The sequence below is a fragment of the Rhinopithecus roxellana genome, chromosome 2 (assembly GCF_007565055.1).
Source record: "Rhinopithecus roxellana isolate Shanxi Qingling chromosome 2, ASM756505v1, whole genome shotgun sequence".
NCBI classification, from domain to species: Eukaryota; Metazoa; Chordata; class Mammalia; order Primates; family Cercopithecidae; genus Rhinopithecus; species Rhinopithecus roxellana.
Genome location: NC_044550.1, coordinates 161,328,415 through 161,471,741, shown reverse-complemented (window position 1 = coordinate 161,471,741; position 143,327 = coordinate 161,328,415). Strand labels below are relative to the sequence as shown.

Genomic DNA, 143,327 nt, shown 5'->3' with positions numbered 1-143,327 from the left:
GAGGGAAGATGACAAGCAGCATAAGACTTTTGGGTACTAAGAGAAAGAGAAAAAGACCCAACCAACCAACTTCCAATTCATAATTCATGGTTTGTCTCAGGACCGTCTGGCTCCTCAGGCCAATCCCATGGGAGCCCCAGCCAAGGGGTGTCTCTTAGGCCAAGCTTGGAGAACACAGTGTCTGCTGCCTTCATGTTGCCTGGGTTACCAGGGGACTTAGCCACTCACAGCACAGTGACCTGCGACTCAATTAGAGAAATGCCATTTTGAGATCCATAGGAAAAAATAAGGCTTTATTTTTAAAAACTAAACATAACTTCACTTTTTCCTGAATATAAGAGTAATAATGGTTGCTTACTTGAAAAAGTCTACACAATACAGAAAAATTAGGAAGGAGGCAATAAATCTCATCTGTCATACCATATGCAGAGTATCAGACATTTTTCTATGTGTTTTTATGCTCATATTTATATTTTTAGACCTTAGAGGCTATGTGGGACATTAGGAGTGCAGCCCAGAGCAGAACCATTCAACTGCCAGTTCTAGCCTTTGTAGAAGGTAAATCACATGTTTCAAATATATCATTGCCTCCTGACTGGTTTCTCTGCTTCTGCTTGGTTTCTCCTTCAGCCTAACTTCCACAATGCTGCCAGAGCAATGTCCTACCTTAAGGTCCTGAGTGCATTGCCCTCTTGCTCAAAATCAGCAATAGTTTCCTACCCTTGGCAAGATAAATTTCAAATTTTAAAATCTGCTATTCAAGAAGCCAGGCACAGTGGCTCATGCCTATAATTCCAGCACTTTGGGAGGCCAAGCTGGGTGGATCACTTGAGGTCAGGAGCCCTGGACAACATGGTGAAACCCTGTCTTTACTAAAAATACAAAAATTAGCCGGGCGTGGTGGCACGTGCGTGTAATCCCAGGTACTCCAAAGGTTGAGGCAGGAGAATCGCTTGAACCTGGGAGGTGGAGGTTGCAGTGAGCCGAGATTGCTCGACTGCACTCCAGCCTGGGTGATAGAGTGAGACTCTGTCCCCAAAAAATAAATAAATAAAATAAAATAAAATAAATCTGCTATTCAAGATCTTTCCATTTGCCCCTAAACTGCCTTACTAGGTCTGTGTCCCAGGAGACCCCACTGCACTCTCCATGAACCCTCAGAATACTCTCAGTTCCCTATTCTCAGCATAAGCCTTTGGATCTGGTACCTTTGTTCACCTCCTCCTTGAAGCCTTACTTAGTTCTAGATCCATTTGTTTTTATATCTCTCTTGAGGACAGCAACTTTACCTCTTTGTCTTTGTGTCTGTCATAATGCTTTACCCTGACCAGCCATGACCTCATCGGCATTTGATCAGATTGAGTGAGATCCTTGGGTTTGGGGAATCAAGACAAGGGAAATGTGGAGGCAGCCTAACATTGTGGCCAAGAGCATGGACTCGGGCACCTAACAGGTTGGCCCACATCCTGCCTTCAGCACTTGCTCGCTGTGTGGCCTTGGGCAAGTCACTTACCTGACCTGAGCTGCATCACCTTGTGTGTAAGTAGGGATTATGAGTACTCATAATTCAATGAGTGAACGTGCATAAAGAACCCAGAACAGTGCCAGGTGTATAGTAGATCAACCCTGTGTAAGTGTTATTTGCTAGTGTTATTGTTATTACTACTAGAGTTGTTTGATAGCTGTCTAAACACCATCTGCAATACAGCACTCTCTGCAGATCAGAAGTTACTGTGCACTGGGCATTCTGTGAAGTATTTTCATACACGGCCCCTTTAAATCCTCACTCGAGCCCATGGAATCAGTTATCTTATTATCCTATTTTACAGATGAGAAAACATAGACATAGAAAGCTTTTCTTACATGGCCAAGGTCACCTCTCTTGGCCTCGGTTCCTCCCTGGTCTGGGCAGCAAGGGTGGGTGGCAGGGAGCCTTGGCAAAAACAGCTAAGAAAACCAGCCTCGTGTGTCTTCAACAAACAGGTCCCAGCACCAGCTCCATGCCTGGCACACTTAATGGGTACTTAATGTTTTTCTACCAAGTGAATGAACAACGCTAAGCATTTGACCAAAAGTGAAATGCACATGGAAGACCCCTAAGCACAAGGACTATGTGGGCACATGAAGAACTGAGGTCTACTCTTTCCTCTCCTGCCCTAGGTACCAGGTACTTTACACTTGGCTGTATTCCCTCTAGCACGGTAGACTTGGTAACAAGGGACTTTCTGAACCTGAAGAGGAAACTGTGGGAACCATGATGGGAAAGATACTGACTGCCAGAGAGTCCAAAGATGTAAATGCCTTCCACTCCCACAGTGAAGAAGCCAAAATCTCCAGAGGCTCTGGCAAGAGTTCAGTCAATTGCATGCCTGCCTAGTCCAGCTCAGTCCATATCAATGCTCTCCACAAGCTTCAGAGGCAACAGGATAAAATGGATGCCCGAATGTTTAGGGCGGTGAAAATACTCTTCATGATACTAGAATGGTGGATACAGGTCATTACACATGTGTCCAAACCTACAGAAGGTACAACACCAAGGGTGAACCCTAATGTAAACTATGGAGGCTGGGTGACCATGATGTTTCAATGTCGGTTCATCAGTTGTGATAAATGCACCACCCTGGTGGGGATGCCTCCAGTGGGGGAGGCTATGCATGTGCGGGGACAGAGTGTATGTGGAAATCTTTGTACTTTCTGCTCAAATTTGCTGTAAATGTAAAACTGCTGTAAACAGTAAAGCCTATTTTAAAAAATGAAGGCCCAATTTGAAAAGGAATTTCGGACACTAGGGAAAAAGAATAATGATGACTATAAGTCATTCCTTGATAAGAGATTTGATTTGTCTGGTGCGTCTAGTAAGGTAGCAGAGGGATATTCACAAAGACAGGAGAATACAAAGATGTTAAACAGGGTGAGGAGTGTATGACGTTGGTCAATATAAAAGGAGAAAAAGATCCTAAAAACATTCCTAAATATTGGTTGATTTAAAAATATATGTTGGAAGGCACGAGTTTGATAAAAATAAAATTAACTAAAAAATCCTTGATGACCTTGATGGGAAGTAGGAATGGCCACACTTTGGCCAGCTGGTGGCTTACCTGTTTGAAGTTCACCTCCAACACAATTGTTACAGACTGAACTGTGTTCCCTCAAATTCATAGTTCGTTATGGCACCCTAGTAAGCTAACATGACAATGAACATTTCCAAAGTAAAGACTAGAAGCAGGCATGTGCCAAGTGGACACTAGCTTTTTAAAATTTCTTCAGCTGTGAAAATTAAGGTTTGCCAAAAGGTGCCAAATGAACATGGCTGATTGAGAAGTAATCCTGGTTCCACTAACCTGAGAGACAGCCCAGGCAAGCTGACCTGGCTCCTAATGCTCATTTCCATTTAGTCAGTCTTTCTGAAGTTTCCCAGGGTGAGAAAGTGGAACTCAGGACAATGAATCATCATTGGAGACTCTGCAGTTGCTGGAACTTAATTCACAGGCATTTGAAACCCAGAACTCAGCCTTACTCTTCTCAGGAGACTTTTGGCACCAAAGAGAAGGGCAAATTGAAAGCCCATGCTGGAGAACAGGGCACAGCTGTTGCTGAGACTGGGAGCTTGTTTTTAAAGACCTGGTGAGGGTTTCAAGCACCCACGTGCATAACCAATGAAGCAGGTTGGAAAATCTGAGCTATGCTTATTTCACCATAATTACTCATTACTTGAAGTCTTATGTATTCGTGTTTTCTTGGTAGTCTCTTTAAAACATATTTCAATATGAGACGTATGTGTATTAAATCACTCCACTTAGCCTTTTAGGAATATAGTTTTGTTTTTCCCCTAAAAGATGTATAACGCAGCAGGTTCTCTAAAGCACATGTATTCATTGTTATGTGATTTGGGCCTTTGAAATTTCTTTTATCATGTAGCTATTAAAGGGTAGCTGTCAGAATTACCCAAACTCTTCACTGAAGTGACTTAGTTGAGAAAAATGCATGTTAAAAAGCCAAACCAAGTGTGTGTGTGTGTGTGTGTGTGTGTGTGTGTGTTTCTCCCCTGCACAAAAGTAGAAGGGTTTTCATTTGGCTTGTGCCAGCTGTACCTTCATGACTTTGCTATAGGACAGGTGACATAATAACTCTAAGACGGTGCTTGTAAAATTTTTAAATAGTTAACATACAGTGACAAGCTCTCAGGGGAACACATTAAACTTGATTGAATTTTGTAGGGTACAATGATCTGTATAGAATTATAATCAGAGTGAAATCATTGTTTACCATTGCTGCTATTAATAAAATTTGATGGTAGGAGGGGGAAGGAGAAAGGGACAGAGGGAAGTGGGTAAGAGAGAGAAAAGGAGAGGGAGAGACAGAGAGAGAGAGACAGAGAGAGAGAGAGAGAGAGGGAGGAAGGGAGAGAGAGATAGAGAGAGAGAGACGGGGGGGAGAGAGTGTCTCTCCTGACCCTCACTGACTGATAACTAAATTAGTTGGGGGAGGGGGGTACTAAGTCTCGTTCTGTCACACAGGCCGGAGTGCAGCAGCACCATCTCGTCTCGCTGCAACCTCTGCCTCCCAGGTTCAAGTGATTCTCATGCCTCGGCCTCCCTAGTAGCTGGGACTACAAGGGAGGAGCCACTATGCCTGGCAAATTTTTTGTATTCTTTTTACTAGAGACGGGGTTTTGCCATGTTGGCCAGGCTGGTCTCAAACTCCTAACCACAGTGATCTGCCCACCTTGGCTTCCCAAAGTGCCAGGATTATAGGCATAAACCACCATGTCAGGCCTAAACTAGTAGTTATTATCTACTTTCATTTGTGTGATGAAGATGAAACAGAGTCCTTTGGGACTGTGCACTAGGGGAAACCTTACATAGTCTAGCATCAGGAGAGGAGGCTTTCCAGAAAAAGTGTTCCTTAAGTTGAGCCTGGAAAGATGAGGGCTGTTAGCCAGATGAGAGGTGAGGGTGTGAGGGAGTGGACTGGAAGTATTTTCAGGTAGGCAGACTCATCTACACAAAGGTTTATGTTCCCAACTACTGAGTTTGTCTTCAGCATTTGCACTTTATTTATTTAACAGATTTATTAATTTGTTAAATTATAACAAATATTTGACAGCAGGGCTGAGGATATTAAAATAAAATGTAATTTTATTTCTTATATCATATGTTGGTGAAGAAGGAGCAGCAACAGAGGCTGGAGCATTATTTACAAACCAGATTATTTGTCTGGAGATTCCCAGGGCAGCAACTGGGACAGGGGCTCCTGAATCCCTCAGACTTTAGGCCATAAGCCAATGAACATTTTCTGTAAAAGGTGAAATAATACTTTCAGCTTTGCTGGCCATGCAACCTCTGTCGCAACTACTCATCTCCGTGGTTCATGAGGGGTCCACAGGGTTCATGATCCCTTATGAATGGCAGAGTTGAGTAGCTGCAACAGAGGTTGCATATATTTACTCTGCCAGTATTTACTGATGATATTGATTAGGAGTCTTGGGAAGAGAAGTGACAGTGTTTGGCATTATATCCAGGAACAAAAGATTGGATTTGGCCCTGTTACTTACTCCTCCTCCCACAGAGTTGTCAAACGGGGTTGCTACAGAGAAGTTGAATCACAGATTGGAGATCAGCTCTCGTTGTGTAACAGCTGGATTGTCAGGCTTCCCTCTAGGGACCATCCCTGTCTACAGCTGGGGCGGACAGGCCAGGGAGGACACCACACTTGGAGTAGAGTAACCTTGTCCAGGAGTAAAACATGGCCCAAGAATTCTGTGCTCCTAGCAATCTATTATTATAGCAGTGCTTCCTGATGAGGGAGGAAAGGTAGGAAGAGGAAAGCTGAGGCAGATAGATGGGGAAAGTACTGAAACATTCTGTTCACGTCCTCAATAACCTTCATGAAAAATCAGTCATAGGTGCTCCAAACCTCCAAGGAGCTTCCAACATTGTGCGCTGGGAAAGCTATAATTCACAGCCTTATTGAGAGCACGTGTCAATGGCCAGTAGCAGGGGCGCATTCTGGCTTTTGTACAACCCCAAAGACACACATGGGTTTTCCGTTTTTAAATGGGTGAAAAAATCAAAAGAACATTATTTCATGGCATCTGAAAACTACATGAAGCTCAAATTTTAGTGTATAAAGTTTTACTGAAACTCAGCCATGCTCGTTCGTTTAGGCTTATCTACTCTGCTTTCGAGCTACTGCAGAGTTGAGTAGTGGCAACAAAGGTTGCCACAAAGCGAAAAGTATTATCTCACCTTTTAGAGCAAGTGTTCATTGGCTTATGGCCTAAAGTCTGAAAGATTCAGGAGCCCCTGTCCCGGTTGCTGCCCTGGAAATCTCTAGATGCGTAATATGGTTGGTGCATAATGCCCGGGTCTCTGTTGCTGCTGCCTCCTTCACCGACACACAGTATAAACAAATAAAACTCCATTTTATTTTAACATGCTCAGCTCTGCTGCCAAAGCTGTGACGAGCTCAAAAGCAGTTTTTCAGGGTTTGGGATGGAGAAGAAGGTGGTCTCTTCTCTTGACCATCAAGGGATTCTCTTTATTATTTAAGCCAGATTAAATTTGCTATGGTTTGAATGTTTGTCCCTCCAAACCTCATGCTGAGATTTGATCTTCAATGTGGCCATGTTCAGAGGTGGGGTCTAGTGGGAGGTGTTTGGGTCATGGGGGTCAATCCCTCATGAATTCATTGCTGCTCTCCCTTGGGGGTGGGTGAGTGAGTTCTCACTCTCTTAGTTCCTATGAGAGCTGACTATTACAAAGAACCTGGCACCTGTCTCCCTCCCTCCTTGGCTTCCCCTCCCACCATGTGATCTCTTTGCACACTCTGGCTCCCCTTCCACTTCCACCATGAGTCGAAGCAGCCTGAGACCTTCACCAGATGCAGATGCCCAATCTTGAACTTTCCAGCCACCAGAATTTTGAGCCAAATAAACCTCTTTTCTTTATAAACTGCTCAGGCTCAGGTATTCTGTTATAGCAACACTAAACAGGCTAAGACAACGTTGTTGACTGACTTTGAATTTCTTTAGAAAGCAGACCCTGTGACAGAGAATAAGTCCAGGGAGCTTATTTGGGAGGTGATAAACTACCTGAAGATACAGGAAACACTGACGAAGAAGTGGGAATTGAGTTAGGGACGGCAGGAAGCCAATATAGTGTTATCAGGCTGTTATCACTGAAGGAAACTAGGGTTGAAGCCTGCTGGGGAACTAAGGTGTACAGTGCAGAATGTACCTCAGACTGATTGTACCTGAGACAGGAGGAGGTTGAGGTATTTATCCATTTGTCAGTCACGGGTTCAGGACTGCTCCCAAGAGGACGTGGGCCTGCCCTTAGATGGCAACTGGCACCAGCTGCAGCAGAGATGGGATGGACAGAAAACAAATTAATATGAAGTTTCAGATGAACCACTTATTTACAAGGAGGACAGTTTTGAAATTAATTTTTCCTTATAATTTAAGGTACATAAAGGATGCATAAACAGACCTTTTGAAGTATGTGCAAATCATGAACCCACTTTCAGTTTGTTGCACCAACTTCCACAAGTTACAATGTCAGAGGAAACATCAAAATTCCCTTGCATAATTTTACATTTAAAATAAAATTCGGATACCAAGATGGTGACCCCCATGGATCTTCACAGAGCTTCAAGCCAAAGTTTTTGACACTGAACAGAAGGTGAAGCTTACAGACATATTGACTAAACAGCTAAACAGAACAAAAAAGCATGCATATCTTACAGATGCAGAGATCATGACTTCAGTGGATGAGACTAACCTGTATGAAGGCGTAGGATATATGTATGAAGATGAAGAATGTTTATTCTTCAATCCAAGGAGGCAGTTCACAATAAGCTGTTAGAAAGTCAGAAAATAGAAGAAGAAAAGAAAATTAAAGAACCAAAACAGAAAAAATCCTACCTAGAGCAGAATGTTAAGGAAGCTGAGGGCAACATCTGAGAGATGCTGATGGCACAAAAGGCCCAGTTGGGAGCCTCTGGGGGAAGCTTTTCCTCTTGCCCCTCCTATTCCTGGCAAGGGCAGAGAGGTCTGTGCAGGGAAACAGTCTCTCTTCTGCCCTGATGGATGTTTTACCTAGATGGCCTAGCAATATCACATGTTCTACATAATCCTGAGCCCCTCTTGTATCCCAATCCTGAGATTTTTACCCTGGCTTTGCCTCCCCTGCTCAGAACACTCTTTTCTGTTGGTGTGAGTCATGAGCTCCCAGGAAAGGGAAGATGGGAGCCAGGACTGATAGGAGGCTCTGTCTGAGGCTTCCATTAGGGATGCTGGTCAGACCAATAAATGGCATCTGTCCCACTCTGCTACATCTGCTTTTCTTGAGCTGAGGGATGGGAATGGATGGTGAGAGAGGCAGTGGCTATCTCCATCACAGCTCCTGCTCCCTCTGCATTAGAGTCTTTCTTTCCTTGGGGTATGGGATCTTGTCCTCTTATCTTTTTCCTTTTCTGGACCTTGGACTGACCCCTTCACCTTCTGGGCCTCTGTGTAGTATACAGATGAGGAAGAAAGAAGACTTACACCTATAGCTGAATTTAAGTGAAAAGAATAGTGGTTCCTTATGGCAATCTGCCTACAGATTCCTTTCCCTGCTTTCTTCCATACCTTTTGTATTAGTCAGTTCTCACACTGCTATAAAGAGCTGCTCGAGAATGGGTAATTTCTAAAGGAAAGAGGTTTAATTGACTCAGAGACCTGCAAGGTTGGGGAGGCCTCAGGAAACTTACAAATCATGGTGGAAGGCCAAGGGGAAGCAAGACACCTTCTTCACAAGGTGGCAGGAAAGGGAATGACACAGGAGGAACTACCAAACACTTATAAAACCATCAGATCTTGTGAGAACTCACTCACCATCAGGAGAACAGCATGGGGGAAACTGCCCCCAGGGTCCAATCACTTCCACCTGGAGTCTCTCCCTTGACACATGGGATTATAGGGATTACAATGTAAGATGAGATTTTGGGTGGGGACACAGACAAATCATATCACATTCCAAAAGAAAGTTCAACAATAAGCAGCACTTCCAAGACTCTCTCCCTCTGGCCGATATCATAAGTGGACACATAATCATGAGGCTTAGGGGCAGAGGAATGCTGGAGCTGGCTTTTACCCACTCACGAGGGCTGGTTGTTCAATTTTCATGAATTTTGTTGCAAGACACTTGTGAAACACAGCCATTACAAAAATTATGTAAATTTGAAAATCGTGTTAAAAACAAGGATAATGAACATTCAAAGCTCAAAACAAAACTCAGACTTACACAGAACTGATTTGTATGAAGAGTTAAATTTTTTGGAAAAAATTTTCTGTAAGTCATTGCTTCTAGATGTACTAAAATTTATACAATGAATATTTTTTCAGATTTATTCCAACGCTATAAAACATGTTTAGCATTTCAGTAACAGTTGTATTAGCAGAAAATTCTTCCAAAATTTAAAATTATTAAAATTATCTGCAACTTTGCAGGTTATAAAAGTGTTTGATATAACTTTCAATTATATTGATCAATAATGAAGTTGCAAAAAGCATAATTGTTGATACCTAATAAATTTACAGAAGAATGAATTAGAGAAATCTCATAATAAATCAAGGTGTCACATTAAGAAAGTATTATTGTTTACTATATCATATAAGATTATATATTATACATTGAATTATATGCAAATATAAAATTATGACACAAATATTTTCTTGCAATTTGTAGGTTTATGTTATTATTCATGATCACTATTACTCTGATTACATTTTGTCAGTAATATAATATTTTTAAAGGAAAATGTATTGTTTTAGCATATTTAGCTTAGCTGTACTTTTTTTTTCTGCTTTTTGAACAAAGTGTTTCACATTTTCATTTTGCATTGCCCCCAAAATTATGTTGTTGGCCCTGCCTTTAAAATCATGGTTTCTTCTAAGTAATATGGCTGAAATGTCAAGATCCAGGTTCTGGACTGTCTACAGAGCCCTCTCTTGTTCTTGAGGTCGTTCAAAATCAAGAGCCTTCTGAATTACACGATTAACGGATCAGAACCATATTCCCAAATGTGGCTTGTGCTGTCTTCAAAATCCGGAGAAACCTTCCATGGGCTGTACTTCTTTCATAGTGGTAGGAAGATGAAATAACATATCCTTTATTTTGTAGGGGATACTCTGGAATGTCCCCAGACCACTGGCTCACTATAATCTCAGTCGCAAATCTTTGTAGGGTTTATCTCCCACCCTTTGTCCTGCATGTGTTTTAATAGGGCATCTTGAAGACTTGCCACCTTATGATTACTAATTTTACTTAACATGGTATTATCAATATAAGGGACTGACATTACATAGAATATTTAGACAAAGATTAAGGTTCTTTTAGACTACACAGGAATGGAGGAGAGTAGAGGTAACATAGCCCTTGGGCAAGATGGTGAGTTACCTGCACAGTCAAGGTGAATGAACTGCATCTTATTCTTCTTCCCAAAGGAGACTGAAAATCAGGTATTTGCAGTATACCAAGAGTCAAAGGCTGTGATAATTTGCTGTCATAAAATACCACCATCTGGTACTGCAACTGCAAGCTGGGGCTACCACTTGGCTAAATTATCTGACATAGTCCATTTAGTGTTTGGTTTTTTTCCAGGGGTTAGACTGATGAATTAAAGGAGGATATGAGGAAATCACCACACTGTTCTTTCTTTTTGGGTCTCTAAGGGTGGTTCCAAGCCCTTGCATTACACTTGTGTCTTAGTTTATTTCCTACTGCTATAACAGAACACCATAGACTGGGTAATTTGTAAAGACAAGAAACATTTCTCACAGTTCTGGAGACTGGGAAGTTTAAGAACGTGGCACTAGCAACTGGTGGGGCCATTCCATGGCAGAAGGCATAGCAAAGTGAAGAAACATGTGCATGACGCAGGGAGAGAAGTGTGCCAAACTCATAATTTTTACCAGGATTCCTGCAATAACCAGCCCACTCCTGTGATAACACCATTAATCCCTTCATGAGGGCTCTGCCTCTTAAAGGCCTCACCTCTTAATATGGTTACTGTGACAATTGAATCTCATCATAAGTTTGGAGGGAACATTCAAGCCATAGAAACCTAGGATGTGGTATTGCTCTGGAACGGTGGTCACCTTCAGGGTGTTTACTACATCTTTCCTACTATAATGGCTCTTACTCCACAGGTCAAAGAACAAATGTGAGAGGGGGCCAGGGAAATTATCACAGGATGGGTCCTGTCAAACTTAGTCCTGGAGTCCATTTGTCATCTAGTCCCAGTAAGTCCTTATTTAACTGAGCGGGCCCATGACTGTGTTTTGGGTCTTGTAGCAGTGACAGCTCGGACTCTGTGATCAAGTCATTAGAAGATCTGAGTATTTCCGTTCCTCCAAATATGCAAGAACTCCAATAAATGGGTATGGGTCCCTTTGGGGAAGGGTTGGGAGAATCACTGTTATATGCTTGCTGTGGCTTACAGGACTCTTCCTCTGTAAGTGATTAAATCTGGGCCTGAGGAAGTCTGGGAACTGGGTATCAGACTGTGATCGTCCATTGTGGTAGCTGACATCATCAACATTTGGCTCTTTTGCTCTTGATCACTTTTGATTGTAAAGGTCAAGCAATATCCTTATGAATTGCACATTTGAGAGCTCTTAGGAACCATGGGGTATATTAACCACAGTTTCAGATTCCTGTCTGTCAGGCCCCTGTTTGCCATGTTGCTTTTGTGCCATTATAGTAGTCATGGCTGCCTTGCTACCACCAAGCCTCCACTATTCTGGAATCCTATTTTGCTTTTGATACTAGGAATCCCAGTCCCATAATGATATCGCTATCATCAGTCCTGCCCTTCAGAATATAAACCACTTTGGAGCTTTTCCGTGAAGCCAGTACCCGCATCACTATCACATTCTTTTTTTTTTTTTTTTTTTGAGACGGAGTCTCGCGGTGTCGCCCAGGCTGGAGTGCAGTGGCGCGATCTCGGCTCACTGCAAGCTCCGCCTCCTGGGTTCATGCCATTCTCCTGCCTCAACTTCCCGAGTAGCTGGGACTACAGGAGCCCGCCATCACGCCCGGCTATTTTTTTGTATTTTTAGTAGAGACGGGGTTTCACCGTATTCTTGATCTCCTGACCTCGTGATCCACCCGCCTCGGCCTCCCAAAGTGCTGGGATTGCAGGCGTGAGCCACCGCGCCCGGCCACTATCACATTCTTTATTGTTTTAATGAAGAGCATCTTCTTGGACTCTCCTGGAAACATTGTCAGCTGACTATGTTATTCTATGTCATTCTTTGGAGTAAGCTTATCTCCCTGAGCCAAAGCACAGTAGTAAATAAATCTTATCTAGTTTTAAAAAAAAGTTTATTTATTTATTCATTAGAGACAAGTTCTCACCATCTCCCAGTCTGGAGCACAGTGGTCCCATCATGGCTCACTGCAGCCTCGAATTCCTAGGCTCATGTAATCTTCCTTCCTCAGTCTCCTGAGTAGCTAGGACTACAGGCACAAGTCACCATGCCCAGCTAATATTTTAAATTCTTATTTTTTGTAGAGATGGGGTCTTGCCATGTTGCCAAGGCTGGTCTCAAATTCCTGGCCTCAAGCAATCCTCCTTCCTTGGCCTCCCAAAGTGTTGGGATTACAGGCATGAGCCACCATGTCCGGCCAATCTTATCTCATTTATTTCAGGCTTTCTTTTCTCCAGATTTCAATGAGCCATTCCTACAGTTTTATTAGGGCCAGCTCTAAGTGCCTTGCCAGGTCACTAAATTTTGAGTCATGAGAGAGTACCCTTTTATCAATTCATTCTTTCTTATCCAGCCTTGTATACTCCATACCACCATTACCAGTCCAACACTATACTCATGCATGTTTTTCCAATTCCTGACATGTATTTAGGCAAATCCTACAATTCTTTTGGTTAACAATCCCTTTTCTCCAAAATAAGGGACAGTATTTCCCAGGAGCATGATGCCGATACTAGAGCTTAGTTATTGGTCTAGAAGCAGTGAAGGGAGCCAGGTTCTGAAGAGGGCAAGTGTCCTCTTGCAATGCAAGGCTGTGCACAGTTTCCAGGCAAAGGGAGCTGCTATTCTTCAGTAAGAAGGGGAGAAAGCGACTCCTGCCAACTTATTGGGGGGTCATGGGAATCTGGGGGTTCAAGGTTAGCCATTACATAGGCAAAGATGTCGCCATCCCATCTCAGAGTCTTACTCCTTCCCCACCAAGGCCTTGACTTTAATGAAGGATATCTGCCAGGGCTGGGAATAGGGACTAAGATTTCTTGATTATTCTGCCGTGATCACAATGAACATGCTGTGCTTGTAGGATTTTCAGTCTACCCTCTGGCTGCAGGCGGTGAGGGGCTCCTTCAGTGTTGAGGGCCATTGAGGTCTTCTGACTTCACACTACACCCAAGTTGGTAGTTGGTAGTTGATCTGATCCTGTTGTTTTCTTCCCTCAGCACATGATGGTAGTGGAAAGCAACAGCTAATTCCACATTCCTTATCATTACCATTTTATGACATCTCTCAGTTGCTATAAACAGCATGTGAGTCAGTGCATCTCTTCCTCTTTCTTCCGTCATAGTTCACTTCATGCAAGAGTCACAGTAATTGAAATGCCACAGCACACCAGAGGAAGGGAGGATTGAGACAAGGGAGGGAAGCAGCCCATAAAGGATGCATTACCAAGCAAGTTGTCACTGAGGGCAACTGGAGCTTAATCCTGTGGGGACCTTTGGCTGGCAGTGTAGCACATTTCTCAGAGTTAATTAATCAAAGGCATGGGGAAGCTGAGGCCTCTATCCTCCATTCCTGCCAGTCATTGGTTGAGGGCGCTCCCAGGGAGGATATTAATTCCTGACACTTCCAGGCTGCCCTGTGTGGGGGCAGAACAGGTGTTGGAAGTCAGAGAAGGCTCTCAGGCAGTCACAGGTGCTTCCCATTGGAAGTTGGGAGGATGTGTCCAGAAATGGTCATTGCCAAGATAGATAAGCACGAGACACCAGCACTTTCTGCTACGAGTGGGTTTTCTGTCACTTGATCCAAATGCTTCCCAGTTGAGAGTCTGGATTTTATTGTTGTTGTTGTTATTTTACTTTATTCAGGGGATCTTTTCTGGGATCCTTTCAATTTTGCCTCTACCTCAAAATTCATTATTGCTACAGATCTGCCTTCATTAATGAAAGAGTTACTACTCTCTCACTCTCCTGGTCATTTTTTTATTTTTTCAAAGCAGAGAATACCTCTGGAAATAACTTCTTCAATTAGGACTAAAGAGCTTCCCTGTTTAGCAGCATAACAAACCTGAAAGGTAGCAGATGTGGCGTTCATGAGCAAATGACAGTAAAGAGTATTTTTCATTATTTGAAATTTCTTTTTTGTGGGTACATAGTAGCATATATTTATGAGGTACATGAGATGTTTTGAAACAGGCATGCAATGTGAAATAAGCACGTCATGAAGAATGGGGTATTCACCCCCTCAAGCATTTATCCTTTAAGCTACAAACAATCCAATTACACTTTGTAAGTTATTTTAAAATATACAATTAAGTTATTATTGACTATAGTCACCCTATTGTGTTATCAAATAGTAGGTCTTATTCATTCTTTTTTTTGTATCCATTAACCACCCCCACCTACCTCTCATCCCCTCACTACCCTTCCCAATCTCTGGTAACTATCCTTCTACTTTCTATGTCCATGAGTTCAAGTGGTTTGATTTTTATTTTATTTTATTTTTGGAGACAGAGTTTTGCTTTTGCTGCCCAACCTCCACCTCCCAGGTTCAAGCGATTCTCCTGCCTCAGCCTCCTGAGTGGCTGGGCTTACAGGTGCCCACCACTATGCCCGGCTAATTTTTGTATTTTTAGTAGAGATGGAGTTTCACTCTGTTGTCCAGACTGGTCTCAAACTCCTGGCCTCAGGTGATCCACCAGCCTCAGTCTCCCAACGTGCTGGGATTACAGGAGTGAGCCACTGCACCCAGCCTGGTTTGAATTTTAGATCTCACAAGTAAGTGTGAACATATGATGTTTGTTTTTCTGTGCCTGGCTTATTTCACTCAACATAAGCAAAGAGTATTTGACAATCCATTCCCATCCCTTCACGTGGAAGACTCTTAATATGTCTCTGCTTAGAACTAGAGAGATGTTTATTAATTATCTGTGAAAGAGACCTGGGTGAATAAGACAGATGTTGCTCTCAAAGAACTACTATCCAGAGTTATGCTGTCCAGTATGGTAGCCACGAAACACTTGCAGCTACTGAGCATTTGAGATATGGCTAGTGCCAGCTAAGATGGGCTGTATACGATGAACACTGTATTTCAAAGACTTAGTACAAAGATAAAAGAATATAAAATATCACATTAATAATTGTTACATTGATTACGTGTAGAAATGATCATGCTTCTTTTGGATATGTTGGGTTAATTAAAATATATTTTAACATTAATCGAACTGGGTTTTTTTGTTCCTTAATAATATAGCTACTTATAAAAATGTAAAATTTTATACATGGCTCACATTATATTTCTATTGGTCAGTGCTGATCAATAAAAAATTATCTGGTGGTCCACTATGAATTATAATATCAGTCAAAACTCATTATAGTAGGTTCTGGAAATACAAAGGTGAATCCACATGATTTTCTATCCTCTAGTAGCTCTCAGCCTAGTGTTTGGAGAACACAAACAGTAACATTTAATTGAGAAGACAGGCCTACCAGAGGTGTGAATCAGGTGGAACAGAGTTCATGTTCTAAAGAGACTTAGACTAGGGTGGGGGTGGTACATGGAGTGGATAGGCAGGTGGGTGAGCAGGTTAGAGAAGATTTTAAAGAGGAGGGGATATATGAATTAATTTGTCACAAGAGTGGGGTTTTACAAGGTAGAAAAGTGTGTAGTGTGTGCGGTGTTAAGCCTGTGAGTTGAAATAACTTCCCCTTATAATCCCCTTTAATTGAAAAAAATCTCAGGGAACATTCTGATTGGCAGGGCTGGAGTCACATGACCACCATGGGCCAATGACTATAGCTAGCTGGGTTGACTATTATAATTGACTAGCTGTGACCAGGAAGGTGGTACCATGAAAGAAGACAGGTATTTTTATTCAGAAGAGAAAGAGAAGAAATTCCTCAAAAGAAAGGTAGCACTGGTCCATAAAAGGAGGCTGCTGGGAAGATTCAATACTCTTGCTACATAGTGGAGATCTAGAGATATACATTATAGTCACTACTGTGTATACAGTATATATAGATATACACTATATCCATGTATATAAATCTATGTGCATACACTATATATATCTATAGATCTATATTTAATTACTATATGTTTATCTTATAGATATACATAGATATAATGTATGCATCCACATATAGTATGTATACATCTATGTATAGATGTACTGTGTATAGTGCATATAAATATACACTGTAGTCACTATTTTCTTCATCTTAATATGCTTATGTCTTAGTCTCTTTTCTCATCACAGCACACAAAATCCAGCACTTCTTCTCCTTTGTGTATTATGACAATTTATTTCTTGCAAAGACTCATGGCAGTGGGGAATGTGGCTTGCGTAAGACTAGAAAATGAATTACTGCCATTTTATAAACATGTTAAGGAGATTGAGTTTTGTCCTGAAAGCAATGGAAAACCATAAAAGATTTAAACACTTTGACAAGAGAGGTGTATGATCAGATTTGTGCTTTGATCATTAATTCATTAAACAGATATCATTGTTTGTTTATGAGTTCCAGGTGTTCTTCTAAGTGCTAAGATCTACTCAGTAAATGGGCAATTGTGCATATGTTCTTGTAGCGCACATACTAGTGGGTGGAGATAATAAATAGCTTGTATAAGGAATAAATTGTATTTTCGAAGGTGATGCATGCTCCAGGAAATAATACAATATGGAAAGCTAGGCTGGGGGCTATGGTTTTAAATAAGAAGTCTGGATAGGCCTCATCAAGAAGATGATGTTTAAACAAAGATTTGAAGGAGTGAAGGAATCAAGCCATTTTTTTTTTTTTTGAGACAGAGTTTCGCTCTTGTTGCCCATAATAGACTGCAATGGCACAATCTCAGCTCACTGCAACCCCCGCCTCCCGAGTTCAAGTGATTCTCTTGCCTCAGCCTCCTGAGTAGCTGGGATTACAGGCGTGCACCACCATGCCCAGCTAATTTTGTATTTTTAGTAGAGACAGGGTTTCTCCATGTTGGTCAGGCTGGTCTCGAACTCCTGACCTCAGGTGATCCACCCGACTTGGCCTCCCAAGCCATTCTTATATTTGTAGAATGAACATTTCAAGCAGAGGGAGCAGAAGCAAAGGCCCCACAGTAGCCACGTGTCTGACCTATTTGAGGAACAGCAAGGAGGCCAGGATGGCAGGATCAAGGTGATGGAAGAAAATAGGCCAGATCAGGTCAGGCCTTGCAGGCTATTTCACTGGCTTTTGTTGGAATGAGATGGAAAGCCAGTAAAGGCCCATTGGAGACAGCCTTCTGGCCACTGCACATTGATGCTGGTTGACAATGTAAATAGTAAATATAAATCACTAAGAAGATATAAATCACTAAGAAGATAAAGTGATTTAAATATAAATAACTAAGAAATATTTAAATATAAATCACTAAGAAATATAAATATGAATCCCTAAGAGATATTTAAATATAAATCACTAAGAAGATAAAGTGGCTGTCCTCTTAGCATTTCATCTGGCACTATATCGCCCTCCATCTTCATCTCTCTGATATAAATGTCATATCCAAAATACACCACACTGCATTCTTCTTCTAAAATTTCAGATTAGATATGTTCCGACCTTTGTTTAAGCTGTCTCTATCTCTGGAGCTCAGATACATCAGGGCTGATAGCATGGGCTTTCAGAAGTCCATTTGTGGGAGGGATTATTTTCAGATAAAGGCGGTCTGGAAAAGGGAGAAGCATTAGAAGGTATCCATCATATCTGTAGCAGATATTTGTTATGTATGTGTGTGCTCCTGTGTATATATGTAGAAACCAAACATCTTGAATGGCTCATGATCGTGCCAGTGGGTGTCCTCTGTCCTTGCATAATTATTAGTAGCATCCCTTTCCATTAGGTGAGGAGATGGAGTAGGGTCTTTAAGAATGTTAAGAGACACAGAGCCACAAACAGCATTGGGATAGGACCCGGCTCTTAAAGTGTGGCCCAGCCATGGCACAGCTGGAGGTTCACAGAGATGGTGCCCACCAAAGGCAATGATGGGACATACATAAACTGCCTTGCAGGCAGGGAGAATCCAGTTCAGTCAGGCCCTATCCAGACACACAAAAGGCACACTCAAATCAGGAAAATTGGAGGAGGTTTAATAGGGACTATCTGCAAAGCACTGATGTGTGCAGAGATGCACCAATGCCCCATGGAGTGAGGCATCAGGCAGGTCGTGGGAATCTGGAAGGAGAGAGTCCCACTGAGAGGTTACCTCGAGAAGAGCAGTGGCCTCTGTCAAGGAAGCCAGTGGCCTGAGGCAACCCTGCAGGGAGGAAGCCAGCTGAGGGAGTGGATAACCGGACTTCAGCCACCTTCCTTCCTCTGGGAGAGCCTGCTGGGGCTGGATCCAGGGCAGAGAGCCAAAGGGAGAGGCTGAAGGATCTGGAAAGCCAAGTGGGGGGTGTGAGGTCACAGCTTCTTCGTGTGTATCACCAGTGGGGATTGAGAGGAGAGGAAAACCACGATGGAGGCCATGGGACTGTGGGCAGCTTTTTGGAGCACAGGTGAGATAATCCCCACGATGACCCCCAGAAATATTGAGAGGGAGGCTCTTTGAAAGGGGATGGTGTTCTGCAGAACAATAGAGGCTTTATGAGCCACTAAAATAGAGGTTGTTGGGATTAGTGTGACCCCATTGTGAACCCTGGTCTAAAGGGACCCAAGGAAACAGGGGTATGTTTAGTTTAGGAACATTGCTGAATTTCCAGATGTTCTTCTCTGAAGCATGCACATATCTATGATTGTCTCCTCTCTAAGGGTTGTGTGCAGTTTCTTACCTTCTGTGAACTGGCTGTGAACTCAGTGCCCCTGGGTGGTAGCAGAAGCATGAATGCTGAGAGGAAGGATGTTGCTGTCAGCACTGTGTGGTTTTGAATGAGATAAAGAATCAGCGACGGATGTAGCTGCACACATACTTTATTTTGTTGATTTTCCAATTGATGAAGTATTTGACAAGCATGCCTGATCAGATGGATAAAACGGGCTCTTTCCCAATGGTCCATTTTTGTAATTTAAGTACATAGATTTGTTTTAGATTACATTTAGTGATTTTTATGTTGTTTCTGAAAAAGGTAATATAGACACATGGCTTAAAAATAAAACACTATGAAAAAATCTCATTCCCACTCCTGTCCCCTGTTCTGTTCCCACACGTCTTATTCTGATGATCATTTGTTTAAAGATTCATGTAGATCCGTCTAGGGTTTCTTTGCAAAAATGCAAGCACATAAACACATGTTATTACTCCCTACCTTTTCTTACACAGAAGGAAGCATTCAATACAAAATACTTTGTACCCCTTAATAGTACATCCTGGAGATTATTCTGTATCAATACATAGAGATTCCTCACTTTATTTTTTACAGCTGCATAATATTCCATGGGAGAGATGTTTTGTAATTTATTTAACCCATCCCATTAGGAACATCATTCAGGTTGTTTGCAATCAGTTTCTCTCCTTTTAAAACAATTTTTTTGAGACGGAGTCTTGCTCTGTTGCCCAGGCTGGAGTGCAGTGGTGCAATCTCGGCTCGCTGCAACCTCCGCCTCTCGGTTACAAGCAATTCTCCTGCTTCGCCTCTTGAGTAGCTGGGATTACAGGTGCGTGCCACCACGCCTGGCTCATTTTTGTATTTTTAATAGAGATGGGATTTCACCATGTTGGTCAGGCTGGTCTCGAACTCCCAACCTCTCGATCCGCCCGCCTCGGCCTCCCAAAATTCTGGGATTACAGGCGTGAGTCACCATGCCCAGTGCCAGTTTCTCTTATAAACAATGCTGCAATGACTAATCTGGTGTATTTATTATCTTTCATGTGGGCAGAGATATTTGTAGGTTGAATTTCTAGAAATGGGGTCAGTGAGTCAAAGAGTAAATGCATTTGCAATATTAATGTATTCATTTTTCACTGAATCTCTGTAGTTTAGCAATGAATTGAACAACTGCATATTATTTATGGGTGAAAATCCCCAAAGAAAAAAGAAATGCTGTGTCCAGATGTAACCTTCAGTCAATGTAGAGTGATAGTAACCACAAGTGATGAATGTCTTGGAGTGTTTATGCATCTGTGAGTGTGTGAGTGTGTGCTCATTTGTGTACTCTGAAACTGTATTTGAAAAAGAAAAAAACAAACTTAACCATCGGGTTATTAGACAGATAATCACTTCACTCCACTTTCCAATCTATGAGTTTCTTATTCCAGCTTATATTCCAATAGTCCAAAGTTTCCAGGGAATAAAGGTAAAACAATCTGAGAGCTCTGAAGTTCTCCACAGGGCAAGCACCATGTAAACTGATAGATGATGTTAAGGTTCTCAAGGTGGAGACTAAACAGTTCTTCCATTCTCTGCAACATAAACATAAACTTTAAAATTACATGGTAAGCTAGATCTTCATTTTGAAAATAATCATGGAATTTGAAAAAATAAAACTAAAGCAAAACACACCACCACGAACAAAAAAAACCACAACAAAACAAGGGGAAAAAACCGACTTTCTGGTGTTTTTGCTAAAAGACAGCAGGGTGGATTGGGGGAAGCTCTTCTCATAAAAGAAAAGTACTAGACAATCTGGCCTTTTAAAGGGTCTTGAAAACAGATTATGCAGTAAAACTGAGCTGTCAAAGACCCTCAGAGATGGTCTCACCTGACTAGTTCTATGAAGCGCCCAGCAAGAGGAAAGTTTTTCTTTCTCATTTTCACTAACGTGGTTTGTGGTTAAAGAGGTGCTTGCCAACGGCAGGCCTGGGATGTGAGATGTGTTTGAAAAATTGTTGAATTTACATTTTGCAATACCAGCCAGACTCAGGAAATGACACTCAACTGCATTTTCTTGACCCGAGTGGAGATTAGTTGAGAATATGTTTGATAGGTTAACAAATGTCGAGAAACATTTTGACATAGGATGTGTTACATGTAACTAGTTTTGTGAAGAAGATGCCCTTAATGGGTGTATTTTCTCTGAATGACTCAGGCCTTCATCATGGGCTTGGGTTATTGTAACATCCAGCAGGTATGTTGGGCTGTGGAGAGCTGTTTTTCCCGCTAGTGGCCTTGGAGGGTGAGGTTTGGAGTGCTATTCACATTTTTCCGTGCACAGCACAGCTGTGCAGTGGCCAGCCATATCTTTCGAAGACACTCATTTGTTGGGGTTCAGGATGCACCACCTCAAAACATACTGTGGGAGATAAGATGTGCCACCCCAAAATACACTTCTTGGCATATTTCAAGCTGGTTATTCAGATAAACTGCAGATGCAGGAGTATCTCTGAAAAGCTGCCCTTTGTAAAAGAAATTTATGCCTATTGTAAATTGAAAGTTATGTTTCTTGTAAAATAAATCTACATTAGTAAAACTAGCTGTATCAGGAAGAGGGCTGTTTCTAGACAATTTTTATTACCTGAGATACTTCATTTGCATAACAAGACAAACTTTTACTCACCTTATATTTCCTCCCTCCCCTTCTCATAGCTTGTCTCTACCACCCCTGGAAGCCCCAAGCTCCTCCTATTCCTTTCTGTAGCTCAGGCTGCTATATAAGCTTCAATCATCTGGTCTTTCTTCAACTCTCATATTTTCATGGGACCCCTGTGCCAGTGTATGTAGTTAGACATAGTTTTTTCTTGCTAATCTGTTATATGCCAATTTAATTCATAGCCCTGTCGAAGAACCAAGGAGAGTGGAGAAAGACCATTTGGTTCTCCCTGCACGAACTGCAGTGTATTTTTGTGGGCCCAAGGTCAAATACCAGCTCCACTGTCCTAGACCTGTGACCTTGGCTGAACAGAATAATAATCCTTCTGTCTATAAAGAGGACAAAAGCACACGCCTCCTAGACTGTTCTGAATAGTGGTCCCCTGTTAAAGAAAACTTCTTCTCAACCTCACTCCCTCTTCACCACTTCTTTCCATTAATATTACAGAGAATCCTTTACAGGGAATTTCTTTTTCAAAAAAAATTATTTATTTATTTTGAGACAGAGTTTCACTCTTGTTGCCCAGGCTGGAGTGCAATGGCGCGATCTCGGCTCTCTGCAACCTCCATCTCCCAGGTTCAAGCGCTTTTCCTGCCTCAACCTCCCAAGTAGCTTGGACTACAGGCATGGGCCACCACCCCCGGCTAATTTTTGTATTTTTAGTAGAGACAGGGTTTCTCCATGTTGGTCAGGCTGGTCTCGAACTCCCGGCCTCAGGTGATCCACCCTCCTTGGCCTCCCAAAGTGCTGGGATTACAGGCATGAGCCACCACACCCGGTGGGAATTTCTTAAACATTAAATGTTTAATGTTTGAAAAACCCAATAACATCAGCATTTTTAATAACAATTTTTATTGTAAATTGATAATTTATAATTGTGTGTATTTCTGGGGTACAAAGTGATGTTATAATTTATAAATACAATGTAGGAAAATTAAATTAAGCTGGTTAACATATCCATCACCTCAAATATTTAGCACTTTTTTTCAACTTTTATTTTAGTTTCAGGGGGTACATGGGCAGGTTTGTTACACAGGCAAATTGTGTGTCACTGGGGTTTGGTATGCTACTGATCTTATCACCCAGGTAGTGAGCATAGTACCTGATAGCTGGTTTTTCAACCCTCCCTCCCCTTCCACCCTCTCTCCTCTAGTAGTCCCCAGAGTCTATTTTTTCCATCTTTATGTCCATGTGTACGCAATGTTTAGCTTTCACTTAAACGTGAGAACATGGGGCATTTGATTTTCTGTTCCTGCATCAATATACTTAGGACAATGGCCTCTACTATCTTAAGCTGCATCTTTTGCAGCTGTATCCATGTTGCTGCAAAAGATGTGGAATACTATGCAGCCATAAAAAAGAATGAAATCATATCCTTAGCCTTTTTTGTCATGAGAACATTTGAAATTTACTCTCTTAGCAATTGTGAAATGTACAATACTGTTTATTAACTATATTCACCGCACTATGCAATAGATCTCAAAAAAACTTCCATATTCCTTCTGAGATTTTCATACCTTATTCATCATCTCCCTAATACCCTTACCCTCCAGCCTCTGTAACCACCCGTCTGTTCTCTGTTTCTATGAGTTTAATTGCTTTAGATTCTTCATTTAAGTGAGAATATGCAGTCTTATTTAAGATCAATTAGTTAAGTTTCAGTGTGTATAAAGTATTTGGTGTCAATGCCTATAGATTTCTATAGAATGAAACAGGACAAAACGTTTCCCACCTGAGCCACAACCTGAATGCTGGTGTTGTCTTCACTGCGGGTGGGCCATGGAGCTACGGCCTACACACCTCAGTGCCTTTTGTAGGGAATCATGGCTAAGAGTCAATGCTTGGAATCAGGTGGACAGGGATCAAGTCCCATTTCCACCACATATATGTGTGTGTCCTCAGTTAAGTTACCTGACCTCTGTCTGCTGTAGGCAAAATTCCTAGTTACGTATATTAAAACCATCTCCTGGTGCATATTACAGAATATTAGGAAGCTCAAGCATCTCAGGGATGGGGAAGGACTAAGGAAATAGCCAAGAATAACATCCAGATTATACTACTGGTCCGCTACGGAGCCCACTACCCAGATTTCTGGGTGAAAGAACATGATGTGCCGCTCAAGGTCTGACTGGTAGAACTCCCAGCAATGGTACCTCTGAAAATGCTGTGTTCACCACACTCAAGTTTTCAAATCTGTAAAACAGGTATAGTAATAATATTTACCTCATGGGGTTATTTTGAAGATTTAATAACACTGTGTACAGAGAGACCCCAGTATGGTGTTTGGCACTTAGTCAATGTTCAGTTAATGTTTCCTCTTCATTTCCTCCTTCACTTTCTTCTACCTAAACTTCTCCTCTATTTTCTTTTTTCTTCTTTTCTCTTTCTCTACCTTCTTCCTCCTCCTCCTGTTTTTCTCATTTCTTCACTTCTCTTCCATGCCCTTTCTTCTTCATTCCTTCTTTCTCTTCCTAAGAGTTGGTAAGAGGCAGTGTATGACTATTCTGCCAATGGAAACAATTTTCCCTGTTTCTGTGACAGGGGGTGTCATGGGGTACAGCGCCAAAGAGCTACTATTTGGTTGGATAGTACCATAAATTAATAAATGCTCAATACCCCGCTTTCTCCTTTTCTCTCCCCCCTCCACTCCCAGTATTTACCCAGTGGCATCAAATCTGGAATGGGCTATCTTCATATCAGAACCAGGAAAAATGGTAGGGAGTTGCACCAGAAACTATAAACCCTATGTGAGGGATTTTGTTTAACATCTTTTTTTGAGATTGAATTTACAAACATAAAATTTACTCTGAAAGTATATGATTTAGTAGTTTTTAGTATATTCAGTTTTGTGACTATCACACACGTTTACAACATTCCTCTCAACCCCAAGAAAATCCCATTCCTATTGGGCTGTCACTCCTCATCTACCGCCATCCAGTCCTAGGGAACTTCTAATCTACTTTCTGTCTCTATGGATTTGCCTATTCTGGATATCTCATGTAAATGGGATTATACAATATGTTACTTCTTGTGACTAGCTTCTTACACTTAGCATGTTTTCGAGGTACGTCCATGTTGTGGTATGTGTAAGCACTTCATTTTTTTTTTTGGCTCAATAATATTTCACTGTGTGGGCAAATCACATTTTGCTTATCCGTTCATCAGTTAAGGACATTTGGGTTGTTTCTGTTTTTCAATTATTATAATGCCTTTATGAACCTTCATGTACATTTCTGTGTGAACATATGTTTTCATATCTCTTGCGTAGATATCCAGGGGTGGAATTTCCAGGTCATGTTCACTCTGCTTAACATTTTGAGGAATTGCCAGATTATTTTCCAAAGCAGCTGAGGACATGGATTTTTATCTGATTTGTTCACTGCTGATCAAGTGCTGACATATGGTAAACTTAAAACTATTTATGAAATAAACTGAATAAATGAATTAATAGTTGTCTGCTAAAGATATTATTTTTCCTTATATATATAAGCATGCATAAACAAATATATGCATATATAAATATAAATACATATAAATATATATGTATATATTTATTTATTTATTTTTCCAGATAAGATCTCCCTCTTTTACCCTGGCTGAAGTGCAGTGGTGTGATCTTGGCTCACCGCAGTCTCTGCCTCCTGGGCTCAGGTGATCCTCCTTCTTCAGCCTCCTGAGTAGCTGGGACCACAGGTGTGCATCACCATGCCTACCTTTTTTTTTTTTGGTATTTTTAGTAGAGATGGGGTCTCACCATGTTGCCCAGGCTGGTTTCAAATTCCTAAGTAAACTGCCTGCCGTGGCCTTTCAAAGTGCTGGGATTACAGATGTGAACCCCCGCACCCAGCCAACATATTTTTGTTTAAACTTTACATATGGCATATCGTTTTTTTGTTTTGTTTTGTTTTTGAGACGGAGTTTCACTCTTGTTGTCCAGGCTGGGGTGCTGTGGCGTGACCTTGGTGCACGTCAACCTCCGCCTCCCGGGTTCAAGCGATTCTTGTGCCTCAGCCTCCCGAGTAGCTGGGATTACAGGCATGTGCCACCATGCCTGGCTAATTTTCTGTATTTTTAGTAGAGACGGGGTTTCTCCATGGGCATATAGTTTTTTAAAGTGGCAATTGCTGTTTGTTAAAAATGAAGTTTTAAAATTCTACTGTAGCTGTGGAGTTCTAGGAAAGAGGCTTTTTTGGCATGTTGTCCTGTGTGCCACCTTCTCACTTGGAATGGTAAAGAAATTAACTGAGCATGAAACTTAAGTGAGATAAAATTGTATGTGGCAATACATGTATACAATAAAACAGGGAACGTATTGAAGTGCTGAAAAACAAGAAAGTAGTTTCTTTATTGTTATCTTCCAGTCTGTTGTTAGCTTGGTAGCTAGAAAACCAAGCTTTAGGACATAAAATATGAGAAAATAATTTATGAATGAGAATCTGGATGAAGTTGTAATTTTAGTTAATTCACCATTCTCTCACGTTTGCCACCACATTTCTGTGCTTGGGCTTGCATGATGGTGTGCACAGTGATAAATTATTTTTATGTGATAGAAATTCCTTCTCCTGGATGGAATATAGACATGCACAGAACAGACACCTTGTTTTGAAGGTCTTTATATTCCTGGAACCCAGCCCACAGCCAGGTAAATAGCAGAGGCTCAACACAGGTTTTGAGTGTATAAATGAATGAATGAGTGAGCTTTTGTTACATGATTTTCATGTTTATGTGCTATTTTCTTTTTTTGTACATGGTTTTAAGAACTTAATTTGGCCGGGTGAGGTGGCTCACGCCTGTAATCCCGGCACTTTAGGAGGCCAAGACAGGCCGAGGCAGGCGGATCAGGAGCCTGGCCAATATGGTGAACCTCTGTCTCTACTAAAAATACAAAAATTATCTAGGCATGGTGGCATGTGCCTGTAGTCCCACCTACTGGGGAGGCTGAGGCAGAAGAATCGCTTGAACCCAGGAGGCAGAGGTTGCAGTGAGCCGAGATGGCGCCACTGCTCTCTAGCCTAGGCAACAGAGTAAGACTCCATCTCAAAAAAAAAGAACTTAATTCAAAACTGTGCATACATATGTGTGTGTATGTATGTATATACAACTTTCCTTTTATACACACACACCCATATATACATATATACACATACACACATAAGTAGAAGGATAAGTAAAAACATAATTTTCTCTAGGTACTATGATTATGGGTGGTTTTTATAATCTTATTTGTAACTGCTCATATTTTATTATATTTAAAGTTTATTTCATTTAAAAATATTTAATTAAAAATAAAGATTGAATATATTCAAAGCATACAAGCTTACAACAATCAAATGAACACATCCATCACCACCCATGTTGTATATTAGATTCTCTGAACTTAGAACTGAAAGTTGCTACTTTTTAACCATTTCTCCACTTCTGCCAACCCCAACCTCCTGACAATCAACATTCTACTCTCTGCTATGAGTTTGGTTTTCTTAGAGTCCACATATGAGTGCAATCATACAGTATTTATCTTTCTGTGTCAGGCTTATTTCACTTAGCATAATGTACTCCAGGTTCATCCAAATTGTCATAAATGGCAGGATTTACTTCTTTTTTATGGCTAAGTAATATTCTATTGTATATATGTACCACAATTTTTTTATGTATTCATCCATTGATGAATACGATGGATACTTAGGTTGATTTCAAATCTTGGCTATTGTGAATAAATCTATAATGAACATGAGGGTATTTTCCTATTACTTTTCAAAAAACCATGCTTTATACTATTGATCTGGAAATGTATAATAAATGCACTTTTGAAAAGAAAAAAATGATTTCTAGGTACTTGATGATGTTTTTGACAATCTAATTTAAAGAGCTGAGTTACTTTTTTCTACATGACTTTTAAAGATTATAGTTTTAGAATATGTTTTTAAATAAAATAAATAAAAATGCTATTTCAGAAGAATATTTGTCCATGTATGTATAGAGGAGGAAAAACAATCAAAAAGGAAGAATATTTAAAGATAAGCTAAAATATGTATCATATAATGTGGAGTTAAAATCTTAGGATATAAATTCCAGGAAAAAAATATATATAATACACCAAAATATTAATATTAATGCTATTGATTTCTGATTCTTGAAGTTACAAGTAGTTGTAATTTTTCTTTGTACTCTTATTTTTCAAAATTATATATAAGCACGCAATTGCTATTACAACCTGAAAAATTATTTGTAGAGCTTGTTACTTTTTAAGAAGGAATGTCTTTCTGAAATATACATTTGAACTTTGCTTTGATTACTAATTATTTAGTAAAATATTAATAAGAAGAATTTTACAATTTATTAGAGTAAGAAAAATTTACTGCCAGGGAACAAAACAAAATAACCAAGACATTCTTCAGTTGGTAAGTGGATAAACTGTGATACCTTCAGACAAATGAATATTATTCATTAAGCCATGAAAAGACACGGAGGAACCTTAAATGCATATTGCTAAGTGAATGAAGCCAATCCGAAAAGGTTACATGTTGTGTGATTCCAGCTGTATAACATTCTGGAAAAGGCAAAACTGCAGTGACAGTAAACAAACAAATAAACAACAATGGCTGTCTGAGGTTGAAGAGAGGAAGTGATGAATGAGCAGTTTAACAATTCTGTATGATATTATAATGGTGTGTGGAAGTCACTCTACCTTTCTTAAAACCTCTAGAATGTACAACATCAAGAGGGAGTGCCAATGTAAACTATGGGCTTTGGGTGATAATGACATGTCAATGTTGGCTCATGGATATTAACAAATGTACCCCTCTGGGTGGGATGTTGATAGTGGGGGAGACTGCATGTGTAGGGAGAAGGAAGAATAGGAGAACATTCTGTATTTTTTGTTGGATTTTGCTGTAAACCTAAAGCTGCTCTAAAAAAATAAAATACAATAAAATAAAACCACAGTGAATGATATTCAGTATCACTATTTTCAATGAATTATATTTGGGGCTTTCTTTTGGAATTTTTGTTTGCTTTTGTTTTTAACTTTCTCTGAAAAATGCTGCATTGAGAAAGCATTGCACAGTTGCTTCTTAAATATTCAAGAATGTGTTCCTCCCCTCAGCTGAGATATTTGACCTTCAGCCTCTTTGTGTTAGAATATAAGAATGGAAAGTGTAATTGTCCCAGGGAATCAAGTAAACATCTTATTAGAAAATCTTTTGAGAAAATTTTGGCACAAGTTGGTGTTCTGGGTGTGTTTGAAATGCATATAAAGAATGGATCATATATAAACTTTGTCCACGTGCTATGATGGGCTAAATTTGATATCAGAATGGATTTTAAGAAATATATATATTTAGCATCTATTCACCCTACTTCTGGTGACAACACCCAGATTTTCCTCTGGAGAGCTGCTCATTACTTTACTCTGAGCTGATGTGAGGCTCCACCCCCAAGATCAGGCCCACAGAAAGTGACTCAGACTCAATCTAATTAGAGCACTCCAGTCCCTTGCCACGGTGACTGGATCATAAATGGGCTCAATGAATGCTCATGGCAAGAAATTTATTAAGTGACTAGAATGAGGTGGTGTGTGTGTGTTTGTGTGTCTGTGTGTTTTGCAAAGTGTAGAAAAGCATGAATTCCGGAGCCCTATTGCTTAGGTTTGAATCCCAGTTCCCCACTTCCACCACCAACCAGCTAGGTAAACTTGGAAAAGTCACTCTTCCTCTCTGGGCTTCAGGCCTCAGTCTCTTTCCTGTAAGATGGGGTCAAAAATACTACTTATCTCATGGGGTTCTTCTGAGGATTGAACAAGTTAACTTTTGTGGAGCACGGCACAGTGTTTGTCTCAACACTTTCACTTGGATATGTAACAGGCATCTTAAACTCGACATACCTCAAATGAATTCTCCTTTCATAGTCTTTCTCCACTCAGTAAATGACAACTCCATCCTTTCAGCTGCTCAAGCCAAAAAGCCAAAAATCTTGGAGTTGTGTCTGACCACTCTCATTGTCTCTTTACTCCATCAGCAAATCCTGTCTGTTGTACCTTTAAAATATATTCAGAATTTAATTGCACCTGCTGATGCCAACCCAGTTCAAGGTACCATCATCTCTTGTCTGGATTATGGCACCATGGCTTCCAAAATGGCCTTGTTGCTTCTGTCTCCGCCCCACTTCCGTTTCTGCTCAACAAACAGCCAGAGTGAGCCTGACAAAACACATCAGGACATGTCACTCTTTTGCACCAGTGCCTGTCTATCTCCAGGTCCCAAACACACAATTACATCTCTATCCTTATCTCCCACGTTTCCTCCTTGTTCTTCCTGTGCCATGCACCTGTTACTTGACCTCTGCTGTTCTCTGAACACACCAGGCTTGCTTCTGCTTTAGGGCCTTTGCAATTGCTCTTCTCTGTCTGGACCCCTGTTCCCCCAGATTTCACCTCACCTTCTTCAGATTCTTACCCAAGTGCCACCTTCTGAGTGAGACCTTCCTTGGTCCTTTACCCAAAATTGCAACCTTCCCCCCAGTCTTTATCCTGTTCCCTGCTGAGTTGGTTTCTTAGCCCTCACCATCACCTCACATGTGCTATGGTTTACTTATCTTGTCTATTATATGTCTATTTCCCTTTAAAACATAAGCTTCTGGCAACTGAATTTGTTTAACTGCTATTAACCCAGTACTAAAATAGTTCATGGTGCTCAGTAAATATTTAATGCACAAATGACTGAATAAGGGGATGGAAGTAAAAAGAATTACATTCCAGTGTGATACTCATCAACATAGGGTTGTGCAGTGCCCTCTAAGCACCAGGGACTTGCTAGCCACTGAGGACGTACCTGAGACAAAGATTGTTTGGCATCCTTCTACAATCTAGTTGGGGATGGAGGTGGGGTGGCAAAACTGTCCCAAAAAATCAGGAAGTGTAGGATGCATATGTTTATCCATGATACGAGCTTATAATCCAGACATGAAGGGCTGTAAAAGATGTCTCAGATTTGGAGTGTCTAAACTGTCACCTGAAAGTTAAGGAATAGCAACTGGGTGAAGGAGGTGGGGCAGTGGGAGAGCTGAAAAGTCACCAGATCTGTTAAGCTGTGGTCAGACCTAAGGGAGGATGTGGCTGAGAAGTTGACTTCTGATGAACTCCTATCTTTACTCTGATGAAATAAACAAGGAGGCCTAGAATGAACGGCAGGCAGCCCAAGTGAATTAAAAGCATTTTGAGGCATCTTGCCAAGTTCTATTTACTCTTATTTCATTAAAAATACAGAAAGAGTAGTAAATACAAGATTCAGCCTTGCTCAGTTTCAGGATGTGGGAGGAGAAATCATACAGCTGTCTTACATGAATCTGCTAGAAAGAAGCAGGTCACAGGTGCTCTGTGTGGCATCAACGAGCATGCTTTTCTGCTGTTTTTGATATTCAGCATTTATCTATTCGTCTTTTCGTGATTGTATCCTGCCTTGAGGAGGCACAAAACATATTGAGGAGACAAAGACCTCCCTAAAAAAAACAGGTTAACCCTGAGCTTCCTGGTGACACTCAAAAGTCTTCTGACCAGGAGAAGTGTGAAGAAAAGGCGAGAAAAATCCCTGGACCAACCAAAGCCCACACGCTGCCGCATCCCGCGCCCAGTGCCCATGTCCCACTGACACTGCCAGCATGCCTGAGAGAATGGCGGAAGGGGATGCTATAGGAGATAAGACCAAGGTGAAGGATGAACCACATAGTAGATCTGCAAGTTGTCTGCTACACCTGCCCCTCCAAAGAATATTCGCAAACCAAGCAATGTAGCAGAAGTAAAGGGCTATATGGTTCCTTTAGGTTTTATTTCCTCAAGTGTTTACTACATTTCACAGAAAGAGAAACTAACATCTGAAGTTGCCCCAAATCCTTGATGATTAATAATCAGAAATGAAGACAAAACAAACTTGAAACTGTAACTGTGTGAGGGTTGAAAAACCGACATTCTCAGGCACCGTCAGTGAGAGGGCCAACTAGTACCACCCCTTTGGCTGGCAATATCTTTCAAAATTTTAAGTGCTTGTGTCTTTTGACCCAGGGAGTCCACTTTCAGGAATGTATGTACTTGGATACCTAAAAATTATGCCACCACAAGAATATTTGTTGTAGTATTCTGTGCTCATTTATATAGTTAAGTAAACTCTAGCATACTATATGATAGAATTCTAGGGGTCAACTAAAAGAACTGGGTAAGCAACACGTGCTAGTATATAATGTCTTCAACACACATTACTATGTGAGGAAAGCCAGGTACACAACAGGATATGTCTTACGCTATAATTTTAATGAAACAATGAAGATCTCTCTGTCTCTCTCTCTTTGCTTCTCTGTGTGTGTATGCTGCTTGTTCATTAAAATGGGAAGAGGGGAGTTCAGGGAAGAAGAAAGAATCATTTTCTGAATCTAGCACTTCGATCTATTTGACATTTACTCCATGCGTGTTTATCATATGTATTGTCAGAAATAAATAGCCTTTTCAAAGGGGTGTGTTTTATGGCAGGTATTAGATGTTTTGTTTCACAAGCTGAAAAGCTATAATTTCCAACGGTTCAGTTTCATAAAGAGCAGGTGGCAAACCTTCTTGCATGGTAACTGATTTTGAACCTTGCACTATAGGGATCATGAAAGAAAGCACATGCCCAAGAACAAGAAAGTAGAAGAAGGCAGGGAACACAGTAAGGTCAGAAATTACAGAAATGAATCCAGAGGCAAAACCCACATTTCTGTCATTCACTTACTGGTTTGTTCAACCAGCATTTATATACATCAACTTGATCCCAGGATACTTAGAGAATAAATTTCAATTGCTGACAACCTAGCCTTGTGTAAACTCCTGGTTTCCTGAGGAGGGGACACCTTGAAGAAATTCTCAGAGTGTGCATTCCTGGGCTAGGTGGTACAGACCAGAGCCTCTGAGATGGGTATTGTCTCATGAGATCTGCTGGCATCTATGTTATTCAGCAAGAAGAGTGTACAACAATTTGCAGATCGAACTTATCTTGGGAGCTAAGTGGGGTTAGAAAAGGCTTCCTGAGGATGTCTCATTGAAGTTGAGACAGGAAGGGTCAGTAGGAGTCAGCAGGTGAAGGCATAGCATCTGTGAAGGCCTAGAGGTAGAGGAGAGCTTGGGCTCATTGGGGGCAGAAAGAAGGCCAGCAGGAGTGGAGAAGCATAGGAGCTGTTGGGGACAGAGGTGCCCATGGAGGCTAAAGAAGCAGATGTGGGCTGACTGACAAGCTGCTTGCCATGTCCAGAGCAAGAGGGGAGGGAATCAGAATTATGTTGTAAAAGTTATATCTTTAAAAGGAGTGACTTGGAAAAAAAAACCTCACCAGCCTATACCAGTGGTGTAGATAATACATGGAGGAAGGTGGAAAGAGTGGAATCGGGAGAATGGTGGGGAAGCTCTTCCTGGGTAAGAAAGGAGGTGAACTTTTCCTTGGACTAAGTTAGTTGTAGTGGAGATGAAGAAATGGATATTTAATGAATAATTTGCAGGCAGTAGGAACTGTCGTCCATGTGGATACGCGGAATGAGGGAGAGTGAAGGGTCAAAGACTGGGAAACTTCTAGCTTGAGTAACTGCAGGAGATGTTGGTTCTTTTCACTGAAATGCAAAGGACCAGAAGAGGAGCTGGTTTGACAGAGAAAGATTAACAGTTCAGTTTTGGACAGAGTGAGTCTGCATTGCCTATGAAAGCACTCAAATGCAAATATTGTCTTTTCTAACAACTCTTTGGTCCCTTCAGGACCTCCCAGCCATGAGCTCCCTCATCTTTTCGTGATCTCTCACCCTTCTTTTGCCCCTGCTTCAGTTTCTGTGGGACTTAGATGCCACGGATCATTATTAAAATCCCATCCTTGAGGCGAGTGGATGGCTTGAATCCAGGAGTTTGAAAACAGCCTGGGCAACATGGCACAACCCCATCTCTGCAAAAAAATACTATAAGTTAGCCAGGTGTGGTGGTGCACACCTGTAGCCCCAGCTACTTGGGAGACTGAGGCAGGAGGATTGCTTGATCCCAGGAGGTTAAGACTGCAGTGAGCCATGGTCTCAGCACTGCATTCCAGAGCCTGGGTTACCGAGCAAGACCCTGTCTCAAAAAAATAAAACAAAACAAAAACAAACAAACCAAAAAACAAAAAACAAAAACAAAACAACTCACAAAAACCAAAAACAAAACCCATTCTTGCTTAAAGTTTCTGCTTCCTTGACCTTTTATTCTCCATTATACTTACCAGTGTTAGGGGCTGAATGGTGTACCCCCCAAATTCATATGTTGAAATCCTAACCCTCAGTGACTTAGAATGTGACTGTATTTGAAGATAGGGTAATAGCTTTAAAGAGGTAATTAAGTTAAAATGGGTCATTGAAGCGAGCCCAAATTCAGTATGACTGGTGTTCTTATAAAAACAGGAAAACTGGACACAGAGGAGTTCACAGGGAAGACCATGTGAACACAGAGTGAGAAGACAGCCACTTACAAGCCAATGGGAGAGGCCTCAGAAGAAATCAGCCTGGTGACGGCTTGATCTCATACTTCTAGCCTCCAGACCTGTGAGTCAATACATTTCTGTTGCTTAAGCCACCCAGTTGTGGCACTTTGTTATGGCAACCCTGGAACACAAATACATGCAGCAAATCCCAACCCTGTCAAATCCAACTCTGTTCACTTTCACCCTTTCGTTTAAACAGTGGTGAGTGGCTGGGCAAAAGAACACAACCTACTAACTGACCTTTTAAAAAATTCCTGACCACTTGATGATACCCTGAGAACCCACAGTCCATTTGCTCTCCTGGTCTCCTTCCAGGTCTACCAGCACCCCAGCAACTCTCAGAAGATAACGTTTTTTTTCTCATTTCACTGAGAAGCAGCAGCAAAGTACATCCACATCATCATCATCAAATCCAGGAACCTCCCAATCCTGAAAGCTGTGCTTTCCAAATTTCTTCTGTGAGGTGGTGGAGCTCCTACCCACACTCTCACCTGTGCTTTGGATACCTATCACCAATATATGAGTCCAGGAGTTCAAGACCAGCCTGGGCAACATGGTGAAACCCTGTCTCTACATAAATAAATAAATAAATAAATAAATAAATAAATAAATAAATAAATACAAAAAATTAGCCAGGCCCATGGTGGTGCATTCCTGTAGTCCCAGCTACTTGGGAGACTGAGGCAGGAGGATCGCTTGAGCTCAGCAGGTCAAGGGAAATTACTGGAGCAATTGTCAGTTGTTGCCTGCCTACTGAGTCATCCCAGCATCCTACAAACATACTGTGATAATCTCATCTTAGAACAAAATATTCTCTCCTGACTTGAATGCCCAGCATCCTCTAGCCATGGCTTTATTTCTTGATTCCATTTTACAGAAAAGCTCTCCACACACACAAACTCCAGCTAACTTACTGATACCACTTACCTTCTCACATACTCTCCTAAACCTACTGTGGGTGGGGTTTGTCCTCATCATTCCTCTAAAATGATTTCTCTTGTCAATATCATCAATAACTATCAGGGTACCCTTCCTCTTGTCTCAGGGATCATCCTTCCCAGTTCTCCTTGCTGAAGCTCTCTCATCTTTCTGACCTCTGCCACAGGAGTAGCCCATGGCTGAGCCTCTGGAACTCTTCTGTTTCTGCACACACTTTTCACATGATCTTATATATACTCTTGGCTTTAAAAACTGTCCATAGCTAAGACCTCCCTTATTAGTGTCTCCATCATTAATCCCTTGCTCAAACTCCAGAAGCTTATACCCAAGTGGCTCCTTGATGCCCCTTGTTAGGTGTCTAATAGACATCTCAAATTTAGCACATCAAAAACCAAATTCTTGATTCATGCCTCTTCCCAAGACCAAATCTACTTCACCTCCCATTTTCTCATCACTGGAGATTGCAGTGCTTTCCTTCCTTTGGTCAGTTACACAAATAAAATATCTTGGCATCATCTTTGACTCATCTCTTTCTTGCAAATGCTACGTCCAATTCATCAGCAAATCCTGCCACTGCTACCTTCAAACTCTATTCAGAATCCATCTTTTTTTTTTTTCTTTGCCACCTTCATTACTGGTATTACAGCCATTGTAACTGTTGTCCATCCTTATCCTCCTACAATTTATTCTCAATACCAAGCCAGATTGAGCCTTTAAAATAGTATGCCAGATCAAGTCATTTGGTGACCTTGTATGGGTTAAAAATAAAATGCACACGAATGGGTTAAAAATAAAATACAAAAACAGACACACAGACCAATGAAACAGAATAGAGATCTCAGAAATAAGACTTCACATCTACAACCATCTGATCTTTGACAAACCTGACAAAAACAAGCAACGGGGAAAGGATTCCCTATTTAATAAATGGTGCTGGGAAAACTGGCTAACTATATGCAGAAAATTAAGACTGTACCCCTTCCTTACATGTTTTTCAAAAATTAACTCAAGATGGATTAAAGATTTAAAATATAAAACCCAAAACTATAAAAGCCCTAGAAGAAAATCTAGGCAATACCATTCAGGACATAGGCAGTGGCAAAGATTTCATAATGAAAATGTCAAAAGCAATTCCAACAAAAGCAAAAATGACAAATGGATCTAATTAAACTCAGGAACTTCTGCACACCAAAACAATCATCAGAGTGAACAGACAATCTACAGCATAGGAGAACATTTTCACAGTCCATCTGACAAAGGTCTAATATCTAGAATCTACAAGGAACTTAAACTAATTTACAAGAAATAAACAACCCCATTAAAAAGTGGGCAAAGGACATGAACAGATATTTCTCAAAAGAAGACATTTACATGGCCAACAAACATATGAAAAAAAGTTCAACATCATTGATCATTAGAGAAATGCAAACCAAAACCACAGTGAGATACCATCTCAGGCCAGTCAGAATGGTGATTATTAAAAAGTCAATAAACAACAGATGCTGGTGAGGCTGTGGAGAAATAGGGACACTTACACTATTGGTGGGAGTGTAAATTAGTTCAACATTGTGGAAGACGGTATGGGGGATTCCTTAAAGATCTAGAACCAGAAATACCATTTGACACAGCAATCCCATTACTGGGTATATACCCAAAGGAATATAAATCATTCTATTATAAAGATACATGCATGCATATGTTCATTGTAGCACTATTCACAATAGCAATGACATGGAATCAACCCAAATGCCCATCAATGACAGACTGGATAAAGAAAATGTGGTACATATATACCAGGGAATACTGTGCAGCCACAAAAAGGAACGAGATCATGTCCTTTGCAGGGACATGGACGAAGCTGGAAGCCATGATCCTCAGCAAACTAACACAGGAACAGAAAACCAAGCACTGCATATTCTCACTCATAAGTGGGAGCTGAACAATGAGAACACATGAACACAGGGTGGGGAACAACACACACTGGGGCCTGTTGGGGAGAGTGGAGGGAGGGAGAGCATCAGAAAGAATAGCTAAAACGTGGGGCTTAATACCTAGGTGATGGATTGATAGGTGCAGCAAACCACCATGGCACATATTTACCTAAGTAACAAACCTGCACGTCCTGCACATGTATCCCAGAACTTAAAACACAATAAAATAAAAAAGATAAAATATAAATAAAACGCACAGTCCAAAAAAGTCATCCTGTCCTACAGGGCCATGGGTGATCTGGCCTCCTGCTACTTTCTGAACTTCTGTTCTGTTTTCTTCAATGCTCTAGTCTAACTACAACTGGCCTCCTTGCTGCTCCCGAACAGGCCAAAGGCTTTTCTGCCTTAGAGTCTTTGCACCTGCCATTTCCTCTGCTTGGGAAATGTTTGTCCCAAGGGAGTTGGGTAACTTGATAGCTCACATTACTTAGGACTGTGCTTGAATGTCACAGATGTTGTCTTAACAAAGAAGAGGCAAGAAAAGCCACTTTATTATTTATTAAACTCCCACAGAGTGCAGTATTACTGTGTGCCAGACCCTGCTTCAAACACATTTCATGGACTATAAAACTGCATCTCTGAGCAACTCCATGGAGCTGGTAGGAAAAACTTACACTTAATGGGTGATTACCATGTGCCAGGTATTATGCTAAACACGTTGTAGATATTAACTCACTTAATTCTCGTAACAATCCCATGAAGTAGGTACTGCTACTATCCTGGCTTTACATCTGAAGTACGGAGTTGGGTAACTTGCCCCATGTCATCCCAGATGAACTAAATTTGAACCCGGAGCTTAGCCACTGATGCCAGTTGAGAGAAGGAGTCAGACTTAAGTTGAGTCTTCAGTCTTTAAAGGTGGTTGACCAGGCATTTGTCAGAGTTAAGAAGAAGACGTAGGACACCCTTTTCCAGGCAGAGGGCATTGTGTGCACACAGGTGTAGAAGCGGGCAGCCCGCCCTCATGCGTTCCAGGAAGCAAATGTGGCTCAGGTGTAAAGTGCCCGGTTGATGAAGGGAGTTAGGGGAGGGAGTATAAGGATGTACTGTCTGCCCCGTTAGGACAACTGCAGAGGATTAAGGGGGCTATTTCTCCCTAGAGGTGGAGTGGGTGGGTCACTGCACAGGAGCCTTGGTCTTTTAAACTCTTATTGGTGTAACCAGCCACTGAACTCTGAGGCAACGGGTTGGGGGTGGGAAGGGAAACATAGAAAAGGCAAGTGAAAGAGAAGGGGAGGTGCAGTTTCAGAACCCAGCCAGCCTTTCTTTTGCTGCCTAGCCTCACGCCGGCCTCATCTTCGCCCAACCGACCCCACCTGGAGCCCTATGGCCAACTGCGAGTTCAGTCCGGTGTCCGGGGACAAACCCTGCTGCCGGCTCTCTAGGAGAGCCCAACTCTGTATTGGCGTCTGTCTCCTGGTCCTCCTGATCCTCGGCGTGGTGGTCGCGGTGGTCGTCCTGAGGTGGCGCCAGCAGTGGAGCGGGTCGGGCACAACCAGCCGCTTTCCTGAGACCGTCCTGGCACGATGCGTCAAGTACACTGAAATCCATCCTGAGATGAGGTGGGTTGGTGACTAATGCGCACCGGTGGGCACTGCGGGGACAGCAGGGCCTGGCGCGCGGGGGAGCGGCCCAGATCGCCCGGAACCGGGCATGTTCCGTGGCGGGTCAGCCGACAGTCCGCCGGGTGGTGCTGAGTAGGGAGTCCCGGGCTCGGGGCTCCGCGGGCCGCTTGCAGGACCAGCTGGCCTTGGCATCGAGCGTGCCCACGGAGGGGAGGGGGGCGCTGCTCGGTGGCTCTGCTGCGTAGCCGGTGAACACCAGGCACCGATGCCTGCCTTCTGGGCAAGGTGCCCTGAGCCCAGCCCCTCGCCGGGCTGCAGCCCACCCTCGGCACGCTCAGCCCCGCTTCACCGCTTTAGGGACAGAAAATAACACGCAGACGCAGGAGGTCGCTGACATCTTCAACTTTTTCTGCGGTGTCCGCCCGCTGTCTCTGACCCGAAAGTGCCCGGACGGTTGCAAAGGACACTTGATTGTGGCTTGCAAAGCCTGTGGTCGGAGAGGAGGGTGTAGAAGGGCTAAACCACGGAAGTTAGTTTTATTCATTTACATAAAACAGCATACCGATTCTTTTTGCGCGGGCTGAAATACATGTGACCAGAGAAGTAATTAACAAAACAATGTCAGCTTCTAAAAACTGAGACATTACTTATATGATAAGGCGCAGCAACTCGGTGAATCTGTACAAACCTTGGAAAAAAACCACCACATGGGACCTTCCAGTTTTCTCATGCTTCTTCCCAGCTACTAACCTCTCCTAAAGGGAACTGCTTTTTAGATTTGATTCCCAGGGCTTGCTTTCACAGGCAGGACTCATTTTCATTTCTTGTAAAACAGAACAAGCCGGGATGGCAGGCAGGGGGAGCTGCTACTTTACGCTGTGTGCTTGTGATAGCAAAATCCCGCATTTAAGCAATCCCAGGAAATGAGCGAACAGACCTCTTTCGCCTCCCCGAGCACACGCTACGGTTCCGGTTGCAAAATGTTCGCCTTCTGGGATTCCCAGCGTCCCGTTAGTTGTTCTATTTACACATCATTAGATACTTAATGGAGAGAGACACTAGAAGTTGAGGCGTTCCTCCAGGCTGGATTGTAAAGTATGAAGTGAAATCCAAAATGAAATGGTAATGTCAGAAAGCAACCTCATGCCAAAAAAAAAAAGGAAACTAGCACTGGACACTGGTCTTGAAGATCTTTCAATGTGAATACATATAGATTTATCTCATTTCTTTTAACAGCCCATTGTATTTCATAAACTAGATGCAACCATTTCCTATTGACAGGAAATTAGCTTGTCTCCAATTTTTCAATCCCACTTATCCAACAAGTACCTGTTGAGCACACACTCTGTTCCAGGCAGTGATCTAGCTACTGATGACACGAGTGAATGACAAAGTTCTCGCTCACGAAATTTTCACCTTAGTTGGGAGAAACACGATGTAATGAAAATCTTCATACATATATTGTGTGTACATATGGGAGTATTTCTGTAGGATAGATTTCTAGTGATGAAATTGCTGAGTAAAAGGGAGAATTAGGCTTATTTTAAGTTTTGATTTTTCCAAATTCCAGGTATTCCAAATATCCTCCAAAATAGTTGTGCCATTTTACTCTCCCATCATCAGTCTGTCAGAGGGGATGCTTTCCCACAATCTCAATGCTGCATATTTTCAACTTTTTTACTTAAGAGAAAAAAAAGCACCTAATTGGTCCCTCAGTATCAGTGAGTCTAAGCATCTTGTATATGTTTATTTGCCATTTATATTTTTTTCTATGATTTTCCTGTCCAGATACTTGATACTTTCTATTGAGCTGCTTATTTATTTCTTCTTGTCGGAGCTTTTTATATATTTTAGATAATATTCACACACACACACACACACAGTCTTAGAGCCACATCCCTGAAATCTTGACCTTGTGAACATGTTTTACTGGCAGCACTCTAGACTCGATCATTGCCTTGAGACTATTTCTTATTGTGATATTCTTTGGAAAGACTAGGAATGACAGTTTTATTTTCAAACCCAACAAATCCTCGCATGGAAATGTTTACTTTTGATTCTGCTTTAAAAATATATAGAATTATTTTCTCTCTTTCTGTACCTTATCAGACACAGCTAAAAGAAGTGAGTTGGGCCAGGCACTGTGGCTTATGCCTGTAATCCCAGCACTTTGGGAGGCTGAGGCGGGTGGATCACTTAAGGTGTACTACTTAAGGTGTACAAGAGTACACCTTAAGAGTACACCAGGAGTACAAGACCAGCTGGGCCAACATGCTGAATCCCCATCTCTACTAAAAATACAAAATTAGCCAGGTGTTGTGCATGCCTGTAATCCCAGCTACTCTGGAGGCTGAGGTGGGAGGATCGCTTGAACGCAGGAGGAAGAGGTAGCAGCAGCAGCGAGCCGCGATTGCACCGCTGCTCTCCAGCCTGGGCGAGAAAGCAAGACTCCATCTCAAAAAACAAAACAAAACAAATTCAAAAAAAGAAGTGAGTTGGTACTTTCAACATTCTGCCTGGAAATCTCTTTACCAAACCTGTAAGATCATTAGGTATATTTTCTGCTCTCTGTGTTGTGACAGGTGACAGTGTTACCAAACTTTCTACCAAGACATAATACAGGCTGCCTTTCTTCTACTTGCTAACAACAATTTTCCCCAAGTCCATCTTGCCTGCGTTAACGGTCTCCTTTAGACCTCTCCTCTCCTGCCTGTCACACAGTCCTAGTACTAATGCCACAGTATAGTAGTAAAGGTCTCCAGAGAAACAAAATTTATATAACATAATGTAAATATATTAATAGAAAGAGATTTTAAGAAATTGGCTTATATCATTGTGAAGTCTGGCAAGCCCCAAATCTGCTGGACAGACCAGGAGCCTGGAGACAGGAAAGAGTTGATGTTGCAGCTGGTGACCAAAGGGAGTCTCTGGCAGATTCCCTTTTACTCCTGGGACCTCAGTCTTTCTCTTAAGGCCTTCAACTGATTAGGTGAGGCCCACCACATCATGAAGGGTAATGTGCTTCACACCTGAGTCTCCTGACTTAAAATCTAAAAAATACCTTCACATCACAACCAGATGTGTTGACCAAATATCTGGATACCATGGCTGAGGTGAATTGCCACTTAAAATTAATCATCACATACATGTTTTAAGGTTTTGTTACACAGGACCTCACTTCCAAGTATCACTTTCTGTTTTGGTCATCAGTTGCTGCATAATAAACCACCACCCTAAAATTTAGTGACTTAAAACAATCATTTGTTGTCTGTCATGGTTCTGTAGTTTGACTGGCATCAGGTGAGTGGCCTGTTTCACTTGGTGTCAGCTGGGGGTGTAGGCATCTGCAAAATTGTCTTGGCAGGAACATCCAAGATGTCCCACTTACACGATGGCTCCTGGGCTGGCCAGGCCTCCCTTCCTTTCTGTGTTGCCACAGGGACTCTCTCTATTCATGCGGACTCTCCATATGGTCTCTCCCTGGTGTAGTTGAATTTCTTCAAAGTTTCTAAACTCTCAAAAGTGGAGCCTGGCAGGCCCTCTCAAAGCTTCAGATCCACAACTGGCACAGCTTCCCTTACACAGATTCTATAGGTTAAAACAACCTCCAGCCCAGCCCAGATTCAAAAGAAGGAGAAACAAACTCTACCCCTCCATGGAGGAAGTAACAAAAACAATGTAGATAGCTTTTACCCTTCACATCTGGATTCATTAGCTTTTCTCTTTTCATTTTCTTCTGGTCTTTCTTTTGTCTGTTACTGCTCTATTTTATTACCTTTTATCAGTTAGCTTTTAAGGTGATAAAAATCTAATACATGCCTCTAGGAATGCCTTCTTGAACCTAGGGACTTTTGTTTAGTGATATATCTTGAGGGCTAGAACAGTGCCTGAAATATAATAGGCATTAAATATTTAGCTGAATTAAATGAATGGTATATGTGCCAGGGTATTAAAAGTAACAAAGTCATAATAAATATACCTCCCCAGTGAACTATTTAATACCATTACTCCCCAAACCCTCAATTTCTGTCTTGAGCACAGAAACTATTAATTTTTCCTTTGTATAATAGCTCCTTAGTATTTCTTTAGAGGTTATAGCACTTTATCTTCCTCACTGTTCCTTTTCCTTGGTTGTCCTTTTCCAAAAATCTCTCACCCTCACAAAACTCACTTTCTGCCAGTTTTTTAGTGTGGGTAGATAAGTATTGAAGCTTGTTCTTGGCGTTACCAGGTCGGTTCTTTGAGTTGACCCGGGGGCATTACATGCAGAATATTCCTGAACAGATCACCCCTGGTTCTGCTGTCTCAAGAACAAGAGCTACCTTCTGACCAAGATGGCTCTGGGTACATGAGACCTGGAAGACATGGCCAAGACTCAACAAAGCATTTGCTGAGTGTCAGCGCTGACAGCATCTCGGTATTGTGGGAGGGAGCCTAGTGTCTGGGTGATAGTCAGGACCCAGGTGATGTCAGGGGTGGGGTGGGGCATGCAGGAGGGAATGGAGAGCCACTACCTAGGGGAAGCTGGGCCTTTAGGAAGATATTCAGAGAGTGTTACTTTAGTTCCACTAATCTCCTCACCTGGGTGAAAACCAGCCCTCTCCATGGATGATGGTGAGGGTTGATGATAGCTGCAGACTGCTCGTGGTCTAGGCAAGCATTCAGGGATGGGAGCAGGCATTTCTGAGAGCTCCCCTTATACCTGCTCCAAGACGAGGTGGGGGCCCCATGGGGAGGGACTATTTTATTCACTTCTGCATCTCCAGTTGTCTAACACATTGCTTATCACCTTATAGTCTCTTAATAGAAGCTTGCTAAATTGAGCTGCCTTGAGTCCACATCATGCTGGTTGAACATAAATAGAAATTGTGGGAGACTTAATCAGAGAAAATCTTTCATCTGTCTTACCTTATCTTCTAATAATCACTTCTATGCCCACAAAGATTATCTTTTCTGATTCATGTTCATGTCGATTTCTTTTTTATTTAACTTCCTCTTCAAAATTTCTGGCAGGATTTCTTAGGAGCCAGTTCTCCATTTTTACTTTCCCATGCCTCCCACTTTAATGACTGTAGGATTTTCTTAGCGTCTACTCACCAAAACTTATTAGTACAAAATGTGCAAAATAGCAAATTTACGCAAACACTTAGCAAATACTTAGCTGTCTGCCTAGTGCTAGGGTGAGGCATGGGAGATTCACAAATGAAGAAACACAAGCATTGATCTCCAGGATCGTGCAGTGGGAAGTATGGGGAGGACCAACCTGGGAACAGAGCAATGCAGCACCAAGTGATCTGTAATGACAAAGAGGCCTGTACACAGCCAAGATGTCAATGAGGAAGGAGCCATAGCTTCTGTGCAGTTAGTGCTGTGCTAGATTCTGCAGGGATATAAGAGCTGTACCCCTATCAAACAAGAAAGACTATGTGAATTGCTGAATACATGAGCGGAGTGTCAGCACGACACCATGGAGATGCAGATGTGCCCCATGTGGTGGGGCAGACTCAGGAAGCACTTTATGAAAGAAATAGCATTTCAGGTCTTCCTTTAAAGGTAGAATTTCAACAAGAGGGTGCTCTGAAGAGCGTGTACTACTCTGTTGGAGAGAATCCTGGGGGTCAGATAAGATGCTACTGCCAGGGAAGATGGACCAATTGATTGACCAAACGACCAAACCCTTAAAGGTTTTGGGATCTTGCGGAGGATTCCTGCTGGTGAGAGTGTGTGAACTTCATCTTGGCCTGTCCACACCTGGACCTTCTCAGCACACACGAGAGTACGAGGGTGACCATTTTGCACAGGACAGAATTCCAGCATGTTTGCCCCCTGGAGTGATGGAATGGCCACGTGCTCACCATCAGTGTCCCCACTGAGACCATGAGATTCATTAGAGCACTGGAAAGCATCATGCTCACCTGTGCTTCTCAATGCTTAGTGTTATGATTGAAGGCTTCCTTCAGTCCTACCTTTTGTTCTGGGGTTCTAAGAATCTCAGGTGCAGGCCAGGCACGGGGACTCACATCTGTAATCCCAGCACTTTGGGAGGCCGAGGCGGGTGGATCACGAGGTCAGGAGATTGAGACCATCCTGGCAAACATGGTGAAACCCAGTCTCTACTAAAAATACAAAAATTAGCCAGGCATGGGTTGTGTGCACCTGTAGTCCCACCTACTCAGGAGGCTGAGGCAGGAGAATCACTTGAACCTGGGAGGTGGACGTTGCAGTGAGCCAAGATCATGCCACTGCACTCCAGCCTGGGTGACAGAGCAAGACTCTTATCTTAAAAAAAAAAAAAAAGAATAAGTGCACCTGGGACAGATTGAATGCGGAAGGGGAAGGCCTTCGAGGTGTGGGGCCTGGGTGCTGCTGTGGTTACAAACGGGGAAGTGAGACCATAAGCCTGACTTGTGGAAGGAAAGGTGGAGTACTTATGCAAATTAGCTGATTCTACGGGCTTAGGGTGCTACCACCACAATATCAGGGAGAATACACTCAGGGAATAGAATCTTCTGGAAGCAAAAGCTATTTGGAAGCCCCCAAAGTGGATGAAAAAGCTGAGTGGGAAACAACAGAGATTTCAGGAGAGGGAGAAGAAGATACCTACTTCTGTGCCTTTTGGCCTCGTGTTTTGCTTCAGACATTGTTCCCAGGAAGGTCAGTGGAACCCACTGCTCAAGACACACACTTGCTCCTTGTTCTGGTGTCATAATAGCTGCAAGAAGTGGTGGTGTTTACCCCTGAGAACAATTTTTTTTTTTTTTTTTATCATCACAATGAACACTCATGGGTTCTCTGCTTCCTCCTTTCCTCTTTGTCTTAGGACTCTTGAAAAACAGCTGCCAAATGTCAGTTTAGATATTTTGGAGGGAAAAAAGTTGAGAATCAATATTTACGGGTTGCCTGCAACGTACTGAAATTACATAGTTGGTTCTTTTCAAACTTTCTCCTAATCCTGTCAGGAAAGTCCCAGGAACCACATTTTAGGGTTGGGGAAATGAACCCTGACTTGGTGATACGCTATAGTCCGGCTGGCTATGCAATTTATGGAGCTTAGTGCAGAATGGAAATGTGGGACTCATTTTTCAAAAAGCAGGAAACAGCTTTTCCTTTCTTTCAGGGTCTTTTCCTCCAATTGCCCTGGTGGTGTTTGGTTGCTATTTAATGTTGAGCCCCTTTGAGCACAGTGTGTCCCAAATTGGTGGGTTCTTGGCCTCAGTGACTTCAAGAATGAAGCCAAAGACGCTCGCAGTGAGTGTTACAGTTTTTAAATATGGTGTGTCCAGAGTGTTCCTTCAGACGTTCAGATGTGTCTGGAGCTTCTTCCTTCTGGCGGGTTCCGGGACTCGCTGTCAGGAGTGAAGCTGCAGACTGTCATGGTGAGTGTTACAGTTCTTAAAGGCAGCGTATCTGGAGTTGTTCGTTATTCCCAGTGGGTTTGTGGTCTCGCTGGCTTCAGGAGTGAAGTTGCAGACCCTCGGGGTGAGTGCTACAGCTCATAAAAGCCACGTGGACCCACAAAGTGAGCAGCAACAAGACTTATCGCAAAGAGCAAAAGAATAAACCTTCCACCGCACAGAAAAGGACTCAAACGGGTTGCCATAGGTTGGCAGGGGCAGCCTGCTTTTATTCCCTTATCTGGCCCCACCCACATCCTGCTGATTGGTCCATTTTACAGAGAGCTGATTGGTCTAATTTACAGAGAGCTGATTGCTCCATTTTGACAGAGTGCTGATTGGTGCATTTACAATCCTTGAGCTAGACAGAGTCACAGAGTGCTAGTTAGCTAGATACAGAATTAGCTAGATACAGAGTACCGATTGGTGTATTTACAAACCTTGAGCTAGACACAGAGTGCTGATTGGTGTATTTACAAACCCTGAGCTAGACACAGAGTGCTGATTGGTGCACATACAATCCTCCGGCTAGATATAAAAGTTCTCCAAGTCCCCATCTGGTTCAGGAGCCCAGCTGGCTTCACCTAGTGGATCCTCCACTAGGGCTGCAGGCGGAGATGCCGCCAGTCTCCAGTTGCGCCTGCTCTCCTCGGCCCTTGGGCTGTCAATGGGACCCCGCGCCACTGAGCAGCGGGGAGCGACCGCCTGAAGCTCAGGCCTCGGTGGGGAGCCCACCACAGGGGGAGGAGGTCAGCCATGGCTGGCTGCAGTTCCAGAGCCCTGCCCCGCCGGGAGGCAGCTAAGGCCCTGTGACAATTTGAGTGCGGCGCCGGCAGACCGGCACTGCTGGGGGACCCAGCGCAACCTCCGCAGCTGCTGGCCCGGGTGCTAAGCCCCTCACTGTCCTGGGCTGGCCCAGCCGCTCCGTGTGCGGGGCCCGCGGAGCCTGCCCCCGCACCAGCGCCCGCCGGAACTCGCACTGGCCCGCGAGGGCCGTTCGCAGCCCTGGTTCCCACCTGCGCCTCTCCCTCCACACTTCCCCAGAAGCAGAGGGAGGCAGCTTCGGCCTCAGCCAGCCCAGAGAGGGGCGCCCACGCGTGGCAGGCTGAAGGGCTCAAGCACCGCCAGAGTGGACGCGGAGGCCGAGGAGGCGCTGAGAGGGAGGGCTGCTAGCACTTTGTCTCCTCTCAACAGGGATACTTGCAGGGACAGGGTGTCTGCTCCTTGTTCTGTAGACCTCAAAGGTGAGTCCTGAGGCTTCAGGGTCACTGGCCTCCTTTTAGGGAGCCACAACGCCTTGTCTTTGTACTTCGGGAATGTTTACGAATCTCTGCAGGTAAAGCAGCAGAATGCCATGTCCTCTCCTAGTTGCCAGGACGTGTTCCTTGTGGTATGATTGCCTGGTCTGTCCTGCAGACCCTGACTGAGTAACAGATGAAAGGAATACTCAGACACAGATATGCAGTGAAAGAGCGGCTAGGGGACTGCCGAAGAATCAGCAGTCTTGATAAACTGGAGCTGCTCGCTTTTATTCAGTACAGACATAATGCGGAAAGCCTGGAGCCAACTCGGTCTGTGGGTAATTAACATGGTTGTTCCCCCTTGCAGGGAGCAGTCTCGCCCGAGGGTGACCAAAGGTCTGTTTCTGGAAGTAAACAAGCTTACGTATACAAACTCTCCTACATTCCCTTCCTTGTACCTACTCCTCGCCCTCTGCCTCAGGGTAAGAGAACAGCTGCCTTCAGCTTATTCTCCCCAGAAGCTTTGCAGAGCCTTCTGACCTTTCAAAAGGTCTGCTTCTTTCCCATAGCTTCTCCCACCACTCTGAACCGATCTCCTATATTTGATCCCACGTGTTTAACAATCACTTCTTGGAGCTGGGTCAGGAAGTATGCAGCATGCACCTGGCACTCCTAATACTGTGCCCATTATGGGCATTGCTGATTGTTCAGAGCATGTTGGATGAGCCTGAGTCAGCCTCAGAATCTTCACCCAGCGCACCATGGAGATGCTACCAGTTGGTTGGCATTGCTCTGAGAGGTGACATTTCTTTTTGATTCTGTGTTAGAATCATGTTTGTCATCCGAGACAGGGAAACCTAACACATTATCCGCCCCCAGGAAGATCCCATCATCATTCCATGCACCGTCAGTCCTGGGAGCTTACTTTAAAAAAAGTTACTGACACATGAACGCAGGTCCCCAAACAGAGGGGCGGCAGGATGAGGAGCCAGATGAAGAGAGTCAGGGGCCTGGGGCTGCTTGGCTTGGATGAATCTGATGGGAGGTGGGGTGCATCCAAGTGTCCTCTGCTGATGAAGAACAGACTTGTTGCAAGGGGGTAGGTGTGTGCTGTGTAAACACACATCAGAATCAGGACCTCAAATAGTAAATTTGAGGCAAGAATAACAACTGAATTTGCCCAGCTCATCACAATTTAAAATCAGTTTTCAAAAAGTTAAGAGCATGGCTTTCATAGCATGCAGAATCAACACACATCTAAGATTTATTTACTGATTTGTGAAAGAATCAGCAAGATGACAAACTTAGTTCAAAGAATATCTTGAGGCACTGAGTAGATATAAAACTGATTAATGTTTCTCGGGGCAATAAAAAGTCATAAACTTTGGGGATTTCTTTTTTATCAGACAGAAATTATTTGCATCCTTAACAGAAAAGATCTCCAAGTTACCATCTAACTTCATAAGGTTTGAGTTATTAATCCATGGTAAATAGAAAAGACAAACAAATATATGGTTTACCAGATAATTAAATAATTCTTGGTAAACCTGGCAAACAGTGCCCCAGTGTGACTCTGAAAAGACATGCCTGCCCATCTTTTTGCCTTATTTCCATGTTTTAGGTATTTTTGTAACATATTTATTCAATAAATATATATTGAGCTCCTATGATGCCCCAGGAACTCTTTTAGATCCTGGAGATATAGCAGTTAACAAAACAGATGAAATTCTTGCTCACATGGAACTTATATTCTAGTAGGGGAGACAGACATTGAGTGAAACAGAAGAATACATCGTATGGCAGATGGTGGAAAGTGTTAAAAAGAGTACTGTGTGGTGTTTACAATTTACCCATTTATGAAGGAATCTGCAAGATGATAAACTCAGTTCAAAGAACATTTTGAGGCACTGAGCAGATTTAAAAGTGGTTAGTTTCTCAGGGCGACAAAAACCCATAAACTTTGGGGATTTCTTTTTTAGGTATGGTAGTAAAATAAAGAAGATGCTATGATTTGCACATTTGTCCCCTCCAAAACTCATGTTGAAATGTAATCCCAAAAGTGGCAGGATGAGAGATTGGCCCTTTAGGAGGTGATTGGGTCATGAGAGATCTGCCCTCATGATTGGATTAATCCATTCATGGAATGCTGATTAATATGCTAATGGGTTAATGGATTGGGTTATCATTGGAATGAAATGGCAGGCTTTACAAGGAGACGAAAATGGACTTGAGCTAGGATGCTTACCCTCCTCACCGTGTGATGCCCTGCCCTGCCTCAGGACTCTGAACAGTTCTGGTAAGCAAGAAGGCTGTCACCAGATGTGCCCCCTAAACCCTGGACTTTTTGGGCTCCATAACTTTAAGGAATAAATTCATTTTTAAAATAAATTACCCAGCTTCAGGTATTCTGCTATAAGCAACAGACAGAGACTAAGACAGAAGGCTTTACTGGAAGGTGGCATTTTAGCAAAGACCTAAAGAAAGAAGGAGAGCAAAACATAGAAATATCTGGGGAGAACATCCTAGGTAAAAGGAACAGCATGTGCAAAGGCCCTGAAAAGCAGCAAGCCAGCCAGTGTGTTTGGAGCGTTCTCTTATGGAAAAGTTCAAAGATATGTAAAACTGGGGCTAATAATACAATTAACCCCTACTTACCCATTACCCAACTTCAACAACTATCAACATTCTGCTGTTGTTATTTCACCTATTTACCCATTTTTTAAAAAGTGTACTTTAAAGCAAATTCCAGGGTTTATATAATTTTGTCTGTAAATCTTTCAGTCTGTATCTCTAATTCTTTCAGTCTGTAAATCTTTCAGTCTGTATCCCTAAAAAGAACATTAAAAAACACAACTATCATACCATCCTACCTGACACAACTGAGTAATTTTTCATATCAGACAATATTGATCATGTTTAATTTTCCATGATTTTCTTTAAAATGTAGTTTTATAACTGATTTGTTCTAATCAAGATTTGCACATTGCATTAAAAATATATGTATCTTACATTTCCTTTAATTTACAACCATTTCCCTCCCCCATTTAAGAATGCATATTAATTTATTAAACAGAGTGGGCAATTCATCTTGCAGAATTTCCCACCTTCTGGGTTTGGCCAATTACATCCTTGTGGTGTTATTTAAAATCCTCCTCTATTCCCTTTATTATCTGTTGACTGAGAGCTTGGCCAATCAGAATCACTTGAACGAGCTGATTACACCCCCTCTTTCTGAAATGTTTTGTTCCCTTGAGTCTGTACACACTGTTGACTTCCAAATTTATATCTCTAGCCCAGACCTCTCTCCAGTACTTCTGCTTGCTACTGTGTTTTTCATAACTTTCTGATTTTTTTTAGTATCCAATGCTAGAAAATATGTCCATTTGGAGAAAGAGACAAATAAATTATGAGCTCATATTGATAATTTCATTTCAAAGTAAAGGGCACAGAGTTTTTATTTAACATTTTAATTTTATGCTTGTTTCTCTTTTACACTGAAAATCTTAGTTCCCAATGACGTTAATGTAATTATGTATTTACTTCCCATATATATGTTGTATATAATTGTTTTATATATACATAGGTGTATATATACTATTGCTAATGAAATGTCTACTGAATGGTGTAAGTTTTCTCTGTGGTTCTTTTGGTCCTTGGGGTACAGGACTTATCCCAGTAGTGATGTGTAGTCAAAATACTATGTAACAGTGTCTGGTACCTTAATTAAAGGATCTCTCTGTCTGCTGCATTGAGAACAGATGGTAGCAGGACAAGGACATCAGCCTGGAAGCCATTTGGAAGCTCTTTAGTAATTCAGATAAGAGATGATTTTGGCTTGGATGGTGATGGATGATGTTGAGAAGTGGGTGGATTCTGGATACATTTTGAAGGTAGATCCCATGTGATTTGCCATGGGTTAATATATGGAATGTGAGAGAAAAAGAAGAAACAACAATGCTTCCAAGATTTTGGGACAGAGGTGCTGAAAAAAATAAATGTCCATTTATCAGAAAGAGAAAGACTGTGGTAAAGCAAGTTGGGAAGGAAGCAGCAGCTCGGTTTTCCACATTCAGTAACCCTCCCTTATCTAGGGTTTCACTTTCTGCAGTTTCAGTTATCCATGGCCAGCCACGGTGTGAAAATATTAAATGGAATATTCCAGAAATAAACAAGTCATAAGTTTTATATTGAGCCCTCTTCTGAGTTAGCATGATGAAATCTCATGATATTCCACTCTCTTCTGCCCTGAATGTGAATCATCCCTTTGTCCAGCATATCCATGCTGCATATTTTACCGGCCTGTTACTTGCTTAGTATCCATCTCAGTTATCAGATTGAAAAAGCAGTACATATACACAGGGTTTATATGTACTATCTGCAGTTTCAGGCATCACTGAGGGGCTCGGAACATAACCCTGGCAGATAAGGGAGACTACTGTTTTAGTGGAGATGTTGATCAGAAGACTGGTTCATATGAGTATGGGGGTCCTGGAAAGAGGTCTGGGCTGGAGATATAAATCTGGAAGTCAACAGTGTATGCAGACACAAGGAAAGAAAACATTTCAGAAAGAGGGGGTATAATCAGCTCATTCAAGTGATGCTGATTGGCCGAGTAAGATGAAGATTGGAAATTGACCAATGGATTGGTGACTTGACAAGGTCAGTTTGGAAGGAGTGGTAGTGATGAAAGCCTATGTGGAACAAATTCAAGAAAAAAACAAATGAGAAGAGAGAGGAATTAGAGAGTGTTGTGCATAGACAACTCTTGCAAGAGGTTTTGGTGACCAGGAGAACAGCAATACAAGTGAAGTAGTGGCTGGATGTTTTCCAAAACATGCAACTTAGTTTTCATAGAAAAGAAATGGTTTTTCTGTTCCTACTTATTCAGTTTTGTGCACAATTTAATTAAATTATATAAGTAAAAACCACAAGCATGAACATGTTTATAAACAGGTAAATAAATAACAAAGTAGATAGAAACAAAAATTCTCAGGTGTGCAAAAGAGTAGTTTATTAGCTGTGTAGAAGATAGAAAACTTGCTTTTATAGAGGGAATGAATAGTGTTGATTAGTGTAGTGAGTCAGTTAAATAGGTATCAGTTGAATTTTTTGAGGCAATAAGTACATTTAGAATTGGCTGGGTGTTATTCTTGCCATTAAAGGAAACTCTTAAAAATAGATCAGGTCAGAAAACCACAAAGACAGTTTTCTTAAATAAGGGGGTGGTGGAAAAAAATGGATGTAAGATGCTGAGAAAAAAACAGGAAACTCAACAATAGGTGAAATCAAGAGTTAGTTTCGTGTGTGTATGTGTGTGTGTATTTTACAGAAAGGGGCTGAAAGGGGAGGAATGGTTATATTCACAGATTTTTGTAGCTGATCTTAGTAGGGAATAGGAGATTATCTTTTTTCAGCAAAATATTACCAGCAAATGTCTATTCTGGAAAAAGAGGATAAGAATCTTGTATTTAAAGACCAAAAAGGTGAAAACTGAGGTCAGAAATTTAAAGAGTAAATGTAGCAAGATGCTAACATTCTTGTTTCATCTAATAATTCTTCTTTTTAAAAAATTATAAAAGCAAAACATGCCCATTGAAGAACATTTGAATGAATACAAAAGTATAGAAAAGAATGTAAAATCTCGGCTGGGCGCGGTGGCTCAAGCCTGTAAACCCAGCACTTTGGGAGGCCCAGACGGGTGGATCACGAGGTCAGGAGATCGAGACCATCCTGGCTAACAAGGTGAAACCCCATCTCTACTAAAAAAATACAAAAAACTAGCCAGGCGAGGTGGCGGGCGCCTGTAGTCCCAGCTACTCGGGAGGCTGAGGCAGGAGAATGGCGTAAACCCGGGAGGCGGAGCTTGCAGTGAGCTGAGATCCGGCCACTGAACTCCAGCCTGGGCGACAGAGCCAGACTCCGTCTCAAAAAAAAAAAAAAAAAAAAAAAAAAAGAATGTAAAATCTCTTAAGCCTCAAAGTAGAATTCTAAATAGCAGAGAAACCTACAATTTAAAAAAAATAAATGAGATCCGCAAAAGGAAGATATATACCTGCTTAAATGGATGGCCTCAGCATAAGTAGTCTTATAGATACAATTAATTTTTTTCTATTATGTGATATTTTTAAAAACTGCTAAGCTCAGTTGTCTACTCCCTGTTGGAATATATCAAACGTGGTGCATCCACATTGTATACAGTTTTTCTACATTTTTGGTCTTTGGATGTTTTGAAGCAATTAGCAATATTTGATTTGAAGAGACATAAATTTCCCAGGGCATATTTTCCCTGGTCATGATCCATATTTGCCTTGATATTGTCCAAATGTTCATTTTCTTTTATGACTGTCAAGCAAATATTTTAAAGTTATTTGTGAATTTGGCACTTGATAGATGAAATATTGTGAAATTATGAATAAAACTGCTTCATTGATTATCTTGGTTCCTAAGAGAGATAGTTTATGAGTTAAATTATCTCTAGCAGTGTCTAAGTTGGGAGTGATTAAATCTCCTTGGGAATTCTTCAAAGGCAAAGAAGGACTGAAAACACCTTGTTGAAACTGAGAGAGATTTAAAACCACACAAAAATAATCTAAGATTTAGTTCATTGTTCACGTTTTGGGGACTTGCTTTTATGTGTTAATACTTCCAGATAAAATTTTTTCAGAGGTACTTTTGAACCTTAGGATCTGAACATATTAATTTATTTATCTCTGAAAACTGTACACTTTGTATTTCCCAGGTCTGGCTTTCTTCATTTTTCCTACTTGAGGGAACTCCTTTTCCTCCTTCAATATCTTCGTATCCTCCTTCAATGTTTCTCAGTCAATATCTCTTCTCAATTTTTCCTTTTTAAAATTAAAAATGTTAAATTATTAACATTTTAAATACACTGAAGTGTTCATGGAATAGTAGTACAAATACCCATTTACCCACCACACAGAGTTAATAGACAATAAAAATTTGCCGTATTTGTTTTACATCTTTTTTCTAGTTTTTAAAGAAATAACATGTTACAAATAAAATCAAAATACTCTTTCCCCCAATTTCCTTGTCTCCTCTCAAAGAGCCAAATAATGCTACTTGCTTCTCTTGTATCTTTTTAGAAATATTCTCTGCATATATAAGCATATATCCATGTATTTTTCCACACATAGTATCTCTTCCATATCTTACTTTTTTTCATTCTACAATGTATCTTGATGATCAGAGTAGCTTTGTTTCATTCTAATAATTATATAGATTCCACTTTACAAATTACTATACTTTGGACTTGTATCTATGAACATTTAGATTGTTTTAAGCCTTTGGCAACATTACTGACAATGCTGCAATGAAATCCTTCTGTATGTATACATACGTAGATCTGTGTATAAGATAGAATTCTGGAAGTAGAATTGCTAAGTTAAAGCATATGCTGCTTGCAATTTTGAAAAAATTGCCAAACTTCTCTTTACAAGGCAATTATCTTCTTCAGGTAATGAGAACTCCTATTTCTATTTCTCCGTACCCATGCTACACAGAGTATCTTCAAATGTTCTGATCTTTGCCGGTCTGCTAAGAGAATGTTACCTCAGTTTAATCTTTATTTGCATTTACTATGTGTTCTTGCCCTGTAGAGTGAACTTTGCTTTTCCAGCTAACAACATATTTTTGGGATTTTAATGACATCACTTTTGAAATTTACCCCTGCTAACATATAAACTCTAGTTCATCAATTTTAAGTGCTATATGGTATCCTATTGAATGACCATACTACTCACTTATTTATTATTATCTATTTATTAATTAGTCTTTTATCTTTTTTGTCAGTTTTTGCGGGCATGAACAACACTAAAGCATACACGTCTACTTGTGCATATGATTTTTTCCCAGTGTGTTTAATCGAATGACTAAGGTAGAATGACTAAGGTTGTGAGGTGTGCCATCTTCACCTTTACTGGGTATGCTAGTGTGCTGCAGCTGCCGTGATAAAGTACTGCAAGCTGGGTGGCTTCAACAATAGCAGTGTACTGTCTCACAGTTCTGGAGGCTGGAAGTCTAAAATCAAGGTGTCAGGAGGGTCGGTGCCTTCTGAAGGCTGTGAGAGAGAATCTGCGTCATGCCCTCTTCCAAGCTTCTAGTAACCTCAGGCATACCTTGTCTTGTTTATGGTGTTGTCCCAGTGTCTTCATATTGTCTCTCTGTTTGTGTTTGTCTCAATGCCCATATTTCCCCTTTTTATAAGGACCCAGTCATATAGGATTAGGGTTCACCCTAATGATCTCCTCTTAACTTGATCATCTGTAAAATCTTACTTCCAAATAAGGTCATATTCTGAGGTACTGGGGGTTAGGATTTCAACATCCTTTGGAGGGGGGTAAAATTCAATGAATAATAACAAGTATACCAATTAAGATGCTTTTGGCTGCAACTAACAGAACACTCAACTGAAAAGGTTTAAAACATATTTTAAATTTTAAACAAATGTTTTATAGAGATGAGGTCTGACTATGTTGCCCAGGCTGGTCTCAAACCCCTGGCCTCAAGCAATCCTCCCACCTTGGCCTCCCAAAGTGCTGGGATTACAGGCATGAGCCATAGAGGCTGGCCACTTGAAAATGTTGTTGACACACATAACCAGACATCCAGAAGTGGGGTGGTCATAGGGTCAGTTCAGCAGCACAGTGATGGCCGAGGCTGTTCCCTTACACTCTTCCATCTCCCTTGAGTGGCTTTCAGCTTCTTGTCAAAAGATTGCTGCATTATGCCCTCATATACCTGGAACAGAGGGCAGGGAGGGGGGCAAGAGCACACCCCCATTTCAAGTCTCTTTTCATCCCAAAATAACATATTTCCCAGCAGCCCTCTTTCAACCCTCTCTAGGCTTCTCCTTAAATTTCACTGGCCAGAATCGAGCCACACGGTTACCCAAAGCTATAAAAGAGGCTTAAGAAGTGAGAATTTGATATTTTGAATCATAATAGGAGACATGCTTTGCCAATAGGAAAGAAGGGTAAAAAATCTTCTGGAGTGTAGGGAACCAACTGCATCTGCCACATTGCATATGGCCAAATGGTCACCAAATTTGTTATAGCACTTTATTTTCACAAAAGCGGTGTAAAGTCCTCATTGCTATTCATCCTCATTATCATTTGGAATTCTCAAAAAAAAAAGCCCATTTCCTTGTTGTTTTATCTTTTTAATTCCCTGATCATTAACACAAGTAATTACCTTTTTATGTGTTTATTTGTCATTCAGGTCATTCTGTGAAAAGCCTGTTTCTGTCTTGCTTGTTCTTATGTTGAATTGTCTCTTTACACGTTCAGGATTCTAATCTGTCAGTTACGTGGATTGCAAATATAGTCTCCCAGTCTATGGCTTAACTCTTGACTCTATATTTATCATGTCCCTTATTTACTAAAGATTTAAATATGATCAAATTTATGTTTTCTTTTATGGTTGTGCCTTTTGTATCTTATTTAAGAACTGATTTCTTTAATGTGAGATCACAAAAGGGTTATATATACTCTAAAAATGTTAAACGTTTGCTTTTCATAGTTAGATCTTTGATCCACTTGGAATTTTTCTTTGTGTGTGGTGAAATTAGGAACCCCATTTCATTTTCCCCCAGATGGATAGTCAGTTGTGTGAGTGCTGTTCATCAAATAATCCATCCTTTATTGAGGGCTTTCTGATGCCACTTCCACTGCATCTTGTGTTTCTTTATGTATGTCAGTTTATTTCTGGACTCTCCAATCTGTTTTATGGTCTGTTTGTTGCTATACCACTGCCACGTTGTTTAAATTACTAATGCTTTGATATCCAGTAGGGGATGTCTGCTTTCTGTTACTGGAGATAAATTTACATTTTTAAGAAGTTTATATAAATGGAATACGTATCATGTACTCTTTTGTGTCTGAGTTGTATGTCTTTGTCATGATGTTTTTGTGATTCATCCATGTTGTTGTATGTATTAATAGCTTGTTCCTTTTTACTATTGAGTCTATTGTGTGTATATATCACAATTTGTTTATCTATTTACCTGTTGATAGACATTTGGCTTGTATTCACTTTTTGGATACAATGACTATAGGTTCAATGAATATTAGTGTACAAGTTATTGTATGGACATACTGACAGAGCAGGAGCACTATCATCTTGGACAAACACTGCCACTTTAAGTTCCAGCTCCATTTTTAGCCTCATGCATCTCAAGGAAATCACTTCTCTTCTAACTACAAGTAGCCAGAAAGAGCAAACAGTAAAACACAGATAAAACAGCTCAGGCACAGAGGAAGGTGGGAGAAAAATGTCTTTGGTAACTGCCAAACTTCACCCTCATACAGTGGGCCCCAGTAAGACAGTGGGCGTAATAAACACATTCTTTTCCCTTCAGGTGCACTAAAATAGGGAAGCGAAAAGCAGACTCAGGGGGTATGCCTGCAGCTACAGAAAATGTATAAAAACAGACACACAACTCTCCCTCCCAGATAAGCACAATAAAAAACACAAAAGCAGTCCAAGCTTCTAATAAACTCTCCCATCCTAAATCCTTAAAAACTCTTAGTCTATAAGAGAGTGTGCCTCTGACCTGGCTCGGCCAAAAGCTCCTCACGGGTTTGTTTTCTCTAAAATAAACTTGTCTTAACTGGCAAGCCACCTTTCGTGTTTCTTTTCTCTTTCTTTAATTCTTACACATACGGTTTTATTTCTCTTGAGTGAACACCCAGAAATAGAATAGCTGAGCCATATGGTAGATAAGTTGATTAACTTTTTGAGAAACCATCAAACCATTTTATAAGGCAATTGTATAGTTTTACATGTGTAGGATCAGTGTGTGGATATTGTGGTTGTTCTATATCTTTGTTAACATTTGGTATTGTCAGACTTTTACATCTTAGCCATCTAAAAATTTATAATGTTATTTTATGGTGGCTGTAGTTTGCATTTCCCCCATGACTAATGATGCTGAGGATCATCTCATAGGCTTTTTGAAGTATGTTTCAAATCTTTTGCCCATCTTTTAAAATTAGGGGGTTTTTTGGTACAAATACTTGGAAATTAAGCAACATACTCCAGAATGACCAATGGGTCAATGAAGAAATTAAGAAAAATAAAAAAACTTACTGAAAATGATGAAAACATGCCTAACAAATAAAAATGGATACACAACATACCAAAATCTATGGAATACAGTAAAAGTAGTACTAGGAGGAAAGTTCATAGTAATGATTGCCTACATCAAAAAAGTAGAAATATTTAAAACAAATGACAGTGAACCTCAGGAAACTGCAAAAGCCAAACAACAACAACAACAACACCCCCAAACTCCAAATTAGTAGAAGGAAGTAAATAATAAAGATCAGAACAGAAATAAATGAAATAGGTTGGAAAAGTAATACAAATATCAACAAAATGAAAAGTTGTTTTTCAAAAAAAAATTGACTAAGCATTACGTAGACTAAGAGAAAAGAGGGAAGAACCAAATAAATGAAAAAGGAGATGTTACAATTGATACCACAAAAATATAAAAGAGCGTAAGAGACTATTATGAACACCAATAAATTGGAAAACCCGGAGGAGATGGATAAATTTCTGGGCACCTACAATCTACCAAGATTGAACCAGGAAGAAATACGAAATCCAAACAGAGCAATAACAAGCAGGAACCTCAATAATAATATTTATTAAACAACAATAAAAAGTTTCCCAATTAAAAAAAAAAAAAAAAAAAACTCAGGACTGGATGGCTTTACTGCTGGATTGTACCAAAATTTAAATAATAACTACCAATTCTTCTCAAACTATTCCAGAAAATTGAAGGGAAGAGAATTCTTCCAAACGCATTCTATAAGGCCAGAATTAACCTGATACAAAACCAGACAAGGATACAACAACAACAAAAAATATTGCAGGCCAGTATCCCTGATGAACATAAATGGAAAGTTCCTCCACAAAATACTAGTAAACTGAATCCAACAGCACATTCATAAGATTATTTACTAAAACCAGGTGGGATTTATTCCAGGGATGCAAGACTGGTTCAACATATGCAAATCAATAAACATAAAACATCCCATCAACAAAATAAAGGACAAAAATCATGATCACCACAATAGATGCAGAAAAACAGTTGATAAAATTCAACATCCCTCTATGATAAAAACTCTCAAACAATTAGGTTTAGAAGAAGGAACACACTTCATCTTAATAAAGGCTATATATGACAAATCCACAACTAACATTGTACCGAACAGGGAAATGTTGGAAGTTTTTTCTCTAAAACTGGAAGAAGACAAGAATGCTTACCCTCACTACTCTTATTCCATGTAGTACTGGAAGTTCTAACCAGAGCAATTAGGCAACAGAAAGAAATAAAGACATCCAAATTTGGAAGGAATAAGTCAAATTGACCATGTTTGTGGATGACATTCTCTTATATATAGAAAAATCTAAAGACTCCACCCAAAAACTCTTAGAATTGATATACAAATTCAGTAAAGTTGTGAGATAAAAAATCAACCTACAAAAATCAGTAGCATTTCTATGCACCAATAATAAACTATCTGTAAAAGGAACCCCACTTATAATAGCTACCCCCCCCAAAAAAAACCCACCTAGGAGTAAATTTAACCAAAGAGGTGAAAGATCTCTAGACTACAGGACACTAATAAAAGAAATTGAAGAGGACATAAAAATTGGATAGATATCCCATGTTCATGGCTTGGAAAAATCAATACTGTTAAGATTCCATACTACCTGAAGCAATCTACAGATTCAATGCAATCCCTATCGAATTTTCAATGGTATTTTTCACAGAAATGGAAAAAAAAAAAAACTCTTAAATTTGTAGGAACCATAAAAGACCCCAAATAGCCAGAGCAATTGTTTGTTTTATTTTATTTCATTTTATTTTTGAGACAGAGTCTCCCTCTGTCACCCAGGTTGGAGTGCAGTTGCATGATCTCATCTCACTGCAATCTCTGCCTCCTGGGTTCAAGCAATTCTCCTGCTTCAGCCACCTCAGTAGCTAGAATTACAGGCATGCACTACCATGCCCTATTTTTAGTAGAGATAGGGTTTCACCATGTTGGCCAGGCTGGTCTCAAACTCCTGACCTCAAGTGATCCACCTGCCTCAGCCTCCCAAAGTGCTGGTATTACAGGCATGAGTCACTGCTCCTGGCCAAGCCAAACCAATTCTGAGCAAAAAGAACTGGAGGAATCACACTATTTTACTTTAAAATATACTTTAAATTTTACTATAATGCTATAGAAAAACAGCATTGTGTTGGCATTAAAGCAGACACGTAAACCAATGGAACAGAATAGAGAACCCAGAGATAAATTCACATATTTATGGCCTACTGATTTTCTACAACAGCACTAAGAGCATAAACTGAAGAAAGGACACCCTTTTCAATAAATGTTGCTGGGGAAACTGGATATTCATATGCAGAAGAATGAAACTAGAGCCCCATCTATCATAATATACAAAAAGTAACTGAAAACGAATGAAATCAAAGACTTAAATGTAAGACCCCAAATGAAACTACTAAGAGAAAATGTAAGGGAAATGTTCTGAGCAAAGATTTTATGGATAAGACCTCCAAAACACAGTCAACAAAGCCAAAAATAGACTAATGGGATTACATCAAACTAAACATTTCTGTGCAGCAAAGGAAACAATCAACAGAGTAATGTGACAAACTACAGAATGGGATAAAATATTTGCAAGTGATTTCTCTGACAAGGAATTAATATCTAGAATATACAAGGAACTTAAACAGCAAAAAGTCAAATAATCTGATTTTTAAAATTGGCCATTGATCTGAACAGATGCTTCTCAAAAGAAGACATAAAATGGCCACTAAGTATTTGAAACAGTGCTCTGTGTGACTAATGATTAGGGAAATGCAAATCAAAATCAGTGAGAGATTATCTCACACCAGCTAGAATGGCTATTATCAAAAAGAGGAAAAAATAACAAAGCTAGCAAGAATGCAGATAAAAGGAACCTTTAAAAAAATTCAGCTTTTACTTTAGATTCAAGGGGTACATGTGCAGGTCTGTTACAAGGGTACGTTGCATTATGATGAGGTTTCAGAGTATGACTGAACCCATCTCCCAGGTAGTGAGCATAGTACCCAATATGTGGTTTTGCAACCCTTCTTTCCTCCTTCTCTCCCTCCTCTTATACTCCCCAGTGCCTAGCATTCCCATTTTTATGCCCGTGTGTACCCAATGTTTAGCTCCCACTTATAAGTGAGAAACTGTAGTATTTGGTTTTCTGTTTCTGTGTTAACTTGCTTAGGATAATGGCTTCCAGCTGCATTCTTGTTGCTGCAAAAGACATGATTTCATTCTTCTTTTTATGACTGTGTGGTATTCCATGGTACATACACACCACCACATTTTCTTTATCCAATCAGCCATTGATGGGCAGCTAGGTAGATTCCATGTCTTTGCCATTGTGAATAGTGCTGTAATGAACTTATAAGTGCATGTCTTTTTTTGGTAGAACAATTTATTTTCCTTTGGGCATATACCCAGTAGTGGGATTGCTGGGTTGAATGGTAGTTCAGATTGTATTAACAGTTCTTTAAGAAATCTCCAAAGTGATTTTCACAGTGGCTGAACTAATTTACATTCACACGAACAGTGTATAAGCGACAAAGAAAATTCCCACACAGGAAGGAATGTAAATTAGTATAGCTATTATGGAAAGCAGTGTGGAAGTTCCTTAACAGGCTAAAAATAGAACTACCATATGATCCAGTAATCTCACTAATGGACCTATATCCAAAGAAAATAAAATCATATGTCGAAGAGATACCTGCACTCCCATCTTTACTGCAGTTTCATTTATAATAATGAAGATATGGAATCCACCTAAGTGTCTATCAACAGATGAAGAGATAAAGAAAATGTGGTATATATAGACAATAATATGCAGCCATAGAAGAGAATAAAATCCTATCATTGGTGGCAACATGGATGAGTCTGGAGGACATTATGTTAAATGATATAAGCCAGGCACAGAAAGACAAGTTTCATATATTCTCACTTACATGTGGGAGCTAAAAAAGCTGATCTAAGAGAAGTAGAGAGTAGAACAGTGGTTACTAGAAGCTGAGAAGGGTAGGGAGATAGAGGTTGATCAGTGAATACAAAATTATATATAGATAGGAGAAATAAGTTTTAGTTTTAGTTTTCTATAGCATTGTAGGGTGACTATAGTGAACAATAATTTATTGTATGTTTTCTTTTTTTTTTTTAAAGAAGTACCACTATTTTATGCATTCTAAGAAGGTAACAATTATGATAGTACAAATTTAGTGACAACTTGCAGGACAAAAGGAGAAAAAGTACTACTACAATAAATGTACACCAATGTTAAGAGGTATCCTGATTACAGTATGAAAATGTGAGAAAAATACACCTCAGAATGAAGGAAATACTACAATTGTTCTTTCAAACCACAATCCTTTTCTTCCCCGTTAGAATACACTCCCCTTGTGGCATGAAGTCCAGCTTGAAGAACATCGCTTTAACAAACTATAAGACTGATTTCTAAGATGTTCAGTAAAACACTTACAAATAGCAATAACATATTAACATTGTATTAAGTGCTGTAAATTCGGACACAAACTAAGCCTGTAAGGACTTTTCTATAACCCTTTCCAGCCTCTAAATCATACTCCCTGGAGAATATCACTCACCTTCTAAGTCACGACTATAAACAAGTTTGTTAAGTCAAACAGAAAACAATATTTAAATGGAGAACCTAAGCTGCATCCATTTGCTGCCTAAGTTCTTCTGACATGCAGAAATCAATTTGAAAATATTTAAGAAAACATTAGCTTCAATCAATCCCCTTGTCATCCTTGTTCTTCTGATACATGGATAATTCATTGACACAACTGTATGACCTGCTTTATTTCACTTACTCATTTATAAAATAATCCACCCATCCAATGACTATTTCTAGAGCCATATCATGTCAAGCATTGCTTTAGGACAAAGATATAGGAGTATTTAAGGACCTATCTGCCCCTGACTACACTAAGGATACATGTGTCTCTGCTTTCCAGGGTGTCACATGATCCAGGTATCTCTCCCTAGTATGGTCAACAAGGAATAAATAAGATGCATTTCTTGGTTAGAACTGTTTTTTTTTTTTTTTTTTTTTTTTTTTTTATACTTTAAGTTCTAGGGTACATGTGCATAACGTGCAGGTTTGTTACATATGTATATTTGTGCCATGTTGGTGTGCTGCACCCATCAACTCGTCAGCACCCATCAATTCATCATTTATATCATGTATAACTCCCCAATGCAATCCCTCCCCCCTGCCCCCTCCCCATGATAGGCCCCAGTGTGTGATGTTCCCCTTCCCGAGTCCAAGTGATCTCATTGTTCAGTTCCCACCTATGAGTGAGAACATGCGGTGTTTGGTTTTCTGTTCTTGTGATAGTTTGCTAAGAATGATGGTTTCCAGCTGCATCCATGTCCCTACAAAGGACGCAAACTCATCCTTTTTTATGGCTGCATAGTATTCCATGGTGTATATGTGCCACATTTTCTTAATCCAGTCTGTCACAGATGGACATTTGGGTTGATTCCAAGTCTTTGCTATTGTGAATAGTGCCGCAATAAACATATGTGTGCATGTGTCTTTGTAGTAGAATAATTTATAATCCTTTGGGTATATACCCAGTAGTGGGATGGCTGGGTCATATGGTACATCTAGTTCTAGAACCTTGAGGAATCGCTATACTGTTTTCCATAATGGTTGAACTAGTTTACAATCCCACCAACAGTGTAAAAGTGTTCCTATTTCTCTACATCCTCTCCAACAACTGTTGTTTCCTGATTTTTTAATGATTGCCATTCTAACTGGTGTGAGATGGTATCTCATTGTGGTTTTGATTTGCATTTCTCTGATGGCGAGTGATGATGAGCATTTTTTCATGTGTCTGTTGGCTGTATGAATGTCTTCTTTTGAGAAATGTCTGTTCATATCCTTTGCCCACTTTTTGATGGGGTTGTTTGTTTTTTTCTTGTATATTTGTTTGAGTTCTTTGTAGGTTCTGGATATTAGCCCTTTGTCAGATGAGTAGATTGCAAAAATTTTCTCCCATTCTGTAGGTTGCCTGTTCACTCTGATGGTAGTTTCTTTTGCTGTGCAGAAGCTCTTTAGTTTAATTAGATCCCATTTGTCAATTTTGGCTTTTGCTGCCGTTGCTTTTGGTGTTTTAGACATGAAGTCCTTGCCCATGCCTATGTCCTGAATGGTACTACCTAGATTTTCTTCTAGGGTTTTTATGGTATTAGGTCTAACATTTAAGTCTCTAATCCATCTTGAATTAATCTTCGTATAAGGGGTAAGGAAAGGATCCAGTTTCAGCTTTCTACTTATGGCTAGCCAATTTTCCCAGCACCATTTATTAAATAGGGAATCCTTTCCCCATTTCTTGTTTCTGTCAGGTTTGTCAAAGATCAGATGGCTGTAGATGTGTGGTATTATTTCTGAGGACTCTGTTCTGTTCCATTGGTCTATAGCTCTGTTTTGGTACCAGTACCATGCTGTTTTGGTTACTGTAGCCTTGTAGTATAGTTTGAAGTCAGGTAGCGTGACGCCTCCAGCTTTGTCCTTTTGACTTAGGATTGTCTTGGCAATGTGGGCTCTTCTTTGGTTCCATATGAACTTTAAAGCAATTTTTTCCAATTCTGTGAAGAAACTCATTGGTAGCTTGATGGGGATGGCATTGAATCTATAAATAACCTTGGGCAGTATGGCCATTTTCACGATATTGATTCTTCCTATCCATGAGCATGGTATGTTCTTCCATTTGTTTGTGTCCTCTTTGATTTCACTGAGCAGTGGTTTGTAGTTCTCATTGAAGAGGTCCTTTACATCCCTTGTAAGTTGGATTCCTAGGTATTTTATTCTCTTTGAAGCAATTGTGAATGGAAGTTCATTCCTGATTTGGCTCTCTGCTTGTCTGTTGCTGGTGTATAAGAATGCTTGTGATTTTTGCACATTAATTTTGTATCCTGAGACTTTGCTGAAGTTGCTTATCAGCTTAAGGAGATTTTGGGCTGAGACGATGGGGTTTTCTAAATATACAATCATGTCATCTGCAAACAGGGACAATTTGACTTCTTCTTTTCCTAACTGAATACCCTTGATTTCTTTCTCTTGCCTGATTGCCCTAGCCAGAACTTCCAACACTATGTTGAATAGGAGTGGTGAGAGAGGGCATCCCTGTCTTGTACCAGTTTTCAAAGGGAATTTTTCCAGTTTTTTCCCATTCAGTATGATATTAGCTGTGGGTTTGTCATAAATAGCTCTTATTATTTTGAGGTACGTTCCATCAATACCGAATTTATTGAGCGTTTTTAGCATGAAGGGCTGTTGAATTTTGTCAAAAGCCTTTTCTGCATCTATTGAGATAATCATGTGGTTCTTGACTTTGGTTCTGTTTATACGCTGGATTATGTTTATTGATTTGCGAATGTTGAACCAGCCTTGCATCCCAGGGATGAAGCCCACTTGATCATGGTGGATAAGCTTTTTGATGTACTGCTGAATCCGGTTTGCCAGTATTTTATTGAGGATTTTTGCATCGATGTTCATCAGGGATATTGGTCTAAAATTCTCTTTTTTTGTTGTGTCTCTGCCAGGCTTTGGTATCGGGATGATGTTGGCCTCATAAAATGCATTAGGGAGGATTCTCTCTTTTTCTATTGATTGGAATAGTTTCAGAAGGAATGGTACCAGCTCCTCCTTGTACCTCTGGTAGAAGTCAGCTGTGAATCCATCTGGTCCTGGACTTTTTTTGGTGGGTAGGCTATTAATTGTTGCCTCAATTTCAGAGCCTACTATTGGTCTATTCAGGGATTCAACTTCTTCCTGGTTTAGTCTTGGGAGAGTGTAAGTGTCCAGGAAATTATCCATTTCTTCAGATTTTCTAGTTGATTTGCGTAGAGGTGTTTATAGTATTCTCTGATGGTAGTTTGTATTTCTGTGGGGTCGGTGGTGATATCCCCTTTATCATTTTTTATTGCATCTATTTGATTCCTCTCTCTTTTCTTCTTTATTAGTCTTGCTAGCGGTCTGTCAATTTTGTTGATCTTTTCAAAAAACCAACTCCTGGATTCATTGATTTTTTGGAGGGAATTTTGTGTCCCTATATCCTTCAGTTCTGCTCTGATCTTAGTCACTTCTTGCCTTCTGCTAGCTTTTGAATGTGTTTCCTCTTGCTTCTCCAGTTCTTTTAATTGTGATGTTAGAGTGTCAATTTTAGATCTTTCCAGCTTTCTCTTGTGGGCATTTAGTGCTATAAATTTCCCTCTACACACTGCTTTAAATGTGTCCCAGAGATTCTGGTATGTTGTATCTTTGTTCTCATTGGTTTCAAAGAACATCTTTATTTCTGCCTTCATTTCATTATGTACCCAGTAGTCATTCAGGAGCAGGTTATTCAGTTTCCATGTAGTTGAGCGGTTTTGATTGAGTTTCTTAGTCCTGAGTTCTAGTTTGATTGCACTGTGGTCTGAGAGACAGTTTGTTATAATTTCTGTTCTTTTACATTTGCTGAGGAGTGCTTTACTTCCAATTATGTGGTCAATTTTGGAATTAGTGCGATGTGGTGCTGAGAAGAATGTATATTCTGTTGATTTGGGGTGGAGAGTTCTATAGATGTCTATTAGGTCCACTTGGTGCAGAGATGAGTTCAATTCCTGGATATCCTTGTTAACTTTCTGTTTTGTTGATCTGTCTAATGTTGACAGTGGAGTGTTGAAGTCTCCCATTATTATTGTATGGGAGTCTAAGTCTCTTGGTAAGTCTCTAAGGACTTGGTTTATGACTCTGGGTGCTCCTGTATTGGGTGCATATATATTTAGGATAGTTAGCTCTTCCTGTTGAATTGATCCCTTTACCATTATGTAATGGCCTTCTTTGTCTCTTTTGATCTTTGATGGTTTAAAGTCTGTTTTATCAGAGACTAGGATTGCAACCCCTGCTTTCTTTTGTTCTCCATTTGCTTGGTAGATCTTCCTCCATCCCTTTATTTTGAGCCTATGTATGTCTCTGCATGTGAGATGGGTCTCCTGAATACAGCAGACTGATGGGTCTTGACTCTTTATCCAGTTTGCCAGGCTGTGTCTTTTAATTGGAGCATTTAGTCCATTTACATTTAAGGTTAATATTGTTATGTGTGAACTTGATCCTGCCATTATGATATTAACTGGTTATTTTGCTCGTTAGTTGATGCAGTTTCTTCCTAGCCTCGATGGTCTTTACATTTTGGCATGTTTTTGCAATGGCTGGTACCGGTTGTTCCTTTCCATGTTTAGGGCTTCCTTCAGGGTCTCTTGTAAGGCAGGCCTGGTGGTGACAAAATCTCTAAGCATTTGCTTGTCTGTAAAGGATTTTATTTCTCCTTCACTTATGAAACTTAGTTTGGTTGGATATGAAATTCTGGGTTTAAAATTCTTTTCTTTAAGAACGTTGAATATTGGCCCCCACTCTCTTCTGGCTTGGAGAGTTTCTGCCGAGAGATCTGCTGTTAGTCTGATGGGCTTCCCTTTGTGGGTAACCCGACCTTTCTCTCTGGCTGCCCTTAAGATTTTTTCCTTCCTTTCAACTTTGGTGAATCTGGCAATTATGTGTCTTGGAGTTGCTCTTCTGGAGGAGTATCTTTGTGGCGTTCTCTGTATTTCCTGAATTTGAATGTTGGCCTGCCCTACTAGGTTGGGGAAGTTCTCCTGGATGATATCCTGAAGAGTGTTTTCCAACTTGGTTCCATTTTCCCCCTCACTTTCAGGCACCCCAATCAGACGTAGATTTGGTCTTTTTACATAATCCCATACTTCTTGCAGGCTTTGTTCATTTCTTTTTCTTCTTTTTTCTTTTGGTTTCTCTTCTCGCTTCATTTCATTCATTTGATCCTCAATCGCTGATACTCTTTCTTCCAGTTGATCGAGTCGGTTACTGAAGCTTGTGCATTTGTCACGTATTTCTCGTGTCATGGTTTTCATCTCTGTCATTTCGTTTATGACCTTCTCTGCATTAATTAGTCTAGCTGTCAATTCTTTCACTCTTTTTTCAAGATTTTTAGTTTCTTTGTGCTGGGTACGTAATTCCTCCTTTAGCTCTGAGAAGTTTGATGGACTAAAGCCTTCTTCTCTCATCTCGTCAAAGTCATTCTCTGACCAGCTTCGATCCGTTGCTGGTGATGGGCTGCGCACCTTTGCAGGGGGAGATGCGCTCTTATTTTTTGAATTTCCAGCTTTTCTGCCCTGCTTTTTCCCCATCTTTGTGGTTTTATCTGTCTCTGGTGTTTGATGATGGTGACGTACTGATGGGGTTTTGGTATAGGTGTCCTTCCTGTTTGATAGTTTTCCTTCTGAGAGTCAGGACCCTCAGCTATAGGTCTGTTGGAGATTGCTTGAGGTCCACTCCAGACCCTGTTTGCCTGGGTATCAGCAGCAGAGGTTGCAGAAGATAGAATATTGCTGAACAGCGAGTGTACCTGTCTGATTCTTACTTTGGAAGCTTCCTCTCAGGGGTGTACTCCACCCTGTGAGGTGTGGGGTGTCAGACTGCCCCTAGTGGGGGATGTCTCCCAGTTAGGCTACTCAGGGGTCAGTGACCCACTTGAGCAGGCAGTCTGTCCGTTCTCAGATCTCAACCTCCGTGTTGGGAGATCCACTGCTCTCTTCAAAGCTGTCAGACAGAGTCGTTCGCGTCTGCTCAGGCCTCTCCTGCTTCCCCTGTTGTTTTTTTAGCTGAGCCCTGCCCCCAGAGGTGGAGTCTACAGAGACAGGCAGGTTTCCTTGTGCTGCTGTGAGCTCCACCCAGTTCGAGCTTCCCAGCGGCTTTGTTTACCTACTTAAGCCTCAGCAGTGGCGGGCACCCCTCCCCCAGCCTCGCTGCTGCCTTGCAGTTAGATCGCCGCCGACTGCTGTGTTAGCAATGAGGGAGGCTCCGTGGGCGTGGGACCATCCCGGCCAGGTGAGGGATATATTCTTCTGGTGTGCCCGTTTGCTTAAAGCGCGGTATTGGGATGGGAGTTACCCGATTTTCCAGGTGTTGTGTGTCTCAGTTCCCCTGGCTAGGAAAAGGGATTCCCTTCCCCCTTGCACTTCCCAGGTGAGGCGATGCCTCGCCCTGCTTCAGCTCTCGCTGGTCAGGCTGCAGCAGCTGACCAGCACCGATTGTCCGGCACGCCCTAGTGAGATGACCCCAGTACCTCAGTTGAAAATGCAGAAATCACCGGTCTTCTGTGTCGCTCGCGCTGGGAGTTGGAGACTGGAGCTGTTCCTATTCCGCCATCTTGCTCCGCCCTCCTGAACTGTTAAAGCTTACATCTGCCTCTTCCTAATCCCTTCTCAACTAACCCAGCTTAATTCTAGCACAGTATGCAAATCATGCCAAACATGACTCCATGCAGAGAACTATCAAAATGACACCACAACGTATCACCCTTAACTGATTTTAAGGGTTCTTTGTTTCTAAGATTCTCAAGCAGATCAGTATAATGTCCTAAAGGTAAATAAACCTTTCTTGCTACCTAAAGAAAATGTATCCCATATTCAGATTCACAGCACACAATCCGTATTCTGATAGAAGTAGTATGAGATAACCACCTAGGTGTGGTGGTTCCCAAATTTGGCTACATTTTAGAAAGCCTGGAAAACTTAAAAATCACATTGTTCAAGCGCACTCCAGTAAGCAGCCAAGTTTGAGAACCACTGATGCAGAAAACTTGGGAAAGGAGCTGCTTTCCAATGATCTGTGGATTAAAGGTACACTAACATTTCCTTCCACCATGAGCAGTGAGCTTCCTGAACACTGCTTCACTAAGAATTATTATGGACCTACTTGGTATTTAAGGGAAGTGTCAAATGTAGGGGAGAAAGCACAAACCTGAACATATAGAGGGCCAAATATTATCTCAAACTAAATGCCAGAAAGTAAAATAAAAATAATAAAGCTTTAAAATTTTATCTCAAAGTTTGTTAGAAATTGATGTTATCAGGAGTCAAGTTCCCACTCCTCAGTATCTGAAAAGTAAGAGATGAAGGGAAAATAACAACCCTCAGGCTGGCTTGTGAGGGGTTTTTGTTTAATACATCTGAAAAGAATGCATATACAAAGAATTGAGACGTGAGAAAGCATTGGTGCAACACTAATGAATCTATAAGAATTAGGATTGGGAAGGTGGCAAAGATTACCTCAACATTTTTAAAAATTGGAAACTGCAACCAAAATAAGCTGATAAAATCCCTATTAACGCTTATTAAGAGTCTTCATTAAGACTCTTTCCATGATTTTTATTAAACTAGAGAGCCTCACCTGGCTGCTCTAGTGTTCCTCATATGCAAAACAGAAATAAGGGGATTCTCCTGACTGGTCCCCATGTTGTTAAGTGTTCTCCCCACCCCCACCCTACCCCCAGCTTCTTAATGAAGCAGGCCTCCATCCTCCTAACTTGAGAGGATGTGAATCATTCCACAGATGTCTGTCTTCTAGCACCGCCCCTCGTATTTCCTCTACATACCAGGTCTTCAGCTGCATTCTAGGAACACCATATAGTACTGAGCTGCAAAGCACATAAGACAATGACTGAGAGGGCAAAAGTTTTTTTAAATTACAAACTCAATTCATTTGGTGCATTTCAAAGGTGCAATACTTTTCTTCATTTATCAGTGAAAGAAGTTAGAAATCAACTTCCCCAAAAAACAGTGAATGGCAAACAAATGTCCTTGAAAGTCACAGTCCCATATAGTGCGTCCTAGAAAAGAGGAGGGGCAAGACAGGCTCCACCCACTTTCATGAGTTTCATCAAATACTGGATCTACTCACGGGTGGAGAGAAAAGGCAACTTTCAAAAAGGAGTGTTATTAAATGAGGCATTTACTATACTCCTTCCTAAGAGCACCAGATGGGGAACATGTTTTCTAAACTAGATCTAGGAAGTGGAATGTGGAGTCAATCCATCCTCCTCCCCTTAAGGGCTATCCACTGGTTAATGAATTAAAAAGCAAGCCTGAAAAACAAACCCCACACACACTCCCCCCAAAAAAAGAGGAGGAAAAAAACAAAACAAAACACTAAGATGTCCCAAATGTCTCCAGAGTGGAACCAGGGAGCAGCTTCAACAATTCCAGTTACTCTGTTACAGTCATCCACAAGCATGCCTTGCTTTTAAACAAACAAACAAACAAAAACCACCTTTTTTTTGAAACAACAAAACAGAAACTAGTACTAATCACTTTTCTGACAACACACAATTACTCAAAATTAACTAGTACTGGGAGGGCAAAGGGGGCCATACCTATGGGCCTTGCATGTGGGTAGGTGCAGGGCATTTGTCATTATTGCAAAAACAAATTTTAATTTTTAATCTTTAGTTTGATTTAAACATTGCTTTTAGTATAATGCTGACACCAGCTGTGCAGAAAAGGCTCTCGAGAGATGTTCATAGCAGCACACACCCGCGGCTCTTCTTCGGTTCTGGAGGCTCCAGGGCAGCCAATATTGCTTCGTCAAATACATTCTTTGTGCCTTTCTGTGTAAGTGCAGAACACTCCACATACTTGACAGCCTTCAGGTCACGGGCCAGCTTTTCAGCAGTCTCTGGAGTGATAGGCTTCTGTTTGTTCTTGGCAAGTTTCTCAATAGTAGAGGGGTCATCTCTGAGATCAATTTGAGTCCCAACAAGCAAGAAAGGAGTCTTTGGACAGTGGTGAGTTATCTCAGGCACCCACTTTTCTTTCACATTTTCAATGAGGATGGAGAGACCACTGAAAAGCAGACTAGAAATAACATCTGTTTGTGGATAACTCAGCAGTCGTAATCTGTCATAATCCTCTGGCCCTGTAGTACCAAAAAGCCCAAGAGTATATGGTTCTCCACCAGTCATAACTGTGACTGCATAGTTGTCAAAAACAGTTGGTACATATTCCGATGGAAATTTATTTGTTGTGTAGGATATCAGGAGACATGTTTTACCAACAGCACCGTCACCCACAACAACACACTTAATTGTCTGCATTGCTGAAATAGTTTTGTATCCACTTTAAATATTTCAAATCTGATGTTGACCTCAGCTTCTCCACCGGGGCGTATTGTATGTTTTCAAGTACTGAGAGGAGAAAATTTTGTACATTACCAGCACAAAGAAATGATCAACCTTTGAGATAATGGATATGCCAGTTACCCAAATTCAATCATTATGCATTGCATGCACGTATTGAAATGTCACCCTTCACCCCATAAATATGTGCAATTACGTGTCTTTAAAAGTGATAAGAAAAATTAGTTTCTTTGATGTTATTATTGACTTGTAGGAAGCTTATATATTCTGAAAACAGGTCCTTTTTCAGATGTGTACTAAAAATATTTTCTTTCATTTTGTGACTTACCTTTCCATTTTCTTTAATGGAAACTTTTAAAAACTCTTAAAAAGCAAAGTTTTAAAAAAATCTAGTTAAGGTCCAATTTGTTAATTTTTTTCTTATATGGCTTGTGATGCTTATTCTGCCTAGAATGTTCCTGGGATGTTTGTGGGACTAAGTCCCTCGCTTCCTTCAATTCTTTACTCAAATATGTCCCCCCTATTTAATGTCAACTGTCCACCGTATTTAATGCCACCCTATTTAATACCACTGACACCTCCTCCTCCGTCATTCTTGACATTCATTCTAGTCTATTTTACCTTTTTCCAATAGAACTTATAAATTTCTAACATGCTTTATAACTTACATATTAATTATGTTTGTTGTTCATTGTCAGTCTTTGTTCCAGTAAAATGTAAACTCCTATAAGGACAGAGACCTGTGTTTTGTTCACTGATATACCCTAAGTTCTCATAAGTGTTTCTAGCACCTAGTATGTGCTCAATAAATATTTGCTGGGTTGATGACTTCTAAGCTAATTAATGATTTCTAAGCTTTCCTTCAGCCTGAAGAGTTTTCTGATTTTAAGATTCTACTTAGATAATCCTAATTGTTGCAGTGACTCTCACCAATCACTCACTCCTCCCACAAGGTGGCAGTCTTTACCTTAAATACAGGTTCTGATAGCCTTAAATTTGAGAATTAATAGCTTTTAACCTGCTTGTTTTCTTTGAGCCCAGACAGCCTGCTCTATGGGAATTGACAGCTGTAAAATTCAAAGGATGAATGTAATTACCCTGCAAGATCTGAGTGCTTTTAGGCAAGAGGATTTAGAGTGTGAGAGTTTTCCTGGAGAGGGACACATTATGAAGGTGATGTTTTTTAATTGACAGGGATTTTGAAACATAGTTGCTCTTTGTGAGAATGGTACAGGTTTAGAGAGAGGTGCCAGCACAGCACTATGACACCTGAAGTAGGCTGACAACAGACAAACTGGATGTAACCACCGAATAGATCTGTGTTTTCACCGCTTCCTGCCCTGTGCCCTCTTGCCTGACTCACTTTACCCCAGCACTGGGGAATAACTCTGCCCTATTCTGGTCTTGAACCTTTTGTACCATCTAGGGGAACGAGAACTCTTGGAGTCTCAGATCCTCATTTCTGTTAGAACCAATCCTATTCTGTGGGTAGGGCCATGATTGTAAATTTCCTGTGGGAGGCAGCATTGCTTTGCAAAAAAAAAACAAAGTTTGGCATGTAAGGCAGCTCTGCCACTTGGACAAGGTAATAAACTTCTCTAGCTTTAGTCTCTTTATTTCGAAAACAGGGGTGGTGCTGATACCCCACCCATGGACTAGTGTGAGATTTAAATGTGAAGCACTTGGCACAGTGGCAGGTGGTGAATGCTCCTTGGTGATCATGACTTTCCCTTTCTCCTGGTAGTGCTGCCTCCTCCCTCTGAGCACCTGGAGTCAATCCACCTTGGGTAGGTCAGAGAAGGTAGAAGGAAGTGGTAGGAGGTGAACTCGAGGGAATGATGCACGGGGGGATAGGGTGAGTGAGAGGTCCAGGATCCGTTGGCAGGAACAGAATGGTAGGAAAGGGGAGAACATGACATTGACCTTGAATCTTGACATTTGTGCCCAGCCTATGCTGTGTTGAGCCTCAGGTCACCGTTTGAGGAGGTGAGCAGAAAACTGCTAACAGATGAAGACTTCTCCAGTCTTCCAGGATAACTTTCATCAGTGGGTTAGTTGTCTTGTTCAGAAGGTGATCACGGAGCTTTGGCCAAGCATAAACACTGATTATGGCAGTCTGATTGTCATAATCCTTTTGATTCTTAAATATCCCATTCAAGATTGTTATTGTCAATGCCTCCGCAACCTAAGACCACCAGGAACACACTGTAATTGAAAAAGATGGGTTTGTTGCTGTCTGCAAGAAGGGAGGACACTCAGCATAGGGACCCGTGAGGGTGGGACAGGTTTTATCTGATAACGTTAGAAAGGACTTACTGAGGATTTGGGCTTGTTTTAGGAGATTTGGGGGAAAGGTTCAAGGAGGCTGGCTTTTCCTGGATGCTGCCAGGAAGTAGGGGGATGGTGGTAAGTCTGCGGTAGGATGTTTAAATAAATTTCCTCTACTGGGCTGCAAGAATGAGAAGGCTGAAGCTGTAATAAGTAAAGAAGCGGCAGTCACTCCTATCAGCTGTGATAAAAGGATGTTTGGCTGTTACTTTGTGGTTTGGATGCCATTTTTGCTTGTGTTCACATCATGGTCTATCATGGTGACAGACCACGTACACAGTGGCCTTGTCTGATGCTAGTGTCCCATGGAGTTGCTTATGCTCAGGTGGAGAACACTAACACCCAGCTGTGGGGACCAGGCCAGCTCCAGAGTGTTGGGGGGCTGCACTGCTTTGTCATTACCAACATCTCCACATACAATACAACCCATGCATATGAGGTCCCAGAAGGAAGGAGCTAAAGCAGCTAGACTGGGATCACTTTACTCAATTTGAGGAGAGAGAGAGAACTCGAGGGAACCAGAGGAAGGCAGGTGAGCTGGTCTAATCTCCTTTTCTATTGGAGCTCTAGGCAGATAGACTGAAAATATTTGCTAAAACAGAGATCCATCTCTAGAATACCCTTAGCAGGGTGTCCTTGATTAAAGGATTATTTCTGAAAACTAAATTCAGAATCCATGAGGCATGATTCCCTGGAAGATCATGTAAACTGTACAATTCTCTCTGAAATAAATTGGAGACTTCATCCCTTAGATCCCTTTGACTGTGTGAGGAACCCCATGAAACCTCACTTAGTGGCCGTATTCATTCTTCTGGGCCTGAAAGCACGTGTCCCATGCAGGAAGGAAGGCAGGACCAGCGGGGCTTTGCAGGTCGTGCCATTCTCTCATTCTCTCCTTGCTTTGTTTAAGCCTCTTTATTACCTGTCTCCCTGACATTATTCGTACTGTGATTCTGGGTATGTTCTGTGATTCTTGTGTGATTTGGTATCCAATTTTGCTTAAGAATGCAAGGAAGTGTTTGGGGAGAAAGCTCTATTGGAAGAGGTCTGTAGTCCTAGCCTCCCACTCCACTCCACGTTTCACATCATTAGACTTCAGCACATGCATCTGGGGCACCAACATTGTCTTACCTGGTTACACAGTGTGGTCTTTATCTGGATGAGGGATGAGAAAGGATACATTGTGGCCAAAAGAGCTGGGAGAGGCACAGAAATAACAGGTGACCACCAAGGGTGCTTGGACCTGAGATGTTCCCATTTCCTAAGACCCTCCAAGATTCTCCAACATTTAGTATAGTTGTCCAGGCAATTTAACAAGAAAATCAAAGCTTTGTCATGATCCCCATTGTAATATATGCTTATCACAGAAAAATTGAGAATGTAAGAAGGAGAATAGAAGGTCACAAAACAACTCTATACTACTGTCCAGGGATAGCTATTCTTAAAACATGGATTGATCAGTGTGGGGTGATTTCTCCAAGTTTTTTTTTTTTTTTTGGACAGAAAATCATTGAAGATGCCCTGGTTTTAAGGTACTAGGATGAAGGAATTATAGTTGAACAGTTCAAAATGATGTTATGAATTACTTTCAGATTTGTTTGCTTGATTGCATTAGCCTTGTCTGGGCTCTCTGGTAACTATTTGGTTCCATCATGGTGGCTGAGTCAGGTGGCTCTGGAAAAATAGCTATTTAAAAAAGCTTTTCTTTCTCTACAAATATTGTAGAGGGCTCCTCTCTGTTCTTGGAAGCAATGTTTGGGATGGCCTCTTGGGAGGCTGTCTGATGAAGTGTCTAAGGGTATGTGGTCTGGACTTGGACAGTACAAGATGCAAATTCTGGCTGGGATATTCTAGTTGTGGAGTGTTGGGCAAGTTATTTGGTCTTCTGAGTTTATAGGTAAACTGGAGATAATAGGTTTGTGTGAATGAGGACCCAATGAGATGCCTGTAAGACGCTTAGCCAGATGGCTATGTGAAGAAAGCACTTGGTAAATGTTAATTGTTGTGGTTGTTATAATTGTTACAATGATTAGTCATTGCTGATTGTTGGCTAACTGGTTGTAAGAAATGGAAGTAAAGTAAGGCAGTAGCAGCGGAGGGAGGTGTTGGAGGGAATCAGGAGACACTTGCGGGTTCTGGTTCTGCCTAAGTGCTGGGGAAAACTCAGTTGAGTAACTGGTTGTCTAACATTTAACAGCTGTGTGACCTCGGGCTAGTCACATTTCCTTTGTAAACTTCCTTTTCCTCATTTGCGAAATGAAAGGGTTTCGTTAGGTTACTTGCCATCACCCCAGTTGACCATTAGAATCACCTGGGAGACCTTTTTAGAAATTCTTAGTTCTGGGGTCTTCCACTTTCCCCATTCTGACTTGGTGGGTCTGAAAGCAGGCACTGCATCTTTTCCAAAGCTCTTCAGGTGAACTTGAAGTGTGGCCAGGGCTGAGAACCTCTGACTTTCAACAGCACTTCTGGTTTAGGAAGGAGTAAATCACAGGCACAGAATGAGCTCTCAGGAATGGCTGCTGAGCTAACAGTTGCCACGACACTGTCTCCCCATCCCAACTGCAGGCACTCCTAGACCTCTCCTGATGAAGGCTTCCAATTTTGGAACAGAAGAATCTTTGAAGAAAAATATTATTGAACTTCCAGAAATGACTCAGTCCTTCTCTGCTGCTTCTTTAGTCGAAAAGATCTGCCCCCATCCCTGTCTACTGCAGTCCCAATCCCTTTTTATTTCAACATATATATCTAAACCAACAACAAAAAAATTGACTTGCACAACCAAGGTGAAGTGTTTGGCTTTAAGGATAAAAGAGATAGCTTCATAAAACCTGCCCCCAGATTTCTCATTGCTTCTCATCATTTTCTCTTATTTGTAGGGCACACTGAAGCTCGGATTCATGAGATGTAGAAAGGGCAAAGAGTTAAGTTACAAACTCTTCTGAGGTCTGTTTCAACTCTAGTGTTCTATAGGTCTGCTCCATCTAAACAAGGAATTCTGTTAAATTTGTAACTGGACTTTTCTTGAATGCTGAGGTAATGTTTCTTGAAGTAGGGTATATATACCCAAGAAGAATAAGAATAATTTTGGAGGTTTTTTAATTCTCTGTGGGACTCAATACAAGTTTTGGTGATTATATATGAACACACTTTTGAAAGCATCTGGTACATGTAGGTGCTCAGTGCACATGAATTTCTCTTTCTGGACAGATCTTTTATAGCGGAAAATTATCTTATTCTTCCATCTTTGTCTGCAAAGATGCTGCTAAGGAAAGATGTAGAAGAGTTTTATGAGGGAGTTGGAGTATGGGAACAGGAAGTTCCCAAGAAGACCACTGCATTAATTAATGGAATCAAAACAAGATCCCCTAAAGCAAAATCGATGCCAAATCTCTTTTCTCTAAACTATCCACAATGATGCCCCATAAATTTTGATTGACATTGAAATACAAAATGCAATCAGCTTTTTTTTTCCTTAAATATATAATGTATGGAGAAAACCAGGTTAATAATAGTTTCCTGGCAGGGCTTTCAAAGGCAAGTGTGGATGAAGTAGAAATATGGTGCTCAGATACTGGAAAGAAACCACGGTTGAACTCTTCACATTTTCGTGTATAACCCAATGATTCTCAAACCTAAACTTGCATCAGAATTGCCTGGAGGGCTTATTAAAACATGATTGTTGGATGCCACCCTTGCATTAATTAATTACACCTGCAACTGTTCTATTTTTAAACGGTCACATTTTAAGGTACTGGACTGAGGACTTCATCATGTGAATTTCAAATGGGACGTAATTCAACCCCTAACCCAATCCTAGTGAGTGGGTAAGTGGTATCTCTCGGTTTTGATTTCTACTTCCCTAGTGACTAATGATGTTGAGCATTTTTATATGTGTTTATTAGCCATTTTTATGTCTCTTATAAAAAAGTGTATAAAATTAAGGCCTATTTGTTAATTGGGTTATCCATTTATTATTGAATTATAAGAGCCCTTTATTCTGTATGCAAGTCCTGAAACAAATAATATTTGCAAATATTTTAATCCATTCTGTGAATTTTATTTTCACTGTCTTGATGGTGTCCTTTGAAGAACATAGGATTTTAATTTTGATAAAGTGTAATTTATACATCTTTTCTTTTGTTGCTGTGCTTTTGGTATCATATTTAAGAAATAATTGCCTAATCTAAGGTTATGACAATTTTTTTATTCTATGTTTGCCTCTAAGAATTTTTAAATTTTACCTCTTACATTTAGGTCTTTCATTCATTTTGAGACAATTTTTGTATGTGGTGTAAAATAGGGGTCCTAATTTATTCTTTTGCATGTGGATATCTCGTTGTCCCTGCACCATTTGTTGAAAAGTGATTTTTTTTCCCCCATTGAATGGCCTTGGCACTCTTGTCTAAAATTAATTGATGATAACTCTAAGACTTTATTTCTGGACTCTTTATTCCATTGATCTATATTTCTGTCATTGTTACTGAACAATGTGCTTTCTGCCTGACAGATAGAGAAGCTAATATTATGGAACTGGTTTTTGAGAAAAGCAAAACCTTTATCATGAGGTTGACTTGCAAGGAATTAGGAGGCAAAGTTCAAATCTGTCTCCCTATCTGGGATCTGGGACAAGTTTTATGGGTTAGGGAGGGTAAGCTAGTATGCAGAAGCACTGGTGGGGCAGGTTTCGATTAGAAGGACTTTAAACAAGACCATTTATGGTAAGGTTTGGTAAGGGGTCTTAACACTGGACGTGCCTGGGCTCAGGTTTCTTGCTTTTAAAAATGTTTGGGCCCTCAGGTTCCAGTCATGTCTTGACCATTTGCTTCTGTGGTGGGGCAGGAGAGGAATTTTTCTTCTGGGTGTTATTCAAGGTTGACGTCTTCTTTTCTGCATTCTTTGGCTGCGTGACTTACAACTTTTTGGCTTTGTGCCTGTAAAATAACTTGACATACTATTATCAACAGAGTAGGGCCGGTTAGAACTGGTCTTGTGATTACATCATTATGCCAGTACCAATTGTCTTGATTACTGTAGCATTGTAGTAAGTTTTGAAATCAGGAAGTATGTGTCTCTTCAACTTTGGTCTTCTTTTTCAGGATTTTTGGCTCTTCTGTGTTCCTTACATTTCCATATGAATTTTGGGATAAACTGTCACTATCTGCAAAAGAGGGAACTGGGATTTTTATAGCAATTGCATCGAAGCTGTAAATCAGCTTGGAGAATACTGTCATCTTAACAATATTAAGTCTTCTGGCCAGGCGCGGTGGCTCACGCCTGTAATCCCAGCACTTTGGGGGGCTGAGGTGGGTGGATCACGAGGTCAGGAGTTCGAGACCAGCCTGGCTAACATGGTAAAACCCCGTTTCTACTAAAATAAAATAAAATAAAAAACTGGGCATGGTGGTGTGTGCCTGTAATCCCAGCTACTCAGGAGGCTGAGGCAGGAGAATCGTTTGAACCCGGGAGGCGGAGGGTGCAGTGAGCCAAGATTGCGCCATTGCACTCCAGCCTGGGCAACAGGGTGAGATTCTGTCTCAAAAACAAAAACCAAAAAACAAACAAAAAAATACTAAGTCTTAAGTCTTCTGATCCATGAATGTAGAATGTTTTTCCATTCTTTCAGGTCTTCTTTACTTTTTAACAGTGTTCTGGATTTTTTAGCATTCCCGTCCTGTAATTCTTTGTTGTATTTACTCCTAAGAATATTAGTTGTTTTGCTGCTATTATGAATGGAATTTTTTAAATTTCAATTTTATGTTTTTCATTGATAGTATATAGAAATGCAATTGATTTTTGTATACTGATTTTGTAACCTGAAACTTTGCTGAACATGTTCATTTGTTCTAACAGTTTCCTTTTTGTGGATTTTTTAGAATTTTCTATATACAATATCATGTCATCCATTAAGGGGATAGGTTTACTTCTTCCTTTCTAATCTGGATGAGTTTAGTTTCTTTTTCTCACCTAATTTCCTTGGCTAGAACTCCAATACAATGTTGAATATAAGGAATGAAATCAGACATCTTTGGACTGTACTTGTTCTTAAGGGGAGCATCCAATCTTTTACCATTATGTATAATGTTAGCTGTGGAGTTTAATAGATGAATTTTATCAGGTTGAGGAAATTTCATTTTATTTGTAATTTTTGTAATTTATTTATAATTTATTTGTAATTTTCTCACTGTTTCTTTTTCATCAGAAGAGTCTTGGATTTTGTCTAATATTTTTGTATGTGTCTTTTGAGATGCTCATATGGTTTTTGTCATTTATTCTACAAAATACAGCATATTAAATTGATTGATTTTTACATGTTATCTTTTTTTAAGTTTACTTTAAGTTGTGGGATACATGTGCAGAACGTGCAGGTTTGTTACATAGGTATACATGTGCCATGGTGATTTGCTGCACCTATCAACCCATCATCTAGGTTTTAAGCCCCACATGCATTAGGTATTTGTCCTAATACTCTCCCTCCCATTGCCCCCAACCCCCGAATAGGCCCCAGTGTGTGTTGTTCCCCTCCCTGTGTCCATGTGTCTCACTGTTCAACTCCAACTTATGAGTGAGAACATGTGGTGTTTGGTTTTCTGTTCCTGTGTTTTTTAGCTGAGAATGATGGCTTCCAGTTTCATCCGTGTCCCTGCAAAGGACATAAACTCATTCTTTTTTATGTATTCCGTGGTGTATATGTGCCACATTTTCTTTATTCAGTCTCTCATTTATGGGCATTTAGGTTGGCTCTAAGTCTTGTAAATAGTGCTCCAATAAACATATGTGTGGATGTGTCTTTATAGTAAAATGATTTATACTCCTTTGGGTATATACCCAGTAATGGGATTGCTGGGTCAAATGGTATTTCTGGTTCTAGATCCTCGAGGAATCACCACATTGTCTTCCACAGTGGTTGAACTAATTCACACTCCCACCAAGAGTGTAAAAGCATTCCTATTTCTCCACAGCCTCATCAGCATCTGTTGTTTCCTGACTTTTTAATGATCATCATTCTAACTGGCATGAGATGGTATCCATTGTGGTTTTGATTTGCATTTCTCTAATGACCAGTGATGATAAGGTTTTTTTCATATGTTTGTTGGCTGCATAAATGTCTTCTTTTGGGAAGCATCTGTTAACAGCCTTCGCCCACTTTTTGATGGGGTTGTTTTTTTCCTGTAAATTTGTTTAAGTTCCTTGTAGATTCTGGATATTAGACCTTTGTCAGATGGATAGATTGCAAAATTTTTCTCCCACTCTGTAGGTTGCTTGTTCACTCTGATGATAGTTTCTTTTGTTGTGCAGAAGCTCTTTAGTTTAATTAGATCCCATTTGTCAATTTTGGCTTTTGTTGCAATTGCTTTTGGTGTTTTAGTCATGAAATCTTTGCCCATGCCTATGTCCTGAATGGTATTGCCTAGGTTTTCTTCTAGGGTTTTTATGGTTTTAGATTTTACATTTAAGTCTTTAATCCATCTTGAGTTAATTTTTATATGAGGTGTAAGGAAGGGGTCCAGTTTTTGCTTTTTGTTTGTGGCTAGCCAGTTTTCCTGGTACCATTAATTAAATAGGGAATCCTTTCTCCATTGCTTGTTTTTGTCAGGTTTGCTGAAGATCAGATGGTTATAGATGTGTGGTATTATTTCTGAGGTCTCTGTTCTGTTTTTTTTTTTTCTTTGAGATGAGATCTTGCTGTGTCACCCAGGCTGGAGTGTGGTGGCACGATCTTGGCTCACTGCAACCTCCACCTCCCTGGTTCAAGCAATTCTCCTGCCTCAGCTTCCTGAGTAGCTGGGATTACAGGCATGCACCACCACGCCTGGCTAATTTTTGTATTTTTAGTAGAGATGGGGTTTCACCATGTTGGTCAGGCTGGTCTTGAACTCCTTACCTGTGATCTGCCTGCCTCAGCCTCCCAAAGTGCTGGGATTACAAGCATGAGCCACTGTGCCTGGCCAAGGTCTCCGTTCTGTTCCATTGGTCTATATATCTGTTTTGGTACTGGTACCATGCTGTTTTGGTTACCGTAGTCTTGTAGTGTACTTTGTAGTCAGGTAATGTGATGCCTCCAGCTTTGTTCTTTTTGCTCAGGATTGTCTTGGCTATATAGACTCTTTTTTGGTTCCATAGGAAATTTAAAGTAGTTTTTTTCCAATTCTATGAAGAAAGTCAATGGTAGCTTGATGGGAATGGCATTGAATCTATAAATTACTTTGGGCAGTATGGCCATTTTCACGATATTTATTCTTTCTATCCATGAGCATGGATTTTTTTTCTATTTGTTTGTTTCCTTTCTTATTTCCTTAAGAGGTTTGTAGTTTTCCTTGAAGAGGTCCTTTATGTCTCTTATAAGTTGTATTCCTAGGTATTTTATTCTCTTTGTAGCAATTCTGAATGGGTGTTCACTCATAATTTGGCTCTCTGCTTGTCTATTATTGGTGTATAGGAATGCTTGTGATTTTTGCACACTGATTTTATATCTTGAGACTTTGCTGAAGTTGCTTCTCAGCTTAAGGAGGTTTTGTGCTGAGATGATGGGGTTTCCTAAATATACAATCATGTTGTCTGCACACAGAGACAATTTGACTTTCTCTCTTCCTATATGAGTACCCTTTATTTATTTCTTTTGTCTGATTGCTCTGGCCAGAACTTCAATATTATGTTGAATAGGAGTGGTGAGAGAGGGCATCCTTGTCTTATGCCACTTTTTGATGGGAATGCTTCCAGCTTTTGCCCATTTAGTATGATATGGGCTATGGGTTTGTCAGAAATAGCTCTTATTATTTTGAGATATATTCCATTGATACCTAGTTTATGGAGAGTTTTTAGCCTGAAGGGATGTTGAATTTTATTGAAGGACTTTTCTGCATCTGTTGAGATAATCATGTGGTTTTTGTCATTGGTTCTGTTTATGTGATGGATTATGTTTATTGATTTGTGTATGTTGAACCACCCTTGCATCCCAGAGATGAAGCCTACTTGATCATGGTAGATAAGTTTTTTGATATGCTGCTGGATTCTGTTTGTCAGTATTTTAGTGAGGATTTTTGCATCAATGTTCATCAGGGATGTTGGACTGAAATTTTCTTTTTTTGTTGTGTCTCTGCCAGGTTCCAGTATCAGGATGATACTGGTCTCATAAAATGACTTATGGAGGAGTCCCTGTTTTTCTATTGTTTGGAATAGTGTCAGAAGGAATGGTATCAGCTTCTCTTTGTACCCCTGGTAGACCACATGTGAGACGAGATATGTATGGACTATCTGGCATATGATAGATGCTTCCTAAATGAGATTCTAAAAAATAATTATGCTCCAAAACTATTTATTAAATAGAATAATTTATGTTTTATTTTCTGTGTTTTATCTCACAGACATGTAGACTGTCAAAGTGTATGGGATGCATTCAAGGGTGCATTTATTTCCAAATATCCTTGCAACATTACAGAAGAAGACTATCAGCCACTACTGAAGTTGGGAACTCAGACCGTACCTTGCAACAAGGTAATTGAGGGTATGCCATTGATTTTAAAAATGGGGATAAAAGCCGGTGGTAAAAATTCATAGGTCCACATTTTGATTAGAATGAAGGAAGAGGAAAAATCCATACATTATAGTGTGAGTGTGGTTGGTAGGAATGGAATTTGCAGGCCATTGAGGGGCCATGATATAATCAAGATTTAGGACATCTGGAGAAGGGAGATAAGAGAGAGAAATGGGGATACAGAAATAGGAACGGGGCTTTGGCCAAAAACTAGGCAGAAAAAACCTAACACCAAACCCAACTCAAACAAACAAATTAACACAACCTATATAATAACAAAACTTTCCCCTGACCTGTGATATTAGTAGTAGTAGTAATAACAACGCCAAATTACACTTGCAGAGTGCTTTTTTTCTTTTTCTTGCTTACAAAAGACTCTCCTAATCCCTACCTTCTTAGGCCTTCATAGCCATTCTGTAGAATGGGCAGGTCAGGTGTCAGCATCCCCATTTCGCCAGTGAGAAAACTGAGGCTTGGTGTGTTTAGGTGACCAGTGTTGCCCAAGTTTGGCAGGCTTGAAAGTGACCAGTTTAAATGTAAGTGGTATGAGACTTGGAGCCACAGCGGCCTGGATTCTAATACATTGGTTATATTGGAAAAGGTCTATCAGAGTGCACCTTTTCTATAGTCGATGTTTAAGGCAAAATTCCACATGCCTAAAATTTTCTTTGTGAAGCCCTTAAAACCACCCAGAAATTTCAGCCTCTCATTCCATTGTTAGTCAGCTGGAGTCACTGTGAAACTTCTCCATTCACCAGGCACGATGCCCTATGCAGAGAAGGTGTTTGGCAAACAATAACCCAGGCTGACATTTGTCAAATAAGTGACTATGCGATGGATAGTATGCTAAGCAATTTACTTGCATTTATCTCAGTTAATTTCCCTAGCACCCCATTAGTTTATTTCAGTCATACCATTTTACAGGTGTAGAAAGTGGGGCTTAGTGATGTTTGGGTTGCTCAAGGTGAAACACGTGATAAGTGATGATGATGCTGGGCTTCAATGAGGACTGGGGTTTTAGGTGCCATGCCTTAAACCAGTATGCTTCACTGACTCCCATTAAGAATGAATAGGGGGAGGAGCCAAGATGGCTGAATAGGACCAGCTCCAGTCTGCAGCTCCCAGTGAGAAGGTGGGTGATTTCTGCATTTCCATCTGAGATCAGGAGGTTTCCTCATGTGTCTACACCACCAGGGCCCTGGATTTCAAGCACAAAACTGAGCTGCTGTTTGGGCAGACACCAAGCTAGGTGCAGGAGTGTTTTTCATACCCCAGTGGTGCCTGGAACCCCAGTGAGACAGAACTGTTTACTCCTCTGGAAAGGGGGCTGAAGCCAGGGATCCAAGTGGTTTCGCTCAGTGGGTCTCACTCCCACAGAGCCCAGCAAGCTAAGAACCACTGGCTTGAAATTCTTGCTGCCAGCACAGCAGTCTGAAGTTGACCTGGGATGATAGAGCTGGGTGGGGAAGTGGCATCCGCCATTACTGAGGGTTTAATAGGCGGTTTTCCCCTGGTAGTGCTAAGGAGGCTGGGAAGTCTGGACTGGGTGTGGCAACGTGGCTGTGGCCAGACTGCTTCTCTCACTGGGCAGGGCATCTCTGAAGGAAAGGTAACAACCCCAGTCAGGGGCTTACAGACAAAACCTCCATCTCCCTGGGACAGAGCACCTGGCAGAAGGGGCGGCTGTGGGCGCAGCTTCAGGGGATTTAATCGTTCCTGCCTTCTGGCTCTGAAGACAGCAGCTGATCCTGACAAAAGGAATTCTCCTAGCACAGCACACCAACTCTGCTAAAGGACACATTGCCTCCTCAAGTCGATCCCTGACCCCTGTGTCTCCTGACTTGGGGAGACTGCCCAACAGGGGTTGACAGACACATCATACAGGAGAGCTCTGGCTGGCATCAGGCTGGTACCCCTCTGGAATGAAGCTTTTAGAAGAAGGAGCAGGCTGTCATCTTTGCTGTTCTGTAGCCTCCACTGGTGATACCTTCAGGTGTGGGAGGAACCCAGGTGAATAGGGTCTGGAGTGGAACCCCTGCACACTGCAGCAGCCCTATGGAAGAAAGCGTCTGACTGCTAAAAGAAAAAAACAGAAAACAACAACATCAATGAAAAAGACCCCACAAAAACCCACCCAAAGGTCAGTAGCCTCAAAGATCAAAGGTAGATAAATACATGAAGATGAGAAAGAATCAGCACAAAAATGCTGAAAACTCAAAAAATCAGTGTGTCTCTTCTCCTCCAGATGATCTTAACACATCTCCAACAAGGGCATAGAACTCGGCTGAGACCCATAAAAAAGAATGAGTTCATGTCCTTTGCAGGGACATGGATGAAGCTGGAAACCATCATTCTCAGCAAACTATCACAAGATCGGAAAACCAAAGACCACATGTTCTCACTCATAAGTGGGAGTTGAACAATGAGGACACATGGATATAGGGAGGGGAACATCACACAACAGGGCATGTTGGAGAGGGGAGCTAGGGGAGGGATAACATTAGGGAGAAATACCTAATGTAGATGATGGGTTGACGGGTGCAGCAAACCACCATGATATATGTATACCTATGTAACAAAGCTGCACATTCTGCACATGTAACCCAGAACTTAAAGTATAAAAAAACTAAAGATACTAGCTACATTTACCCAATGTTAAAAAAAAAAAAAGACCTGGGCTGAGGCTGAGATGGATGAATTGACAGAAGTAGACTTCAGAAGACGCGTAATAATGAAATTCACTGAGCTAAAGGCGTATGTTCATACCCATTGCAAAGAAGCTAAGAACCGTGATAAAACATAGGAGCTGTTAAAGAGAATAACTAGTTTAGAGAGGAACGTAAATGACCCGATGGAGCTGAAAAACACAACATGAGAACTTCACGATGCAAACACAAGTATCAATAACTGAATAGACCAAACGGAAGAAAGGATATCAGAGCTTGAAGACTATTTTGCTGAAATAAGACAGGCAGACAAGATTAGACAAAAAAGAATGAAAAGGAATGAACAAAACCTTTGAGAACTATGGGATTATGTAAAAAGAACCTATGACTGATTGGGGGTGTCTGAAAGAGACAGGAAGAATGAAACCAAATTGGAAAATACACTTCAGGATATCATTCAGGAGAACTTCTTCAACCTAGCAAGACAGGCCAACATTCAAATTCAGGAAATCCAGAGGACCCAAGTAAGATACTCCATGAGAAGATCACCCCAAGACACATAATCATCAGATTCTCCAGGTCACCTATATAGGGAAGCCCATTAGACAAACAGCAGACCTCTCGGCAGAAACGCTACAAACCAGAAGAGACTGGGGGCCAATATTCAACATTCTTAAAGAAAATAATTTCCAACCTTGAATTTCATATCTAGCCAAACTAAGCTTCATAAATGAAGGAGAAATAAAATCTTTTTCAGACAAGCAAAAGGTAAGGGAATTCATCACCACCAGAGCTGCCTTGCAAGAGCTCCTGAAGGAAGCACTAAATATGGAAAGGAAAAACCGTTATCAGCCACTACAGAAACATACCGAAGTACACAGACCAATGACACTATGAAGCAACTACCTAAGCAAGTCTTCAAAATAACCAGCTAGCATCATGATAACTGGATCAAATTCACACATAACAAAAGTAGCCTTAAGTGTAAATGGGCTAAATGTCCCAACTAAAAGACATAGAATGGCAAGCTGGATAGTCAAGATCAATTGGTGTGCTGTACACAAGAGACCCATCTCACATGCAAAGACACACATAGACTCAAAATAAAGGGATGGAGGAATATTTACCAAGCAAATGGAAAACGGAAAAAAGCAGGGGTTGCAATCCTAATTTATGACAAAACAGATTTTAAACCAACAAAAATCAAAAAAGAAAAAGAAGGGTATTACATAATGATAAAGGGGTGAATTCAACAAGGAGAGAGAACTATCTTAAACATATATGCACCCAATATAGGACCACTGGGATTCATAAAACAAGTTCTTAGAGACCTACAAAGAGACTTAGATACCCACACAATAATAGTGGGAGAATTTAACACCCCACTGTCAATATTAGACAGATCACCAAGACAGAAAATTAACAAAGATATTCATGACCGGAACTCAGCTCAGGATCAATTGGACCTGACAGATAATCTACCAAACTCTCCATGACAAAGCAACAGAATATACATTACTCTTGGTGCCACATGGCATCTACTCTAAAATTGATTACACAATTGGAAGTAAATTACTTCTCAGCAAATGCAGAAGAACTAAAATCATAACAGTCTCACAGACCACAGCACAATCAAATTAGAACTCAAGATTAAGAAACTCACTGAAAACCAATTACATGAAAATTGAACGTTTGCTCCTGAATGACTCCTGGGTAAATAATAAAATTAAGCCAGAAATTAACAAGTTCTTTGGAAAAAGACAATGTATCAGAATCTCTGGGATGCAATAAAAGCAGTGTTAAGAGAGAAATTTATAGCACTAAATGCCCACATCAAAAAGCTAGGAAGATATCAAATTGACATCCTAACGTCACAACTAAAAGAACTAGAGAACCAAGAGGAAACAAATCCCAAAGCTGGCAGAAGACAAGAAATAACCAAGTTCAGAGCAGAAATGAAGGAGATAAAGACACAAAAACCCTTCAAAAAATTAATGAATGCAGGAGGTGGTTTTTTGGGAAAATAAAATAAAATAAAATGGATAGATGACTAGCTAGACTAATAAAAAAGAAAATAGAGAAGAATCAGATGGATACAATAAAATGGTAAAGGGGATATCACCACTGATCCCACAGAAATACAAACAACCATCAGATAATACTATAAATACCTCTATGCAAATAAACTAGAAAATCTAGAAGAAATGAATAGATTTCTGGATACATACACCCTCCCAAGACTGAACCAGGAAGAAGTTGAGTCCCTGAATAGACCAATAACAAGTTCTACAGTTGAGGCAGTAATAAATACCAACCAGAAAAAAAAAAGGCTGAGAACCAGACAGATTTACACCTGAATTCTACCAGAGTTACAAAGAGGAGTTAATACCCTTTCTTCTGAAACTATTTCAAAAAATTGAAAAGGAAGGACCCCTCCCTAACTTGTTTTATGAGACTAGCATCATCCGGATACCAAAACCTGGCAGAGATAAAACAAGAAGGGGGCGGAGCAAGATGGCCGAATAGGAACAACTCCAGTCTCCAACTCCCAGCGCGAGCGACACAGAAGACCGGTGATTTCTGCATTTTCAACTGAGGTACTGGGGTCATCTCACTAGGGAGTGCCGGACAATCGGTGCTGGTCAGCTGCTGCAGCCTGACCAGCGAGAGCTGAAGCAGGGCGAGGCATCGCCTCACCTGGAAGCGCAAGGGGGAAGGGGATCCGTTTTCCTAGCCAGGGGAACTGAGACACACAACACCTGGAAAATCGGGTAACTCCCACCCCAATACTGCGCTGTAAGCATACAGGCATTCCAGGAGAATATATCCCACACCTGGCCGGGAGGGTCCCACGCCCACGAAGCCTCCCTCACTGCTAACACAGCAGTCTGCCGCGATCTATCCGCAAGGCAGCAGCGAGGCTGGGGGAGGGGCGCCCGCCATTGCTGAGGCTTAAGTAGGTAAACAAAGCCGCTGGGAAGCTCGAACTGGGTGGAGCTCACAGCAGCTCAAGGAAGCCTGCCTGTCTCTGTAGTCTCCACCTCTGGGGACAGCGCACAGCTGAAGACCAACAGGGGAAGTAGCGGGAGCCGGTGCAGACGCGAACGACTCTGTCTGACAGCTTTGGGGAGAGCCGCGGATCTCCCAACGCGGAGGTTGAGATCTGAGAACAGACAGACTGCCTGCTCAGGTGTGTCCCTGACCCCTGAGTAGCCTAGCTGGGAGAAATCCCCCACTAGGGGCAGTCTGACACCCCACACTTCACAGGGTGGAGTACACCCCTGAGAGGACACTTCCAAAGGAAGAATCAGACAGGTACACTCGCTGTTCAGCAATATTCTATCTTCGGCAACCTCTGCTGCTGATACCCAGGCAAACAGGGTCTGGAGTGGACCTCAAGCAATCTCCAACAGACCAACAGAGAGTCCTTCTGACTGTCAGAAGGAAAACTATCAAACAGGAAGGACACCTATACCAAAACCCCATCAGTTCGTCACCACCATCAAAGACCAGAGACAGATAAAACCACAAAGATGGGGAAGAAGCAGGGCAGAAAAGCTGGAAATTCAAAAAATAAGAGCGCATCTCCCCCTGCAAAGGAGCGCAGCCCATCACCAGCAACGGATCAAAGCTGGTCAGAGAATGACTTGGACGAGAGGAGAGAAGAAGGCTTCAGTCCATCAAACTTATCAGAGCTAAAGGAGGAATTACGTACCCAGCGCAAAGAAACTAAAAATCTTGAAAAAAGAGTGGAAGAATTGACAGCTAGACTCATTAATGCAGAGAAGATCATAAACGAAATGACAGAGATGAAAACCATGACACGAGAAATACGTGACAAATGCACAAGCTTCAGTAACCGACTCGATCAACTGGAAGAAAGAGTATCAGCGATTGAAGATCAAATGAATGAAATGAAGCGAGAAGAGAAACCAAAAGAAAAAAGAAGAAAAAGAAATGAGCAAAGCCTGCAAGAAGTATGGGATTACGTAAAAAGACCAAATCTACGTCTGATTGGGGTGCCTGAAAGTGAGGGGGAAAATGGAACCAAGTTGGAAAACACTCTTCAGGATATCATCCAGGAGAACTTCCCCAACCTAGTAGGGCAGGCCAACATTCAAATTCAGGAAATACAGAGAACGCCACAAAGATACTCCTCCAGAAGAGCAACTCCAAGACACATAATTGCCAGATTCACCAAAGTTGAAATGAAGGAAAAAATCTTAAGGGCAGCCAGAGAGAAAGGTCGGGTCACCCACAAAGGGAAGCCCATCAGACTAACAGCAGATCTCTCGGCAGAAACTCTACAAGCCAGAAGAGAGTGGGGGCCAATATTCAACGTTCTTAAAGAAAAGAATTTTAAACCCAGAATTTCATATCCAGCCAAACTAAGTTTCATAAGTGAAGGAGAAATAAAATCCTTTACAGATAAGCAAATGCTTAGAGATTTTGTCACCACCAGGCCTGCCTTACAAGAGACCCTGAAGGAAGCCCTAAACATGGAAAGGAACAACCGGTACCAGCCATCGCAAAAACTTGGCAAAATGTAAAGACCATCGAGGCTAGGAAGAAACTGCATCAACTAACGAGCAAAATAACCAGTTAATATCATAATGGCAGGATCAAGTTCACACATAACAATATTAACCTTAAACGTTAATGGACTAAATGCTCCAATTAAAAGACACAGACTGGCAAACTGGATAAAGAGTCAAGACCCATCAGTCTGCTGTATTCAGGAGACCCATCTCACATGCAGAGACATACATAGGCTCAAAATAAAGGGATGGAGGAAGATCTACCAAGCAAATGGAGAACAAAAAAAAGCAGGGGTTGCAATCCTAGTCTCTGATAAAACAGACTTTAAACCATCAAAGATCAAAAGAGACAAAGAAGGCCATTACATAATGGTAAAGGGATCAATTCAACAGGAAGAGCTAACTCTCCTAAATATATATGCACCCAATACAGGAGCACCCAGATTCATAAAGCAAGTCCTTAGACACTTACAAAGAGACTTAGACTCCCATACAATAATAATGGGGGACTTCAACACTCCGCTGTCAACATTAGACAGATCAACGAGACAGAAAGTTAACAAGGATATCCAGGAATTGAACTCATCTCTGCACCAAGCGGACCTAATAGACATCTATAGAACTCTCCACCCCAAATCAACAGAATATACATTCTTCTCAGCACCACATCGCACTTATTCCAAAATTGACCACATAATTGGAAGTAAAGTACTCCTCAGCAAATGTAAAAGAACAGAAATTATAACAAACTGTCTCTCAGACCACAGTGCAATCAAACTAGAACTCAGGACTAAGAAACTCAATCAAAACCGCTCAACTACATGGAAACTGAACAACCTGCTCCTGAATGACTACTGGGTACATAACGAAATGAAAGCGGAAATAAAGATGTTCTTTGAAACCAATGAGAACAAAGATACAACATACCAGAATCTCTGGGACACATTTAAAGCAGTGTGTAGAGGGAAATTTATAGCACTAAATGCCCACAAGAGAAAGCAGGAAAGATCTAAAATTGACACTCTAACATCACAATTAAAAGAACTAGAGAGGCAAGAGCAATCACATTCAAAAGCTAGCAGAAGGCAAGAAATAACTAAGATCAGAGCAGAACTGAAGGAGATAGAGACACAAAAAACCCTCCAAAAAATCAATGAATCCAGGAGTTGGTTTTTTGAAAAGATCAACAAAATTGACAGACCGCTAGCAAGGCTAATAAAGAAAAAAAGAGAGAGGAATCAAATAGATGCAATAAAAAATGATAAAGGGGATATCACCACTGACCCCACAGAAATACAAACTACCATCAGAGAATACTATAAACGCCTCTACGCAAATCAACTAGAAAATCTAGAAGAAATGGATAATTTCCTGGACACTTACACTCTCCCAAGGCTAAACCAGGAAGAAGTTGAATCCCTGAATAGACCAATAGCAGGCTCTGAAATTGAGGCAACAATTAATAGCCTACCCACCAAAAAAAGTCCAGGACCAGATGGATTCACAGCTGAATTCTACCAGAGGTACAAGGAGGAGCTGGTACCATTCCTTCTGAAACTATTCCAATCAATAGAAAAAGAGGGAATCCTCCCTAACTCATTTTATGAAGCCAACATCATCCTGATACCAAAGCCTGGCAGAGACACAACAAAAAAAGAGAATTTTAGACCAATATCCCTGATGAACATTGATGCAAAAATCCTCAATAAAATACTGGCAAACCGGATTCAGCAGCACATCAAAAAGCTTATCCACCATGATCAAGTGGGCTTCATCCCTGGGATGCAAGGCTGGTTCAACATTCGCAAATCAATAAACGTAATCCAGCATATAAACAGAACCAAAGACAAGAACCACATGATTGTCTCAATAGATGCAGAAAAGGCTTTTGACAAAATTCAACAGCCCTTCATGCTAAAAACGCTCAATAAATTCGGTATTGATGGAACGTACCTCAAAATAATAAGAGCTATTTATGACAAACCCACAGCTAATATCATACTGAATGGGCAAAAACTGGAAAAATTCCCTTTGAAAACTGGCACAAGACAGGGATGCCCTCTCTCACCACTCCTATTCAACATAGTGTTGGAAGTTCTGGCTAGGGCAATCAGGCAAGAGAAAGAAATCAAGGGTATCCAGTTAGGAAAAGAAGAAGTCAAATTGTCCCTGTTTGCAGATGACATGATTGTATATTTAGAAAACCCCATCGTCTCAGCCCAAAATCTCCTTAAGCTGATAAGCAACTTCAGCAAAGTCTCAGGATACAAAATTAATGTGCAAAAATCACAAGCATTCTTATACACCAGCAACAGACAAGCAGAGAGCCAAATCAGGAATGAACTTCCATTCACAATTGCTTCAAAGAGAATAAAATACCTAGGAATCCAGCTTACAAGGGATGTAAAGGACCTCTTCAAGGAGAACTACAAACCACTGCTCAGTGAAATCAAAGAGGACACAAACAAATGGAAGAACATACCATGCTCATGGATAGGAAGAATCAATATCGTGAAAATGGCCATACTCCCCAAGGTTATTTATAGATTCAATGCCATCCCCATCAAGCTACCAATGAGTTTCTTCACAGAATTGGAAAAAACTGCTTTAAAGTTCATATGGAACCAAAAAAGAGCCCGCATTGCCAAGACAATCCTAAGTCAAAAGGACAAAGCTGGAGGCGTCACGCTACCTGACTTCAAACTATACTACAAGGCTACAGTAACCAAAACAGCATGGTACTGGTACCAAAACAGAGATATAGACCAATGGAACAGAACAGAGTCCTCAGAAATAATACCGCACATCTACAGCCATCTGATCTTTGACAAACCTGAGAGAAACAAGAAATGGGGAAAGGATTCCCTATTTAATAAATGGTGCTGGGAAAATTGGCTAGCCATAAGTAGAAAGCTGAAACTGGATCCTTTCCTTACCCCTTATACGAAGATTAATTCAAGATGGATTAGAGACTTAAATGTTAGACCTAATACCATAAAAACCCTAGAAGAAAATCTAGGTAGTACCATTCAGGACATAGGCATGGGCAAGGACTTCATGTCTAAAACACCAAAAGCAACGGCAGCAAAAGCCATAATTGACAAATGGGATCTAATTAAACTAAAGAGCTTTTGCACAGCAAAAGAAACTACCATCAGAGTGAACAGGCAACCTACAGAATGGGAGAAAATTTTTGCAACCTACTCATCTGACAAAGGGCTAATATCCAGAATCTACAAAGAACTCAAACAAATATACAAGAAAAAAACAAACAACCCCATCAAAAAGTGGGGAAAGGATATGAACAGACATTTCTCAAAAGAAGATATTCATACAGCCAACAGACACATGAAAAAATGCTCATCATCACTGGCCATCAGAGAAATGCAAATCAAAACCACAATGAGATACCATCTCACACCAGTTAGAATGGCAATCATTAAGAAGTCAGGAAACAACAGGTGTTGGAGAGGATGTGGAGAAATAGGAACACTTTTACACTGTTGGTGGGATTGTAAACTAGTTCAACCATTATGGAAAACAGTATGGCAATTCCTCAAGGATCTAGAACTAGATGTACCATATGACCCAGCCATCCCACTACTGGGTATATACCCAAAGGATTATAAATTAGTCTACTACAAAGACACATGTACACGTATGTTTATTGCGGCACTATTCACAATAGCAAAGACTTGGAATCAACCCAAATGTCCATCTGTGACAGACTGGATTAAGAAAATGTGGCACATATACACCATGGAATACTATGCAGCCATAAAAAAGGATGAGTTTGCGTCCTTTGTAGGGACATGGATGCAGCTGGAAACCATCATTCTTAGCAAACTATCACAAGAAGAGAAAACCAAACACCGCATGTTCTCACTCATAGGTGGGAACTGAACAATGAGATCACTTGGACTCGGGAAGGGGAACATCACACACTGGGGTCTATCATGGGGAGGGGGGAGGGGGGAGGAGGGAGGGATTGCATTGGGGAGTTATACATGATATAAATGATGAATTGATGGGTGCTGACGAGTTGATGGGTGCAGCACACCAACATGGCATAAGTATACATATGTAACAAACCTGCACGTTATGCACATGTACCCTAGAACTTAAAGTATAATAAAAAAAAAAAAAAAAAAAAAAAAAAAAAAAAAAAAAACAAGAAAAGAAAATTTCAGGCCAATATCCTGAAGAACATCGATGTAAAAATTCTCAATAAAATACTGGCAAACTCATGATCCTGTAACTAGAAAACATGTCATCTGCAAACAAAGACAATTTTACTTCCTTTCTTCCTATTTGAATAGACTTTATTTCTTTCTCTTGCTTGATTGCCCCAGTCAGAACATCCAATACTACGTTGAATAGGAGTGGTGAGAGAGGGCATCCTTGTCTTGTGCCGGTTTTCAGCCCCAAAGCTTCTTAAGCTGATAAGCAACTTCAGCAAAGTCTCAGGATACAAAATCAATGTGCAAAAATCACAAGCATTCGTATACACCAACAACACGCAGGCAGAGAGCCAAATCGTGAATGAACTCCCATTCACAAAGGGAATAAAATACCTAGGAATACAGCTAACAAGGGAAGTGAAGGACCTCTTCATGGACAACTACAATCCACTGCTCAAGGAAATCAGATAGGACACAAGCAAATGGAAAAACATTCCATCCTCATGGATAGGAAGCATCAATATTGTGAAAATGGCCATACTACCCAAAGTAATTTGTAGACTCAATGCTATTCCCTTTAAACTACAATTGGCATTCTTCACAGAATTAGAAGACACTATTTTAAAATTTATATGGAACCAAAAAAAGCTCATATAGCCAAGACGATCCTAAGCAAAAAGAATAAAGCTGGAGGCATTATACTACTCAACATCAAACTGTACTACAAGGCTACAGACACCAAAATAGCATGGTACTGGTACAAAAATAAACATATAGACCAATAGAACAGAGTAGAAATCTCAGAAATAAAACTGCACATCTACAGCTGTCTGATCTTTGACAAACCTGATGAAAGCGAGCAATGGGGAAAGGATTCCCTATTTAATAACTGGTGCTTGAGAACTATTTAGCTATATGCAGACAATTGAGAGTGGACCCCTTCCTTGCAACTCATAAAAAAATTAAGATGAATTAGAGACTTAAATGTATAACCCAAAACTATAAAAACCTTAGAAGAAAATCTACGCAATACTATTCAGGACATAGGCACAGGCAAAGATTTCATTATGAAATTGCCAAACGCAATTGTAACAAAAGCAAAAATTGACAAATGGGATCTAGTTAAACTAAAGTGCTTCTGCACAGCAAAATAAACTATCATCAGAGTGAAAAGAAAACCTACAGAATGGGAGAATGAGTTTTGCAATCTATCCATCTGACAAAGGTCTAACATCCAGAATTTACAAAGAACTTAAACAAATTTACAAGAAAAAAACAGCTCATCAAAAAGTAGGCAAAGGACATGAACAGGCTCAAAAGAAGACATTCATGTGGCCAACAACATATGAAAAAAAGCTCAGTATCACTGGTCATTAGAGAAATGCAAATCAAAACCACAATATCATGCCAGTCAGAATGGCATTATTGAAAAGTCAAGAAACAACAGATGCTGATGAGATTGTGGAGAGATAGAAAAGCTTTTACATTGTTGGTGGGAATGTAAATTAGTTCAACCATTGTGGAAGACAGTGTGGCAATTCCTCAAAGATCTAGAACCAGAAATACCATTTGACCCAGTAATCCCATTACTGGGTATATACCCAAAGGAATAGAAATCATTCTATTATAAAGATACATGCACGCATATGTTCATTGCAATGCCATTCACAATAGCAAAGACATGGAATCAACCCAAATGCCCATCAATAATAGGCTGGATAAAGAAAATGTGGTACGTATACACCATGGAATATTATGCAGCCATAAAAAGGAATAAAATCATGTCCTTTGTAGGGACATGGATGGAGCCATAACCATATCTTCAGCAAACTAACACACGAACATGCAAGCACCGCATGTTCTCACTTATAAGTGGGAGCTGAACAATGAGAACACATGGACACTGGGAGGGGAAAAACACACACTGCAGCTTGTTGGGGTTGGGGTGAGGGGAGTGAGAACATTAGGAAAAATAACTAATGCATACTGGGCTTGATACCTAGGTGATGGGTTAATAGGTGCAGCGAACCCATGGCACATATTTACCTATGTAACAAACCTGCGCCTGTACCCTGGAACTTATACAAATAAAAATTTTAAAAATAGATTCATAAAACAGAATATAATTATGAACTTTGACTCTCTGTACCTTTAAGAGGAACCCTTAAATACAAAAAATCTATTGTATTTTTTTTTTTTTTTTTGGTAGGGGTAGGGAATATTTAGGGAATTTGGAAGGGGTTATATAGTTCTTTAAGAATCAAAGAGCACATCTTCCTGAAAACAGCATGTAGACAAAGTTTTTTTGGAGATAAGCTTAGGAATATTGTAACTCTAATGCCACCTCCAGATGTGATCCCATGTTGATTATAAGATTTTGATCAGTGACTTTCAGACTTTTTTGACTGCAACCTAGAATAAAAATAAACATTTACATTATGACCTAGAACACACGCGCACACACACACACACACACACACTCTCTCTCTCTCTCTCCCCTACACTCTCCTGCACTCAGAAATCATCATTTCTTATTGATACTATGGGTGATTTACTTTGATATGCTCTGTTTTTTTTTCATTTACAAAACCGTGGATTTATTTTGTTTTGGCATGCTAAGTTGATCTCAGTAATAGATTGTGTTTATTCTTCCTTAGACTCTTCTTTGGAGCAGAATAAAAGATCTGGCCCATCAGTTCACACAGGTCCAGCAGGACATGTTCACCCTGGAGGACACGCTGCTAGGCTACCTTGCTGATGACCTCACATGGTGTGGAGAATTCAACACTTCCGGTGAGGTTCTGGGCCCTGTGGGATTGCCCAGGGATGTCTAGGGTGAACAGGGTGAGTTCTGCTGGGGGCCCTGAACAGTCAGTGTGGAGGACAGAGCCACAGGTACCCACCCTGATGCCATCTATACTTATCTTAGTCCATTTGTGTTGCTATAAAGGAATACCTGAGGCTGGGTGATTTATAAAGAAAAGAGGTTTATTTGGCTCGCAGTTACGCAGGCTGTACAAGAAACGGGGCACCAGCATCTGCTTCTGGTGAGGGCCTGAGGCTGTTGCCATCATGGAGAAGGGGAAGGGGAGCTGGCCTGTACAGAGATCCCATGGTGAGGGAGGACAGCAAAGAGAGGTCAGGGGAGATGCCAGGCTCTTTATAATGACCAGCTCAACTGGGAACTAATCGAGTAAGAACTCACTCATTACTACAAAGACAGCACCATGCCATTCATGCGGGATCATCCCTGTGACCCAAACACCTCCTACTAGTCCCCAGCTCCAACACTAAGGATCAAATTTCAACATAAGATTTGGAGAGTTAAATATGCAAACTATAGCACTGCCCTTAATGGCATCTCAGGCTGATATAAAGTAGCATTCCCTATTTTCTTGAAAAATTGACTTCAGAGTTTGGGATTGCCCATGCTCCCTAATTCCCTTCTTTTGAGTGCTCACATAGCCTGCTTCTGAATTCTTGGTATTTTGCTCTCTATAAGGTCATCATTCAGGTCCAAAGAATTCTAGAACAGGATGAGGTCTCAGTGGGACCTAGACCAAGGTTCTTGTTCTTCAGAATCATCACAGTAGCCATGGACTGGACTCTTCCATCTCAGGCACTGGCTTTGCCATCATTTTTCCGATGTAGCCTTATCCTGCCCAGAAAGACTCAATACCTCACCATGGGAAGGGATTTCCTACAACCAAAACCCTATTGCAGTTTTCACTTCTTTTTGTTTGTATAGTGGATATTTTTACTTTATATAGTTTTATTCTTATTTTTAGTACTTTTCATTGTTTGTTTTTAAAAGCTTATCTTATTATAGCTTCTTCGTCCCAGGTTTGCATTATTTTCAATTACAAAAATAAACCATGATTATTTGAAAAAAAGAATACTTGCACATTACAGAAATGCATAAAAGAAAAAAGCAGATGTTGCTCTGAATTTTCCCTTCCCCTCCTACCTCCACATCGATTCTCAAAGGGTAACTATTGTCAACAATTTGATATAGATCCTTCCAGACTTTTCCCTATGCTAATGTAAGCATGTATGTTTAAAATGTACACATACTGTTGTGCAACTTGCTTTATCCACTTAAAATTAGTAGGTATAAAGATAGCTGTACTTTTTTAAAAGGCTTTCTCATTAAGAATCCTATTAATGGATATTAAGTTGCTTTAGCTTTTGTTGCTATTGTATCACTGTTGTAAGAAACACTTTTGTGTATACACACATACTTGACTGATACATTTTTATAAATGAAACTTCAATGTTAAAGGGTAAATTGTAATAGAAACTGATAACGTGTCATTTAAAAGATGGTAACTATACCCTCATCAAGAGTATATATGAGGCCAGGTACAGTGGCTCATACCTGCAATCTCAGTACTTTGGGAGGTGGAGGAGGGAGGATCACTTGAGCCCAGGAGTTTAAGACTGGCCTGGGCAACATAGTAAGACCCCATCTCTATTTTATACTAAAAAAAGAAAAATAAAGAATGTATATGAGGTAGTTTATTTACCTATATGCCCACTAACACCAGATGTTGTTACTTTAAATTTTTTTGGCTCATTTGAGAAGAAAATAATACCTCAATTTAGTTTGAACTTCTTTGATGGTGAGGCTACTATATATACATAAATGGTAGATTTTCTGTTTCTTCTGTGAGCTGGCAGTTCATATATTTTGACCATCTGAGATATCTATTATTTTCTAATTAGTAGAAGTTCTTTATACATTAATAAGAGCTACTATGTATTAAGTACTTACAGAGAGCCAGCGTTCCATGTGCTATGTATGTAGTCACTCATTTAATCCTCCACGGCCCCATGACCTCATATGGTGATCCCATTTTAGAGATAGGAAATCTGAGGCATGGAGTTAAGTAACTTGCCAGCCAGTAAGTGGCAAAGCACGAAGCAAACTCAGACTAACTTGAGAAACTTTGCTCTTAACTGCCATGTTTTTCTGCCCACTTTCTGGCTCAAGGTGGAAATCTGTTTTTCTTACTTTGGATTTTACATAGTGTTTATGGTCTGTCTTTTGCCACCCAGAAATGCAGAAAACCTGTCTGTTCACTTCCTTATACTTCTGTGTTTCATACCTTCCTTAAAAAGATTTTCTTAGAGAAGCATTCTTCTGTATTTTCACCTACTGTTTTTACTTTCACAATGTTTAAAATACTTTCCATATTTAAATCTGAGTCTTCCCACCCAGAATATGGTAATATAAATATGTTTTTCCATTAATCTTTTTAGATTTTATCGTTTTTCTCATGTCCCATGTTTTCCTTTTTAAAAATGACTGTTTTATTGGTCATTTATTTAACATTTTTAGCTTTGAAATGTATTTGCAGTAGACTTCTTTCGTTTTATTTTTCAATTTGTTACTTCAATTTTTATTGAAATAAAGTAGAGAAAATGAAATACTTTATTTTTAAGAACTGATTTATTTACAGTTCAGACTTCTTTATTTTTGCCTTCTTTTAAATTGAATTATGTATATGTAATTTTATTTCTCTATGTTCTAATACTTTGGCCTCAATTTTTAATTTCTTCTTATTTTATAGATTATCTTTCAAGTTTCTGATGTATATATATTTATTTCATTTTTATTCTAAGTTGACAGTTTATAATTGTATGTATTTGTGGGGTACAAAATGAATTTATGAATACAATGTGGGATAATTAAATCACACTAATTAACATATCCACCACGTCAAATACTTTTTTTAGTTTTTGAGACAGGGTCTCACTCTATCACCCAGGCTGGGGTGCAGTGGTGCAGTCACAGTTCACTGCAGCCTTGACTTCCCAGGCTCAGGTGGTTCTCCCACCTTAACCTCCCAGGTAGCTGGGACTACAGGTGCATGCCACCACAGTTGGCTAATTTTTTGTATTTTTTTTTAGAGACAGGATTTCACCATGTTGGGGCTCAAGCCATCCACCCTCTTCAGCCTCCCAAAATGTTAGGATTACAGGTGTGAGCCACCAACTACCTATTTTTTGGCCTCAAGTACCTCAAGTACCTATTTTTTGTAGTGAGAAAATGTGAAGTTTACTGTCTTAGCAATGTTGAAATGTACAGCACACTATTGTTAACTACAATCACCATGCTGTACAATAAATGTTTTTAAAAACCCTTTCTGTCTAATTGAGATTTTGTACTCTTTGACCATCATCTTCCCATTCCTTCCAACTTCTGGTCTCTGTAGCCACCATTCTATTATCTGCTTCTATGAACTTGACTGTTTTAGGTTCCGTATGTGTTAGGACATGCAGCATTTGTCTTTCTGTGCGTGGCTTATTTTACTTAGCATATTGTTTTCCAGTTCCGTCTACATTGTCGCAAATGACAGAATTTCTTTCTTTTTAAAGTCTGAATAATATTCCATTGTGTATATGTACCACACTTTATTTATCCATTCATCTGTTGATGGACTCAGGTTGTCCGTATCTTGGCTATTGTAAAGAGTGCTGCAATGAACATGGGGGAGCAGGTATCTCTTTGACAAACTGATTTGACATCTTTTGGGTAAATACCTAGAAGTGGAATTGCTGGATCATATGGTATTATTCTATTTTTAGTTTGTTGAGGAACTTTCATCACATTTTCCATAATGGGTATACTAATTTACTTTCCCAATAGTGTACAAATAAACCCCTTTCTTCACATTCTTGCCAACACTTGTTATCTTTCATCTTTTTGATTATACCCTTCTGACAGGTGTGAGATGATATCTCATTGTGGTTTTAATTTTTATTTCCCTAGTGATTAGGAAGTGTGAGCCTTTTAAAATATATTTGTAGGCCATTTGTATGTCTTTTGAAAAATGTCTATTCAGGTCCACCTTTAAATTCTTTTTTTTTCTTGTTTTTCAGTTGTTTGAGTTCCTTATGTATTTTGTTTTTGTTTGTTTTTAATTTTTAATTTTTGTGCATACATAATAGGTGTGTATATTTATGGGGTACATGAGATGTTTTGATATAGATATGCAGTGCATAATAATTGCATCATGAAAAATGTGGTCTCTTTCCCCATAAGCATTTATCTTTTATGTTACAAACAATCCAATTTTACTCTTTTAGTTATTTTAAAACAGGGGTGTCCAATTTTTTCGCTTCCCTGGGCCACATTGGAAGAAGCATTGTCTTGGGCCACACATGAAATACACTAATACTGATGATAGCTGATGGGCTGAAAAAAAAATCACAAAAAAACTCCTAATTTCTCAGGAAGTTTATTAATTTGTGTTGGGTTGCATTCAAAGCTGTCCTGGGCTGCATGAGACCCATGGGCCATGGGTTGGACAAACTTGTTTTAAAATGTACAACAAAATTATTATTGACTACAGTCACCATATTGTACTATCAAATAATAGGTCTTATTCATTCTAACTAGTTTTTGGTAACCATCCCCACCTGCCCCCAATGTCTCGCGGCACTTCCCAGACTCTGGAAACCATTTTTCTATTCTCCATGTCCATGATATCAGTTGTTTTGATTTGTTAGATGCTATAAATAAGTGAGAACATGCTATGTTTATCTTCCTGTATCTTGCTTATTTCACTTCACAGAATGACCTCCACTTCGATTTATGTTGTTACAAATGACAGGAATGCATTGTTTTTTGGGGCTGAACAGTACTCCACTGTGTATAAATACCACATTTTCTTCATCCATTTATTTACTGATGGACACTTAGGTTGCTTCCATATCTTGGCTATTGTGAACAGTGTTGCAATAAACATGGGAGTGCAGATATCTCTTCCATAGACTGATTTTCTTTCTGTTGGGTATATATCCAGCAGTGGCATTGCTGGATCATATAATAGCTCTATTTTTATTTTTTTGAGAAACCTCAAAACTATTCTCCATAGTGGTTGTACTAATTCACATTCCCACCGACATTGTACAAGTGTTCCCCTTTCTCCACATCCTCATCACTATTTGTTATTACCTGACTTTTGGATGAAAGCCATTTTTGCTGGGGTGAGATGATATCTCATGATAGTTTTGATTTGCATTTCTCTGATGGTCAATGGTTTGAACGATTTTCATATGCCTGTTTGCCATTTGTATGTCTTCTTTTGAGAAATGTCTGTTCAAATCTTTTGCCTGTTTTTTAGTTGGATTATTAGATTTCTTTCCTATAGAGTTGTTTGAGTTACTTATCTATTCTGGTTTTTAATGCCTTCTCAAATGGGTAGTTTGCAAATATTTTCTCCCATTCTGTGGGCTGTCTCTTCACTTTGTTGATTATGTCCTTTGTTGTGCAGAAGCTTTTTAACTTGATGTGATCCTGTTTGTTCATTTGGCTTTGATTGCCTGTGCTCGTGGGGTATTGCTCAATAATTTTTTGCCCAGATAAATGGCGTGGAGAGTTTCCACAATGGTTTCTTCTAGTAGTTTGTAGTAGTTTCATAGTTTGAGGTCTTTGATTTAAATCTTTAATCTATTTTAATTTTGTTTTTGTATGTGATTTAAGGGTCTAGTTTCATTTTTATCCGTTCAGCCACTCTGTGCCTTCTGATTGTAGAGTTTAATCCATTTACATTTGATGTGAATGTTATTACTTATAAGGAAGGACTTACTCCTGCCATTTTGTCACTTGTTTTCTGTTTGTTTTGTGGTCTTCTCTTCCTTCTTTCTCTCCTTTCTGTCTTCCTTTTAGTGAAGGTGATTTTTTCAGTTTTCCGCTTTTTATTTTTTGTGTACTGTTACATATTTTTGAGTTTGAAGTTACCATGAAGCTTACAAATAGTATCTTATAATCCATTATTTTAAGCTGATAACAACTTCACACAGTTTGCATAAAGAAACAAACAAGCAGCAAACAGAAAGCTAATAAAAACTCTATACCTTAACTTCATTCTCCCACTATAAAACTTGTTGTTTCTAGTTATGTCTTACTGTACTGTCTTGTATATGTCTTGAAAAGTTATTCGAGTTCTTATTTCTGATTGGCTCATCATTTAGTTTTTCTACTTAAGACAAGAGTAGTTTACACACCATAGTTACGGTGTTACAACGTTCTGTGATTTTCTATGTACTCACTATTGCCAGTGAGTTTTGTACCTTCAGATGATTTATTATTGCTCATTAGTATCCTTTTCTAATTGAAGTACTCCCTTTAGCGTTTCTTCTAGGACAGGTCTTGTATTGATTAAATCCCTCAGCTTTTGTTTGTCTGGAAAAGTCTGTATTTCTCCTTCATGTTTGAAGGATATTTTCACCAGATGTACTATTCTAGGGTAAAAGCTTTTTTTTTCTTTTCTTTCAGCACTTTAAATATGTCATGCCACTCTGATCTGGCCTGTAAGGTTTCCACTGGAAAGTCTGCTGCCAGATGTATTGGAACGCCATTGTATGCCATTTGTTTCTTTTCTCTTACTGCTTTTAGGATCCTTTCTTTATCCTGGACCTTTGTGAGTTTGATTATCAAATGCTTTGTGGCAGTCTTCTTGAGTTAAATCTGCTTGGTGTTCTATAACCTCCTTGTACTTGGATATTGATATCTTTCTCTAGGTTTGCAAAGTTCTCTGTTATTATCGCTTTGAATAAACGTTCTTTTTTTTTTTTTTTTTTTTTTTTTGAGACAGAGTCTCGCTGTGTCGCCCAGGCTGGAGTGCAGTGGCGCGATCTCGGCTCACTGCAAGCTCCGCCTCCCGGGTTCCCGCCATTCTCCGCCTCAGCCTCCGAGTAGCTGGGACTACAGGCGCCCGCCACCGCGCCCCGCTAGTTTTTTTTTTTTTTTTTTTTTTTGTATTTTTAGTAGAGACGGGGTTTCACCGTGTTAGCCAGGAGGGTCTCGATCTCCTGACCTGGTGATTCACCCGCCTCCGCCTCCCAAAGTGCTGGGATTACAGGCTTGAGCCACCGCGCCCGGCCTGAATAAACTTTCTACCTGTATCTCTTTTTCTACCTCCTCTTTGAGGCTAGATCCAGTAACTCTTGGATTTGCCCTTTTAAGGCAATTTTCTAGATCCTGCCAGTGTGCTTCGTTGTTTTTTATTCTTCTTTCTTTCGTCTCCTCTGACTGTGTATTTTCAAATAGCCTGTCTTCAAGCTCACAAATTCTTTCTTCTGCTTGATCAGTTCTGCTGTAAAAAGACTCTGGTGCAGTCTTCAGTATGTCGTTGCACTTTTCAGCTCCAGAATTTCTACTTGATTCTTTTTAATTATTTCCATCTCTTTGTTAAATTTATCTGACAGAATTCTGAATTATTTCTCTATGTTATCTTGAATTTCTTTCAATTTCCTCAACATGGCTATGTAGGGACCAGCCCCACAGGGTCGGTGGGTTTTTCTCCCCGTGTGCGGAGATGCGAGATTATAGAAATAAAGACACAAGACAAAGAGATAAAAGAAAAGACAGCTGGGCCCAGGGGACCGCTACCACCAAGGCGTGGAGACCAGTAGTGGCCCCACATGCCAGGCTGCGCTGTTATTTATTGGATACAAGACAAGGGGGCAGGGTAAGGAGAGTGAACCATCTCCAATGATAGGTAAGGTCACGTGGGTCACATGTCCACTGGACAGAGGGCCCTTCCCTGTTTGGCAGCCGAGGCGGGGAGAGAGAGAGAGAGAGGAGACACTTACATCGTTATTTCTGCATGTCAGAGACTTTTAGTACTTTCACTAATTTTGCTACTGCTATCTAAAAGGCCTGATGTCAGACCCTCCACAAGAGGTGGTGGAGTAGAGTCTTCTCTAACCCCCCCTCCCCACCCGGGGAAAGGGAGACTCCCTTTCCTGGTCTGCTCAGTAGCGGGTGTTTTTCCTTGGCACTGACGCTACCGCTAGACCATGGTCTGCTTGGCAACGGGTGTCTTCCCAGACGCAGGCATTACCGCTAGACCAAGGAGCTCTCTAATGGCCCTGTCTGGGCGTGACAGAGGGCTCACACTCGTCTTCTGGTCACTTCTCACTATGTCCCCTCAGCTCCTATCTCTGTATGGCCTGGTTTTTCCTAGGTTATGATTGTAGAGCAAGGATTATTATAATATTGGAACAAAGAATAGTTGCTGCACACTAATGATTAATGATATTCATATATAATCATATCTATGATCTATATCTAGTATAACTATTCTTATTTTATATATTTTATCATACTGGAACAGCTTGTGCACTCGATCCCTTGCCTCGGTACCTGGGTGCTTGCTGCCCACATGGCTATTTTGAATTCTCTGTCTCACATATCTCTGTTTCTTCAGGATTGATCTCTGATGTCTTATTTAATTCATTTGGTGAGGTCATGTATTCCTGGATAGTCTTGACACTTGTAGATGTTTTTCTGTGTCTAAGCATTGTATTTATTGTAGTGTTTACAGCCTGGGCCTGTTTGTACTTGTCCTTGGAAAGACTTTCCAGATATTCTAAAGGACTCGGATGCTGTGATGTATGCTGTATCTGCTGTAGGGGGCCCTGCAAGCCTAGTAATACTGTGGGTCTTTCACACACTCATAGAGTTACCACCTTGATGGTCTTGGACAAAATCTGGAAGAATTCTCTGGATTACCAGGCAGAAATTCTTTTTCTAGTCCCTTTACTTTCTCCCAGAGTCTCTCTCTTTCTGTTCTGACCCACATAAAGCTGGTGACACACTCCACCACAACTAGGACTTTGCTGGGTAAGACTTGAAGCCAGTACAGCACTGGGTCTTGCCCAAGGCCTGCTGTAACCACTTCCTGACTGCCATCTATATTTCCTCAAGGCTCTGGGGCTCTACAATCAGTAGGTGAGAAAGCCAGCCAGACCCGTGTTCTTCTCTGCAGGGTTGGTCCAGAGGTGCCATCCAGGAGCCAGGGACTAGAGTAAGAAACCTTAGAAGTCTACCTAGTATTGCATTGTACTGTGACTAAGCTGGCATTCAAACCACAAGACACAATCCTTCCCATACTGTCTTCCCCTTTTCTAAGGCAGAGGAGCCTCACCTCATGGCCACCACCACCACAGGCCCACAGGGAGTACTGCCAGTGTATTGCTAATATTCCAAGGCCCAAGGGCTCTTCAGTCAGCTTGTGGTTAATGCTGCCTGGCCTGGGACTCACCCTTCAAGGCAGTGGGTACCCCTCTGACCCAGGGCAGGCCGAGAAATGCTATCCAAGAGCCACATCCTGGAATCATGGACCCCAAGTCCAGCTGGTGCTCTACCTCTCTGTGGCTGTACCTGAAGCCAGCAAGTCACAGAGTCTTACCCAAGGCCCATGACATACTAATTGGGTGTCACTTTTGGTTTTTCAGGGCCCGAGGGCTCTTCAGTTAGCTGGCGATGAATCCCGCCAGGTCTGGCTGCTTCCCTTGAAGGCAGCAGGTTCTCTTCTGGCCTGGGGTGTGCCTAGAAATGTCATCTGGGAACCAGGGCCTGGAAATGGGGCCTCATAATTCTGCCGTATCCTGCTGTGGCTGGAGCTGGTATCCAAGAATGCAAGACAAAGTCCTCTCCACTTGTCCGTCTCCTCTTCTCAAGCAGAAGGAAGAGGCATCTTTTGGATGCATGAGCTGTCCAGCCTGGGGATAGGGGAAAGGTGATGCCAGCACTCCCTTGGCTACCCTGGCTGGTGTCTCAGTAGGTCACGTGTGCCCCTAGTCCACTGGCTTTGGGCCCAGTTCAGCATTATGACTAGCCTGGGAGTTGCAGTCATTGTGGCCTAGGCTGCCTTTTAAGTTTACTTAGAGCCCCAGGGCACTTTAGTCTGCAGTAGTAAGGCTTGTGAAAACTCAAGTTTCTAATGCTGGGATTGATAATTCCCTTCTGGCTAGGGCTTATTTAAATGTTCCCTCCGGGGACAGGCATCAGTTGAGTTTGGTCTGGTATTGCTTTCTGCTATAATAGGGCAGCCCTGAGTTCAATGCCTCAGAATTGCTATGCTTTCCCTCTCCCTGGCACACAGAATCACTCGCCACACCAAGCAGCCACTGCTGGGGGGTGGGAGAGGGGTGGCAATCGTGATTTAAGACTGTTCTTCCTACCTCTTCAGTGCCTCTTTCAGTGATGTGAAGTTAAAACCAGGTACTATATGTGCCCCCCGATTCTTGGTTCTTAGGAAGGTGCTTTTCTTGTGTAGATAGTTGTTAAATTGGTGTCTTGTGAAGGGGATGTTTGGTGGAGCCTTCTATTACTCCATCTTGTTCCACTCTCAAGTCTGAGTTCCTTATATATTTTGGATATTAACCCCTTATCAGATGTATGGTTTGCAAATATTTTCTCTCAATCCATAATCCCAAGTTTGTCTCTTTATGCTGTTAATTATTTCCTTTGCTATACAGAAGCAATTTAGTTTGATGTAATCCCATTTATCAATTTTTTGCTTGTGTTGCCTGCACTTTAGGGGTTAAATCCAAAAATATCATAGCCCAGACCAATTTTCTATAGTTTTTCCCCTGTGTTTTTGCTGTAGTTTAGATATTTGATCCTTTAAACTTCATGTTGAAATTTGATCCCCAATATTGGAGGTGAGACCTAATGGGAAGTATTTGGGTCACGAGGGCAAATCCCTCACAAATGGCTTGAAAGGCTTGGTTAATCCTTGAGTTCTCACTCCCTTAGTTCCCATGAGAGCTGGTTGTTGAAAAGAGCCTGGCACCTCCCCTCTCTTTTGCTTCCTCTTTCACCGTGTGATCTCTGCACACACTGGTTCCCCTTCACCTTCTGCCATGAGTAGAAGCAACTTGAACCCCTAGGCAGATGCCCAGCCTTGGACCTTCCAGCTGGCAGAATGATGAGCCAAGTAAACCTTTTTTTTTTTTAATTACCCAGCCTTGGGTATTCCTGTATAGTAACATACCAACAGACTAAGATGGTTTTTTCCTAGTAGTTTTACAGTTTCTGGTCTTATTTAATTGTTTAATTTACTTAAATCAATCTTAAACTTAAAATTTATGTCAATTTTTTGGTTGGCTTTTGCGTATGATATGAGATAAAGGTCCAATTTTATTGTTCTGTGTATTGGTATTCAGTTTTCACAACACCATTTATTGAAGAAACTATATTTTTCTCATTGTGTATTCTTGCCACTTTTGTAAAACAAATCAATTGACTATTCATGCATGAGTTTATTTTTGGGCTCTCTATTCTATTAGAACAGAGATATTCTAAACAGACATATTGGTCAATATGTCTGTTTTTTGTTTTTTGGCCAACACCATGCTGTTTTAATTACTATACCTTTAGTTTGAAATCAGGTAGAGTAATGCCTTCAGCTTTGTTACCTTTGCTCATGATTAGCTTGGCTATTTGGATTTTTTTGTGGATTCACATGTATTTTATAATTGTTTTTTCTATTTCTGTGAAAAATGATATTGGAATTTCAGCAGAGATTGCATTGAATCTGGATATGTCTTTGGGTAGTATGGACATTTTAACAATATTAATTCTTCCAGTCTATGAGCGTGGAATATTTTTTCATGTATTTGTGTCTTTTTCAATCTCTTTCATAAATATTTTGTAGTTTTTGGTGTACAGGTCTTTTACTTTCTTGGTTAAGTTTATTCCTAAGTACTTGTGGGGTTTTTTGTAGCTATTGAAATGGGATTATTCTCTTTATTTGCTTTTCAGCTAGTTTGTTGCTAATGTACAGGAATGCTGTTGATTTTTGTGTGTTGACTTAGCATGCTTCAACTTTACTACGTTTGTCAGTTCTAACAGTTTTTTGCTGGAGTCTTTAGTAGGGTTTTTAAGTATATAAAATTATGGCATCAATAAACAGTGGCAATTTCACTTTTTTTTTTTTTTTTTTTAGTTGGATGCCTTATCTTTCTCTCACCTAATTGCTCTACAAGAACTTCCATTATTATGTTGAAGAGTAATGACAAGAATGGACATCTTTGTTCTAGATATTAGAAGAAAGGCTTTTAAATTTTCACCATTGAGTATAAGGTAGCTGTGGTCTTCTCATATATGACCTTTATTTTATTGAGGTACATTCCTTGTATACCTAATTTGGCAAGAGTTTTTATTATAAAACGATGTTGAATTTTTCAAATGCTTCTTCTGAATCTAATGAGATGATCACATGGTTTTTGTTCTCTAGTCCGTGAATGTGATATATTACATTTATTAAAGTTTGTGTATGTGGAACCATCCTTGTATCCCAGGGATAAATCCCATTTGATCATGGTTGATGATCCTTTGAGCATATTGTTGAATTCAGTTTGCTAGTATTTTGTTGAGTATCTTTGCATCTGTGTTCACCAAATATCTTGACCTGTAATTTTCTTTTTTTGTAGGGTCTTTGTCTGGCTTTGGTATCAGGGTAGTGCTAGCCTAATGAAAAGAGTCTGAAAATATTTTCTCCTTTTCAACTTTTTGGAAGAGTTTGAGAGTTTGAGGAGGATTGGAATTAGTTCTTTAAATGTTTGATATAATAGCACTCAGCAGTGAATCCATCAGGTCCTGGGCTTTCCTTTGATGGCTTTTAAATTACTGGTTCAGTCTTCTTATTCATTATTCCTATTCAGATTTTTCACTGCCTCATGATTCAGTCTTGGTAGGTTTTATGTATCTAGAAGCTTATCCATTTCCTCTGTGCTATTTAACTTGTTGGCATATATTAATAATTGTTCATAGTGTCTCTTACAACCCTTTGTATTTCTGTGATATCCATTGTAATGTCTTCGTTTTACATTCCTGATATTTATTTGAATCTTCTCATTCTTCTTAGTTAAGCTGGCTAAATATTTTCAGTTTTGTGCATCTCTTCAAAAAAAATTCTAAATTTTGTTAATCTTTTGTGTTGTTTTCCTAGTCTCTATTTTATTTATTTCTGTTCTAATCTTTATTATTTCCTTCCATAATGTTGTGTATTTTTTGAGATCTTTCTTCTTTCTTAATGTAGATATTTATTACTGTAGCTTTTTTCTTAGAACTGCTTTTGCTCCATCCCATATGTTTTGGTATATGGTATTTACATTTTCATGTCTCAATGTATTTTTTAATTTTCCTTTTAATTTTTTGTAGACCCATTGGTTTTTCAAGAACATGCTGTTTAATTTCCATATATTTGTGAATTTTCCAACATTTCTTATTTTTTTGATTTCTAGTTTTCTACTATTGTGGTCAGAAAAGATACTTGATATGACTTTAACCTTCTTAAATTTGCTGAGGCTTGTTTTTGTGTCCTAATATGTGCCCTAATCTAGAAAATATTCTATGTGTGCTTGAGAGGAACGTGTATTACATTGCTGTTGGATAGTGTCGATGCTGATGTATAAGGTCTCTTAGGTTCATTTTGTCTAAAGTATTGTTCATGTTTGTTGTCTCCTTATTAATTTTCTGTTTAAATGATCTGTCTGTTGTTGGAAGTGGATATTGAGGTTCCCTACTATTTTTGCCTTACATGTATCTCTCCTTTCAGATCCTTAAATATGTGTTGTATTGAAGTTCGCTACTATTTTTGCCTTACATTATATTTTTCTTTTCAGAACCTTAAATGTTTGTTGTTTTTATTTAGGTGCTCCAATGTTGGGTGCATGTATATTTACAATTGTTATATTTTCTTGATGACTTGACCCCTTTATCATTATACAGTGTTCTTTGTCTCTTTTTACAGTTTTTGACTTAAAGTCTATTTTGTCTGATGTAAGTGTAGCTACTCCTGATCTCTTTTAGTTTCCATTCACATAGAATATGTTTTTCCATTCCTTCACTTTCAGTTTATATGTGTTCTTAAATGTGAGGTGAGTTTCTTGTTGGCAGCATATAGTTGGATCTTTAAAAAGAAAATCGATTCATTCCCTCTTTTTGTTGAAGAATTAATCCTTTTACATTCAACATAATTATTGATAGGTAAAGAATTGTTACTGCCACTTTATTGTTTTCTGCTTTTTTAGATACTTTGTTTCTTTCTTCTTCTCTTATTGTCTTCCTTGTGGTTTCATTATTTTATAGCTGCTGGCTGGGTACTGTGATGGCTTCTAGTCACATCATTCATAAGTTGTATTTCCTGGCCAGACAATTATGATATTTGGTATCTTAAGTTCAGCAGCACTTCAGGCTGGGCTCCAAGGTTAGGTAGACAGGCAAGATCAGAGGCTATGCTCCTTAGAAATGTGCAGTTGAGGATCACCTTCCTGAGAATGGAGCCATGCGGTTGGCTTTGGCTGAAGTGAACAGCTGTTTGACCTTCCAGGTCAACTGGGACTAACTCTGATGCTTCTCCAAAATGCACTGAGGTAAAAGTTTCCCTGCCTGGGTAGGTCATTGGCAGGCATTTTGGCTGAGTGGAGCCACTGCTTGACTTCCTGGATCAATTAAATCTAGCCTTTATGTTTCTTTAGGATGGGCAAAGGCAGTCATCTACCTGCCTGGGTTGGGTCACTGGATTGGTCTCTGAGGCTAGGCATGGAATCTAGCTATCTAGGAACTTAAGCTAGACTGAACTTCCCCAAGTGGTTCTGAAGGAGACCAACTCAGCTTGTTTGGGGCCATGAAGTTGGCTGCTGTTTCCCATAGGATGCCACAGCTGGCAGAAGCACAGAGATATCATCAAGATCCACATACTGATCACTGTGACTTCTGTGTCCTTTCGTTGTTTCTACCTAAGCTGGTGCAGTCTAGTTGTCCTGGTATCCTCAGTGTTCCCCGTGAGAGGAGACTGGAGTGAGCTTTCCTGGGAAACATCTTGAAATGCTAGGGAAGATGGATGACTGCATCTGGTTCTCTTTCCCCTTATAGAAACCATGGCCCAGGAAAATTTTCTCCATCTGGCTTTGTGTCGTCTTTTGAGGGAGGGGAAGGGGTGGCATAGTCAAAGTGAGATCATCCTTCTTACCCATCCAATTTGGTTTTCATTCAGTTCTATGGACCATGTAGGTGTCTCAAGTTTGTTTACAAGTATTGAAGCCTTTAAAAAGACATCCTAGTCTGTGGATAATTGCTAGTTGAACTTTAGTGGGAGTAGAGTCTGAGACTTTCTACCCTGCCATCTGCTCTAGGCTTTAAGTATTCAGTTCTGGAGGCTAAGAAGGCCACGATCAAGGCACTGGCAAAGTCAACATCTAGTGAAGACTTGCTTTCTGCTTGTAGCTACGTCCTCACATGGCAGAAGGCAGAAGAGTAAAAAGACCTGATTTTTGTATTTTAATTTTTTAATATTTTGGCTTACTTTTTTCTCAACATTTTAACCAGATTTAGTTTTGCCTTGTTTATTATTTATTTATGTATTTGTTACCATTTTTTCATTGTTTCTTTTATCTCTTTCTTTCTCTCCTTCCTTTTCTTTTCTTTTCTCTTTTCTCTTTTCTTTTCTTTTTTCTTCCTGTCTTTTCTTTCTTCCTTGTCTTTCTCTCACCCAGGCTGCAGTGCAGTGGCACAATCTCAGCTCACTGCAGCCTCAACCTCCTGTGCTCAAGCAATCCTTCTGCCTCAGCCTCTTGAATAACTGGGACTACAGGTGTGTACCACCATACCCAGCTAATTTTAGTATTTTTTGTACAGACAGAGTTTACCATGTTGCCCAGGTTAGTCTCGAACTCCTGGGCTCAAGCGATTCAACTGCCTTGGCCTCCCAAAGTGGGAATACAGGTGTAAGCCACTGCATCCAGCCTATTTGTTTTACTATGAAGTTCTTAATTTATTCCATAACCTTCTAATCTCCTTTTTTTTCTCTTGCCTTTTTTATATTCTTGATTTTGTTTCTGTTCCTTGTCAAATTTTCTTCTTTTTGTTTTTATTCCTAACTTTAAATTTTTATTTAATGGTATGTTTTTATAATGGCAGACAGCAATGGGGAAGAATCCTATTGGGAGAGGAAAGATGACAAACTGAGAGAATTCTTTCCAGATGTGGTTGTGAAGATAAAAGAGGTTTATATTCATGAAAACATATATACTTAAACAACATTACAAAATGTATGTCCATTTCACCATCAACATCTTTACCTCTGTTGGGAAGATAATTCCTTTTGACTCCACAATAATTATTTATATCTATACATGGGAATGTTTCTTTTTTATTTGTGTGGTTTTGGTTTTAAACATTTAATCATAATAAGACTCCTAGAATTACTATATCATGTGCTCTCTGAAGGCAAAATTCTCATCTAATTTATCTTTCTATTTTATCTTTCTACCTCTAAGAACTAAAACTCAATAAACGTGCATTAAGGCAGATATCCTTGGGAGAAGTGACACAGAAACTATGTATTCATGTTCTATGTCTATTGTACTTTGCTCAGGGATAAGACTGCTTTGATGAGGGCAAGTGTAGGAAGACTCTGAGGCCATCTGAGAGTAAGTGGTGAAGACTTAAGAAGGTGGGGCAAGAGAGAGTTGTCAGGAAGCAGAAAAGCAGCTGGCAAAAGCAACCACTGAAGGACTGGTTTTACCTCTTAGTTCTTCTTGTACTGGGGATAATGTAGAGGGCTTGTCTCTGTCAGATGAACTTTTGCTAGCATTTCCCAGAATCATGACTCAAAACTTGCCATTGTGTTCCCATCTGGGATTTGGAAGATTAGGTAAGAACTTGGAAGGAATTCAGGGGACACTTAGTTAAATTGGGTCAAAATGTGTCCATTCTCCAGCCTCCGTCTTGGCAGTGACACATTGGAAAATGGTTTCACTATGATTGAACAGCCAGGGAAGAGTAGAGCTTATTTATACTCTCTCTTTTCCACTTTATTTTCTACAAACTGTGTCTTTTAGAAATAAACTATCAATCTTGCCCAGACTGGAGAAAGGACTGCAGCAACAACCCTGTTTCGGTATTCTGGAAAACGGTTTCCCGCAGGGTAAGTACCAAGCAGTGAAATTCTAGAGCTTTGGAGACCACAGAACTTAAGATGTCATCCAGTCAGTGCTTGGTTTTAACACTTTTGGATTACAGACACTTTTAGAAATGAAAATATAGGATTCATTCCTGAGAAAAAGGTACAGAAGCACATGCCAGAAAATGTACACATCCAAGTTTAGAACATTCTTAGAGGGTCCATGGGCTCCAGTTGCAGAATCTTTGCGCGTACACATGGTGTCTGACTTAAACCAGCAACCTGGGGCTTGGTTTAATCCTCTGATTCGGGTATTAGTCAATCTTAGATTCCTGGGACAGTAGTAACAATCTACATGTATAGACCCCTTACTATGTGGCAGGTACAGTCCTCAGGTATTTACATGAACTAAGAACTTGCATCTTCACCAGAACCCTGTGAAGCAGGTGCCATGAGTATTGTGCCCATTTAACACATAACAACGTGAAGGTACAAGTAAATAAGGAATTTACTAAATGTACAGAATTAGTAAGAGGCATATGTGGGAGTTTATCCCAAGCTGTCTGACTCCAGATTCAGAATCTAGGCTGGGAAATACTCATCACTCCACCCTCTACCTATTTTTTAAAAAAACTGATACATAATAATTTTACATATTTATGGGGTATGTAGTGATGTGGTGATACATATAAGGTATAGTGATGAGATCAGGGTAATTAACATAGCTATCATCTATGGTGCCTTCTTGCTGTGTCCTCACATGGCAGAGGCAGAGGGGCTAAAGGAACCTAGCTAGTTCCCTGGAGCCCTTTCATAAGGGTGTTAATCCCATTCATGAGGACAGAACCCTTAGGGCCTAATTATCTCCTAAAGGACTCACCACTTATTAGCATCACATTGGTCTTAGGTTTCAACATAAGAAACACATACATTCAAATCCTAGCAGCATATCTGTGACAAGCCTTGAAGTGCGTTCCTCTTGTCATTCTCATTGAGTCATCCTCATAGGTAGTGTGACAAATCCCCACATTAAAGGTGAAGAAACTAAGACTCAGAAGTTAAGTGACTCATCCAAGTTCCCTGGGCTAATAAGTTGCAGACCCAAGAGCCTAACCTAGGTCTTCTTGATTCCAAAGCCATGCTCTTCAATTTTGTTCTTTGAATCTGCTTATTGGTTCTGTCTTTTAAAGGACAGGTTTGATCTTCACTCTAGGTTGGTACCTAGCTACACCTCTGTCTTAGGGGGATTCATGTAAACCCTGGTATTCTGGAAACAGAAAAACAGCCTGGAAGTTGTAAGGTTTAGACTTGGGCAGATTCCTTTACTCATTCTGATCTTCTGATTTCTCATTTATCAAATGGAAATCAAAATTTGCCTGTTCCATAGGGTTACTGCAATGTTTAAATGAGATGCCACTATCCTACAATGTCACTCAAAATCCACCCACTTCAAAAATAATTTATTGAGTACTTACTATGGACAGTGGACAGTCATGGGTACTTTATAGTTTTTGTTTGTTTGGTTTTTCTGAGAATAGTTTCCATTTCACTACTCTATGGTATGTTTTAGGACAGTGCTGGTGCTAAAATCTTTTAAAGCCAGGTCACATTTTATGTGTATCAAGAACCTCCTTGTGTTCCCCACTCAGTCCCTGGCACTAGGAATACAGAGTTGCATGTGATTGAAGGCGTCCTGCCCTTGTGAGCTACCAGCACCTTTATTTTGACAATCACTCATGGACATATGTGGATGGCCTTCTTTTTTCAGACTTGTCCCTTTCTTTTTCTGATAACAGAAGCAGGGTTTTTTTTTTTTTTAATTTTTAATTTTTGTGGGTAGGTTAAACTCATCATTATAATACAATACAGTTGGATAATGTGGAGGGAATGTAGGATGCTGTCAGAGTCAGAGAAGGGGACCTGAGCTAGTCCCAGGGGTTGGGGAGGCCTCCTGGAGGGAGCATATAGAACACTTTATTTTGTTCATTTCATTTTTTCCAAAGTCTAACAAAGATTCCTGCTGAATATTTCTTGCATCAAGAAATAAGACTCTTTGCTCAAGCATATTTATTCATTCATTTATTCAGCCCTCCTTTTTCTCTGTGCTTTTCCAGGCCTGAGGGTCCCCTGTTCTCTCCTCAGTTTCCCCTTTTGTGGTGTTGCCATTTCCCTTATCCCTGAATCATCCACCTGCTCCCACTAAATAAAGCATAGTGTCTGCAGTGCATGACACTGAGAAAACACTTTCATCTTCCCCCTCTAGACAGTCTTCTTATTCATTTGGACTTCTGACTTCTGAACCACTGAACCACCAGCTCTATGAACTATCACACTGAACATTGTTCACTTACAGATTGGAGCAACTGCTTCAAGAACTCTGATATGAAGCATAATCTGTCCAGTGGCTTGGAATGAAAATTGTGTAGACCTGACATTCCTGTGCTAAAACCATATAGAATATCCTTCCTTAACCAGCTATTGCTAAGTATTGTTTTGAATGAAACTGCTGGAGGTTTGTGATTAAGTTTGCATGATGAATGGTGAGTTTTTTTTTTTTTAAGTTTGCAGAAACTGCCTGTGGTGTGGTCCATGTGATGCTCAATGGATCCCGCAGTAAAATCTTTGATAAAAACAGGTAACACATTTATTTTGCATCTTGTTTGCAAGTATCCTGTTGCAAATATCACAGTGGATATCTCATCTCTAGAAAGAATATGCTTTTCATGTTTCAGGTCAGTTCTGAAGATTTGGGCCAAAAAAGGTAAAAATTTTGAATTCTGTGGAGAGAGTTGTCTTCTAAGTCAATGTGTTTGTCTGATTTCTCCTTTGCCAAAAATCATCTACCAGGTTCTAATGACCACTGCACTATATCTAGCCCCTGCTCTTAACTTTTCCAGTCCTAGTGTAATTTTCTCAGCTTTCTCTCCCGTTACACTCCACCCTACCTGTTGCTCAACATTGTTCACACAGTTCCCCCATATCACCTACCTCCCCTGCTCCCTTCTGTCTAAATCCTCACCATCCATGAAGACCTGCCTTGACTCTCCTCTCCTCCAGGAAAATTGTGTTCCCCAGTTCAGTAGTAAAACTACTACTGGGAAATCGGGAACTGTGCTGGGCTCTTGGCCTTCACTATCTTTTTGCAGACATTGTCAGCAATGTACTGTAGTGGTTAAAAGCAAGTACTGGAGGTCATTACATATTATCTGTGTGACCTTAGGCAGGGCAGTCAACCTCTGCGAGCCCCTGTATATGTACCTGAAGAGTTGATGGTGATGGGAAGATTAACTGAGACAACAGATGAAAAATGCTGAGCTCTGTGCCTGACAACAGAGAAAGTGCTCAATGAGAATCAGCTATTATTCTCATTTGAAAATGATCCTCGCCACTGAATCTCGCCACACCTGTGCCTTTCTTGTCTGATCTCCTTCTATACTTAACAGTTTTTACTACACTGATTGCCTTTTTGGCATTTGTTCTCTAATTTTTGTTCTCTAATCCCGCCTAAGGCTGACTGAAGGGAGGAAGCATATATTAATTTGCCTTGTAAACTCTAGGTGCCCCAAATTAATTTTTCTTCTCTCCTGTTTTAATATTTAATTCTACAAGGAAGCATTTGTCCTTTTGTCTTCTGATCCCTAATTTTTTGGGTAAAAGCATTAACATTGCAGAATTTTATAATCTGATGTTATGGTTCAAGTACTTGCAACAGGAGTGTCAGTTGTCAGAGACTAACAGGGAAGAGTTTAGGAATGGGATTGGGGAGGCCACAATAGTCTTTCAAAGCATTGCCTCACAAACGTCACTGAGCATATGAATCATGTGGGGATTGTTTAACTGCAGATCATTTCAGCAGGTGGTGGTGACTGAAATTCTACGTTTCTTTCTTTCCTTTTTTTTTCTTTTGAGACAGAATCTCGCTCTGTCGCCCAGGCTGGAGTGCAGTGATGTGACCTTGGCTCACTGCAAGCTCCGCCTCCCGGGTTCACACCATTCTCCTGCCTCAGCCTCCCTCAGCTGGGACTACAGGCACCCGCCACCACACCCGGCTAATTTTTTGTATTTTTAGTAGAGACGGCATTTCACCTTGTGTTAGCCAGGATGGTCTCGATCTCCTGACCTCATGATCTGCCTGCCTTGGCCTCCCAAATTGCTGGCATTACAGGTGTGAGCCACCGCGCCCGGCCGAAATTCTACATTTCTAATGAGATCTCAGGTGATGTTCATTAGGTCGGTCTAAGGACCACTCTTCGAATAGCAGATATTTAAAGAATCAACATTAATGCACAACTTAAGAATTTTATTTTGAGAATCTTGTTAACCAAGGGTCATGCTGAATAAGAAAATGTTATTGATTTGCAATTTGATGCGTCAACTCCAAAGGATAGGTCCTAGCCAGTGCCTTTCTGCCTGCTGGTTTTTAAGTGGGGGCGTGGATGCTTTTGTTTGGGGTTGACGTTTGCGGTTCTTTGTTTCTTCTGTTTTAGCACTTTTGGGAGTGTGGAAGTCCATAATTTGCAACCAGAGAAGGTTGAGACACTAGAGGCCTGGGTGATACATGATGGAAGAGAAGATTCCAGGTATATCTTACTACTTTGTACCCAAGGGTTATTTTATGAATCAGTCCACAAAAGAATCCACAGTCACAAGAATGCATTGGGAACAAACTGACTCGGGAAATGAAGGTACATGAATCTCAACAGCCTCTTGACTTTATCTCCACAAAGGATATTTAACTGCTTGACATTTCAGCTCCCCTGCAGACCCAGGAGCTGTTAGAGGCTGGGCCTCTACTTTGCCTCTTTATCCAAGGGCCTTGTCCAGGGCCCGCTACAGAAACAGAGAGACTCCAAAAATTTTTGTGAGATCTTGTAATTTTAATTCTTTCTTCTTTCTTCCCCAGAGACTTATGCCAGGATCCCACCATAAAAGAGCTGGAATCGATCATAAGCAAAAGGAATATTAGATTTTTCTGCAAGAATATCTACAGGTAATTCATTTCTTCTTGAATAAAAAAATGACTGTCTTGTCAACTGTAGAATTTCCTTTATTCCTCAGCCTCCTCTGAGCTTGGAGGGCTGTGTGAATCTTCCTTGGGCCTTGATGGTGATCACAGATGGCAGCCTCTGGTGATCTCTGTCCCTCCTTCCAAGCCTAGTCCAGAAGGTATCCTAGCTAGTGGCCTTCACTTGGCTGCCTTTCCTCATCCATCTCTACTGGTCCCAAGTAGGACTTGCCTCTAAGGCTGGCACCACCTTTGACGGCATATTTTCTGATTCCCAGTGTGAGTGGCCCAGCCCAGGGTTCACTGGCCTAGTAGGTTTCAGGGGAGAAAGGGAATGTTTTGCTAAGCCCTTTCTTCCAAGTTGTAAAATGCTTGTGATTTGACATCATTTTGCTTGTGACGCTTCCTTAGTTGGATCTGAGCACAGATGCCTAACACCTGATAAGGTGTCACATGGCAGTCTACCAAGATCTATCTTTTTTAAATTAAAAAAAAATTTTTAAATTGTTTCTAATAATTTGTGTTTATTAGAAAACAGTTTAAAAATTACAGATAGATATGTATTTTTAAAAGTCACCTGTCATTCTAGTTTCAAAACTGAGACCCTCACTCACTTTTAAGCAGTTGTGACCAATGGTGTAGGTAGGGACTCATTGGTAGAGGCATCTTTGGAGATTTTCCCACATGTAATAGCTTGGAACAAGATGGATGCAGAGAGGAAAAGCTGTTCAAAGGAGGTAGAAGCTGAGATGCTAGAATATTGTTCCTGTCTCCATGTCACTACCTTCTCCCACTAACCGTATCAGAAAGCAGGATAGATTCTGGGGACTCTACTGATGGCTTTTGTTTCCCAAATGACCGGAATTCCCCATCAGTCAGCTTGCTTCTCTCTGGAAACTGCCAGAAAAGGCCATGAGCATTCTATAGCAGTTGACAGGAAAACAGAAAGAATGAATGAAGGAGCAACTGTAAAAGAAATCTTGCAGATATCTGACCAGTCTAAGCTGTTCAAAGATATCTTGCATGGAGCAAATAGAATAGTAGAAACCTAGACAACGGCTGGAAAATAAAGATGGTCTTATCCCCAATACTCTTTTATCTTTTTTGTCTTATTAAACATTAACCTTTTTCTCATAAATGACCAGAAGACTTTTATATTAGAATTCATCAACTCCCCTCTTTTGTGTCTGCTGTAGGCTCCAAGTGAGCTCACTCATTCTCCATCTGGAAGGAAAATATGGGCATGGCTTCCATTTGGACTTGTACAGACAGTGGCCCATATGGGAACCAGGTCATTTATAAGCCAACACTTGTTATTCAGAGCATCAGATCATGTGACTTTAAACTTGGGGATCATCTTTGAAATCACTGCTCCTTTTCTCTGACCGTGAAGTTGCAATATATTCAATATGACTCTTTGAATGACTGGACTGGCAGGACCCCGTGTGGTGTCTAACTGCCGTGTGGCTTTGAAGAACAGTTGTTTATCTCTAGGGGAGCCCAGGGTGAATGTCATGGATACAGACATAGACTGTAGTTTAAATCTCTCCATCCCAAACACACCTTCTAATTTTAGCAAACTTCTGTCTAGCTGTTTTGGTGTGATTATTTAATAATTAAACAGAAGTATAATTAAATATATATATGTATATACATGTTATATATATATATATATATATATATATATATATATATATATATATATATATATATAAAAAGACCTATACAGGTTAGACTTCCTAATGACTCTAATATTGACCCCTTAATAAATTTCATCACTCAGAGACAAACACTATTAACATGTTTATTTCCAAGACTCTTTTTTTTTTAAGTATACACACTCATGGTTCTGATACAATGTATATGGAATTTCTTAACATATGTTTATATGTTTTAACCAGTGGAATGAACAGAAGGTAGCAGTTCTTTTTTTGGATATCATAAAATTAGCAAACGGTCAGCGTGCTTTATCCAGCTAGTGCCCTCTAGTGGCGCCTAAAAAAAAACCCTAGAGGGTGCATTAATTCTTTTGTTACTTCAAAACACAAGGTGCGTCCATTTTATGGGGATATTGGATATGAATACTTACATGTTCATGGAGAGAGATCATCTTAACAGCATAATTGCTACTTCTTTTCCAAAATTGAATTCCCAATTAGAAACTAGAATTAATAAACATACTCACATTCTCCTCATTTAATATAAAGCAAAGGTAGCTTCAAAAATCCTAAATAGTCTTAGAAAGATTTCTTTTCTATAGCAGCATTTCCTTAATAAAGAGGATACTTTGTTTTCCTAGGATGTCTTCATGTGGGGATCCCAGGTTACCGTATGGGTGAGGATGGAGTGAGTCTATACTTACAGCTGCTGTGCCCAGCTGGTCATGACAGTTAACTAGGGATGGGCGATCCATCACAAGGGCAGGTTCTGACACCTCTTCCTTCCAGAAGCCTAGGGGTGCTGGCAGCCGCTTCTGAGGATCTCTCTCTTCCTTGGCTCATATTTAGCAAAATCAAATTTAAAGAACCCCATTCCTCGCTATCCACCATCCCCCTATTCATGTGCCAGCCACTCCCATTGGCTCCTGTTGCTTTAGCTAATTTTTATGAAAAAAAGAGTCATTCGCCCGTTAGGTACTTATCTAAGGTTTGTTTCAACGCAAGTTTGGTCCCCTTGCTGAGGGTCTCCAGCTTTTTCCCAGATGGTCTATAACCTCTGCCTCTGACCCTGGGTTCAACACTCCCTTAGGAAGCTTCTGAAGAGAGGAAAGCAAATTAGCCGCAGAAGCTGTGGGGGTCCCTGGACTTGGTTGCTGCTCCTGCTGTTTTTTGACCACCAGCTGACATGGCTAGCTCCCCTCCTGACATGTCACTGCAGGAGAGGAATTTGTATGGATGCTAAGTGGTCTGTGCATCTTGTCGTCGCTAAAAAAGGGGCTTCCTCCATTAGCGAATTGGACCACAGATGTATCCTATGGCCTCTTGATTTCCTTTTTTGCTTTCTCGTCACAGACCTGACAAGTTTCTTCAGTGTGCGAGAAATCCTGAGGATTCTTCTTGCCTATCTGAGATCTGAGCCAGTTGCCATGGTCGTTTTAGCTCCTTGACTCCTTGTGGTTTATGTCAACATACATGACTCGGCCTACTTGCTGGTGCAGAGCTGAAGATTTTGGAGGGTCCTCCACGATAAGGTCAACACCAGAGATGGAAGCCTTTTTCCCCAAAGTCTTAAAATAACTTGTATCATCAGCATAGCTTTTATTGTGATCTCTCAATTGTCAAGACAAATTATTGCATAAGATTAGAATGAAAATTGTATATTAAGTTACTTCATTTAATTCTCATGTGATCCTTTTATGTTGTTTATATGTTGGTAACATCCTTTCTACTGAAAAATGACCACACCAAACCTCTCTTACTAGAACAGTCAAGTGAAGAAAAACGAATGCTCAAGTTTTTCAGAAAGCATTACATTTCCAAATGAATGACCTTGTTGCATGATATATTTTTGTACCCTTCCTACAGATACTCAAACCATAAACTTCATGGCCATGGGTGATGTTGGTGAAAATTACTCTGTAGGATATAAGCTACCCACATACTTGGTACTTTACCTCTAAACCTTCCGACAGTGCTGTGAGGTTGGTATTTCATTTTTTAGATGAGAAAATAGGAACTCAGAGAGGTTATATATTTAAGTTGGTGCAAAAGTAATTGCAAGTTTTGCCATTGGAAGGAATGGCAAAACCACGATTACTTTTGCACCAACCTAATAATTTGCCGTAAGTCCTACATTTAGTATCAAGCTAGAGACTGAATCTGAACTCAACTCTGTCCAACTCCAAAATTCATGTGCTTTTTCCTTCTAGGTCTTTCGTACCAAACTAATAGTAGTTTCTATCTCTTCCAACAAATGCATGTTTGATTAAATTGACTAGAATGGAATCTGGAATGTAGTTCTTCTGGATGGCTCCAAAACACGTTTTTCTTCCCCTGTCTTCCTCCTCCTCTTCATGCTCAGCGTTTTATGTATGCACTTAAAATATACTTGTTCCTGATATTGCTAGCTTATGTTTTCTCTCTTTTTTCATGGATTAACCTTGCTTGATGGCTTTAACAATTGTATTACTTTTTCAAAGAACCAAGCTTTAGCTTCATTGATTTTTTCTATTTAATTGGGTTTTACTCTTCCCTTTATCATTGGAAACATAGAAATGCTTTCTAATTTCTTTGGGTAGATTTATTTATTCAGCTTCTTGAGATGGAAGTTTAGATCATTGATCCTTCAGCTTGTTTTCTTTTTATATACATAGATTTTAGGACGATACACTTTCCTTTGAGCTCTGCTTTAGCTGCAGCTCTTATGTTTTGATATGCCTCTCTTTATTATCCTTCAGTTAAAAATACCTTTCAGTGCATTGTTATGTAGAAATATGTGCTTAGTTTTTAACATCTGGAGATTTTCTAGTTTTGAAAAAAAACAAGCCAGGCATGGTGGCTCACACCTGTATCCCCAGCACTTTGGGAAGCTGAGGCAGGAGGATCACCTGAGCTCAGGAATTTTTACACCAGCCTGAGCAAAACAGTAAGATACTATTTCTTAAAAAAAATTACCTGGCTATGGTATTGTACACCTGTAGTCCCAGCTACTCCAGAGCCTGAGGTGGGAGGATTGCTTGAGCTTGGGAGGTTGAGGCTGCAGTGAGCTGTGATCACACCACTGCACTCCAGCCTGGGTGACAGAGTGAGACCCTGTCTCAAAAAAACCAAAAATAAATAAAATAAACCATATGTGTGGAATAAAGAATAAATAAGTTAATTTGAGACTCCTTCGGGGAATGACCACAATTTATTGAACATAGCCTAAATGTTGGAGTCAGGCATTTCTGGATTCATATTTTGACATCACGCTGTCATCTTGACCAAAATACCTAAACTTTCTGAACTTCAGCTTCCTTGCCCCTCAAATAAGGATGACAAAACTTTCCCCTGTTAAAATGTGTTAAGTACGGAAGATGACAGCAAAAATGGAGTCCAGCACAGAGCTTCCTAAATAAGCAGGCACTCAACAGTGCTGCTTCCTTTCTATCTCCCCTGCTTGACAATCCAGTTTCCCACAGGAGCCTTTGTAGCTGTAACCACCATGGTCGGTCCAGGGATTCTTCAATAGCCCTTTCTCCCCTTGCAGACATCCTCGTGGGAGTTTAGTCTTGGCTCGACATGAGGATGGGAGTTTGGGACCAGTTCTGAGTGAGATTCAGACTTGCCCAAAGTTGCCATTAGCTCCCCCTGCAGAATGTCTTCAGAAATGGGGCCTGGTCAGTCTGCCGGGTGACCTGGCAGTTTTCCTCTTAAGACCCTTTCCACTTTGGTTGCTGCTTTCTGGACTCATCGTGTCCTTGCTCAACAGGATACCCCTTGAAGTGGCTGCCTGGGTCACATCCCCTTCCAAACAAGAAATGGAAATATTAGAAATCAATTTTTGAAATTTCCCCTAAGAAGACTCATTTGAGTGGTCAAGTTCAGAGCCAGTGGAGACCTTTGGGGAGGCTGGTCACAAGGTTTTTGCACCGTGCTGTAGAGGGCCCCGAGGAGCCACAGAGGTGGTGAGGGGCTGGGTGCTCTTTTCTCCGTGCAGGACCTTGTATGTCTATCTTCATTATCACGATGCCTCATCTCTACCTCCTTTCCCCCTGTAGTTCCAACGTGGATATCTTTGCCATCTCTGACCTGAAGGACTTTCTGACCTACATGTATAAATACCCCCTCACAACATAGATTACTCTTCTTATAAGTGACTTCTCTACTGGGTTACTGGTTGCTCATACGCCTCATATTTTACTCGTAAATCTACTACTCCCTGTCTCCCTACTCCATTCTCATTTGCTGTAGAAAATTCTGTTACCATCCTAACTTTCACCCACCATCATGCTTACCCAAAGGCTGTGGGAGTGACCTGGGCCCTAATGCCCCTTTTCTAACTTCTTAAGGCTCACCATTTTCCTATTATAATGGTTCTTGACCTTATCGTGTTTGAGGCATATTTTCAAATATAGTCCTTTGATTTCAGATGGAATACTTGAAAAGACATACACACACACACATGTAAGTGCATATGACTGTATACACACACACACACGTGCCTGTATACAGCCATATGATATATACACAAACACACGCACACACATGCCTGTATACATCATACGTCACTTAACAACGGGAATATGTTCTGAGAAATGCATCATTAGATGATTTTGTCATTGTGTGAACATCGTAAGAGTGCACTTACACAAACTTACATGGTATAGCCTACTACACACCCAGGCTACACGGTGTCACCTATTGCTCCTAGGTTACAAACCTGTACAGCATATGACTGTACTAAATACTGTGGGCAATTTTAACCCAATGGTAAATGTTTGTGTATCTAAACATAGAAAAGGTACAGTAAACATGCAGTATTATAATCTTAAGAGACCATCAACATATTTGTGGTCCATCATTTGGTCCATCATTGGCTGAAAAGTGGTTATGCGGCACATGACTGTATATATACTTTCCTGTTACAAAAACAGTGTCTCTCAATCCACAGTAATGGCAGTATTCAGTAGGTCTGCTTTAGCCCTGAGTCATCATTTGTGTCAACGTGTTTAGTGCCATGTCCAGGTCTCTCACGTAACTGGAAGAGCTATCAAATATTTTGGCAAAACACATTGTTTCTTTGGCTTTGTCTTGGCAACTTTCTGTGCCTTTTGTAGCTCTTGTTTGGAAGAAGCTCAACCCTTGTCTGCACACTGTGATACAAAGGGGACAGCATCAACTTACTTCTTGGTGCCTTAGTCCTCCTTAGAACAATTCCTAAATCTGTAACTTAAGTTTCTCAGGAAGATTCCATACTGCACAGAAAAACTGCTTTTGTGGGTTTTTAAAAGGCAAGTCATTATATGTGCTGGATAATTTTTATGTATGACAGATAAAAATTGTATAAAGTAAAATATTAAAGTACACCTAGAATACTGTGTAACTTTGGGTCATTTTGTCAACACATTGCTAATACAGATATTTTCCCACAGTTTTTCTTAGAATAACAAAGCAATTGGCCGGGCGCGGTGGCTCAAGCCTGTAATCCCAGCACTTTGGGAGGCCGAGATGGGCGGATCACGAGGTCAGGAGATCGAGACCATCCTGGCTAAGACGGTGAAACCCCGTCTCTACTAAAAAATATAAAAAACTAGCCGGGCGACGAGGCGGGCGCCTGTAGTCCCAGCTACTCGGGAGGCTGAGGCAGGAGAATGGTGCAAACCTGGGAGGCGGAGCTTGCAGTGAGCTGAGATCCGGCCACTGCGCTCCAGCCTGGGTGACAGAGCCAGACTCCGTCTCAAAAAAAAAAGAATAACAAAGCAATTAATTTACTTATACTATGAAGAGTCATCATTTTAATATATATTTTAAGCAATCCACCAAGAACTCAGTAGGCAGCTGAGAGGTGCTGCCCAGAGAGGTGGTGATGAGCTTGGCCTTAGTCACACACACAAAGCACAACAGGCTTTGAATTATCCCCTAACTGGGCATTTATTCTTGAACTTGATTCAGAGAGGCACACACTACCATTCTCTAATCAGAATGCAAGTAGCACAAGGCAGTGGAAACTATGGAATTAAGAAGCAGGCGATGCATTGGGCAAGTTTATTAACATCTGTGACTCTTTAGTTTGAAATATATTTGTAACAGACAAAAGTGAATTATACAAACAATAAAAGTATAATATAGAACCATGTTGAATAATTCTTTTTTTTTTTTTTTTGAGACGGAGTCTCGCTCTGCCGCCCAGGCTGGAGTGCAGTGGCCGGATCTCAGCTCACTGCAAGCTCCGCCTCCCGGGTTCACGCCATTCTCCTGCCTCAGTCTCCGGAGTAGCTGGGACTACAGGCGCCCGCCACCTTGCCCGGCTAGTTTTTTGTATTTTTTTTTTTTAGTAGAGACGGGGTTTCACCGTATTAGCCAGGATGGTCTCGATCTCCTGACCTCGTGATCCGCCCGTCTCGGCCTCCCAAAGTGCTGGGATTACAGGCTTGAGCCACCGCGCCCGGCCTGAATAATTCTTTTAAAAGGAGTTGTCTCCGGGCTTGAAAGAATTAAGGGACATATTCAGTGGGTGGCACACTGTTGAAGACAACAGGACTTCCCACATACCGCACCCCACGATTGAGTGAGTTAAGTAGCTGGGGAAAGGATGGGTCATTGTCCTGGTGTGTCTCACTGGTGGAATAAGTGGAAATAGATGCCAACAAGAGGCCAGTGCTGCTGTCTACAAAGACCTGAAAGTCCTTACACCTCTTTATTCTTCAACACATTGAAGAAGAATGTTGTTTACTTTTCAGTAGGAGTCTCACATTCGAGAATCACATGACACATCTTTTATTCTCTATGAAAGAGACTCACCTTGAGACCTCTCAGGATTTCACATAATGACAACAAAATGTGTGATTCTTTTTTTTAAAACTTTTATTTTAAGTTCAGGCATATAGGTGCAGGCTTGTTACATAGGTAAACTTGTGTCATGGGGGTTTGTCGTACAGATTATTTCATCACCCAGGTGTTAAGCCTAGTACCCATTAGTTATTTTTCCTGATCCTCCCCCTCCTCACATCCTCCGTCCTCAAATAAGCCCCAGTGCTTGTTGTTCCTCGCAGTGTGTCCAAGTGTTCTCATCATTTAACGCCCACGTCTAAGTGAGAACATGAGGAATCTGGTTTTCTCTTCCTGTGTTAGTTTGCTAAGGATAATGGCCTTCAGCCCCATCCATGTCCCTGCAAAGGACACGATCTTGTGTGTGATTCTTAATAAGTGACATAAACATGAAACAACACTTAAAAGACTTGATGCAAAAGACCTGGCAGAGTGACTTGTGCCTGTCATCCAAACATTTTGGGAGATCGAGAAGCAAGGATTGCTTGAGCCCAGGAGTTTGAGACCAGCCCGGGCAACCTGGTGAGATCTCATCTCTGAAAAAAACTAAACAAAAATTAACCAGGCATGGTGGCATGTTCCTGTATTCCCAACTACCTGCAAGGCTGAGGTAAGAGGATTGCTTGAGCCCAGGAGGTCAAGGCTGCAGTGAGCTGACATTGTACGACTGCACTCCAGCCTGGACAATAGATACTTAGATGCTGTCTCAAAACAAACGAACAAAACAAAAACAAAACAAAAATACTTGATGCAAAATGCCGACCTGCAGAAAAGAGAAAACCAATGTTTATTGTAAAAGGCACTTCACACATTACAGCCAGTGATCTCAGCTGCAACAACAGAACATCACTCTGGCTGTGTATTAGGGTTCTCTAGAGGGACAGAGCTAAAGATAGATGTATATATGAAAGGGAGTTTATTAAGGTGTATTGACTCACATGATCACAAGGTGAAGTCCCACAACAGGCTGTCTGCAAGCTGAGGAGCAAGGAAACCAGTCCAAGTCCCAAAATCTCAAAAGTAGGGACACCAACAGTGCAGCCTTCAGTCTGTGGCCAAAGGCCTGAGAGCCCCTGGCAATCTACTGGTGTAAGTCCATGAGTCCAAAAGCTGAAGAATTTGGAGTCCAATGTTCGGGGGCAGGAAGCATCCAGCATGGGAGAAAGATGGAAGCCAGAAGACTCAGCCAGTCTAGTCCTCCCACGTTCTTCTGCCTGCTTTTATCCTAGCTGCACTGATAGCTGATTAGATGGTGCTCACCTAGATTGAGGGTGGGTCTGCCTCTCCCAGTCCACTGACTCAAATGTTAATCTCCTTGGGCAATACCCTCACAGATGCACCCAGAAGCAATACTTTGCATCCTTCAGTCCAATCAAGTTGACACTCAATATTAACCATCACAGATGGAAAGTGAATTTTCTAAAATATATCAAGAGCTTATAGATTGTCTAGGAGGGCGAGAAAATAGTTTAGAAGCCACTTAGTCAAGAACAACACTCCAAATTACTCCACTGGCTTGTCAGGTAGAAAAGTTGCCACTTGCCCCGCAGACACTTGGGTGTCACTCTATCACGGCCAGAACACAGACGGGACTATTTCTGGGAACAGAAGTAACCAAAGAGAATGGTGATGGTGCATGGTGCCTCCTTCCTCACCAGCCCCAGATTCATGGTTGCACAGATATGTTCAATGTGTAGGGCCTGATACAGGTAAAATGCTTAGGACAGAGCTCAGTTTCTCTGTCTGTAAAAGGGGAGTGATAAGACTGTCTATCATTTTGGGTTGTTTTGAGCATTGAGTAAGGCGGTATGTGCAAAATTCTTAGGATAATGCTTAATACGCATGAAAAACTGTATCAATGTTAGGTTTTTTATTTTTATTTTTTATTTTTTATTTTTTGAGCCTGTTTTTATTCTGGAGGAAATTCCTTGACAAGCCTACCTAGTTTAGATGCTGAGACTGTGAGACCTTGGGGACAATGGAGAGGAGGGTAGAGAATGGCTCTGTTGCCAACCAACAGGATCAAGCTTTGAATCATCCTAGATGGTTAGAACTTTCCCACCTAAGAGAGAAATGGGCCAGATACCTTTCACTAAGAGCCGGCCCATCCCAAGCTGGAGGCTGACAAAATGCAGCAATAGACTCCACTGCTCCCCAATCTAAGAAGTTCACATGTATAAATTTCATCCTTCAAGCTGATCAAGAGTTCAACAGCCTCCTTTAGCATTGCCAGTTCAAGCACCTGCTCTCCTGACCAGGTACTTACTACTCTGATGATGGTTAAGGCATGCAGCCTTCCTTGGTGCAAAGAAGCCAGAAGACAAGATGTGCTGAGAGTAGAAATTTTCTCCCTGTGGAATCAGTGAACTGAAAGGACATTGAGAAAGCAGGAGAGCTAAGAAGAAATGGGACAGCTAACTCTGACCTTCTGCACAAGAACAAATCTCCTGTTGTGAATAATATTTAATAATTGGTTCAGTTTTCCCAGTCTTGCCTTCCAGGGAATTTTCCTGCACTGGTAGAATAATCAGATACAAGCTGGATGGAAAGACACCGTGTGGGAGCTGCTGCTAAGTCCCAGATTCTTCTTAGACACTCAGAATTTGATGACTTTGGCGCTGGGCCACGGAAGTCATGAGCTTCTCCAGGCACAGCTTGTTTGGCCTGGTGATGTGAGAGGAAGGAAGCAAGGTGGATCTCATCAGGTGTCCTTCCTGCTGTCAGCCTTTTAGAACACGGGTGACTCTGTGCTCTCAGATGGGATTGTTTTTAAAATGTGTGTTTTTTTGTTGTTTTTTTGTTTTGTTTTATTTTGTTTTGTTTTGAGATGGAGTCTCGCGCTGTAGCCAGGCTAGAGTGCAATGACATGATCTCGGCTCACTGCAACCTCTGCCTCTCAAGTTCCAGCAATTCTCCTGCCTCAGCCTGCTGAGTAGCTGGGACTACAGGCATGCACCACCACGTCCAGCTAATTTTTGTATTTTTAGTAGAGAGAAAGTTTCACCACGTTGGCCAGGATGGTCTCTATCTCCTGACCTTATGATCCGCCCACCTTGGCCTTCCAAAGTGCTGGGATTACAGGCGTGTGCCACCATGCCTGGCCTCTTGTTTTTCAAGTGTCACTCATGACCATTAACATGTCAAATACTTTCACAGTAAAAGTAACAAAATAGACATTTCTGTAATAATTTATTACAGAATCATGAAAGAATCATGGATCATGATGGTGGCAGATCAGTGGCTCATCTACTTTACTTGACAAGTGAAGATACTAAGTCCTTCTTCTGGGGTTGTGGAGGGTATGTGTTGAGTTGTGAGCAGTAGTTTAGGAGTCAAGGTTTTCTCCTTCCATGTCTTTCTTTCCTATCAAAAAGCCTAAGAATTCACAAACAGGTGTGGTGGAGATTGCTAACTGTTGCATAGTATCTGTTCTTCTTTTTTTAAAAAAAAACAGTATTTCCCCATCTGCCATTTTTAATCAGGGCGTGACTTCACAGCTAGAGAACAGATCCCAGCTCTGCAGCTGGCTCTGACCAATAGGGTGTGAAAGGATATGATTAATTCAATTGCCTAGTCACCTTGAAAACATTCACCTGCTCTAAATTTTCATTTTATTTTTATCATACTTTAAGTTCTAGGGTACATGTGCATAACGTGCAGGTTTGTTACCTGTGTACACATGTGCCATGTTGGTGTGCTGCACCCATTATCTCGTCATTTATATTAGGTATATCTCCTAATGCTATCCCTCCCCCGTCCCCCCACCCCACGACAGGCCCCAGTGTGTGATGTTCCCCATCCTGTGTCCAAGTGATCTCATTGTTCAATTCCCATCTATGAGTGAGAACATGCAGTGTTCAGTTTTCTTTCCTTGTGACAGTTTGCTGAGAATGATGGTTTCCAGCTTCATCCATGTCCCTACAAAGGACATGAACTCATCCTTTTTTTTATGGCTGCAAAGTATTACATGGTGTATATGTGCCACATTTTCTTAATCCAGTCTATCATTGATGGACTAAATTTTCATTTTTATCTCCTTTCCTTTGCTGAAAAACAATGAAATTTCAGCAGCAGCCTTGGACTTAGAAAATGGAAACCATAAGCAGAGGGTACCAAGCTCTAGAGAAAGACACTTCTCTCTTCCTCTCTTCATCTGATCTAGTTTCACCCAGAATCCCATTTCCATGATGGCTAGACCTGGTCTTTTTGTTCCTTGCTTTATCCGCAATCCCAGACACAAAGCAGAAACTCAGTCAGTATTTGCTCTCAGAGCTCTTGTCTCCATAATGCCCTCTTTGATCCTCATCTCTTAGCTCAGTTTCTTTGTCCAGACTTGGCTTTGCTGGCCACTTTAGCCTCACTATTAAATAATTGACCTACTGATTTTTTGATCACCAGTATTAGTTGATCCTTTTCTAGGTGCAAGGTGCTGATGATAGAGTATTGACAGAAACAGACATGGGCTATGCCGTGGAGCAGATGGCCCACTCCCTGTGTATTCAAGGGGGAATCTCTACTTCAGCCTGAACTTGGTTAAAGTCACTTCCCCCATACCCCTTCCCGGTTGCTGCCTACTATGTTGTCTGGAAAACTCTGGTCTTTTAGGAGGACTGAGGATGAGATGGTTAGGACTGTCAACGACACAAACATGCCCCATGAGCACAAAGTACAATTTGGGGTGATGTGAGAGGGATGATGAAAGCTTCCCCAAGCAGGGGAGATTGAGAGTTTTCCTTTAAAATGTTTTTATTTTCAACCAAGTTACCATTTCTTTGATGTAAGCAATACCGATAATAAAAAATAAAGATAAAATCATTGAAATGTATCAGTGCTATCCTTCTACTCATTGATAATCTTACCACCCAGGGGTAACCACTGATAACATCTTATATATATATTGTACATTTTTCATATGAATCATATTTTTCATAGAAAAACAATCCTAAAATTCACATGGAACAAAAAAAAAGAAAAAAAAAAAAAAAGAAAGAAATAGTCAAAGCAATCCTGAGCAAAAAGAACAAAGCTGGAGGCATCACACTACCTCACTTCAAAATGTATTACAAGGCTATAGTAACCAAAACAACATGGTGGTATGGCTCATGCCTGTAAACCCATCACTTTGTGAGGCCGAGGTAGGTGGATCACGAGGTCAAGAGATCAAGACCATCCTTGTCAACATGGTGAAACCCCATCTCTACTAGACATACAAAAATTAGTTGGGTATGGCGGTGCAGGCCTGTAGTCCCAGCTACTTGGGAGGCTGAGGCAGGAGAATCACTTGAACCCTGGAGGCAGAGGTTGCAGTGAGCCGAGACGGCACCACTGCACTCCAGCCTGGTGACAGAGTGAGACTCTCTCAAAAACAAAAACAGAAACAAAAAACCGACACATAGACCAATAGAACAGAATAGATAACCCAGAAATGAATACACATATTTATAGCCAACTGACTTTCACCGAAAGTTCCAAGAACATACATTGGAGAAAGGACACCCTCTTCAATAAATGGTGCTGGGAAAATTGGATATTCATATGCAGAAAAATAAAACTGTACTTCCATCTCTCATCATATACAAAAAATCCACTCAAGATGCATTAATACTTAAACACAAAACCCTAAGCTATAAAATTACTAGAAGAAAACATAGGGAAAACACTTCAAGACATTGGTCTAGGCAAAGATTTTATGGCTAAGACCTCAAAAGCATAGGCAACAAAAGCAAAAGTGGACAAATGGGACTATATTAGAATACAAAGCTTCAGCACAGAAAATAATGAACAGAGTAAGGAGACAACCTGTCAAATGGGAGAAAATATTTGCAAACTATTCATCTGATAAGGGACTAATATTCAGAATATAGGAGGCACTCACAACTCGACAGCAAACAAACAATCCAACCCACAATTAATCCCATTTAAAAGTGGGTAAAGGACAGGAAGAGACATTTCTCAAAAGAATACATACAAATGGCCAACAGGTATTTGAAAAAACGTTCATCACTAATTATCAAAATGCAAATCAAACCACAATGAGGTATTATCTTACCTCAGAATGGGTATTATTAAAAAGACAAACATTAACAGATGCTGATGAGGATGTGGAGAAAAGGAAGCTCTTATACACTGTTGGTGGAAATGTAAATTAGTACAGTCACTATAGAAAACAGTATGGAGAGTTTTCAAAAAGCTAAAAATGGAACTATCATATGACCCAGCAATCCCACAACTGCATATTTATCCAAAGGAAAATAAATCAGTATATCAAAAGACATTTGCACCCCTATGTTTATTGTAGTGCTGTTCACAATAGCAAAGAGATGAATTAACGAGTTATCTATTAATAAATGGATGAAGAAAATGTGGTATAAATACACAATGGAGTACTATTTGGTCATGGAAAAGAAAGGAATCATGTCACTTTCAGAGCATGAATGAAACTGGAGGTCATTATGCTAAGTGAGGTAAACCAGACACAGAAAGACAAATATTGTATATTCTCCTTCCTATGTGGGAGCTTAAAATGTTGATGTCATGGAGGTAGAGAGTAGAATGATACCAAAGGCTAAGGGTGTGTGTGTGTGTGTGTGTGTGGTGGAGGGGATGAAGAGAGGTTTCTGAATGGGTACAAACATACAGTTACATAGAAGGAATAAGTTCTAATGTTTCATAACAGAGTAGGGTAGCTATAAGTAAACAACAATGTATTGTATCTTTCAAAATAACTAGAAGAGATAACTTGAAATGTTCCCAACACATAGAAATGATAAATAATCGAGGCAATGGATACTCTGATTTGATAAATATACATTCAATGCACATAACAAAATATCACATGTATCTCATAAATACGCACAAATATTATGTATTAACAAATTTAAAAATCATATTTTTATATCAACCGCATACACACAAGCTAAGAAACGTTTTTAAAAAAGATTTTAGAATTTCTGGCATCACCGACTGGGTGCGGTGGCTCAAGCCTGTAATCCCAGCACTCTGGGAGGCTGAGACGGGCGGATCACGAGGTCAGGAGATTGAGACCATCCTGGCTAACATGGTGAAACCCCGTCTCTACTAAAAAATACAAAAAATTAGCCGGGCGAGGTGGCGGGCACCGGTAGTCCCAGCTACTCGGGAGGCTGAGGCAGGAGAATGGTGTGAACCCGGGAGGCGGAGCTTGCAGTGAGCTGAGATCTGGCCACTGCACTCCAGCCTGGGCGACAAAGCGAGACTCTGTTCCCCCCTCCCCCCCCAAAAAAAAAGGATTTCTGACATCAGGCTGTATCTTAGAATCAATGTATTTAGAGAGCAACATATGACAGTTTAAGTGGAAGCATCCTTTTTCTTAGTAATGGATAAATTAATAGTCTATCTTATACTTGATGACATGTTAGATTTAATGAAATAGGTATATGTTTAGAGAAATGCAATCATATGCTTAGAGAAATGCTATCTCACCCTATAGTAACTAGCTTTTTTCAAACTAATATATTGTGAATATCTTTCTAAGTCAATGGAGCTCTGTGTTGTTATTTTTCATTGGCGAAGAATATTGCTGTACCATAATTTATTCATCCCCTATTTTCATACATTTATTTTATTTCCATTTTTTATAAAAACCATGGTTGGGATGACTGTGCACAGGTGGGGGCAGGGGTTATATGGAGGCTGTACTTTCTACTCAGTTTTTTGTGAACCTCAAATTACTCAAAAAAATAACATTTATTAAAAAGAAAAACAAGCCATCGTAAACACTGCAAGTCCAACAAGTCACAAGTCACATGGCCAACCTCAGATTCAAGAGGTAGAGAAATAAACTTTACCTTGTGATTGGGAAACTACCAATTCACATTGCAAACGAATGTGTATACATACTAACCGATGTGATACGGTTGGCTGCGCCCCCACCCAAATCTCATCTTGAATTGTAGTTCCCATAATCCCCACATGTGGTAGGAGGAACCTGAGGGAAAGTAATTGAATCATGGGGGTGGTTACCCTCATGCTGTTCTCATGATAGTGAGTGAGTGCTCACAAGATCTGATGGTTCTATAAGGGACTTTTCCCCCTTTGCTCGGCACTTCTCCTTTTTGCTGCCCTGTGAAGAAGGAAGTGTTTGCTTCTCCTTCCACCATGATTTTAATTTTCCTGAAGCCTCCACAGCTATGTGGAACTGTGAGTCAATTAAACCTCTTTCCTTTATAAATCTCCCAGTCTCGGGTAAATCTTTCTCAGCAGCGTGAAAACAAACTAATACAACATGGAATTTGTGGAAATTGTTTTTACAATCAACACCACTTGGGAAGATTTTAAACATGGAAGAGACATGATCAGAACTGCATCATAGAAACAGTACTCTGGTGATTCTATAGAGAATTAATGGGAAAGTAGCTTCACTGGACACAGAGAGACTGTGAAGAAGTTCTTCCCACAACCCTCCCAGGCAGTGGGAGTCCAAGCAAAATGTGTGAGTAAGAATCTGAAAGGTAACAGCCAGAGGGGTAGAAGGAAAGCCACTTAGGAAAAGTGAGGGGAAGGGAAAGGTTCATAGATGATCGAAATGTCAGAAATTATAAAGAAAACCTTGGGCAGAAAGGTAGCCCTTGAAATTGGCAACAGGGAGGTTAGTGACATCCTTTCTGGAATACTCTTGAGAGTTGGGGGTAGTTGAGGAATTTAGAAGTTTAATGCATTAAAGGATTTCAGAATGCTCTAAATCTACATAGAAAGACTCAAGAGGTGCAAGACTGCTTGTGGTTCCCCTCAACTGAGGAAGGTTAGTATTGCAAATCTTCACAGTGGCTGTGTGCAGGTGACCAGAACAGGGTGGACAAACAGACTCCACTGCAGATGAGGGAAACTGATAAAAGAATATGTCTCACCTGGGGAGCCATTTTCGAATAAGAAATTCCCTCTTTTTATCCTTGAGCAGTGAGAAGCAAGGTAATGAACAGGATCAGTGGAGTGGTGACTATTCTGGGAAAGGTGTAGCCCTGCTCATCCTTCCACTCTCGCACTCTCTCTCCCTCTTGCCCTCAACCCCAGCTTCCTCCATGCCTGCTCTTCCACCACCCTCAGCACACACTGCTTTCTGGCTGGCACACTGTTGTCTGGCAGTAACATTTAGTGGTTGAATGAGGCTCCGGGCAGAATTACTGAGCTTGAATTACATTGCGACTCTTGTAAATTGTGTGACCTAGGCCAACGTGCTTAACATCTCCAGTCCTCAGCTTTCTTAAGCATAAAATACTTAAGGCCTAGCTTGCCATAAGGATTCAGTAAATAGCTGCTGTTAGTATTACTACTTTCTAAAGCTTGTACTGCCTTGTAGAGTTCCAATTTGAGAGACAATGAATAAGAATGAGAACAGGGCCTTCGTGGAGCTCCTGTTCTGGACTAGACTGAGGATTCCAGCTCTTTCTGCCTTTGGCTGTAAGCTTTTTTGTGCTTCAGTTTTCTCATCTGTAAAATGGGAATAATAGCAGTAACTAACTTCCTTTGTTGGGTTGCTGTGAGGGCTGAATAAGAATTAGTAAAAACTAGGCTTATCGCCAAGGGGCAGGAAATCTGTAATCACAGTGAGTTAATTCTGAGAGATGTTTACATCTCTTTCGTGGAAAAGCCCAGAGGCCAATTGTCTGGGACCTGTAGGACAGCTCTGTTCTGTAAGATCCTCAGAATACTGGCTGTCTTCCTTATCACTAAAAATCATCCTTTAATTTTCATAGCCCAAGATGGCTTTCCAGTCATCAAACCAAGGCTCCAAGTAATGGAAGGGAGGAAAAAGCATGACAAAGAACCAAAGAGTAACTAACTTTGCACTGTCATTTAAGGAATTTTCCAGAAAGCTGCCATAGGACACCTGTAGTAATACCTCATTGAGTAGAAATTAGTCATGTGACTTTACCAGTCAGAGAAGAGGTAAGAAAATGAAAGTTTTATTCTGTCCAGCCATGAGCCACCTAAAAATGCTATTCCTTTAGATGAAAGTAAGAATGGAGAGACAGTTCGTGTGCTGAGACACATGTTTACCATTTTATCCTTGGCACATAGCAAGTGTACAACCAATGTCCATTATCATCATCATTATCATCATTATCCATCTACACACACTTGCTCGTATGAAGACCATGTGGCTTCCTCAGAAGAAAGTCTCTCAGCTCTGAGGTTCTCGGGATTTCACTGTTTGGGTTCACAATTATTGTGTTTGAAAGGCTAGGTGTGTTCTTGACGACATCCCTCCTAAGGCTTCTCCCAGGTGTTTAAAAATTATCTGAAGGAGATAGATAAAATTGTGTTATTTCTAGAAATTAAGACATACACTCTTTAAAATGTTTTGGGATGGAAATGTTTGTGGTCTTTTTGGTTTAAAATATAGTCTAGTCTCCTAATTGAATCAAAAGATCAGTATATAGTTTTAAAAAATACCTGATGGGAAGATATTTTATCTGAATAAATTATGTATGAAAGAAAAAATATTGGTAGAGTGAAATGGAAAACTGCATAAATAATAGAGTGTTTGAAAATGGGGTTTTCCTCTTAATTTAACTCAAGTAAGACATTTTCTTCATGAACTATCACCAAATTGGGAGTATGCATGTATGTTTTGAATCAGAAACTTCGAAGGGAATATGAAACTTCAGAGCCAGGTAAAGGGTATTTTCCAAGTCCATTCTATTCAGCAGGTTCACGACTGTGGTAAGCAAGAGGGGCTTCGGGAGCACAAAATCGAAGGAAACGTCTTTCTCAGGGTTGCACAAGTACCCTAAGCATCTCATTCATCTCACCCTAATCTTGTCCCTGCCATTCAGCATGTACCTTATCAACAGATGGTGTTTTAAAGGTTATTTCTTGCTTCATTTTTAAAAAGGCAGTCTTGGCCGAGCGCAGTGGCTCATGCCTTAATCATAGCACTTTGGGAGGCCAAGGCAGCCGGATCACCTGAGGTCAGGAGTTCGAGACCCGCCTAACCAATAAGGAGAAACCCCGTCTCTACTAAAAATACAAAATTAGCCAGGCGTGATGGTGCATGCCTGTAATCCCAGCTACTCGGAGGCTGGGGCAGGAGAATCATTTGAACCCAGGAGGCAGAGGTTGTGGTGAGCCGAGATCACAGCACTGCACTCCAGCCAGGGCAACAAAAGCAAAACTCCGTCTCAAAAACAAAATCCCAAAAAACAAAAAACAAAACACAGGCAGTCTTTAAGGATTTTTTATTGAAGAATTCTAAATGTGTAAAAGTTTTTTAAACACACTAACATATATTTAAAGAAACGATAGAAAGAGACCAACCCATCAGAAATAATCTCAACAAATGAGAAAATTCAGTTAATACTGTTGAAACACTGCTAAGATGATTCCAGGAAATGTGGTTTATACAATACAATAAAACATCTTATATGCTGTAGGATAAGAAAACTGACTGCTTTTTGGTTTTTAAAGTGGTGTAATAATTAACTGTATTTAATTACTTCTGTTCATAAATTCATGACTAAATAAATATTAATATACCAAATAATAAACAAATATATCTTCTCTTTCAATGTTTCTTAAAGAGATTTTTATTTGTTTTGTTTTTTTTTTTTTTTTGAGAGGTTTTTTATTTACAAGTGGAACAACAACCTATCCAAAGGGAACTGATGATCTATTAGTTCTTAGTGCTAACAATGAATTTAGGATGGCAGCAACTGTTATATCTAAAACACACAACAGATAAAATTCTCAGAACATCCATGCAAAAAGCTCTACTATGCAGATGACCACAGAAATGTAACATTTGACACTTTTACTGGCGATGTCAATGAGACTCCAGATGTTCCCAAACTCTGCTACTCAACTTGACCCTCATTTTTGTCTTTGTATTTTGCTTTTCCAATTTTGCTAATGACACAAACGTGATTCAAATCCTTGAAGTATTAATTATAGTCAAGGACATATCCTACAACAAATGGGTCTGGAACTTCACATCCATCTCCATCTGGTCTGTACCCAACAGTTCTGGTGCAGATCCATCTGTCAATGTCGATCATCTTTGGATTATTCTGCTTGGTCAAGGGAAGCCAGGTTTGCATTGTTTTGTCAGGGGCAATTGTATCTTTTTCAGTCAAGACATTCTTCTCATTCCCATCGAGATTGAGGATAGTGAAAATAAAGTAATTTTTTAAAAAAGACATTCTTTCCAGTTAAAGTTGTAAAATCATCTTCCTAAATTACTTTTCTGTCCTGAATTGACTGGCCATTGCAGTAACTGTTTGGTCTGATAAAATCTGCAGTCATAGGATGGATATGTCCTTATTTCTGCTAAGTGCTTTGCTGTTCATCAAATCGGCAGATAATTTATGGTCTCTTGGCATATGCAGAGGGCTGCAATCTGATTGTCTCCTACCTCCTTCACAGAATTTCAAGAACAAGCCATTTTGTCCCATCTGTGATTAATCCATGAGGAATAAATATCTTTTCTAAATCCTCAACATAATGATTAAATATAGAAAACCAGCCAGGCGTGGTGGCTCACACCTGTAATCCTAGCACTTTGGGAGGCTGAGATGGGAGGATCACCCAAGGTCAGGAGTTCAAGACCAGCCTGGCCAACATGGTGAAACCTTGTCTCTACTAAAAATACAAAAATTAGCTGGGCGTGTTTGTGGGCACCTGTAATCCCAGCTACTCAGGAGGTTGAGGCAGGAGAATTGCTTGAACCCAGGAGGCGGAGGTTGCAATGAGCTGAGATCGTGCCACTGCACTCCGGCTTGGGCAATAGAGTGAGACCTGTCTTATAAAAAAAAAAAGAAAACCAATCTCAGTCATAACCATGATGTGGAGCTGTGGGCCGCCATGATACAATCGGCTAAAAGGAGGAGCATGAAAGTGTACTTTTAACTAGGTGTTTGAAATTCCCAGGTTTTAAACACTGGTTGGATGACCAGACCACCTCACAGCAGCCCATGTAACCCCTTAACTAGAGTTGTCTGGTAGAAGGAGCACAGGCCTTGAATAGACAATGGCCTACTTGTCCCAGTTTGCACCCCCAGAACTGTCCCGGTTTTAGCGCTGAAAGTCTAACATCTGGGAAACCCTCACAGTTTCAGGCAAGTGGGATGACTTGTCATCCTTACTTGGAGTCAGAACCATAACCTAGTTGTGGGACTCTGAGCACATCACTTCATTTCTCAGAGTTTGTTTCCTCATGCATAAAATAGAAAAAGTGGCACCTCTGTCCCAGGCCTATTGTGGAGATCTCATGTGCAAATGGTGCCTGGGACTCAGGAGGAGCTCAGGAACTCATGGTTTATTATTGACTTCTAGTATCAAGGCATTTATCCCTCCCAGTGACTATAATGGTCTGCCACTCAGTGAAATGGGACCCCTCAGATATTTGTAACTCAAAGACGCCTTTCCCTTAATTAAGAAAAGAAAATTCTGAGCCCTAGTAGGTTAAGCTATGACCCAAGCTGAGGCCTGATACCTGATTATGCTGGTAAATGTATCTGGTTTCATTTAAAACCAAACCAAAATGTGTTTGGTTTCAAGGCTGTAGTATATCTTTGAGTTTTTGAAGTATTCAATGTCATATCAGGGAGATTTATAAGACAAACCATTAATGTTTAATTTCATTTGCAGAAAACCATGTTTTTGAGTTGTAACATGGGTGTCACCTGATTTCCTTGAAAATCAGGGGAAGCAAAGCCAAGTTTCAACTTGAAAAAGGGATCTAGGCTTTTCCATTTTCTGTGTCATTAAGAGCACTGACCTGGGCTCATTAAAGACATATAACCTGGAAACTCGTTACTAGATGTCCTGCAAATATTACAGATTGATATGGAAGGGCAATTGGTCAGTTTTTCTGCATGGTGTTTCAGAGTTTCATTTCTTTGCTGAAGACTAATGATTACTTTTCAGCAAAAGCCAGATAGGAGGAGGCAGCAAGTATTGCTGAGCAAGTGAGCCAAGTGAATGGGGTTTGGGTATAGGAGCATTCTGGAAAGTTAGAAATGCCACACAAAGGCAAGCTCTTACCTGATTTCTTCAAATCCAAGAAGCCTGTTCATTTTACATGATCCCATTTCAAAAATTGGGAGTGTCTTAAAATTGATGTGATTATTTTCTGTTTTTTTTTTATTTTTTCTTCGGAAAAACTTTTATTGATGACACATCTAGCAACGAAAGGTCACTTACAGTAGAGGAAATACGTTATTCTAAATTCTGATATCCTACTCCTTACCATGTTTATCCAAGCCAAGATAAGCTCAGTGGTTCTTTAAATCCATAATATCCACATGCAAGAAAGATACAACTTACAAAGCTTGGTGAAAGAAAAAAATATATAGCAGGTAGTCATTAGCTTTATGGGAGATGAATGTCAAAGCCAAGAATCTGCACCAGGCTTAGAGGTCACAAGAACACTGTGATCTCGTG

The 143,327-nt window shown here is 40.6% G+C and overlaps 1 protein-coding gene, 1 long non-coding RNA gene and 1 pseudogene across 3 annotated transcripts; 2 read left to right on the top strand and 1 right to left on the bottom strand.

The window, feature by feature from the left end:
- The first annotated feature begins 18,604 nt into the window (after positions 1–18,604).
- Positions 18,605–34,854, top strand: LOC115894810. The gene is made up of 3 exons (XR_004055004.1): positions 18,605–18,776; positions 34,174–34,314; positions 34,569–34,854. It is a non-coding gene; the product is annotated as an uncharacterized LOC115894810 (long non-coding RNA).
- Positions 34,855–38,209: 3,355 nt separating this feature from the next.
- CD38 (CD38 molecule) lies at positions 38,210–124,511 on the top strand. The gene is made up of 8 exons (XM_010358123.2): positions 38,210–38,745; positions 84,170–84,299; positions 98,382–98,517; positions 115,375–115,460; positions 117,998–118,071; positions 119,924–120,016; positions 120,340–120,426; positions 123,453–124,511. The coding sequence occupies exons 1-8, from the start codon at positions 38,510–38,512 to the stop codon at positions 123,514–123,516; spliced, it is 906 nt and encodes a 301-aa protein (XP_010356425.1). The 5' UTR covers positions 38,210–38,509; the 3' UTR covers positions 123,517–124,511.
- Positions 71,859–72,500, bottom strand: LOC104658169 (annotated as a pseudogene). The gene has a single exon (XR_004055000.1). The product of XR_004055000.1 is annotated as a cell division control protein 42 homolog pseudogene (transcript).
- Positions 124,512–143,327: the final 18,816 nt, after the last annotated feature.

Excerpts from the sequence above, each read along its gene's own strand:
- CD38 (XM_010358123.2), top strand. The coding sequence starts at position 38,510 with ATGGCCAACTGCGAGTTCAGTCCGGTGTCCGGGGACAAACCCTGCTGC. Across the intron at positions 84,300-98,381 it reads AGACCGTACCTTGCAACAAG|ACTCTTCTTTGGAGCAGAAT; the intron begins GTAATTGAGGGT and ends ATTCTTCCTTAG. Across the intron at positions 120,017-120,339 it reads GATGGAAGAGAAGATTCCAG|AGACTTATGCCAGGATCCCA; the intron begins GTATATCTTACT and ends TTTCTTCCCCAG.